The sequence below is a fragment of the Gossypium arboreum genome, chromosome 13 (assembly GCF_025698485.1).
Source record: "Gossypium arboreum isolate Shixiya-1 chromosome 13, ASM2569848v2, whole genome shotgun sequence".
NCBI lineage: Eukaryota > Viridiplantae > Streptophyta > Magnoliopsida > Malvales > Malvaceae > Gossypium > Gossypium arboreum.
Window position 1 is genome coordinate 125,495,923 of NC_069082.1, and position 122,111 is coordinate 125,618,033.

The 122,111-nt window shown below is 30.3% G+C and overlaps 11 protein-coding genes, 2 long non-coding RNA genes and 1 pseudogene across 15 annotated transcripts; 8 read left to right on the forward strand and 6 right to left on the reverse strand.

The window, feature by feature from the left end:
- The first annotated feature begins 625 nt into the window (after window positions 1-625).
- Window positions 626-2,524, forward strand: LOC108464533 (blue copper protein-like). Its single transcript, XM_017764881.2, has 3 exons — window positions 626-984; window positions 1,087-1,512; window positions 1,877-2,524. The coding sequence occupies exons 1-3, from the start codon at window positions 804-806 to the stop codon at window positions 2,365-2,367; spliced, it is 1,098 nt and encodes a 365-aa protein (XP_017620370.1). The 5' UTR covers window positions 626-803; the 3' UTR covers window positions 2,368-2,524.
- An 8,360-nt stretch (window positions 2,525-10,884) lies between these two features.
- Window positions 10,885-17,430, forward strand: LOC128286475 (uncharacterized). The gene is made up of 2 exons (XR_008277053.1): window positions 10,885-11,000; window positions 17,309-17,430. It is a non-coding gene; the product is annotated as an uncharacterized LOC128286475 (long non-coding RNA).
- Window positions 17,431-17,659: 229 nt separating this feature from the next.
- On the reverse strand, window positions 17,660-20,343 carry LOC108461543 (uncharacterized). The gene is made up of 6 exons (XM_017761411.2): window positions 20,059-20,343; window positions 19,829-19,943; window positions 19,644-19,758; window positions 18,634-19,513; window positions 17,958-18,445; window positions 17,660-17,880 (listed from the first exon to the last, which is right to left on the reverse strand). The coding sequence occupies exons 1-4, from the start codon at window positions 20,157-20,159 to the stop codon at window positions 19,233-19,235; spliced, it is 612 nt and encodes a 203-aa protein (XP_017616900.1). The 5' UTR covers window positions 20,160-20,343; the 3' UTR covers window positions 17,660-17,880; window positions 17,958-18,445; window positions 18,634-19,232.
- A 3,130-nt stretch (window positions 20,344-23,473) lies between these two features.
- On the forward strand, window positions 23,474-26,669 carry LOC108461615 (uncharacterized). 2 transcript variants are annotated; one of them, XM_017761511.2, is made up of 6 exons: window positions 23,477-24,237; window positions 24,881-25,034; window positions 25,248-25,462; window positions 25,551-25,724; window positions 26,241-26,326; window positions 26,416-26,669. In XM_017761511.2, coding segments are annotated over exons 1-6 (816 nt in total). In that variant the 5' UTR covers window positions 23,477-24,051; the 3' UTR covers window positions 26,417-26,669. The 2 variants fall into 2 exon arrangements, with proteins under 2 accessions (XP_017616999.1, XP_017617000.1); XM_017761510.2 differs by having other exon boundaries at window positions 23,474-24,237; window positions 26,241-26,669.
- Window positions 26,670-35,116: 8,447 nt separating this feature from the next.
- LOC108461886 (uncharacterized) lies at window positions 35,117-39,515 on the forward strand. Its single transcript, XR_001867887.2, has 2 exons — window positions 35,117-35,638; window positions 35,722-39,515. It is a non-coding gene; the product is annotated as an uncharacterized LOC108461886 (long non-coding RNA).
- A 16,243-nt stretch (window positions 39,516-55,758) lies between these two features.
- On the forward strand, window positions 55,759-62,335 carry LOC108461660 (uncharacterized). The gene is made up of 10 exons (XM_053024620.1): window positions 55,759-56,078; window positions 56,164-56,231; window positions 56,323-56,384; window positions 56,508-56,657; window positions 56,957-57,133; window positions 57,681-57,893; window positions 58,569-60,113; window positions 60,662-60,756; window positions 60,856-60,925; window positions 61,529-62,335. The coding sequence occupies exons 1-10, from the start codon at window positions 55,870-55,872 to the stop codon at window positions 62,222-62,224; spliced, it is 3,285 nt and encodes a 1,094-aa protein (XP_052880580.1). The 5' UTR covers window positions 55,759-55,869; the 3' UTR covers window positions 62,225-62,335.
- A 360-nt stretch (window positions 62,336-62,695) lies between these two features.
- On the forward strand, window positions 62,696-69,362 carry LOC108464125 (uncharacterized). Of its 2 annotated transcripts, XM_053024434.1 has the most exons (7): window positions 62,702-63,248; window positions 64,228-64,341; window positions 65,459-65,641; window positions 65,734-65,820; window positions 65,909-65,980; window positions 67,027-68,893; window positions 69,034-69,362. In XM_053024434.1, the coding sequence occupies exons 1-7, from the start codon at window positions 63,060-63,062 to the stop codon at window positions 69,102-69,104; spliced, it is 2,583 nt and encodes an 860-aa protein (XP_052880394.1). In that variant the 5' UTR covers window positions 62,702-63,059; the 3' UTR covers window positions 69,105-69,362. The 2 variants fall into 2 exon arrangements, with proteins under 2 accessions (XP_017619718.1, XP_052880394.1); XM_017764229.2 differs by having other exon boundaries at window positions 62,696-63,248; window positions 67,027-69,362.
- A 2,181-nt stretch (window positions 69,363-71,543) lies between these two features.
- On the forward strand, window positions 71,544-73,682 carry LOC108462443 (transcriptional corepressor LEUNIG-like; annotated as a pseudogene).
- A 446-nt stretch (window positions 73,683-74,128) lies between these two features.
- Window positions 74,129-76,966, reverse strand: LOC108462442 (probable glycosyltransferase At5g20260). Its single transcript, XM_017762388.2, has 4 exons — window positions 76,728-76,966; window positions 76,497-76,639; window positions 76,025-76,379; window positions 74,129-74,791 (listed from the first exon to the last, which is right to left on the reverse strand). Exons 1-4 carry the CDS (start codon window positions 76,923-76,925, stop codon window positions 74,129-74,131), a joined length of 1,359 nt encoding a protein of 452 aa, XP_017617877.1. The 5' UTR covers window positions 76,926-76,966.
- Window positions 76,967-80,281: 3,315 nt separating this feature from the next.
- On the forward strand, window positions 80,282-83,378 carry LOC108464124 (receptor-like protein kinase FERONIA). The gene has a single exon (XM_017764228.2). The coding sequence runs from the start codon at window positions 80,458-80,460 to the stop codon at window positions 83,221-83,223; it is 2,766 nt and encodes a 921-aa protein (XP_017619717.1). The 5' UTR covers window positions 80,282-80,457; the 3' UTR covers window positions 83,224-83,378.
- A 2,606-nt stretch (window positions 83,379-85,984) lies between these two features.
- Window positions 85,985-88,726, reverse strand: LOC108463071 (heptahelical transmembrane protein 1-like). The gene is made up of 4 exons (XM_053024449.1): window positions 88,311-88,726; window positions 87,849-87,941; window positions 86,882-86,930; window positions 85,985-86,789 (listed from the first exon to the last, which is right to left on the reverse strand). Exons 1-4 carry the CDS (start codon window positions 88,553-88,555, stop codon window positions 86,142-86,144), a joined length of 1,035 nt encoding a protein of 344 aa, XP_052880409.1. The 5' UTR covers window positions 88,556-88,726; the 3' UTR covers window positions 85,985-86,141.
- A 4,557-nt stretch (window positions 88,727-93,283) lies between these two features.
- On the reverse strand, window positions 93,284-95,216 carry LOC108461937 (heptahelical transmembrane protein 1-like). The gene is made up of 4 exons (XM_017761928.2): window positions 94,729-95,216; window positions 94,512-94,604; window positions 94,249-94,297; window positions 93,284-94,152 (listed from the first exon to the last, which is right to left on the reverse strand). The coding sequence occupies exons 1-4, from the start codon at window positions 94,962-94,964 to the stop codon at window positions 93,490-93,492; spliced, it is 1,041 nt and encodes a 346-aa protein (XP_017617417.1). The 5' UTR covers window positions 94,965-95,216; the 3' UTR covers window positions 93,284-93,489.
- A 10,908-nt stretch (window positions 95,217-106,124) lies between these two features.
- On the reverse strand, window positions 106,125-113,401 carry LOC108464000 (probable sucrose-phosphate synthase 1). Its single transcript, XM_017764046.2, has 13 exons — window positions 112,909-113,401; window positions 112,731-112,820; window positions 111,335-111,576; window positions 111,019-111,082; window positions 110,223-110,921; window positions 109,875-109,991; window positions 109,617-109,748; window positions 109,326-109,502; window positions 108,813-108,866; window positions 108,669-108,731; window positions 107,618-108,556; window positions 107,352-107,479; window positions 106,125-106,783 (listed from the first exon to the last, which is right to left on the reverse strand). The coding sequence occupies exons 1-13, from the start codon at window positions 113,089-113,091 to the stop codon at window positions 106,510-106,512; spliced, it is 3,162 nt and encodes a 1,053-aa protein (XP_017619535.1). The 5' UTR covers window positions 113,092-113,401; the 3' UTR covers window positions 106,125-106,509.
- Window positions 113,402-117,571: 4,170 nt separating this feature from the next.
- Window positions 117,572-121,010, reverse strand: LOC108464114 (bifunctional purple acid phosphatase 26-like). The gene is made up of 10 exons (XM_017764211.2): window positions 120,895-121,010; window positions 120,078-120,303; window positions 119,620-119,820; window positions 119,436-119,547; window positions 119,139-119,365; window positions 118,928-119,066; window positions 118,607-118,827; window positions 118,264-118,385; window positions 117,993-118,154; window positions 117,572-117,913 (listed from the first exon to the last, which is right to left on the reverse strand). Exons 2-10 carry the CDS (start codon window positions 120,249-120,251, stop codon window positions 117,844-117,846), a joined length of 1,428 nt encoding a protein of 475 aa, XP_017619700.1. The 5' UTR covers window positions 120,252-120,303; window positions 120,895-121,010; the 3' UTR covers window positions 117,572-117,843.
- Window positions 121,011-122,111: the final 1,101 nt, after the last annotated feature.

Genomic DNA, 122,111 nt, shown 5'->3' on the forward strand with positions numbered 1-122,111 from the left:
GATTAGATTGGGAATTGATTAGTGCATTTAGTTCAGAAATAAAAATTAAATCGATTATTAATCAAATGGATTGAAATAAATAAAATTTAACTATTAAATAGATTTTATATATTTATTAATAATCGAATCGATTAAATAAAAAATTAATAATCCGATTAGCTTAATCACGAACCCAATTATTAAAATATTACTTAAAAATAAGGGCAGGACAGGCAGATTTACACTTAAAAGTTGAGTTGGGATCCTGCACAATCTTGTTTTGAAACTTTTGTCAAAAAAACTCCTCTATTTCATAATTTTTATGCTTCTTTTTACTAAATATTCTAATTTTTATAAAATTTATTCTATTTAATCTTTTAAAATATAATATAATATTTTGTGAGATGGTTAATTTTTTAATTATAAGGTAAAAATAGAATTAAACATTACAAAATACAAATTTCACCCATAATTTTTAGAGGACTGAATTTAAATACGAAACACTCAAAATTTCAAAATCCCATCTTTTACCAATAATATTAATTCATTGACTTTTAAAAAAAAGATTAAAGTTGAATTCAAATGTTAAAATTTTGAAATAAAATAAAATTTGCAACGAAAATCAGAATAAAATATATAAATCGGATTGTATGTAACGCGGTCTCATTGCTATTAGTCTACTCGCTCTACTTACAGAGTATTTGCCTACAAATATTAGAGCAAAAATAAAAATAAAACAGGGTCTGAAAAAAACAGAGTAAGTGAAAAACAGGGGCGACCAGAAAAATACTAAGAACACAAGACAAAAGAAAATAGCAAATAACATGGGAAGAAGATTGAACACAATGTTTCTTGTAACTGTCGCTATTGCAGCTTTGGTACAAAGCTCGTTAGCACAAAGGGAGTACGTTGTTGGGGATGCTTTAGGTTGGGTTATTCCACCAGGTCCCTCTGTTTACACCACTTGGGCCGCCAACAAGACTTTCACAGCCGGCGACACTCTCGGTAAAGTCACTTTTTTCCTCTGTTTTTTTTTAAAAAATAATTTTGAGCGATCAAAAGGCTGAAATAAATGATGGGTTTTTTGTGTGTGTGATTTTTGGGCAGTTTTTAATTTCCTTAATGGATCGCACGATGTGGCGAAGGTGACGAAGGCTAATTTCGATTCTTGTAATGGTGGGAACGCGCTTCTTTTACTTACGAATAGTCCTGCCAATGTTACACTCAATGAGACCGGGAGTCATTATTTTATCTGTGGGTTTTCCGGCCATTGTGGTGCTGGGCAAAAACTGGCGGTAAATGTTAGTGCTGCGGGTTCGTCTCCGGCTCCTCAGCCGTCAGCCGCTCCCCCTCGGGGTTCTTCTCCGGCTCCTTTGCCGTCTTCACCTTCTCCGGCGCCTGTCTCAGGGCCAACTCGTTCTCCGACTACTTACATTGTTGGAGATAACTTGGGTTGGACTGTTCCTACAAGTGGTGCTTCAATGTACCAAACATGGGCTAATGGCAAAAGCTTCATGACTGGGGACATTTTAGGTAAGGATTTTAGAGTTACTATTGGGTTTCGGATTTGATTTTTTGTGTATAGATAGAATAGAACTTGTTGTCTTTTAAGTCCTACTTGACTCGATGTTGAATTTAGAAAAGTTTCTCAATTAGATTAGATCAATCAATTGGTATATTGGTTTGTTGAAAAGAGTTTTATCCCACAAATTAGTATGAATCAATTAAACCGAATTAGTTAAACTGGACCAATTGGTAGTCTCATCGGTCACCACTGTTCCGGTTATAGAATCATTGAATTTAGTTGAAATCTGGCGACACTTTTGAACTTGAACAAAACAACTGAAATTGCATGTCCTTTTTGAGAAATTAAACCATTTTAATCTCAATTATGCAGTTTTCAATTATGTCACTGGAACACACAACGTAGCCGAGGTCACAAGAGCAGCTTATCAACCATGTAATACAAGCAACCTACTTTCAAACTTCACCACCGGTCCGACAAGAATCACTCTTCGAACCGCCGGCGAGCATTTCTATATCTGCGCCGTCCCCGGTCACTGCGCCGCCGGTCAAAAACTGGCCATCAACGTCACTGGTAGCTCAACAGCAACCCCACCGTCATCTTCCTCCCCTTCACCTTCACCTTCACCTTCACCTTCACCATCACCATCACCATCGACGGCAACACCACCATCCTCTTCCTCACCATCACCTTCAACGGCGACACCCCCTTCCTCCACAGCCACTCCCACTAACCCTTCGACGCCATCTCCCGCTGGAGATAATAACAACACCCCATCGACGCCAGGCAACTCAGCAACTTCTTTGAGTGTTGCAGGTCTCACAGCTACTTTGCCGTGTCTCATTGTAGCTTTCTTAATGTGATTAAAAAACTAGGATTAGTGTCAAACTGAGGGCATTCATTGTTCTTTGCCATATAAATTTTAGGTTTGAGATTTTTTATTTGCAATAAAAAATTTGTACGTGTCACAATTACATAAATTTTTAAGATTTTGAAACTATAATCTTACCATTTAAATAATTTCTTTACTGACTCTTACGGTCTATTTTTTTATAAATTTTATTATCACAAATACGATATATTCACAAACATAAATATATGTCAAAGCAATCATAACATAAAATCAAATCATCATAATACATAACAAAAAAAAAAACTCCGATAAACAAAATTAAAATCCACACATCACAATTATGATATCTCGTCGGGTTTTAAATAAGAAGAAAATAGCCGAAAGGTCCTTTTACTAGCATTTATGGTGTAAGATTAGTTACATTTTAGGTTACCTAAAACCTTTAGAAATTATATGGTCTAAGATTAGTTAAATTCTTTTATATGCTATTTAATATATTTAGGGTTTTTTATATTTTATTTGTCATAATTAATGTATTTGTATATAAATTTTAAGATATTCATATATCACTATAAATAACAAGATCGAAAATTTTGGCCCCAAAAAGAGAAAATAACAAAAAAAAAGGGATTAAAAGAGAAAATAATTTTTCGATAACGTAATAAAATTTATGCCGTGATTAAAGGGGTCAACCCCAAGATTACGTGAGCTTAATTGCTTGATTTGCACGCTATTAAAATTTTAAATTAATTTCCTTCCAACTTTGATTTTAATTACCTTTTCTCTATATTTCACTCACAATATTTAATACTAATAATTAATTATTAATAAAATTACAACCCTAAAATCTAAATTGGAGACCTAAACCTAAAACCCTCATATCTAAAATACTAAATCTGAGAGTTATTAATATTTTTTATAATAATTATGATTAATGTTTAGTTATGTTTAAACAAATTAAAATATTAATATTTATTTATTAGTCCTCCATATTATTTGTTTAATTTAATGATGACTTGTCGTGTTATTATTTATTAAAGGTGCATAATATTTATGCATCGTCATTACGTTCTTAAAATTAACATGTAAAATGATCACTTAATTATTTGATATTTATTAAAAAGATAAAAGATACCAAAATAATAAGAAAATTATTAAATACAATCGGAAATTAAAATATTGTGAAAATAGGAAAGTTTCTTAATAGTTTTAGTATTTAATAACATGATCTAACACAAATTGCAAAATTTAAAACAAATTAAAATATATCTTTTTATAAATTTAATATATTTTATTTTATGATATTTTTAATTTTTATATATTTTTACAAATATGATTATATTTATAACTCATTGTATTTTTTAAATTTTTATAATATTATTCTTCATTTAAAATTAATTTTTTCATTAAAAATACTTATAAAAGATTAAGCAATTGAATGAAAATGTAATTACTAGGCAGCGTTTTTGGTTTGAGTGTAATTACATCGAAATTTCCTATGTCATGTATGATGGTACAAATTGTAATTACACAATTATATAATTTATATTTTCAAAAACATTAATTGCTAAAAAATTATTAGTATGATAAAAATAATTTCTAAGCCAGTAATAAAAATTAAAATAAAATCATCATATATGTTATGTTAGTCTAAAAAAGTAGTTGATAACACGATTATTAATAATAATAGTAAGAAAAATAAACATAATATACAATTTTATCTAATTGTTCTAATGCATATTTGTTAGGTTATTCTCTATTTAATATTTAATTTATGTTCTTTATCATCATTTGTTGATCCTTAACCGAATTCATTAGCATCTGAATTTGAATATACTTCATTAAGATTATCAAGATCTCTTTCTTCCATGTACTCTACGAAGTATGAATCATTTCAATTCCACCTATGATTGAAGTTATGAAATATACAACATGCTAATACAATCGAATTTTGTTTTTTTTATGCTATATTAAGGTGTTGTTAATACGATAAATATTTTTTTATAACAACAAATATCTTCTCAACCACATTTCGAAACCTTTAATGTCTCAAATTAAAAAAATTTTGAGTTGTCTATAGTATTTGTGTCCGACATCATTCTCTCAAATGATATCATACCTCACGATATGTTGCAATAAAACTTTTTCTATTTGCATAATTGATAATTACTTGATAATTTTTGAGTTTACAGTACTTGATAATTTTTGAGTTTACATCCGAATAGTCTATAGTTTTAATTATATAAACTTAATTTTGAGAAAAAACTTATGACAGGTTTTATTTCCTTTTATAATATGTAAATTAAGTAAAAATAGAATAAAATTTATAATATGTAATAATTTATATATAAAGTGTCCAAAGTTTTCATAACACTTAATATAAATAATATAATTTTTGCCACAATTAAAAAAGTTAATTTTTATAAATAAGTTAAGATAATAAAAAAGTACAACATTTTAATAAATATATTATTTTTATGATATATTACATTTGAGTCATTATATCTTTTAAAATTAAATATATTATAACACTTTTACAATACGTAAATAATTTTTATAATAAATTTTACGATAATTTTAGAAAGTTTTAGGATTTAAATAATATAATTTTTGTCATAAGTTTATAAAATTATTTTTGTAATATAAATTTTAAAATTTATAATATAAATTTTTTTGTCTTAAGAATTGAAAAGTATAATTGAAGTGCTCCAATTAAGCCTAGATCAATTAGACCCACTGATACAAGTAACTCATCCCAATTTAAAGGCTACAATAGAGATGAGTTTAGTTTCCCTCAAGGCCCAATTACGAGATCCAAATTCAAACAGATAAAGTCAAAACTCAACTTAGTGGTTCAAGACTTTATCACGAAAAAAATTCGAGAAGAAGAGTTGAAGTTTCAAGACAATAAATTCTGGAGTAATGATGAATTAGAAGAGACTAATTATGTTCATGGGCCTAAACTCTCAATCTATGATGACAAGCTCATGTGGAAAATGCTAACAAGCTTAAGCATTTCACTTCAAGAACCCCAATTGATCTTACAAGCTTAGACGTTTCATATTGGGTTTAAGTTTTAGGCTTAATTTTTATTATATATGAGCACAATATTTTATTTATTAGCTCTTATTATTTTATTATTATTTTATTCCAAATTTTTGATAATTATTAAGTATTTTAAGTTATTTAGGAATTTTATGTTAACAAGAAAGTTTAGTTTAAAACTACTTCTTGTTTAGATTAAATTAGAGTTCTAGTATACTTAGGAGTTTTATTTAGATTTATTTCTCTAGCCTATATATAGGCCTTTGCATTGTACACAATGGAGACACTTCATTATTATCCTATTTCTCTTTTGAGTTAATAAATTCTCTCTGAGTTTTTCTTTTCAAGAATTTCTCTTGAGTTTCTTTCAGAAGAGTTTTAACAACCTTTTTAGATTGTGGGGATCATCTTCAAACTTTTTCTTGCCAAGGTTTTTATCTTGGAGGAAAATTAGAGTCGCTTGAAGGGGGTTGTGGATTTTTCGTGTTTCTAAGGTTTCTTAGAACTTCTACACGCCACGTTTTATCTTTCCATTTATCTTCTTTATTCACTTCCTTAATATTTGATTTATTATTTTATTTTAGTTATTTGTTTTAATTGTTTTATCTAACTTGGATTTAATTTCGTTTCAGGTTGTATCAAAAATCCAAGTTTCTTTCCTAACGTCTAGAGCCCTAAGTCAAATCCGCGACTTTGACAAACTTTACGATCCGTTTTCGTGTTCATCCTTCTCACCCTTTATCATTTACCCACTAATTATAATAGTTATCCAAACATGCCACCATCATATAATTACAAGTAATTAGCCCGAAATACTTTGCCACCCTTGTATAATTACAAACAATTATCCCCAAATGCAATTACTAGATGGATTTCCAAACACTCATTAAATGTACATACTCTCATGTATTTTTCATTTAAAATTACTAAAATCAAATAAAAAAAAATTAGTTTTTAGGAACGACACCGTCTCAGCTTCCATAAGTGAAAAGATTTACCTATGATAATCTCACTGTCAAAAAGATTTTAAAGTTCAACTCAATTACACTCATAAATCTTAATCAACATAGGAGAGTAGAATACCATTTCATCTCCAACGATCTCCGCTTTTTTCGCATTTATCTGTTTGTCGAGTTCCCAAATTCAAATGACTCTCGGTCATGGTGGACTTTCTTCATTGCCAGTCACTGTTGCATTGCTTTCGTCAAAAAATGCCCATACCATATCAAACTTGAACCAGTGGAACTTGAACTAATGGAAGCTTTGTCAATGGTTTTATTCAACCAAAAATTTGCATGTCAACAATTTTAGTTGTGTTCACAACAACGTAGCATCACGAAGATGTTGGGCATAACCTTAAACACCATTGTAGCAACCCAATTTTGCCCAGCCCACCATAAACAAAAAAAAAACGAAAAATAAATAAAAGTTCATTTACAAAATATGCTAGCCTAAATTACAAACCCAAATATAAACAAAACCCTAAAGGCACAAATAACCCAAAGCCCACAACCTAAACTCATTCATAAAACTAAAAAAGAACCTAGACCCTTTGAGCCGCTGCTCCTTGCCACCTCAGTGGGCATTTTGCCCAAAGACATCCTTGCCCCGAGGTATGCCGTTCTGCCATTGTTTCACTAAAATGGCTAAGGAGCGACTCCCATCACTGCTGTTGACCCCCCAAATACCTGCAAAGAAAAGAAATAGAGAGTAGAAATGACAAAGAAAAAAGAAAAATAAAGGATTTTGTAATATATGGCTATAAAAGCCATAACAATCGCATATAAACTTTATATAAAAAATACGAAGAACAAAAAAAAAATTAAAAAGAAAAATTCTTTTATTTGTTTTTTTATTTCGAAAAAATAATAAATAAAAAGATAAAAAATTATTTTTTTACCTGAGTCGTTTCACCTCCCTCCGTCGTCAGAGGTCTTTCTGACATTGAAAACCCTAGAACCTTTTTGGGTTTGGCCTGAGCTTCAACGGAATAAGGTGTGAAAGGCGCATCGGCTAGGTAAAAGGGCCGAAAGTTTCATTTTTTTTTGGCGAATGGAGGGCTTTGCCATCAGATCTGGCTGAAAAAGCTCGTTTTTATGTAACTCCAGCCACTGGAGGTGACGGTCGCCGATGACTGGTAGCAACGGCGGGCTTTCGAAGGCTCCGTGGCGTGTTTCAGAGAAAAGTGGGAAAGAAGAATTTTAAAAAAAAATCACAGTTGAAATGATTTTTTTTTCTAAAAATTTTAACTTGTATAGGGCTTCGGTATGACGTCGTTTTAACCTGGCTTCTGAAGCCCATGTGATTTTGGATTTTGGATTTTTTTTCTTTTTGGTCTCTCTTGGAACGGTGCATAGGTCTGAGAATAATTTCCCATTTGATCCCTGCTCCTTTTCGTGCGTTTGATTTTGGTCCCTTATTCTGCTTTATTAGTTTATTTATTACAATTTATCCTCTTGATTTCATTTAAATTTCGATTCAATCCTTTATTTATTTAATTTCACCATTTATGAGCTACTTTTTTTTATTATTTTATTACTTCTTTACCTTTTTTATATATTTAAAATTTTATATTGTTTTGTATTTCCTTTTATTTGTGCATTTTTAAACCCATATTGTTATTATTCTTAGTATTATTATTTTTTATCGTTCACGTTAATATTATGTTGATAACTATGACATGATTACCACTATTATTATTGTAAATAGGTTTATTTTTATTATAATTCACAAGCATAACTTCTTTATTTTCTTATTCCGTTTATTTATTTATTTATCATCTTAATATTATTATTTCATTCTCTCTACACTCTACCATTTTACCTTATTTTGCTAATCACTATGCTATCACGTTAAATTCTAGTTATCCAATTTTACACCATGCCTAAATAAATTAAATATATATAATTTAAAAATTTACATTCGTTTTATCTAAAGAATAGAAAATAGTTAAACTGAGGCAATGTTCATTATTTTTGGAATTCGAGGAGTTGTACTTCTTACTTACGGAGTATGGCATCTTCCTAAAACTGAAGTAATTGAATATCCTATTTAAAATAACAAAAAAAAAAGATTTAGGTAACGATCAAATGACGATTATTCTGGTTTTCGAGAATTAGAGGCATCGTGTCCTAACTCACGGGGCATGATCCTTCTTCTCGATTAACTTTGAGTAAGACATTTTCTATTAAATTTAATTGCGTAAAGTCTTAATACAAAAAGGGATCGTGTTTTAAATTTTTAATTCTAGACACTAAGACATTGAGTAATCAACTAGATACCAATTTTGGGCGGCACGATGGTGCTAATCATTCCTTGTGCGTAACCGATTTCTGAACCTATTTCTTGGATTTTGTAGACCAAAAATTATTATTTTAGTAAATTAAACCTTTTATTAAAATAATTTAATTACGAGGTGATCCGATCACACCTTATAAAAATGATTTGTGGTTACTCCATTTTTGTTTTTTAAAATAAAAGTCAATTTTTAAAAAAAAATATTTTGACCGCTTGACGACTCTACTGGGGACAAAATAAGAGAGTTAAGCTGCGAGTTGATTACTTTTTGTCGAAAGTTAATAATTTGGTTTAAGTTAACGATCCCTAAATTGCATTTCATCTTTCATGTTTTGTCTTTGATATCTCGAGTTACATAGCGATCTAGTAGATTTGTTTTATTGGTTTAAGAGTTTCTCTTTGTATGTTTTCACATATATTGCATTGCATAATTGTTCCATTTTACTCTCTTTCAGTGGGAGTGAGAAGATATTCCTTCGTGAGGTATTCACCTTCATATAAGATAGTGGATCACTTTCAGGTACATCCGTACCTATTTTTTCGTGAGATATTCACCTCCGTATAGTCATAGGGAAATTTATTCCCTTGAACCGAACTTGGTCCATATGAGTCTATAATGAGTGAAAATTAATGAATCTGTTGGTTCAAGTACCTTTACTTTAGAACTGAACCACATATAATTAGCTCTAAGAACCTACCTTAGGTAGAACCATACCAAACCTCTAGTGGTCACCCGAATAGATGTTTTATTTATTATTTATTGCTTTATATTCTAGCTTTATATGAAATGTACTGACTTGTTTCGGCTGTGACTCCATTGCATTTTCATCATAGAAAAATTTATTGATTTGCGCTCAGTTGTTAAATAGAAAGCTTGTCATGGAAAAAGAATTTCTTGATAAAGTGGAAGATAATGTGGCCGTACAAATATGGTCCAAGATGACACAACAAGAGGAGGGCGATAGCCTGACGGAGGGATCTATGTCATAACTAGGGGACTTCACTCGTATTAGTGTAACTCAAAATAATCTCCAAGAATTAAAAGAAACATGGGATCAATGGGATGACGAAACTAAGCAATTATTCTACCATGACTATTGTGATTTTCTTTATTTACTCGATGTCAAAGTGGATAAGCGCTTATTTTGAACTCTTGCCCAGTATTAGAATCCTACCTATAACTGCTTTACTTTTGAGAAGATAGACTTGGTGCCTATCGTAGAAGAGTACACAACTTTACCCCGTTGCCCGAGGATCTAAGCTGACAAAGCTTATTTTAGAGCCGTTAACGTCCCGACTTTCTTAAAGAGGCTAATATGCATAACTAAGATGAGCGAGCAATAGGTCGCGGCCCGAATTAAATAAAAGGAAGATAGTAAATGCATCCTTTAGAAAAGTTTTATGGGATTTGATCTTGGCACATCCAGATACGAAGAAAAGTGTCAACGTTTTCGCCTTAAGTATTTACGAGTTGGTCATATTTCCCAAAGCATTAGAACACATATGTAATGACCCGAATTTTACCGTTACTGAAAAAGTGTATTTTTGGGTCTCCGTTTCTGAAAAATGGATTAGTAAATATTTATTAAAAATATTTACGAAATTAATCAAGTGGTCAATTAGAGTTTAATTAAGTGAACTAGCTTAAATTAAGGATAATTGGATAAAATGATTAAATTGAATGAAGTGTGAAAGTTTAATTATAGAATAAAGAAAATTGAAAGGACTAAATAAGTAAATAAGCCAAAAAGAATGCTAAGTATATGGCAAAAATAAAATACAAGTGTAATAAATATAATACACACATTTGTAATACATGTATGTATTTGTTTATTATTTAAGTAAATATTAGTGCATTTATTATTATTAAATTAATATTATATGATAAATAAATAAAAGTAAGACAAATGTGTGGTAATGATTGGGTACAAGTGTATTAATAAAAAAACACATACACTTGTAATGCTTGTATTTAAGTATTAAAAGATATTTATTAATTATAAAATATATTTATTAATTAAATAATTATATTATAAGATTTTATATGATAAATATATTAGATAATGACAAATGTATGGTTATAAATGAATACAAATGTACTAATAATATACACATGAATAAATAAATAATACTTATTATTTAAATAATAAATACATGTGTATATATATAAAAGGAAATAAAGAAAAAAAGAATAGAAATAGAAACAGAATAGGCAAAACGAAAAGCAGGGAAAGAAAGAAAGAAAGGAGAAAAGAAAGAAGAAAGGGAAAATTAAAGGTTTGAAGCTTGAGATTTAAATAGGTATGTCAATTTAGCCCTTTTTACTTAATTTTGATGTTTTAGAAACTTTAGAACAAGGTTTTGATGAAATTAAGTTGATTTATTGTAAGATAGTTGATTATAAGACATTGTTCTTATTGAACAAAAAGATGAATTAAGGGCTAAATTGATAGAAATTCAAGTTAGAAATGAAATAAGGATTGAATTGTAAAGTGATTCATAAGTTTTATGCTTTAAGGACTAAATTGAAAGAATTTTGAAATTATGGTTTTATGATAAAATAGATAATTATGTGTAAGTTTGGTTAAAAATTGAGTAGAAACAAAGTATGAATTAATATAGAAAAGTAAGTGAATTTAGTTAGGATTAAATTGAAATTAAAAGTAGAAAATCAACATTTTGCACTAAGACTATTTTGGACAGCAGCAGTAGTTTAAGTTTAAAAAATCACAAAAAATTGTAGAAATTGAATTAGAGGATGAATAAAATATGGAATTAAATCTTATTGAGTCTAGTTTCTTATGAAAGAAACTATATAAGCAATTGAATTGTAAATTATGAGACATAATAACTTTTGTGAGACAAGGTCAGAATGATTTCGAGTTCCCCTATTCTGACTTTGGAAAATCATAAAAAATTGGATAAAAATAATTAAGGGCTTAAATTTATATGTTTAGAATCCTGAATGAGTCTATTTTCAAGAGAAACAAACGAAGACATCATTCGAATCCTGTACAAGAAGATAATTAATTTTTAGTGAAGAAGTGAACTGTCAGACAGCAGAAAAGGGGAGATTTTAATGAATAAACTGTATTAATTGGCCCAATCAAAAATTATGAAATTTTTATGGTAAGAAGGTATAAGAGTCTAGTTTCAGAAAAATTATAGGATCTTAATTTGGAGTTCTGTAGCTCAAGATAAAAATAATTTAGTGACTATGACACAGATGGACAGCTTGAATATTCACATAAGTAGATAGTGAAAATTATGGATAATGTTACCTACAAGTGTGTTGTTTATACCAAGGATGTGGAATGGAGAGGAGGAGGAGGAAAAATATGTATGAATATTCAGCTAGCACGGCTAATTTGTATGTTTTTGGCTCAAGGACTAAATTGAATAAAAGTAAAACTTTATGGGTAATTTTATAAAAATGTCGAAAATGACTAAATTGAAAGGAATGAATTGTTTTATTATCTGAATTAATATATGCAATGAAATTATCAATTTAAGATTGGGTGAAATTTGGGAAAATGATAAATTACCAATATGCCCCTAAATCTTGGTATTTCTGCAATTTAGTCAGGTAGGTTCGTATATCCTGAATGAGCATTGTAAATATGAAAATTTAAGTATTGTATCATATTTTATATGATATTTTGAATTGAATATATGAAAAGGATGTTACATGAAACATGAAAATGAATATTAAATAATAAAAATTAATTGAAATTATTCTGAAAATCTCGGTAATGCCTCGTATCCTATCCCGGTCTCAGGTACGGGTATGGGGTATTACAACATAGATGATGTAATTTCAGATCTATTTAACTAATTTAACAAAATGGTCACGCCCGTCCCAACAGTTTTGGCTGAAACTTTTAAATTTTTAAGTACGTGCCGAAGAGCAAGTGAATGAAGATTTATCAAGTGTGCACAGCTTTTGTTAGCCTAGTTCCATAGCCACTTTTGGAAGGTAGAAAATGTTTCTTATCGAGTGTCCTCCGAAAACTACTCTCCATTGAAAGAATTTGTGGCTATTCCAAGACAAGACATTTCTGAAGAAAAGTGGATGACAATTCTTTAAAGTCTTCAAGACAAAAACGTTAAATGGAGGGCCCATTAGATTATCCTTGATGAAATTTTGTACCGATGTAGAAATTTCGACTAGGTCCCTCTACTCTGGATATGGGGAGCTTTAGATATATCCCACTACTTGTATTGAAACAGTATAAGTCGGGACAGTTTATACCAGTAACACAAGGGTTGGCTCAATGTGAGTTTGCGTACAAATGTGATAATTACAAAAAGAAGGTCTATGAAATATCGAACGCTTGGAACCAAACTCACAAAACGAAAAGATTTGCAGCATATCCCATTACGACCCCCAAATATGATTGGTGGTGAGGTAAACAAATCAATGAAAAGTCCTTTCATAAAGTCAAGAAAACGTAACATTTTCATTTTGGCTTTTTTAACAAATCCCTTTTTAGAGCATCTTATTAGGTTCGAGTCTCTTGAAATTTCTTTTCCCACTGATAAGCTCTAACCTTTTCTTCTTGGATTTCTTGATGCCATTGTTTTGATGTTTTACCCAATCAGGCAATCCTCATTAACAGACGCAGAATCTTCCTCAGCCTTGTTCTTTCATTTTCTTAATTTCTCAGCTTTTAATTTTTGGATGGTGACATCTAACCTTAGCTGGATCTTTTTTTCTTCCAACCTTTCTATCTTTTTCCCTGGCTCCAAAATATTTTTTTTTAAGTCTTACTTCACAATCTCTAACTCAGATGGGATCACTTGCAACTGTTCTTTTATTGGCCGAGTGTTTTCTTAACTTGATGAAGGGACATTGTCATTGATTCATTTACCCTACCACCAATCATATTCAGGGGTTGTCATGGGATCTGCGGTAAATCTTTTCACAAACTTTTTTTTGTAATTATCACCTTTGTACGTAAACTCACATTGAGCCAACCCTTCCTTGCCGGTATAAACTACTTCGACCTATATTGCCTTAATATAAGTAGAGGGGCATATCCAACAACTCCCCATATCCCGAGTAGAGGAACCCAGTCAAAGTCTCTATATCGATACAAAATTTCATCAGGGATCATCCAATGGGCCATCCATTTAACTTCTTCATCTTGGAGACTCTAAAGAATTACCATCTACTTTTCTTTAGAAATGTTGTCTCGTCTTGGAATAGCCACTAATTCTTTTAATGGAAAGTAGTTTATAGAAAACACTCAATAAGAGACCTTTTTTACCTTCCAAAAGTGGTTATGGAACTAGGCTAACAAGAGTTGTGCAGATCGATAAATCTTCATTCACCTGCTCTTCAACATGCACTTAAAGATCTGAAAGTTTTAGATTGTTGAACGGGTTTAACCCTTTTGTTAAACCGGTCAAATAGATATGAAACTGCATTATCTATTTGTCCTAGTGTTTTGAGGAAGATGACCAACCCATAAATACTTAAAGCAAAGATGTCAACTCTTTTCTTTGTATCCGGATGTGCCAAGATCAAATCCTGCAAACTTTTCCAAGGGATGCATTTACTATCTCCCTTTTTTTTAATCCGGGTTGCGACCCATTACTCGTTCATCCCAGTTATACTTATTAGCCTCTTTAAGAAAGTCAACACGTTGGCAACTCTAGAATAAACTTTGTCGACTTAGATTCTCGGGTAACGTAGTAGAGTTGTGTACTTTTCTACGGTTGGCACCAAGTCTATCTTCTCAAAAGTGAAGCGGCTATAGGCAGGATTCCAATACTGGGTAAGATCTCGGAATAAGCACTTATCAATTTGACATCGAGTAAATAAGGCAAATCACCATTTTCACGGTAGAATAACTACTTGGTTTCATCATCCAATTGGTCTCATATTTTTTTCAACTCTTAAAGATTATTCTGAGTTACATTGATGTAAGCGAAATCTCATAGTTCTAACATATATTCCTTCGTTAGGCTGTCACCCTTCTCTTGTTGTGTCTTCTCAGACCATATTTGTACGATTACATTGTTTTTTTATTTTATCAAGAAATTATTTTTCCATGACAATCTCTTTATTTAACAACTGAACGTAAATCAATAACCTTTTTTATGATGAAAATGTAATGCAATCACAACCAAAACACAACGAAATAAGTTAGTACATTTCATACAACGCTAGAATACAAAGTAAGAAATAATAAATAAAACATCAATTTGGGTAACCACTAGGGGTTTGGTATGCTTATACCTAAGGTAGGTTCTTAGAGCTTATTATATATGGTTCGTTTCTAACGTAAGGGTACCTAAACCGGCAGATTCCTCAATCGTCCCTCATTATAGGCTCATACGGACCGAGTTTGGTTCAAGGGAATACATTTCCCTATGGCTATACGAATGTGAAGACCTCATGGTGACATAAGTATGGATGTGTCCCCAAAGCGATCCACTATCATATATGAAGGTGAATACCTCACGAAGGAATATCTTCTCACTCTTACTTAAAGAGGGTAAAATGGAACGAATGTGCAATGCAGTATATGTGAAAACATACAAAGAGAAACTCTCAAGCCAATAAAATAGATGTACTATATCGCTATGTAACTCGAGATATCAAAGACGAAACATGAAGGATGAAATGCAATTTAGGGATCATTAACTTAAACCAAATTATCAACTTTCAACAAAAAGTAATCAACTTGCAGCTTAACTCTTTTATTTTGTCCCCAGTTGAGTCGCCAAGCTATAAAAACTTTTTTTTTTGGAAATCGACTTTTATTTTAAAAAACGAAAAATGGAGTCACCACAAATCATTTTTATGAGGTGTGATCGGATTACCTCGTAATTAAATCATTTTAATAAAAGGTTTAATTTACTAAAATTATAATTTTTGGTCTACAAAATTCAAGAAATAGATTCAGAAGTCGGTTACGCATGAGGAATGATTAGCACCATCGTGTCGCCCAAAATTGGTATCTAGTTGATTATTCAATATCTTAGTGTCTAGAATTGAAAATTTGAAGAGAATTTAAAACAGAATCCCTTTTTGTATTAAGGCATTACTCAACTAAATTAAATTTAATAGAAAATGCCTTATTCTGAGTTAATCAAGAATAAGAATAATCGCCATTTGATCATTACCTAAATCTTGTTTTTTTTCTTATTTTAAATAGGATATTTTATTTATTCAGTTTTAGAAAGATGCCATACTCTGTAAGTTAGGAGCACAACTCCCCGAATTCCAAAAATAATGAACATTGCCTCGGTTTTAAGTATTTTCTATTTGTTAGATAACGAAGGTAAATTTTTAAATTATATATATTTAATTTATTTAGGCATGGTGTAAAAACGGATAAATAGATTTTAACATGATAGCATAGTGATTAGCAAAATAAGGTAAAATGGTAGAATGTAAAGAGAATGAAATAATAATATCAAAATGATAAATAAATAAATAAATGAATAAGAAAATAAAGAAGTTATGCTCGTGAATTATAATAAGCAACTATAACGATAATAAAATACACCTATTTATAATAATAATAGCAAGAATCATGTCATGGTTATCATCATAATATTAACATGAACGATAAAAATAATAATAACAATACGAGAAAAAATGCACAAATAAAAGGAAATATAAACAATATAAATTTTTAAATATATAAAAAAAAGTAAAGAAGTAATAAACAAATAATAATAAAAAACAAAAACAGAACGCACGAAAAAGAGTAGGGATCAAGGGAAATTATTCCCAGACCCTTTAAACGCACCGTTCCAAGAGGGACCAAAACAAAAAAAAATCCAAAATCACATGGTATAAACTTTAAGAAGGAAAAAAAAGCAAGATTGGATTGAAAAGTAATTAAAAATGGGAAGGACTAAGTAAATAAATAAATCCCCCATATAAAAACACGAGGATCTTGTGCGGTTCGAGTCAAGTAATCGGGTCCCGCTTCAAAACGACATCGTTTTGGGGTTTCTGAAGTCAAGCCAAAATGACGTTGTACCAAGGCCCTATATAAGTTAAAATTTTCAAAAAAAAAAACATTTCTACTGTGTTTTTTTAAAAAAATTCTTTCCCATTTTTTCTCTGAAACACGCCCTAAGGTCTGGCCATAGAGCCGTTGGAAGCACGCCATGGCCATCGGTCGTCTCCGGTGGCTGGAGTTACACAAAAATAAGCCTTTTCAGCCCCTTTTCAACCAAATCTGAAGGCAAAGCCCTCTGTTCGCAAAAAAAAAGAGGAAACTTTCAGCCCTTTTACCTAGCCGACGTGCCTTTTACACCTTATTTCATTAAAGCCCAAGCCAAACCCTAAAAAGGTTTTAGGGTTTTCGATGTCGAAGAAGACCTTCAACAATGGAGGGAGGTGAAACGACTCAAGTAAAAAAATGATTTGTTATCTTTTCATTTATTATTTTTTCGAAATAAAAAACAAAAATAAAAAAATCATCTTTGTTTTTCTTTTTAGTTTTTTTTTTTGTTCTTCGTATTTTCTGTGTAAAGTTTACATGCCATTGTTATGGCTTTTATAGCCATATATTACAAAATCCTTTATTTTTCTTTTTTCTCTGTCATTTATGCTTTTTGCTGTTTCTCTCTTTTCTTTGCAGGTATTTGGAAGGTCAACAGCGACGATGGGAGTTGATCCTTAGCCATTTCGATGAAACAATGGCAAAGTGACATACCTCGGGGTGCGGGTGTCTTCGGGCGAAGTACCTGCTGACGTGGCAAGGAGCGGCAGTTCAAAGGGTCTAGGGTTTTTTTTAGTTTTCTGAAAGAGTTTAGGTTGTGGGCTTTGAGTTATTTGGGCATTTAGGGTTTTATTTATATTTGGGCTAGCATATCTTGTAAATGGACTTTTATTTATTTTTGATTTTTAATTTTTTTATTTATTTATGGTGGGCAGGGCAAAACTGAGTTGAAACCCTAAACACTAAACCTTAAATACCATCATGTTAAGGTTATTTAACTAAAAAAAATACAATGCTTAATCTAAGTGCCATACAATTATAACAGTCAATGTTTGTTCGAAACTAAGAGGCGGTGGTGACAGTGTAATAAGGTGAAGTGAAAACTGGGATTCACACTAAGGAACGAGATGGCTTACCAACAAGAAGTTTAATGCTTGGTGGAGTCACCCCACCACAGATATCATGGGAAGAATTGGATTCAGACTCAGACTCTGCCCAGGTTTGAGATGAATCACCAAAAAATTTTAAGTTTACAAGTTAAAAAATGGAAAAAGGAGTTGTGACGTACCTTAGCTGAGAAAGTAATGTCAACTACCACCAATTACAGCCTCAGATTCCAAGAGTTCGATGAACATGGATGAATGGTGCTTAGTTAACATTTCTCTTGTCCTGAAAATCAGGACCCAAAATTAAGTAAATCCTCGAAACAAGTATCCATCTTCAGGGCTTAAGGGACTCTTCGTCATCCTTGGGATAATAACTGAGCCATTCTTCTTGCAAGCCACTCCATCATAGATTGATTCTTCTTGCGTGTGTCAGTACCACCTGAAAACTTATAAGTGCTAACAAGGTCGTTCCCGAGAAACCATGTTATGCCAAGTCATCTAATCTCGGACGTGTATGAAACCACAAAGCTACACAGGAGACCATTAGCTCCCATCTGTTTCATATATCCTGCACCTGTATCCGGTCTCCTTGCTACAAATTACATCCGTTTCTTACAACACACAGATGCCTCTTGCCATCCCGATCTACAAGTGATTTAGCAAAACTTATCTGCATCACAGAATTGACAAAATGTAATGGAACCTAATGCCAAGAAATAAAAAGTGACCTCCTTTGGCTAAAAAAACAAACATTCATGTTAACTATTATTTATTAAAACATTTAAGTAATGAGATGTGTCATGAAAATTAAATCAAGTTGACGGGCGAACTACAACACGAACCTATTTGTCTACATACCTGCTCATTTCTTCAATTATTAGACGAAGGCCCTGGTTGGTAGAAAAAAAATTTATCTTCCGAATCACTTCGAAATATTGCCTTCCTCTTTCCCACTGTTGCCCCTAAATTGTTGCTTTCACTTTCTATAAACAACTTTCAAGAAATTGGTTCAAAATGGCCATTAACAGTCCCCTCGAGGGAAAAACAGGACTCTTTACTCTTTTGTTAGAAAACCTCATTAACTTTGCCCCTATCACAAGGGCTACTTTGACCAACATCTCCGGTTTCAAATATTGAATCCTTTTCTACTTGTACACAAGGGTCAGAAAATAGACCCAACCGTAAGGACAAATCACACTCTTCCAGAAATGATTTCTCATTAGTGCGCTTGATATCTTGCAGTTTGTCTCCCTTACCACTAATATCCGAAGAGGAAAAGAGATTCTGTGAGGAACCATTTACCCCTAGCTCAGCGAGTGATGTACCAATAGGGCTCCCAACAAATATGGTATCAGACATTATATTTTCACGAACTGGAGAACCCGTCAGGGGCTAAGTGTTTTGATGGTGAATTCCATGATAAAGGGGATAACTTGACCAATCGGAGGTCTTAGTTTCTATCCTCGTCGACCGGTCACAGTCATATGGACAATTTCAGAGAGAAAATGACTCCAACTATGGTTAGTTTGTGAAACTGAAATGTTGGAATTCACATCAGTGGCTATTCTTACAGATTGAACTGGCGGAAACCGAGGACAACATTCCTCACTACCTTCATCGAAAATCCTAGGAGCCAAAGAAACATGTTCGGGAGCTCTCGGCGTAAGGTAAGTCCTAGGATTACAATGTTGTTGGCTCCTCGAATATCTCACTAGATAGCACCCCAGATTAAGTACAGCTAAAACAACATATATACACACATTACAATCTCTCCGTCCAAATTGTTCTTGAAACTACTCTCGAATTGAAATTTTCATAAAGCTTTTAAGCTAGAGTGTATAAATGAGAAGAAAAAAAAAACAATGTACCTTCAACACAAGATGGCAAAAGCTCTCCTGTTTTAGTACTCTTATCTCTACGGATAATCGTGTCGATGGCATCATTAACTCGGTCCCATAACGTTTCAGGGTTCATATATTCATTCTAAAAAGCGATAATTTTATTTTTTTTTAAATCCAGAAAAGTAAATTCAAAATTAAGAGCAGAAAATAACCTCAGAATTGGCTTTGGAATACATAATCTCCTCAGCTTTAACGATGACAATAAGTATTTTATCTCGCCATTCCTTGTTCTTTTTAGTAGCTGAGCTATGGGTTTGAATAGCAAGCCTAAAATCAAACACATGGTGTGCAAAGGAATTAAAAACCCAAAATAGATAAACAAGAAAAGGTGCAGAAAATGTAAGGAAATTGATGAAAATGAAAGAAGAAAAAGACCAGAAACCTTAAAATCTGCTGAACCATGGAACCTCTTATGAGTTGATGTGTTTCGCTATGCCAAGCTCTTCTTACACACTCGTAAGGTCTAGGACCTGGCTTTTGCATCTTTTTCTGTACTTCTTTAATGGAGAAACACGAAGAAAAAAAAGTAGAGTTGTATGAAGAGATAGAGAACAAGGGGAGGGGTAGATGTACGAGGTTTTAACAGTGAGAGAGTGCTGTGTTACATGAGGAGGTTGATTTATGATGTGATTTGTACTTTTTCCCTTCTTTTTCACTTCTCACTTTGCAATCCAACCAGTTGGGTTTGTTGAATCGGTTCGGTTGGACTCGAATTGATATATCGGTCTAAACATAAGAATTGAATTGATATTTTAAGTTAATTATTCGAAACCGGTAAAAAGTTAAAAATTGAAAAAAAAACTGGTCTTGTTTTATAATTTTATAATTATTTATTTAATTATTGTTAAATTTGAAACTAAATGTCAGTTTTTATTTAAGTCATTAACCTATTAAGATCGTTGTTATATAGCCGTCCCTATTCGCACCGGCTACACAGACTGGAAGCTCTCATTTCCTTTCTCATCTATAGTTCAAATTTTTTTTCAAAAATAATTTTTAACGTCGTGAATCTATTAACCAAAATCCAAACAACTTTCTTTTTTATTTTATCTTCGACACTGATTCTCAAACTAACTTGGATCTAATGTATGTTTTTCTACTCATCGATGGGTACTGATCTACCATACTAATCATCGAATCGTCACTTGGAGTTCGCTACAACAACTTAAAATAAAGACATTAGAATAGTTTAGTGACTTAAGTGAAAACTTTCAAATAGGTCAATAACCATCTTGTAACTTTTTGAAGAGTGACCAAAACACAAACTTACTAATAGTTTAGTGACATTTTGTGGAATTTACCCTTAAATCTATTAGGTCACATTTTGATTAATCACATACCATTCATAAGTTGTAAATTGAGTCCTTATTCTCCAATTTTTATCATTTTTAATTCTTTCACTTTTCGAATTTTGAAATTTTAATTTTGGCTCATAAATCAAAACAATAATCGTTAAATTCGTTAACTAAAATAAAATGATTTTCTTTAAGTATTACATGGAAGTAGAAAGCTAATATGATATACAATCTGGTAATATATTTGTTGCATAAGATTTCAGAAATAACATAATTTAACAAACTATTATCAGAAATTTCAAATTTTGAAAAGTAGAAAGACTAAAATGATCAAATCAAGGTATATGAACTTAATTCGCAACCTACTCATAGTACTTTGATTAATAGCATAATTTGACCAATAATTTATTTATTATCAACATTTGTGGGTCGAGTAGTAAGAAACTCAATACCCCTTAAGCAAAGTTTCGAATTCAAGTCTTACTAATGAAGAATTTTGCCCTTATTTAAGAGTCAAGTGATGAAAAGTTAGATGCCCTTTAAATTTTAACATCATCTAAATAAAATTATAAAAATAGTTAAAACATTATGTTAAGTTTATAAAAGTTTGAAAAATAATTAAAATATATAAAATTAAAAGAGAGATATAATACCATTTTATGTTTTTATATTACATATACAAATAATATATTTATTGAATATAAAATAAATTAATATATTAATTTTTAAATGCGTATAACGAATCAAAATTAATGTTTCATGTATACATTTGAATTATAATCAAAATTTCATGTATATAATTACACCAAATCAAAGTTTATGTATAGTTCTAATATTTATCCATTTACATTAATATAAAACACACAAAAAATAAATTATTGGATTTTATGGTGCAAAAGACGAAATTAAAGTTTTTGTAGAATTTTTATTAAAATAATATAAAAATAATATAAAAACAGGAAATGAAGCAATTTACCCATTTAAAGTTTGGTGTCACGACACTGTTAGGTAGCACCTTAAAACCTTTTTTTTCAACTGTCAATCAAAACGAAAAATTTACATATCAAGTCCCTTAATATTTTAGGTCATCACATTTTATTCTACTGCTGCCAATTTGTCAGGCAGCATTGTCAGAACACTATAACAAATACCTATTTTCATAATTAATCTGTTTTTCATAATTAATTATTATTTTTATATTATTTGAATAAAAAACCATTAAAAAATCTACATAAATATTTTAATTACTTTCTATTGTATAATCATAAAAAATTGTCATGTGAAGGGAAGTTGTCTAAAGATGAAAATTTTGAGTTATTATATATATAAAAAAGAGTTGGGGGGTTGGACGTGAAAAGGAAAAGTGTTGGGTTTTTTTAAGTAATATAAAAAGTAAAGTATTGAAATAATTGGCACATCAATTTTCCAAAGTCCTTTAAATAAATAAAATTGACTTTCTATCCTCCTCCTTTCATACTCAATCTTCTCTTCCGTTGCTTTAATAAGATATTTGGTTAGTTACAATTAAAATTGAAATCGAGTTAGGTTTAATGGGCTAAAATTTTTGTAGTGTTTGTTTTTTATTTTACACTAAGAAGACTTTAATTCGAAACTTTATTTTAAAAAATTAAACTTTTTATTACTCAGAACAACAAACTTAGATAATATCATATAAACACTTATTTTATCTTTTAATTTCATTATCATAATAATCATATTTGCAACGAGACACTGGAAGACAAAGACTACCTATTTAGAACCTATTCATTCTCCATGGCAATCTGGTTAGCCATTCCATGGGTCATACGGGTGGACATGCAAGCTTTAATAGACATCCATGCATGGATAACCACCTGGATACAAGAGTACCCCAACGCAGTGCCAGAACACAAACTAGCAATTCATGACTGGATCCTCACAATTTGGCAGATATGGAAACACATGAATGCAATCTCTTTTCTGGTTCCAATCCGGAAACTAGCATCGAAATTTCAGTATCACTATTACTCAGAAGCCACAACACCCTCTGATCTAATGCTCGACCCTTCTCTACCCTAATAAATACACTGTTCACAATCATAATATCCCTAATGTACAACTGTGACACATCAACGTACGATGCAGTGATCACAATTGAAGAATACATAAATCTCCAAAAGAAATTGCTTTTAGCCCACTCGATCTTACAAAAACTACATCGGTTATGAATACATCACACTTGCATTCTACACCACACCCAGAAATGGCAGCCAATCTTTGATGGCCAAGTTTAGATCCATTGGAAACTTTAGCCCATCCTCACAGACATCAAGGCGATACACGCAACCACACATCTCACTCATGAGCAGAGACACCATCCACTCACTCATACAGTGCACAGAGTAGCACGACGTGTGACAACATAGCAATTTTTCAAGGATTGGGCACCATAAGATTAAATCGATTGATAAAATTGATTGAATAAAAATTTAAATCGAAACAAAATAAGTGAAACAATTTTTTTTATATATTTTTTAATAATTTATTCATCGGATGGAACAAAGGAAGAATGAATATGATCTAACCGATTCACGGGAATCTAAAATTTGGTACATCCATCGAAGTCCTCGAATAGCGAAGTGGATGTAAAACACGTGTCAAATTTCAATTCGTAACAACGGACGTGCGTAAAATTCTAAGTGGTGGATTCTCCAATGTCCAATCATCGGCGTTAACCCTCCACCCCCCTTTTCTTTTTCTAATTTAATTTTATTTTCTCGCCATTTTTGCCTGCTCTAGCCAAGAAAATCAAATTGTTCAATTTCCTGAAATGCTTCAAGAACACCACCACCACCACCATCAACTCCTTTCTATCCAATTTCGATCAATAGGGAGAAACAAAAAGAAATCTTAATCTTCTAAAATTATTTTCATTCCTTTTCTTTTTAAGATTCGAGATCGATCGATTGAATCGGAGTTCTTTTTAGTTTTTTTTTTTTAGATTTGAATTTGTATATAAATTTAAAAGGTAGGAGGGGATTGGAGAGGGGAGAACAAAAATTAAAAAGAAGGGCCAAAAGAGCAGGCAATTTGGCTGAAACATGTCTGCAATAGTTTCAGGGAAGAGATCTTTCTTTGAGGAATTGAGTTCGACACCTCCTGCTTCTAAGAGAATCCGTTGCTCTTCTCGGTTTACTTCTTCTTTCTCTCCTTCTTCTTCGCCGCCGTCGCCTCCGTCGTTTTTGATCGATCAATTGATTTCTATTTTTCCTCACATGGATAAGCAGGTACTTTTGCCTTCCTTTAAAATGCATATATCATGAAATGGAAAATTATTATAATTTTTATTTATTAGAGATTTCCTTTTTGTTTTGTTTTTTCGTTAGTTTATTGTGATAAAACTTTGAAAGCAATAACATATTGTACTTTTTTATGGTGAAAGAGTTTGGAGCTAGAATCGGAATCTAGTAAAATTTGCGATTTTTCTTGTGAATTTTCTTAATTAATTGATCCAATTCCAGGTTCTAAAATTAAATTTCATGTTATATTTATTTTAGGTAAATGATTTCAAAAAATATCATAATCTTGTATGAATGAAAAATTTAATCCTATAATGGAAAATGAAACTGAGTTATTTTATGTTTGAACAGATGAATTTGAAGATTTGGATTTCATTTATATATAAATTGTGCAAAAATATGCATAAATTATGTATAAGTCAGTTGAAATTCAATGATTATATATTTGAAAATTTTAAATATATCGATTTCAAATTCACTACTAAATAAGCATTTGAGAAATAACTATATTTATATTGTTGTGTGATACTACTTACACTACTTTCTATATCCACATCCAAGTTCCCAAATACTACTTTAAGAAACTGTATTGAAAACAGATGATTTGATGAAATAATCTATCAATTTTTAGGTCCTTGAGAGAGCACTTGAAGAATGTGGAGATGATCTGGATTCAGCCATTAGAAGCTTGAATGAGCTTTGTTTAGGATCTGCCGATAGAAATGCAGCTGCTGCTGATAAAACTGGTGTCGAGTTAGAAGGAAATGTTCAAATTCAAACCCAATGTATGAATGGAAAACCCTTTTGATTCAATCTTTAGACCCCTTTTTTGTGACTATGAAGCAAAGGAGGTTTAGCAAATTTTAAATTTTTTGCCAATATATCTTATTATACGATCATAAACATGTTTAATGTTCGGAACAAACTCATTTAACTAACTACGGAACTAATGGAGCATTGATAGTTGCTTGGCGAGAATAACATTGTTCTGTTTGTAGGTATAACAGCTAATGGAGATGTTCCAACAAAGGAACAAACATCTCCAGAAGCCTTCTCAATGGATGGTTCAGATTGGGTGGAGCTTTTTGTTAGAGAAATGTTGAATGCTTCCAACATCGATGATGCCAGAGCTCGTGCTTCTAGAGCACTGGAGGTTTTCGAGAAGTCCATCCATGCTCGTGCTGGAGCAGAGGTGGCCCAAAACGTTCACCAGGTTGGTGCTTATCATGGCTGTTACAGTTGCTATTGGTTATGTAATATACGGATTAAATTGCACAAATTGCTACTTTTGTTGTTTGTAGGAAAATATGATGCTGAAAGAACAACTGGAAACACTAATTCAGGAAAATACTATTCTCAAGCGAGCTGTTGCTGTTCAACATGAGCGCCAGAAAGAATATGAAAATCAAAGTCAAGAATTACAGCATCTGAAGCAAGTAATATCTCAATATCAGGAGCAGTTGAGAACCCTTGAGGTTTGGCTTCATACACCGGAAGCATATATGCATACTATGTTACTCAATTATCAGTTGGAGTGTTGGATACGGATATGTGTTAGATACAAGCATGCTTAATTTTGAGTCTTCGGAAGGTCATATCCTTAGGGTTAATGTATTATTTGGGGTTTGAATTTGCAGGTGTTCCCACAATAGGGTTTGAACTTTTTTTTTTGGTCTAAATTAGTCCTTGATTTTCCCTTAAAAAATAATTCAGACTCCAATGTGATAACAATTGTCAAATTCAGGACTAACTCGGGAAAAAAAAGTTCAAACCCTAATTTGGGAACAATTACCTAGCTCAAAGATTAACCTGAACAAAAAACATAAACGATCAAAGTGGGAACAATTACTAAGTTTAGGCCAAAAAATGGATTAACCCCATATTCTTATAATCAATCTTCACATATGCATCATATACACAAGTATTAGACACAAATACTTTAGATCTTTCGGTAATCTGATGAAAATTGTTTGATCATCCTCTCCTAACAGATAAACAACTATGCATTGACAATGCACTTGAAGCAAGCACAGCAAAGTAGTAACATCCCAGGGCGTTTCAACCCTGATGTTTTCTAGTAAGTGTTTTTGCTGATAACTTTGTGTGAAATCTGTGCTTCAATCTTTAGCTATTTTAATTTTAAAGTTTGTATTGTTCTCTTTGCAGAATGGTATAGGTTGCAGTTTAAACATATGCCTTCGATTTTTTTATAAACAAAAAAAAAAAAAATACATGAATGGTAGTTTATTTTCCCAATTATATACTTGAAGTGGATATTTGATAGTGAAAAACATTTGTAGGCTTTATATCCATGGAGTTCAACCTTTATATGTGTTTTTTTTTTGTCACAACCTTTTATTTGTGTTACACATACATTCAATGAATTAAAAATTAGATCAGATTCCATTTGGTTCTAAAAACTGAATCAATGATTGTAGGTTTTGATCATACTTATTCTTTTTAACACAGTACCTGTAATTATTCATAGTTTCTTCCCAACCCATAAATAGGAGATAATGCACTTTAATGCACTCGAGCCCTCGTCTTCCTGCATTGGCGACAATGCTCATGTCATTTGAGTTAAGAATTAATCCGACCTAATGATACGGGGACTTATAAAATAATTTTAATAAAAATTTGAATTTTTTATTTTTTATTTTTAGTTTTATACTCTCTTTTTACCACATTGATTGGTTTTCTATCTGTTCATTAGCTTTCACATCTTTTATATGTATCAAATATTGATTTTCAATTTTTTATATCTGTTCAACTGATGGGTTTAATCCAATTTTTTATATATACAATGCAAATGTAAACCGGTAGGCATTTGCCCAAAAATAGAAAATTGCATTTCAATCCCTTTAAAATTATTAAATTATAATTTTATATATGATAAATTTGTACTTTGATCTCCAAAATAGAAGAAAAAATGTTTAGCTCTTTTTAAAAATGATGAAATCATAAATTAATATATAATAAAATTATATTTTTGGCATTTTAAAATTTATAATTTAATTTCGATCCCAATGATTTTTTTTAAATTCGAACATGTGTATCTATATATGGTATAGAAGATATAACTTAAAGTTTGCATTTTGGGTTCATGATCATGCTATCAAGTTTAGGGTGATAATCGAGTTAAACTGAAGTGAACTTATCATGAAAATCGTGCTTGAAACTAATTAAGCTCAAGCTACATCAAATTTATTTTAAAGTATTTTTAGTTCAAGATAATAATTGTCCAAATAGAATTTTTATCTATTGAAAAATAAATTCCATCCTCAAACTCAGTTTTTTGTGATTAACCTCAAATTTAAATTTGTATTTTTTTTCAATATGGATTGTTGAAGGTATTGTGCTTCTAAACAAAAAAATTAATATTTTGTATTTTCGAATTCCGATTCAAAACAATTGATATAGACTTAAGCTCAAATAAACATAAATCATTCATCGAGCAAATTTAGGTCATCAGATAAACAACTTACATACACAATGGGCACACAATGCGCAGACCATGGAGGCGTTTTAAGGAGTTTCCCTCGCAAGATCACCTATGCTCTCTCTCAAAAGCATCCTCTTCTTTTACTGTGCTAAAAACTTTTATTAGCTTTCTCTTTATCAAAGCTCAGAAAAACAAATGAGAGATCTAATAATTCTATGTATGTGGGAGAGCCAAACACCAAAATCATTAGATTAGGCATCTACCCAATCAACCCCGAGGCAAAGAATAAAAAGCATGTAAATTTGCACGATAATAGCAAATAGGCGAAAGGCTCTTTTAGACGGGTATTTATTTTTAGTGTGGTGTATTTTGTTTTCTTTTTATCTTATATTACAGTATCGTTACAGTATCTAATCTCACTGTCACAGTTATTTTTACGCTAACCGCAAGTAAACGCACCGTAACTGGTTTTGATAAGTGGTGTTGGCTAGTGGTAAACACTTGGTCGGGGTCGCAACGAAGGGGGAAGAGGAAAAGGGTTTTTCTTTGCTGGAATGTGAAGAGGAGAAAGATTGGAAAATGTCTTGCCGAAAAAAAAGGGTAAGACATTTTCCTAAAAAAAGCCCTCATTTTCTCATGGTTTAGAGAATGATTTACATTGGGATTTCATTTTCTACCAAACAAACATAAGAAAACAATGAAAATATTTTCCATAAAACCTTTTACAGATAAACAAACGGACCCTAAGTATTAAAAGGTGCTTCGAAGTTTTAAACTCCAATGCCCTTCTTTCTACCAATCTACTTGCAAGTAATTTAGTTCGTGTTGTCAAAGAAGAATTTGTAATATTTAAGTTCCTAATCAATTAAATCAATTTGATTTGATTTTTTTAATAAAATATAAATTTAAAAATCATAATAAAAACAATGGGAAGTTGAATGATTGTATAATTTTCTATTTCCACTTGCTTTCACTGTAAAAGGGACATGTGTTGTCATTTAATTGGGTAATATGTCACATCAACATTTCGTTAGTGTATAAAGGAAGATTTTGATGGGAGTGACTAGTTTGAACAATTATTTTATTTAAAGTGAAAATAATCAAAATATCATATTTTAGAGTAATTTTAGATGTAATTTACCATTAATATAAACATTTTAAAAATATAGCAAAATATAAACATTTTGAAAAACAAAAGGTATTGTCAATTGAGGTTTAGTTTGATTGGTATGAGTATTGTTGCTAATGCAAGAGGACGTGAGTTTGAGTGTACTGAAGTATATTATTTTTTATTTATCAATTAGGGCTATGGGTAATTCTAGATATTATCTCAAAAAGAGCAGATTTGATCAGAATTAAAAATATTTTTTTTATGATTAGATACATTTTTCAAAGTTCATAAATGTTTCTTTTAACAAAATTACTTAATCTGAATTATTAACATTTGTTAACCATTCCACATCCTTCTGGTACTGAAGATGAAGAAGAATTCATTAATATTGGTCGATATATGTTCCCGTTAATATAGAAGCGGGGTTAAGATATATTATTAGTTACTATATTTATCAAGAATTTAAGATGTATTTTATGTATTTTTTTTTATCAAATGAACTTTAATTCAAAAAGAGGATTGCAAACAACAAAGGAGAGGCATAATCACTACAAGGCAATTTGAAATGATAGAGTACAAACCATACAAAAACAAAACTAGACTCAAATGGTTTGGAAGTTGAAACCCGAATTTGGGAAGTGAGCAAACTTTACTTGAACTAGGCCGTCATTGCCAATAAAGAGAAGCAAGTACGGAAACCCTCACCTGTCAACGTTCAACTATCAAGGTGAAGGAGCCACCATGATACATAGTGCCCCTTTGTGCTCTCACCTCAATTGTAATAATCACACCTCACCTAAGTTCAGACGGTAAAATTATCTCTAAATACCTTTAAAAGTGCTGATTATAATTTTTGTCAAAATTTATCAATTTAACATGTTTATTTTTATCAATAGTATAAATTATCATATGATGACAGTTTAATTAACATGTCAAGTTAACAAAATGTTAACGAAAAATACTAAGAATGCTTATTATTGGGTTAAGATTTTAAATGAGAAAATTAAGATAATTCTTTTTAACTTTTTAGTATAAATATTAAGAGTAGATTTGGATAGGCGATTAGGTTTGATACGATACATTTAGTTTACTTTTTATCTTACACTATAGAATCGTTATAGTATATAATTATCTTACACTATAAAATCGTTATAATATATAATCTCACCACTATTATTATTTTTACACTAATTATAAATAAATAATTTAAACTCACTCTAATATTTTTTTATCCAAACCCACTCTAAATTTAAAACGGTGGCTTAAGTATAGAGAATAACAACAGTGGATTCGCAACATTTAATGGCCCGAAAATGCAGTCAAGAAACAGTTTTGATAATAGTGACTTGACTTGATATGGCCATGGTACATTTTCTGACTTACCCCACCACTGAATTGTATTTCCTTCTTTAATGAGAACGCCACCCCACAAAAATTTTAATAATTACTTTATTCAACCTCCTAACTTTGTAAAAAAAAACATATTTTTAAAAAAATTAAAATTAAATTATAACTTTTACAATAATAAAAATACTATTTTATCATTTTAATAATCTATATCTTTATTATTTTAAAGGATTAAATTAAATTTTTATTAATTTTAAGAGATGTCAAAATGTAATTTTACTTTTACTCATTTAAAATGAAAAACTTCTATTTTAAGAAGGGTCGGGTCCTTGCCAGCCCTTAGCTACGCCTCTACTCCTATTATAGATAATAGGGATTAATTTCAAAAGTATACATGAATTTTGTTCTAATATGCAATTTTATATAAAAACTTTAATTTTGTGCACTTTTATATATGAAATTTTGATATTTCATAGATAAATAATTATATTTACCCAATATAAACATAAATTGATGTATTTTTTCTTTAAATGTTTATGATTGAATCAAAATTAAAGTTTCATGTATACATTTGAATCACAATCAAAGTTCTTGTAAAATTTTGAGATTTATATCTAGATAAAATAATGGAGTCACTAACAACTATTGGCTGTATTTTTATTTTTTTTGTACAATGATGATTCGAACTTTAGTTATTCTTGGGGGAAGGTGAACATCTGACCAATAAGCTACAATTGTTGGGTCTAACGGTAAGGTATATTATATTTCTAAGAGAAGGAATTGAGTTCGAACATTAAAGACAACATTATTGGGAGAAGTAGCTACGAACCTTGAAAGGATTAATTTTTATGAATCGTAAAACAAACATGAAAATCTCAAAATTATCTGATTTTCGAATACATTATAAATTGGGAGAGGGGATTACATCTATAAGATTTGAACTTTGAACCATTCGATGCGAAACAAGGAAATTAACCACTAAACCTTAAACCCCGGTAATATTATGATTTAATTGTAAGATTGGAGTCTTAAACCTCAATAGTTTAATTTATGTGAGTTCTTTCTAGATTTGATTTCATTTTAAATCTCATACCTATTATTGTGGGCTTTGTCTAGATATATTTCAATTTTTTCGGAACGTTTATGCACTATAATAATTTAATTATAATTTTAGTTATTTGAACATGCAAATCTTCCATTGTTAATATTCTAAAATGGTTCGTAGGTTTTAAAGTATTAACATTGTATTAATTAAGTCATTCAATCAAGCTAATCACTAACTTAAACATTACAAATTAATTTTGATCGACATTAAACATATTTAAAATACGTAAATTAATTTATAACCCCACGTATATGTATTTACCGCAAACCCCAAAATGTAAAATCCAAACTATAGCTCCAATTAATACATATATCTTTACAATTTCATTACTGTATTTACAATTAACCCTAAAGTAAAATAATGGGACGAATTTTGGTTCAAACAAATTGGTAAGATTGTAGTACGGCTAAACTGAGATCCACGTGCATGTTCTGGACACCACGTACCGACTTGGTTATATAAGAATAAATATATGATATAATGATTTATTTAGTCCTTAAATTTTATAAAAAATTATTTTAATTATTTATTTTATTTTTTATTTTTTAATTTTAAATTTATATTACTTGTCAAATCATTCAAGATATATGAAAAGGTTAACGTTTATTAATTTGTTAACATTGTGTAAACATAGACGTTTTAATCACATTTTAATTATATTTCTTTAATTACTTTTTAATGCAAAATAAATTTCAAAATTTAAAATCATATCGAATTAAATTATAATAAATAATCTAAAAACCGGATTATAGAGATTGAAATGGATTGAAGTTCATAAAATTTATTTATTCAAGCAGTACATTTTTCAGTGAATTCACGTGGTCGGTCGATTCCTTCCCTTCTAGGCCATCTGCTGCTGCTACAAATATGGTAATACCCAACATTGGTGCAACATTTTAAGTTTATTCTTTTAAGTTTTTATTTATTATTTTTAAAAAAATAAAAATACAATTGTATTTGTATTTGACTGTGGTAAATATGCATTTTTTTTCTTTTGAATTTGGATTAAAATTGATATTCGAATTTAGTCTTCATCACATATTTTAATTTGTTTTTATAAATCCGTTAAAATCGGGATGGTATAAATCAATAATCTTTAGACACGTGGCATACATACCATGTCATTTGCATACTTTTTTTTGTCAATTCAGTCATTAGTTTAATAAACTTAACCCGCAAAATATTACACATTTGTAGAATATATAAATATTAGCATTGTGATTAATCACTTTTGAAATTGAAAAAGATTAAATTGTTTCAACTTTTTAATCAAAACTTGAGAAAGACTTGAAAATATATTATATTTTGCATAATTAATCAAATTTTAATGTGTAGTTTTACAATTTATCCTAAAAAATTATAAATATAAAAATAATTTAAATATGATTATAAGACGAGAAATTACAGAAATACGAAAATGACACTAATATAATACTTTGTCAGGTCTAATTAAAAAGCAGGCCCAGGAATCGGTGGTTTCAGGACGGGCCAGTACAATGGTGGCCCATATACGTTGACACTGAATAAAATTAAATTCATATCAAAATAAAATAAATAAATAAACCCCATTCTATTTAAAAAAAACCCAAAATACCTTTTTTTTTTTGTAGTTTAGGGTTTATTTATTTATTTTAATTTTATAAAATATAAAATTTTCAAAAGTGTAGAAATTATTTCTCCATTAAATCAATCTTAAATAAGAAAAAAATCTTAAAAAGGAAAAAAGGAAAATATATTTGAATCGATGAAGAGTACATTGATCCTTGAGTTTGGTGGGTTAAATGAAATTTACCATGCTTGGAAATTATGTACATCAATGATGATGTACAAATGATAATAATAAAAGACATTTATTGGTGCCATAATCTGTCTCTTTAGTTTTTATTGTATGCCAAACATTGACACATTACTTACATCACACTGAATTTATATGGTTGGGGTGGGTAAATTTTCTTTCGTTTTCGTTTTCAAATTTAGGGTCTTGGTTTTATATATGTATTAAATAATCTTATTATAAATTCTGTTTTGACACAATGCTTATAAAGATAATGCGCTTCAGCACACTCAAACTCACAACCTTCTTATATTAGTAACAATGCTCACGCTACTTGAACTAAGACTCAATTGACTTTTATATATGTATATTTGAGTATTGGTTTCTCATTATATTCTTTGGTTTCTAATATATACTTGTAATTCTAAAGTTAATTGCACTAGACTTTTTTTAAATTATTGATGTTGTATCAATCAGATTATTCAATTTTTTTATATTTTTATTTTGACTATCAAATGAAAACCTAAAATATTTGTTCAAGTTTTGAATCTTTTACAAAAATTTATCTCACTCTCTCTTTTCGGTTTTACTTTATTTTTAGTTTTACTTTAAAATTTTTATTTTAAATTATGTCATATAAGATTTGACATGTCATTTATGGTTAAATTAACAGTTTTAGTAATTAAAAGACTTGATCAATATAATATTGATAGTTTAAAATGAAAATAAAAATTTCAAAATAAAAATAATTTGAAATAAAATTTATACTTTATCAAAATATATTTTAATTATCAATTCAATTATGCATTAGGATTACTCACATAATATTTACCTCTTAAAAATTCTATAAATAAATTTACTTGTATTATTTTTATTTGCTGATATAATTTTTGAGTTTGATATTACAAGATAATCACACACATTAATTTATTTAATAAAATTATAAAAAATAAAATGTAAAATTATATAATTATAAGAATATTTATATTTTTACTATATTGAAAGTAAAAAATAAATTTCAATTTAAAACTACTCATACATTTAACCAACAATAACTGATTCTTTTTAATAGTGTTTTTTTCAACTTTCATAATTTAATTTTTATTTTATTTTTATTCCACTTATCTAAGCTAAAGCTTTCATTTGGTTCATTTTTAAAACATTATTATATATTTAATATTTAAATATAAAATAAATTAAATTGGAATAAAAGTTTTTCAAACCTGATACAGGCCGAATCAAATGGGCCAAGTGTAGGGCCATTAATAGGTATGCGTGTGTATGTATAAACTCATCTTTGTTTTTGCTCTTATTTGTAATAACCAATTTTATTTATCTATTTATTTTTCTAGAACTATCTGGAAAAAATAAAAAAAAAAATAAAGAAGAAATATTTTACATATTCATGATTGATGATCACCTTTATATTATATATAGGTTTGGGTTTAAAAACAAAACATCAAAGATTGGGGACCATAAACAACCCATACCTATAATTTCCAATAATTATAATCAAAATCACAACTCACATGGTTGCATGTGATTCGAATGGGATTTTTTTTTTAAGAATTAATTGCATCAAATGTTCTCAAGTTATGATTGAGTTCTAAATTGACCCCTAATTTCAAAATATTTTATTCAAGCTTTGAAAGTATCACTTGGGTGACAATCAAGTTTTCTTATCAACCTAATTGTTATTTTAGCCGTTAAATGCCAATCCGGATATGATATAAAAGCATATTTACCACATACAATAGAGATTTTAAGGGGGTTGGCAGGCCCAAAAATGAAAAAATATATGTTTAATCAAAGTTGCGTAATTACATATACTTCACATCATATCTAAGTTAGCATTTAATGCCCAACCTAACAACATAATAATCTAATTGATATGATAATAATACTTTAAACTGACTTGAGATCAATCTAAAATCTAGAAAAAAATTAGTTTGAGGATGTATATGCAATTAACCCATAAATTTTATCCCTTTAATTATGAGGGCCGGGTATCTTTTAAATTCTCTTTCATGTTTAAATTTGTCCTAAAATTTTATTCATTGTTGAGCTTGAGTTTAATTTTGCTTTCCTTCACCTATCTGGCTGTATTATATATATATACCCCACTGCGCACTCACTCACCAGTAAAGCAACCAATTTTCATATATATATATATATATATTGAAGTAAATTGTAATTGGTGAGTGAAAATAAACCCTACCAACCCCATTTTTTCCCTCTATAAAGCTGGTATACATATTATATAATGGTAGAGTGGTCCTTGAAAGTTTTTGGAACACCCTTCTTCTTCTTCTTCTTCTTCTTCTATCACTATCTGTGTTTTTTTAGAGCTTTTGTGAGACCAAATTTAGTGATTTTTTTCCCCTTCTTTTTTCTTCTTTTAAAGTTCTGATCATGCTTTTCCACAGCTTTCTTGAACTTTCTTTGTTTTCCATCATAAAAGAATTAGCTAATAGCTAGATATACGTATATATATATGTGTATGTATATACCATGGAAGCTCAAGAAAGCTGTGGGAGAACATGATAACAATTCAGGACTTGCTTTTTTTTCTGGTTTAAGTTAGATATATACACATTGAAGACGAACAAGGTAAGCTTTTTTAAGCTCTCAAAATTATTACCAGTTCTCTTCTTTTTTTTGCTTATATAAATTATGATTCATAATTCTTGCAGCTTTTCTCAGAATAAAGGTTTCTGATGCTGAATTGCAAGGTGGGTTTTCCATCTTTTTCATGAATATTATATATATATGTTTTCCTTGATGATTTTATACATCTCTTGCCATGCATGAACATGGAGACAATAACTAGACTTTAATTTATCTCATATTGAACTAAATCATCTTCTTATTTAAATTTTTTTTAACAATAATCTTTGTTATTTCCAGCATTTTAATTGATTCAAAGATTATGATTTTTTTTTCTTTTTTTGACAATCAACAAAGTTGATAGTTCTTATTGTTTGTCCTTTGCTCTTTCACTCTAATTACCATGTGGGAAAAAAATAGTCAACCTTTGGCTTCACTCTCTTTCGATCGATATAAATATCGTGTTTATATTTTATATAATTTTCGCATTTTTAATAATTTATCTTCTTTTTTTATCTTCTCCTACAATGAGTTTCGCATGGAAGCAATTAATGTCCAGTGTTGTAATAATTGAGTTTTTCTTGTTCTTTTGGATTATTTAACCTACATATATCTTATATAGGATTAATCCCTCTAAGACCCCTACTTCCTTTTTTTTTTTTTTAATAACGATAAGCCAGGCATTAATTGTTCATCGCATTAATTCATATCGAATTTCTTAATAAAAATTCTCATATAATATATTGACTTTATTTTAATAACACCATTATTATCACAAAATTTAAAAATTACGAGTTTAAACGTGTTTAAACACATAATAACATTTAATGTTATCACTATGATATTATAATTTATACAACTTTTCGTACATCCTTCAAATGGTGGTGGATTTTTTACTTTAAAAATTTTTAAATACCCTATTTAAAGATTAGTAAAAGATTAAGATTCCAATTTTAAATTTATTGAATATTCATCCAAAAAAACAACATTGGTGGACAAAAGAATAGGTAAGGGACATGCATAAAGTTTATCTACCTCTTCTTCCCAACTACTTTTTCTTCCCTTTGTTTTCATTTGTGTCTTTTTCTTTTTCATATCATGTTTAGATTTCATCCAATTATATTCTAAGAAGTAGATCAATGGGTATCAATTATTATAAATAATGAAGTATTGAATAATTAGCCCAAAATAAAATTCGAGGAGAACTTAAAAGGATTAAATCAATTTATTATTGTTAATTAGTAGTAGTACAATTTTTCTTCTTTACACTATTATATATATCCTTTTAGGCCAAGGAAATTTAGTAAATAAAGCAGTGATCTACAATTAAAGAGAAGGGTGAGAAGAATCTAACAAGATATAGAAAAACCCAAAAAGAAAAGAAAAGGGGGGGGGGGGCTATAATTAAGGTGTAATCAAGATTGAATAAGGGACCATTTTGAAAAAAAATGATCATAATTGAGTATGATAAGGAATCTTTACCTAATTCAAAGAAAGCTTTGAAACATACATAATTTTGAAATGTTTAGCCACTCTTGTTAATCTATAAATTTGGATTTTTTTCGAGTTAGAATCATATTCGAGTATGAAAAAAATTATGTTTAAATTTTATTTTATATTTAAATAGAGAAGTAAGTGTAATTGGGAAGACAAAGGGTGATGGTGAGCACAGCAGGAAATAATTAACAAGAAAATAAAAACAATGGTATATGACTTTTATTTTATATATAATATATATAATTTTGCTAATATTAGATATTATCTAGCTTTCATGAATTGCTGCAGTGCAGCTTTTATTTTTCTTTTAATTTTTTTATTATTATTCAGAATGAATTCAATTATTGAGAAAGCATGGGGAAAAGGTGACAATAATTCATACACTTTTATGCATCTGCAATTTACCATTTCAAGCTGCTATATACTCACATTGTAGCTTTTTAGAATTAAATAAAGATCATATGTTTGTTTATTTTTATTTTTTATTTTTTATTTATTTTTTAAAGTTGAGAGATCTCATGTGATCAGGGAGATTTTTAGTGATTTCTCATCATGATGATTCTTATTGTACATTCCTTGGTTGAATGGTACAATTGCAACTTTAATCTCTTTCAGATGTTAATATTTCAAATATTTAATCCCTTTTAGACTCTTTATTGAATGGAAAATTTTCATTTTTAGCTCCCCTTAGGAGTCGAAAATTCAATTTAAACCATTTTAATACATACATTCTAGCTTTTAGCATACATAGGCACATACATATATATAGTACTCCCAAACACTTGAAAGTGTTATAAAGTATCTCAAATCCAAGAAACAAAGAGTGTGGACGAAATTTCCCATCCATGTGAATACAAGTTGAATTTTCTTTTTGGGTTTTTTTTATAGAGGGGCAATGAAAATAGACTAGTGGTGGCACATCAACACCCTCAAAAGAAAATCATACCCTTTTTCAAGTTAATTATTATTGTCATTAAAAGAAAGCAATAGTGGAAAATTTTCTTTTAATTTTTTTTTTTCTTTTTATCCCTTTCAAACTATTCTATGTAAGCAAAAAATGCAAGTACTAAATCCACAAGTGAGATTTTGTGGGGGAAGGATGAAGGGAGGGCAGCGGTTCATGTTTTTGTACACATTTGAATCGATATATACATACATATATTCGTTGTAGTTTCACGTTGGTGATTCACTAACAATTAGATCATGAATATGGCTTTTTGTTTGTTGTTGTATTCTTGCTATTGAATCCGGTGTTGGTGGTCCGAATAAAATGTTGAAAAGTTAAGAGTTAAATGTGAAGATTTTGTTTTGAAAAAGTTTAACTTGAATATTTGATAATTCAAAGGGATTAAAATTGATATTTCTCCATTCAACAAAAGGGATTCAATGAAGGATTCAATTGAATTTTTTGAACCATTTATAATAATTTGATTCAGTTCGAATCCGAGTTTTTCATATTAATTCTGAGTTTTGAGGTTTTGAACTCATTTTGACAAAATGAGTTTTATTTTAAGACGTTTGACAAGTAAATAAAAAATAATCAATAACTCTTATATAGATTTTTTAAATATTATATATAATTTTCGAGGCATTGTAACTAGGATAATTATGCTGGAGTAAAAACTTCATAAACGGGTTTAAGATAATGCCAAGTGTTTTTAATTATTTAATTATTATTTTATTATACTCTAAAAACAACTTAATCAATCCTGACCCACTTAAGTTTTTTACTCCATTAGCAGTGTATAGATAATTATCATTTTAACTATTTTAAATATAAAATATTTATTTGTACATAATAAAAATTAAATTAGTTATAAATTAAATAAAAATAGACTTCCGTTAGACTAAAATAACCATGATTTTTTAATTTGTACTTTATAAACCAATCAAACACTTCATTTTGGATCAATTTTCAATTTCTCAATTTACTCAACCCTAAATTTCTACATCTTACTTACCCCTAACTACATATCTACTCGAAAATTTTTTACTTAAATATCACATTTAAAATCGTAATTTTTTTACTTAAATATCACATTTAAAATCGTAATCTTTCTTTTAAAAAGGCATCGAAATTTTTACCATTCTCGGTTGAACGAACACCAGTAACTAAACAATTAATATTCGATACAACTGGCGCCTGTGAACAAACTGAAAGGGAAATGGCAAGGGCAAAGCAATAATGGCGCCCCCATGTGTCGTGGGGAAAAAAAAATTCAGTCACGTCGCTTTTAAGGCATAACTCTTTGTTCCAACCATTGGAGCATTAGGACAGCAAGTGAAACTGAAACAAAGCAGGGGCCTGCCCTTTTATCCGATGTGGGAAGTGCGCCCAACTTTGTGCTGACTACCAAGATGAAAAAGTAATATGTAAATAATAGTTTCGTGTTTGAATTTTGTTGATAAAATATAAGTAGTAAGGAGAGTTTAGTTTTTGTTTAAGTTTTTCTTTTACTCGATTTCATAGTAATTATGATTCAATGTGACGATCATGTAATAAAAGATCTTTAACCGAAAAAGTATGGTTAACCATCATCATGAGTCATGACAATATCTAAGCTATCAATTACATATTTCGAGATTATGAGAGTTTTATAAATATTTTTCACATAATTAAAATGAAATTAAGAACTCGAGCTTAATTCAATTGATTCATGTCACATTTCAGTAAGATGAGAATTAAATCCTCATATCCACGTCCCTTTCCCATTATATATAAAAATTAATATTAAGTTGTTTTATTTAATTGATTTTTCTAATTGAGTTAATATTGAGTTGATTTATAACACTGATTCAATCAAATCTATATATAGTACAGATAAAAGATATTCAGGACATAAACCTAATTTTGCCTACATACAAACAGCAAAACATGCAAGGAAGAAAAGCGGCAATGTGTGTTATAGAAATTAAGTGTATCAGTTCTTTGCATATCTGTGTGATTAGGTAGTGAGACACATGCACATGCAAAGGGAAAAATCACATATAAGATTTATTTTAGTTCAAATTAGCATTCTCAACTTGTGTAAGTTCCTTTAAAGAGAAAGTGATGGAAAATGAAATTTGAGATTAATATTATAATTATTACCATATTACAGGCAAATAATACAGACAATAAGACAAATGGTTGCAGTGTCTTTTAAGACCAAGATTATTCAACCAGACATTCACAAAACACAAGGCAATCACAGCTTTTTAGAAATAGCTAATAATAACAATCAATAATTATTATAATTATAATCATCATATCTTAAATCATTTCCTATTCCCTTTTAACCTTATTAATGCAATATTCTCAAGTTCTAGCTAGGTTCTCCAATGATATATATGCTTGTAGTTATTTATTTATTTATTATTATTATTATTATTACATTATTATTATTATCAAGAATAAATAGGTAGATCTTAAAAGAATTATATGAAAATCTTGAATGAAAATTTTCCATTTATTTTATTAAGGGATAAGATAAATTTATTTGTAAATTTTTTAACATGGTTACTTTTATACTTAAATATGTGTTAATATTTGATATATATACCTATAATTTCAAAAGCAAAATTTAAGTGTTGTTACATGTCTATTTCTTTATTACACCTAAATAGAACATGTGTCATTCTTTTAATTTATCATAATAACCTTTTAGTCATCCAATGTTATAAAAAAAGTTTTTACTTAATTTTTCACGTCTTTTAAGTTTTGAATTTGTATTTTTATCAAATCACTTCAAAATAAAAGAAAAGTTAATATTTGTTAATTTTTCCGACATAGCATATACGTGGATGACATGCTAGCATTTAATCAAATTATATAATTTTTGAATTTTAAAATTTTATATGATGATGTGTCATCCATATGGTAATCCATATATATGTCACATCAACAAAATTAAAAATATTAAAATTTTCATCTATTTTGGGGTAATTTGATAAATAAAAAACACAAGTCTAAGGACTAAAAAAGTGAATTTAAATTGATGGCTAAAATAATTTTTTGTAAAATTAAAAGTCAAATAAGTCATTATGCCTTAATTTTACTAACAATATATATATGCACTTAAAAGATTTAATTTTGAGATTAAATTGTAGTTAAATATCACCGCTCATATATATATATATATATTAAATTTGAGATTCTTAATGTAATTTTAAACCCAATAATTATCTAATCAACTTAGTAGAATCTTGAAGATGATAGTATTAAAAGACAAACATGAACCTAAACATGGACAGTCAAATAAACATAGAAAACACCAAAAAAAAAAAGAAACTTATTAGAATAAGATTCTTTCGAAGTTGCAATCTCTAAAATTTGATCAATAACATTGATGCACTCAATCGACATGTATATAAATACTGTTATTAATATAATTATAGACAGATACATACATGTGAGCCAGGAATAGTTGGGGGGCAATTAAGACATGGATGGATCACATAATTAAAGTAGTTAGATCGGATGATCTGTACAACAACGTCAACAAACGAACAAAACACTTAGCCTTTTTAACTGGATCATTAACATTTTCTCGTGAATATATATCAGAATACAGCTAATTTAATACATATATATATAATTCAGATCATTGTACTTTCTTCTCATTGTTTAATGGCTGTCAAAATTAGTACAAAACATTATCCCTTCATTTAGAGTTTTTTTTTTTATAAAAAAAAAACACTAATTTGTCTATGGTAGCAGCTAGATCCACTTAAAAGGAAGGCACCAACATTCAGATCTGGTTTTTTATTTTTTATTTTTGCAAATATACCCTCACGACAAGACAGCATGTTTTAAAGATACTCTAGAACCCCTTTTTCTTACAGCTGAGTTGTCCTTTGTCATATATATATATGAAGAAGAAAAAAACCCTAATGTAAGCAAAATCAAAGTGGGGTTTTATAGTAATCAGTATTGGATGAAATGGTAAGGCACGAGTAGATTGATGACATTGAATTCGAGAACTTAAATTCGAAATTTTAAAAGATGATGAATAACAGTTACAAACCCTAAAAATATTAATGGATTTAAGGTAAACTTTGATGAATTGGGTGGGGATTTTTCAAATCAGAAAAGCTAGGCCAAAGGCTAATGCAAGTGGTCCTTAAGGTAACATTCAATATAACAAGAACTTTAATGGCTCATTATTTGAGTCCTAGCAAACTCTATAATATGGTTAAAATAATTTTTTTTTCCAAGCATTCAAAACAGAATAATTTAAATGGCATTTATATATGATTGTAAAACTTATAAATGAATGGTACTCAATGTAAGATCAGATTGGTCCAAAACCAAAATTAAGACAGAACACAATTAAGATCCAAAACCAAACACAGCGAAGACAAGAATCTAGAGACCAAGTTCGAGTCTTAGAATTAACATGCTCTAAATTGTAACGTAAGCTTTAATTGTATATAAAAGAACACAGAGAAAAACATATTCAGATCATGTAAAGAAGAAATTAACATTGAATTTTTCAAATCACTGACTTTTTTACTTTGACTTTGACCCTGTTTGTATCTTCCCACAGCTTTATTGAACCGCAACAACGTACTCGTATGTATGCAGCACCATCAACGACAACGAATGAATGAATGATCTGATTACATGAAATTGCAGTTCAAGAAAGCTGTGGAAGAATACGAAGAGAGCCATGTTTTTTGTTCTTTCTTTTCTTTTTCCTCTTATCGCTACCAACTTTTTTCTGCAAAAAAAGAAAAGAAAGGGAAAACCCTAAAGCTTCATAGGCAGCCATGGCTGCAAAATCCAAAAGGAAAAAAGAGAGAGCAAGAAATGGGAAAAAGGGTGAGTTTTCATTTCATAGGGTCGTGTAGGGAATGAAGGAAAGAAGGGTTTATTTATAGGGGAAACGAGTCAGTTTCGCTTTGGCCACCAATCCCGAGAAAGAATATTGGGAGAGAACGGGAGAGAAGGGGGGTGCTCTTAATATTTTACTCAACCCTAGTTTTTTTTGGATAATTATTTATAGGGTTAAATCTATTATTAGGGCATAAATTTGCCAATTATCTTCGGGATTTGAATAATTTTTTTGTCTTTTTTAAATTTGGCAATTTTTCTCATATTAAAATTTGATTTTTTTGTCTAAGTTAGTCCCTAATATTTCTTTGAAAATCCTAAAATTTATGTCATAATATGGGAATAATTATCAACTTCAGATCCCAATATGAGAATGGTTTCTAAGTTTAAGGATTAACTTGGACAAAAAAATTCAGACATCAATGTGAGAACATGGAGTTTTTTTAATTTTTGAAATTTTAATCTTCACTAAATGGTAGTCATTAATTTTTTTTAAATTAAATTTTTTCTATTTTCAAAATTTTATAGCGGCAAATTTATTATCAAACGTGTAATAACATGTCAACTTACTATTTTTACATAATACTCACAAAGAATGTCATGTCATTTATTTAACAACTATTGTTCGAGTCAAAATTGAATTTTCAAAATTTGAAAAGTATAGGGTGAAAAATGATCAACTTAGAGTACAAAGGCTAAACCCGCACTTTACACATAGTACATAATTAAAAGTAGAATTTGATTAACTACTATCGTTTTGTTCATGGCTGGAATTTCAAAAATTGCAGTGCACATAGCCAAAAATTGATTATAGAAACTAAATCCATAGCTTAAGGACTAAAATCAAATTTTGACCTTTTTTAAATTCTAAATTTTGTGACTAGGTTTTTTTTCACGTATAGTTTAAGATTTTTTTAATTTTATCAATTGGGTTGATATGTGTTTTTTATAGTATAGAATTTTAAAAAGTATAATGATTTATTTGGTATGTCAATAAAGTTAACAAACGGTAGTTTTTTATTCATTTTAGGGTGATTGAAAAAAATTTAATTAGTAAAAAGCGAAAAATTAAATAAAATACTAAAATGACATTTTATATAAAGTTGAAAAGTTAAAAAATCATTATACCTTTTAAAAATAAAATATAAAGAAACTAAACACATCATAATTTCTTACCAAATAAAAACACATTTTATCATCAATATACCAAATAGTAATATTTTTAAAATTTTAATAATAAAAAAACATTAATGAATATAGTGCCGACTACTCTTAAAATGAAATTTTTTATTTAAACCCTTAATAATTTATAAAATTTTAATTTAATAATAGTAAAATTATATTTTAACCTCTTAAAATGATAAAATTTTAATTTAATATTTTAAAATTATAAAAATATAAACTATTAAAATAATTAAATTATATTTTTATTATCGTACAAATATACAATTTTAACCCTAACTCTTAAAAAAAATTAACTCCGCCACTGAAAATAATTTGTAAACCTTTGTAAAATTATAAAGCTGAAAACGATTTGTTTGATTACGCTTTACCATAACGTGGAGAATTATCTTAACATTATTCTTTTTATATTTTTTGTTAAATTAATGAGCGGCTGGGATGCATATTGCCGGATCTAACGGTGGATGTTACCCTAGTGGGGACAAACACGTGGGCCCACTTTAGATCTGTCCACACATTTGGGACTAATTAATCGCCCACGCGCTTTGACGGCTGCTAAGGTTTCTATTTCGAATTCCGAATCCGGTGACAAAGTCATCGGGATTTATTACAAAGGGTAAAGTGTAAAAATGGTCACCAAACTATTAACTTTGTTCTATTTCAATCATTCAACTATTTTTCTTTTTAATTTAGTCACTAAACTTTTTGAAATTATATATTTTAGTTAATTCTCCCTTTAGTTGTTGTTAGTTGCGTGATGGTAAGCTGACGTGGACTTTTTTATTGGTCTAATTAATAATAAATTTAACTCTCAATGTCTATAAAGCTTATCATTTTAGTTAAAATTCTAAAAAAATTAATAAATTTAGCCCTAAAATTTACAAAATTACAAATAAATTTAACATATATTGTTTTAAAATTTGACATTTACTATTTAATTCTTTCAAATTCATGTCATTTAGGACTTATCGTTGTTGGCGAAATACGAAGCTTAAAGTCATTGAGTATCCAAGTTTAAGTCCCATTATACATAGTTGTCATGTGTGAATTTTTATCCTTAATTATCCGTCCATTTGTGTTCTATATTAGTTTTGATTCAACTTTAGTTGCTTGGACATGTACTTGTGGTTATATCGTGTTTGTACTTAGTAAACTCTCAAAAATATAATACAAGGACTAAATAGATGAGTTCAATAATACAAGAGACCTATCAAGTAATTTCACCGTTTTTATGATTAATTCCAAAAAAAAGGGAGCGTGAGATACACATAATAATGAAACATGCATAGTTGGGGGATTGAAAGAAAGATAAAGCAAGAATCAAATGTGAAATTAAAAATGAAATTAAGGGCGAAATGAGAAATAATTGAGGTTGATGAACAAAGAGGGAAAAAAAGAAGGATCACATGGAGGCATGTGAGACCGACCCCACCGACCACCGTAGCAATTTTTGCAAAACGTTGGTGGTGGTGGTGGTGGTGGTAAATGACAATAGAGCCCGTTTTTCCTGGGGGGAGAGCTCACTTTGTCGGGTCCCCGACATTTTCTATTTGTAACCATTTGCCAACTTCCTGGAACATTCAATCTTTAGACAATTGTGGTTTTCGAGGCTTATGTTTAATGGCAAGATTCAACTTTCGAAACTTTGGAATTTCAGCTTTTTCAAGTTTCTTCTTTTGTAATGTATGGGTGAAGTTTAGAGATTTTATAGTGGGATCGAAATTGAGTTCTGAACTTTTTGGGGGGTTAAAATAGAAATTTTACCATTTTATTAAGGTTAAAATATTTAGAAGTATTTATGCTATCTATTGCTTTGTAAATTTCAAAATTCAGGTCAAATTATTAATATTGTTAAAATTATTTTGTTAAATTCAGGTTTATTTATGTGGCTACCATGTGATTTTTTTTTTAAACTTCTACACGTCATATCGATAAATTTAACAAAAAATAACATTGTTAACAACTAAACTTGAATTTTGAAATCTAAAAAGTAAAAATGTTAAATTCTTAGAAATAAAAGTACAAAGGCTAGATTTCAAATTTGTGAAGCATAGAGGGACTTATGATATATTTTAACCCTTTATTAATTATAACATTGTAAAATTAAAGGTCTAAAAGGCAATATCATTAAATATAAATGATCCAAAGCCATTCCCAACCCTCTTAGGGTGTATTGGGGCAAAAAAATTAGAGAATTTTAAGAGAGGATTTTAATAACTCAATATTTTTTTCCAAATTCCACCTAACTAGGAGTCCTTTTAAAATTCCTCGTAATTTTATTTGATTCAATACACATAGTTTCACTATAAGATAAAAAGTTTAAACTTCAAAAATCATTTTTATTTAATTATAAATATATTTTCTTTATTATAATTATTTATAAACTTTTACAAATATAATGATATCCATATTATTCATATTGAATATTTTATATTGTTTATATTTAATATAATTATTTTTAATTTGTAAAATTTCAATAACCTAACCTAAATTAATTATGTATCCAAACAAAGCAATTACAAATCTTATAATTTTGAATTGATGAATACTAGTGTTTTAAAAATCTTAAAATTTTTAAAATTATTCATTCAAACACACTCTTAATGTCACTGGGCTTGATAAAGGGCTTGGCCAATGCAAAATTTTAGGCCTATTTTCTGAGTCCAGGTTTGACGAATCCAAAAATGGGCCTAAAATCTATTCAAGCCTAAACCAGATTAAAATTGCTAAACCTGAGCTCGACTTGGCCCGTCTGTATTAAAATTTCTATATTATTTTTATATAAAAACAAATTTAAAAATATAATACATTAAATAAAATAAAAATATTAAAATAAATGTTACTCAACAAATTGAAAACACATTAAAAATAAATTTTTATTCTTAAATAACACTAAGATAGTTGCAACTTAGCAAGTAAATACATCTAAGTAATAGCAAAATTAACAATAAAACAAGAGTTATAAAATATCTAAACAATAACAATAAAATAGCAAAACAACTGCAAAAAGCAACAAACAACAGTTTAGGTTGATTAGGGTGGGCCCAGGCCAAAAAAAAAAGCCTACCCGAGGCCAGACTCGTTTAGAAAACGGGTCTTTTTTTTGTCCAAATCTATTTTCTGGGCCTATATTTTGCCCAAATCCTCCTACTTTTCGAGCGAGCCTTTATATCTAAATGGATGGCCCGTCCCATGATCATTTCCAAGTGCCACCCTTGTGTAGATTTTTGGTCTAAATTTATTATAGTTTAAATATTGTCATGTGTGGATTTTGTTCAAATTACTTTTAATATAAGTTTAGATATATTTAATTATTAATCTAATCATACTTTGTTATAATTATTCAAATTTATTAATTGTAATTGTAATCTCTTTAAAAAATGATAAATAATTGATGGATTTAATTGGAAAATCAAAAACAATTTAAATAATATCGACAAAGATTTAATCCCTTTGCAAGGGTGGTTAGTATGAGATAAATTACTTTTTGAGTTAATTATTTAATTCACTATATTTGTAATGATAGATTTTATTAAAATTGTTATAATTTTTAAATAATTTTAGTAAATTAAATAAATATATTTCATAAAAATATAATTTTATACAATATAAATGAATTTGTACAAACACTAATCAAACATATTCGTGTTGTCATGTTTAGGGATTTGAGTGTAAATATCAATGCTTGCAAATATTTTTAAAGTTTAGTAACAAGAAAATGGCAACCATGGTTGAAATGGATTTTGATTCGAAACTTGAAAACTTGAATTTGACACAATCATAAAAGTTAATAAACTAAATCCAAAAAATGAACCGAACAATAAATTATTTAAATTTAAACTCGGGATGATCTAAATTCAAAATAATCAAAACCCTAAATGACTTATATACTCGTACTCAAAATGAGTTAAACAGAGATAACCCAACTCATAAACCTGATAAACTTGAATGATCCAAACCTAAATTAATTGAATAACTTTTAAATCCAAATTTATCCAACCTATGTTAGTTCGTTCTAAATCAATTTGACTCGTCCAATTGACAGACCTAATTTTAATCTATGTAGACTTCTAGTAAGAGAAACTAGTTATCCCCTCTACACTTCGAGTAAACAGATAATCATTTGTACAAATTAAATTAAATTAAAAACAATTTTTTTAAAGAAAATATCAAACTTTTTAATAAATCAAATGACAGATGGTTGTGCTAGGTATACATTATTCCAAGTCAAAATATAGTTATGGTCTCTCTACACTTTAAATTAACATAAATTGGTTAATGTACATAATATCACTAGTTAGTCGAGATAGTAAACACCCTTAATTATTCCAATTAAAATATTGTGATTCAGTTTTTTTCTTAAAATTTCCTATTCCAATTTATCATGCCCAAAAAAAAATTTAGTGTTAGAAAGTAATTTTTAAAAGAAATTCATGTCATCATTTTGTCGAAATAGTTAACAATGTTAACTGTTTGGACTAAATAATGCAATTTCATCGCTATGTTATAAAGATTAAATACCAAATGTGATCATAGTAAGGATCAAAACTGCAATTTCACCATTATGTTATATTGATTAAAAAAGGGAGAGATAAGACAACATTTCCTTGAACTTGTCAAAATTTCCCAACTTGGTTCCTAAATTTTTTTTGTCCATGTTAGTCCCTGAATCTGGCAAGTTTTCCTATTTTTGATCCATATAATGACATGACACTTTGAGATTATACCACATCAATATCTAATATTTTATGTAAAAATATAACTTTTTAAGTTATAACGTACGCAATATCATAGTATCACATTATTACATGGACAAAAACAAAGAAAATTTATCAAATTTTGGATAAAAAAAGTTGCAAGAATTAAATTGAAAAAGAATTGCTAAATGTGATGACTAAAGGGCCCCTTTAAATAGACAATACGTTTAATTACGGTTAGTATAAAAACAACAATAATAATAAAATTAAATATTATAACGATACTGTAACATAAAAAAAAACTCAACGTATGGCATTAAAAATTTAAAGTAACCCTAAATGTTAGATTTATAGAAAGAGAAGGGAGGTGATATAGATTAACATTTCTCAACTCACATTACACATCGGTGAGTTGACGTGGGTACATGTTTGAATTAGCTGGCAAACTCCAAGTAAACAAATTTAGGCCCCATCTTTTTTTCAATTAAACATTTCAATTTTTTATTTGTGATTTGATATTTGACCAATATAATCACTTGCTTTTTAAATTGCTTGTTTGGCACCCTTATAAATTAATGTTGTGGAAGAGATGATATGCAGCTTTCGGTGACTAAGTGGGATTGGCTACTATAAAAGAATGAAAAAGATGGCCCTTAAAAGTTGTGGCAAAAATAATATATATGAAAGTAATTAACTATAAATTTTATTACAAATTTTGATCATATATGTTTTTATACAATATTTATAATTATTCGTAGTTATTCTATATATACTCATAATTAAGAGGATAATGTGCTTCAACACACTCGAACTCATAACTACATTGACAATAATATTTATACCAATCGATAATTTCATTATAAAATAGTATATAAGATAGTAATTAACTGTAAATTATTATTATTTTAATAATTTCATTATAAGTTTTGATTATATTTACTATTTTTTATATAATATTTGGAACTGTTTATAGCTCATCATCTTCAATCCATAAATAAGAGAATAATGTAGTTTCCTACATTAACAACAATATTTATACCAATCGAATTAAATCTCAATCGAGAAAACTGAAATTTTTATATTTTTCTTGCAAACCATCACAGAAATCCTTATCCATAAAAGATGATAATTGAGTCCAAAACACTTTTTTACTAAATGTTGTATACATAAAATCAAGGAATTGACACCACCCAAAATCTCTCCACAGTAATGTCGGCAATACGATTTCATGCATTTTGAAAATATTGGGTTATGCAAAGTTTGGTTAAAATGGAATTATTCAATTAGTTGGATTGATTATTGAAGTTAGATCAATCAAGGTTTGTTAAATGATTTTTAAAATGTCGAAGTAATTAATAATAAATGTTAGGAATAAAAATTAAATTTATATATGAATTATGCTTCAATTTGTGATTTGGTATATGAATTTTGATTTGGTGTAACTATACACATGAAATTTAAAGGAATAATATATGATTTGGCCCCTCAAATTCTCTATTTGTACATAGTTGGTCCCTAAACTTTTTCTTTGGACCTAATTGGTCCCTGAATTTGTATTCCATGATGATACACTGTTAGTTTGTGCTAATGAAACACTGCTAGCCAATCTGATGATGCAATGTGACAGCCTCTTAGAACGCCACATGAAAAATGTAAATATAATTTTCAATTTATTTAATTTGTGTTTGCCATGTGACAACCTCTCAAGATATCATGTGGTACCAAAAGATTGGCTAACAGTGCCATGTCAACACAAACTAATGGCGTTAGGGCAAAGGTACCAATTTGGTTGACGGAATACAAATTCAAGGACGAAGGACCAACTAGGTACAAATGGACAAATCCAAGGGCCAAATTAGATATTATCCCAAACTTAAATTATGGTTCATATGTATGTATACATGAAACTTTAATTTTGATTCAATTGTACACATTAAAAAAAATGGATACATAAATTATTTTCATATCGGATTAATATAATCGTAGTGTATGCAATATATCAACATAAAATTGTGCTAATTTGATAATGTTATTAATAAATTGTGAAAATTGAATTAAATCAGTGTTTCGTATATAAAATCACACAAAATTAAAGTTCATATATGATATTACACATTAGATCAAAGTTCATGTACAATTTAGATATTTACCTCTAAATATTAAATGGTTAAAATATGCTCCAATCCTTGTACTATTTGTACATTTGGAATTTAGTCCATTGACTTTTATTTCCAGGAATTTAGCCATTCTACTTTTTAGATTCCAAAATTTTCAGATTGTTAACATCGTTAAAATCCTTCTGTTAAATTTATTGGTGTAATATTTTGAAATTAAAAAATACTTGCGTAGTAACTATGTAATGAAAAAGAATGGTATTTTAATGAATTTTAATTTAACAAAACAATTTAAATTGTGTCAACAATTAAACTTTCATTTTAATTCTAAAAAGTAGAAGGATTAGTTTCATTAAAATAAAAGTAAATAGACAAAATTTCAAATGCATACAAAATACGAAAACTTAGACTATATTTTAACTACATTAAATATATAAGCCCAATAGACCTCTAAATTTTGAATCCAGATTGAATATAATGGTGGACCAAAAAAAAAAACATATAAAATATCTAATAATAATTTGATTAACAATTAAATATTAAAATATTTATTCCGTTTAGTTAATACCCAAAATCGAATTAATCATTTGGAACCATACAAAAGATAATATAAAGTGGTAGCTTTATTTCAAAGCTATTGGAATTTGATTTTATATAGCCTCATCATTTGGCATGTATTAGTACATCAAATATTTGTCACTATTTTGCATGATTGATGTGAAAGTGATAAATTAAGGTTCATACATTTTTAAGGACTTTGTTTTTCATTTTCTTCCAGTTGTAGAAAATGGTTAAATTATTGGTGAGCCCCATATTAGTCCCACTTTTTTGGGGTTTAGCAATATGAAACTTGGTTAATTTTTGAAATATTTTCAATTTAGGGTCTGTTTGATTAACCATTAAAGGAAATTATAGTATTTGAAAATTAATATTTTCAGTAATTTAAAATTTTAAATGCATTTGATAGTTAAAAATAAAAATTATTTGCAAGATTTTCATTAAAAATATTAAAAATAATAAGGAGATAAGAGCTACTTATCACTTGCTAAACAACACCTTAGTTAATTTTTCTAAGGGATAAATATCTAAATCATATATGAACTTTGATTTAATGTGTAACTTAATACATGAACTTGACTTGGTGCAATTATATATATGAAACTTTAATTACAATGCAAATGTATACATAAAACTTTAATTTTAACTCAATTGCACATATTTAAAGAAATAAAGACATTATTTTGTTATTTTATATTGGATAAGTATAACTGTTCAAGTATGCAATATCTGAGATGTGATGACGGGTTAGCTATTTGTGAAAATCGAATTAAATCAATGTTTCATGTATAAAATTACATAAAATCAAATTTCATGTATAACATTACATATTGGCTCAAAATTCATGTATAGTTTTAAGCTTTATCCCTTTTAATAATAATTTTAAAAGATAATATTTATTAAGTTCAAATTTCAAATATATAAATATTAGTTTTTTTAAAGCACTAGCTTACTATTTACATAAATTATTTAGAATATAAAATATTTGAAATATTTTAAACATATTACATGCATAAATTTTGCAAGAAAAATATTAAAATTTAAATACTATTAAAAACAATTTTATATTTAAAAGATGTTTTTATAAGAATTTGTTTTTAAAAATATGTTGTTATACCTTATTGTTGCATGTTATTATATTGTTTTTTTATGTTATAGATTTTAATTTTAATTTTAATTATATTTAATACATGAGGTTGAAATTTGTTTATTATTTAAAATATTATTATTTTTATAAAAATTATATTTAAAAAAATCACTTTAAATATAATTAAAATTTATTTTAAAATTTAAAGAATTAACATATAACTTGAAATTCTGCTCTCCCACCTTCTTTTATATTATATATAATTTGAAATTCATTCTCCTATTTTATATGATCATAATTTAACCTTTGATGTTCTTTTTTTAATGAAAAATTTGATCACCTTTATAAGTTATACCATGGCAAAGATAGGCGGGCCAACGTCCAACGAAGAGGAGGAAGAAGAAAAGGCAAAGTTGGTTCACACGTGTAAGAGGATGGGGACAATTGCATGAAAAAAGTATGTACTGAGTTGTCAGTATAACACTGACGCTATGTAATTGTTCTTAACACATAAATCAAGAAAACATGCCCGACACGATTGAAGTTCCTTTGTCCATTTGATTTAACCCACAACTTTGTCTTTCCCCCTTTTCCGAATTTCTTGTCCTTTTCTCTATCCTCATTCTTTTTTTAATATATATTTTTTACATTTAACTTTTTATCTTTTAGAAATAATAAGATCATAAGTTACAAAATACAAATATAATGTAAAAATAATTTAAATATGTTATAATACCAAAAATCATTAAGTATTTAGTTGACATAAATATCAAGTTCGATGTTTTAAAAATTTTATTTTTACACACATAATTTCGAGTTAAATATAAAAAATTTTGAAACACATAATTTGGATTTAATGATTTTTGAGAATTGCTCTTGAATCAATAAAGTCTATTTTAAAGTTATGGAAACTTAATTGATATTGAAATCATGGTTGGAGACACTTTGGATCCAAGGGTCTTCCGATACTTGATTTTGAATAGTAAACTTTATCTCAATTGTATTGACGCATTTGGCTTGAGACAGGGCTTGATCCAAATGTCTCTTAAGACTTAATATCAAATGGATGATTTTACTTAGCCTTCCAAACTTGATCTTAAAAAGGATTTAGCCTCTTTCTTTCTTTTTTTTTCAATTTAATAAGATTGGAGAGTAATTTTTCTTCAAAACTGATTTGAGCAAATTTATTCAAGTCTGATCTAACATTATTTTGTATTTTTTCATGTTCTCCAATTTTTTCAAAGATTATCAATGAATTGAAAAGAGCTTATAGTTTTCAAAATCTTCTCTTCATGTTTCGATCCTTAAACTTGTGATGTTGTGAGCTTTTGAAATTGTGTTAAATGATTTGGAAGTGATCTCGTTTTATAGTAATAGATAATCAAGTGAACGGGAGATGGTACAATGTAACCTTTTTATTTTAGTGATCTACAAGGACTAAACTATTTTGTTTAGAGATAAAATAATCATTAATGAATATGGTTTCTATATAACGGAGTTCTAAAATAATTTAATTTATTGTATTTCCATCTAATTTAATTTTATTCAATTATAAATAAACATAATGTTACATCATAAATTCTGATTGGTCCAATTTTTTTCCTTCTACAAATGCCCCTTCAAGACTTAATTGTGTAAACGACTTTTGTTGAGTGTAAATTTTTTTTATCAAATCTTGAATTTTGATTTGCTTCTAATGCCGAAATTCATCTTTGAAACTGTTTTGACCAAATTTAGAAGCTTCAAATGTTGCCATTAAGAATTTTCTTTCTTCATTTGGACTAAACTTGGCGATGAAATCATGTTACCTACGTACTCTTATATTTTGAAGGATTAAGTCATAAAGTAGTTCAAAATCCCTATTGCTGTGTAGTTTAATCTCTTGTTTAGAAGTATTATTTCTTCGATGAACCGTTTAAGTTCATGCTTAGAAGCATAGCATTTTTTTTTTTGGTGAGAAGAAGCATAGCAATTTAAGCTCATACTTAGAAGCATCATGTTTCAAATAAATAGTTTAAGCTTGTGCTTATAAGGATCAACATTTTTTGATGAACAATTTAAGCTCTTATTTAGGAATACCATCATTTTTTTTGTGAAAAATTTATACTCATGTTTAGGAGCAACGTGATAGTTTAAATTTGTGCATGAAAGAATTACTTTTCATTGGCCTCATTGACATATGAATGTCAATAGACTAATTTAATGTAAGTTAGAGTCTTTGTATAACATCAACACTATTCATATTTTCCCAAGCTCGGCCCACATCGAAATATGGACCTTAAAATTTACTTATATCTACGAACAAGTTCGGTCGAATCCTATTTAGCTTTGTCTATTTCATGTTTTTTAAATGATATTTTTATATTTGGTAATTTTATACATATATAATGTTATTTTATTAAAAATTTTAAAATAAATAACTTAACATGATTTTTAATATTTATATTGCAAAATTATATATTTTACTTTTCTTAAGATATAAATAAGTAATATATATAAAAAATTCAATATAAATTAAAAAAATGGTTCAAGTAGTGTTTTATTTTAAATATTCAAGTCTAAACTTGACACAGCTTCTAAACATATATAATATTTTTTTCAAAATATCCCGTAAGCCTATGCACTTGGGCAAATAATTCGGATCTTAAACATATTTGATTCTAACATACCAATTATAAATAAATAAATTAGAAAAGTCTGATGAATTTGCTGTCTACAACTTATAATTCAAATGGTTTAATTCTAGATTTCATCTCTATACTTTAAGAAAATCAAGAAATCAGTCTATTCATTTTAATTTGTTAGAATTTGATCCTCATATTTTTATAAAAATCGTGAAGTTAATTTAATTAGGTAACATTATTAAACCTTGCTATAAAATTAATGACTTGAAATAAACAAATCAACAGTTTATTTACTAAGAAGTGGAAAAATAAGTAATTCAACAATTTATATACATCAAATTAGCAAAAATCAATAGTTTAGTCCATGCATTTACTAACAATTGGACTGATTTATCAGTTTTGTAAAATATAAGGATCTAATTATGACAAGTTAAATATTGAGACTAAATTTTTAATATTGGTATAGTAAAAGGATAAAATTCAAAATTAGACCAATTGAAATTCGCATCCCAAGAAGTCCATTGCCTGTCGCGCCAACACAGTACCACCATTTGGCGCGAAAATTGAAGTGAGTGTAAAAATCCCCAAATAGTAACCTTTTAGGGTTTATTTTTACTTTTCTCACCTCCTTCGATTTCACAATCGACAATCGTTTTGACAATGTCGAGTATCATCAGCAGTCAGATTGAAGAAATCAAAATTTTTATATCATCTAATTCAAAAACAGACCAATCGTTAGGTTATTCAACTCTTTTACACTTCCAAGAACAGTCCAGTGACAGTCCTCCTTCAATCCAAGCCCTAATTCAAAGTTCTCGATGTCTTATTAATTCAATCGTCTCCGATATCCATAATGAAGATGAAGAAATGTAAAACTTAATCCCAGTCCTCCCCCCTCCCCAAATTGAACTTAAAAAAAGAATAATTTTATACTATTTTTTATATTGATTGCAGAGCTGCTCAAGCTTTGAAGTGCTTGGGATTTATGATCTATCACCCTTCTCTCGTTGCTACAATTCCTGGTAATTATTTTTATTTTTAAATATTTTTGAAGTTTTAGTTTATTGTTGATTTATTTGGTTCCTTTTGTTTTTGATGTTGTTACTGTTATAGCTGAAGATGGTAAACGAGTTTTAGAGTCATTGGCTAAACTCATCACGTTTACAAAAATGAAGGTAAATGATTTATCATTAGAACAATGGTATTGTATTTGGTAGGGTTCCAAATTTTTTGTTTTATTAAACTCTTTTGTCACTTTTTTTTAAGTAACTTTTTAGTTGTTTATCTCTTAATTTCAGTCAGTTTGCAACTTAGGCGTGTGGTGTATATCGATGCAACAATTCGATGCGACACTTTTAGCTGCCTGCTTTGATACATTGTTGCAGGCGGTTGTTCATGCCCTTGACAATCCTATTGGTTCATTGTCAACAACGTTCGAGGCCATGCAGGTATTGTTATTTCTTTGGTGGTTTGATGATTCATCAAGGCAGGTTTTTCGTATTACATTGATTTATTAGCAGAGTTAGTCAAGAGACTCATGTACTTATTTATTATTTTGGTAACATCCTGGATTTGCAGGTAAATTGTCCTTCATAGAATGTATCAGAATGATCGATGATATCTGTTGTGGGAAACAGCATGGCATTCATGATACTTTAGTTCAAACTTGAAAGCATGATGGCTAATTTTTGGTCTACTTTAAGTGAGTTTGTCATATGTACTAACTCATCAATGTTACCTGCATTAGGCTGTGGCAAAGTTAGCGGCCCAAATGAGTGAAATGATGCGGGAATCATCACACTTATGGGTTCCTCCTATATATAGAAGACTTCTCAGCATTGATAAGAGAGAGCGGGATATGTCTGAGAGGTGTCTTTTGAAAATTAGGTCTACAATACTTCCTCCTTCAATAAGTCTTTCCAAGGTACATCTAACTGGTATTGTGTTCTACTGCTCTTGTCATTTTTACTGTACATTTTTTTTCTAATGTTGCCCTATTTATTCAAAGAGTGCATATGACAAGCTTTACATAGTGACATGAAAGTTTTTACCCATATCTTGGTATTTTTCCCCCTTATGCTTTATTGACAGAGGTTAATATTTTTGTGCTTTTGCACTTTAGACCAATTTTTTTCATTGTATTCTTTACTATGGTCCATTAACTATTTTTTGAAGTGAATATGTGGAGTGTGCTTTTATGATAAAAACTGCCTTTTAGTTTGCACTTGAACTGCATTTTACAAGAGTAAACACAAATTTTAATTCATTCCATATTTACAAAAACATTTATGTTATGCTTCAAATTCGTTTAATTTAAAAAAACTGACAACATGTTTAGGTCAAATATCATCAGTTCACTTTCCTGCAGTTTCAAGATATAATATCATAAAACTTATTTCAAGGTGTTTTGCAACATTGCATGATTATTATTCTATTATGTTAGATCACTGTGCTTCATCTTTCTCAAGCAGGCTATTATTGAAGACATGAGGGAAAAATTGCTGACAGGGATGAAGGACTGGTTAGACAAGGGTATGAAGGTTCAAACTGTCCAGGCGTGGGGGTGGTTCATCTGCTTCCTAGGATCTGGTGCCTTGAAGAATAGACATCTGGTGAACGATATGTTGAAAGTTCTTGAGCAAACATTTTCAGATCACAACCCACAAGTCCAGATTGCGTCTCTGGTATTACTGATAAAAGTTTACTTTAAAATGTTTTCTTTGAAATGCTAATAATATTTTATCAGTAAACTGGGGAGTACAGAAGCAGGACAAGAAACACTATTCAGCTACGTGACTTATGACATATTTAAACTATCCTGTCTATTTGACAATCTTTTTCAGAAAGCCATATAACTCAAATAAGAACGTGTTCCTTCTCTTGATTTGTTGGTTCACAGTTCACTTGTGATTGCATGTGATATAGACAGATTCCCCCCCCCCCTTTTGACTCTTTGTTCTTAAGAATACTGGTTTTAAGAATGAGTGATTGCCCTTCTTTTATTCTTTGTGGATGCTTAATATGAGAAATCTTGGACTGAATTCTTCTAGAGATCAGGAAGGTCTAACTCTAGGGTTGAACAACTAAACAATACATGTGCAGATAATTGTTCAGCCCAATTCCTATATGCTGGCTCTTTTGTGACTGGGCCAATTTCAAGTTTTGAGATGTTCAAAGTTTGAAGGGGATTGAATTGTATAATATTAATGGGCGATGTGTCCTTAAGCATGATTTGGGGTATTTCAGGATCAAGCAACTGTGTTTATTGCCTTTTTACTGATGGCTTTAAAATAAATTCTTTTTGGAAGTATTTGTGGCATGTTGAACATCATTGCAAGGATTGTGTCTTAATTTTGCAGGTTGCTTGGCAAGGTCTTATTGATGCCCTGGTTCATCCTCAAATACTGTCTTGCAAGAAGAACAGAATTCAACAATTGCAAACGTCACCAGGAAAAAGTAGTGAACTGGTGTTAAATGGATTTTCAAAAAGCTTAAAGCTCGCTATGGCACCTCTAATAGGGATCATTTCAAGTAAATGTGACGTTTCTGTTCTCTTGTCCTGCCTAAACACATGGTGTTATCTTCTACATAAACTTGATATCTTCGTCAACTCTCCGTCAGTAATTAACGTGGTACTGGATCCTATGTTTCAAGCAATTTTTAAGATAGGACCAGATAGTAAAAGTATTCGGTTATGGAATTTCTGCCTTGATTTGCTTGAAGATTGTATATCAACAAAGTGTTCAGATTTGAACTCTGATCCAAAGAACCAGGTAAACCTTCATCTTTCTGCTAGAACCTTCATTCCTGGGTCTGGCAGGTATTCATGGAATCAATATCCTATTAAATGGTTGCCTTGGGATCTTAGTCAGTTGGATTTCTACTTAAAGATGATTAGTATTATTATTACTCATGTGGCAACAGCAACAGCTGCCCCTGAAAGTAAAAAATCAGTGTGTGATGCAGCTGTCAGGATATTTAGATTTGTTTTAAAGGGTGTGCAAATGGAGTTTAGAAATCCATCAAATAATTATGATAACATTATGTTCTGTTTGAACACGATATTAAGTTTCATGAAGAAATTAGGCGAAGATGCTAGTTCAGATGGTGGTGGTGACTTATTTAATACTTTCCTTTATTTAATAGAGGCCACCATGGAGGAGTTAGAACCGTCTATTATGGAATCCCCTCTTTACAAGGTGGCTTTAGACATCAGTTATGTTGGCAGTCTGGATTCAGTTAAACATTCAAAAATACCGCATCGATGTTCTTTTATGGATATGTTTTCACCTATGGTCTATCTAACTGTACTCTACCTTGGTTTGGTGGTTCAATTAACTCTAAATACACCTGAGATGGAATTGATTTTACAGAGGTTTCAAAGATTTTATAAGTTTGTACTGTCTTCTGATGATCCCCTGGAAAGTTTTCTTGCTTCTGTTGGTTTTTTGTATGCGCACATGGGTTTTAAGTACATGGAGATATGGATGGTGATGGTGACTTGTCTGAATGGCTGTATTGATGGTATGAAGGATCTCTCTCTATTCAAAACAGATTCTGACAATTCGTTTTATAGGGCCATATGCCATCTCTTATCATATCCATTCATTTTGTTCTCTTGTGCTAAGAAAGATATAACCCTGTTGAGAGCTAGCAATTCCCCGAAAGAATCTTTTGTTTTATCAGAGAGAAAACTTGAACAGGCTATTGAGGTTTGGAAGTCCTTATATGGTTCTGTTTGTGTTGCATGCTTGAAGTCTTCTGCTACAAACACTTTCAGTCATGATCTGTGTGCAATGTTAAATTCATGTTTCGGTGGAAACGGTAGCATGTTTCAGTATAATAGTGAGCTTGGTTACAAGGATCTGGAGCTTGCTTGCCTTTCTTTCTCTGGAAAGGTTTTGGTATGTATTTTGGAACAGAAACTGGCTTCAGATACAATCGGCAGAGAATGTGTTGGCGTCTGCAATGAATCCAGTGGCATTAATAATATTTTCGTATTTGCTTCCAGGTAAATTAGAACATTTAAAACTGTTGATGTTCCTAAAGCCTTCATTAACCTGCACTAACTTCACAATCTAACTTCTTTTGTAGTTGAATTTCTCAGCAATTTTGCTGGATCTTCAGATAGCTCTTTTGGGAGATTTTGTCTCATGTTTTCCATCCCGATTTTCCTTTTCAAATTAAAGAGTGCATCATTTTTATGGATGAAAAGTTCGAATCTGGAATGGCTACACTAGAATAATCCAACCGGACTATGATCTACACTTGAATTTAGCCAAGTAGTTTATCCAATTTTTTGTGACAAAATCAGAATTGTGCTTGTTGCTTATTCTATTATCAACGATGCACATTTTTCCCCCTAAACTATTACTGACTAGGGTGCTTTCCCTCGTTGCTTAATATGTTGCAGACGATGCACATTTTTTCCCCCTAAACTATTACTGACTAGGGTGCTTTCCCTCGTTGCTTAATATGTTGCAGAGTCATGAAATTCATGTATGTAAACATGGGAAGGGAACCAGCCTCTGGTCTTGTGAGTTCAAGGTAGATCATTCCTCTTGCTTATTTATTCTTCTTATCGAGATTTTTCTTTTATAAATCATTTACATGTTTATATTTCTCTTATGGGAGTGGGTTTTTCAGGGTATTCTCTACGTTGACATGCTTCATTAGTTGCCTTCACTCGAAGCAAGATATTCTTTCATTTTTTGAGGTTTGTATTTTTGCTTTATGTTTATCATTTGACCACTAGCTTGCTGAGGAAAACTTCTTTTATGCTCTCAATATATTGATAAATTATAAAGACCCAACATAATGCACAACCACATTACTTAAATCGATGTAAGCCTTTTAATTCTGAAGTTGAGCAGGTATTATTTTCATTTTCTTTTAACAAATTCTGATGGAACACATGAATGAGGGAAGTACGTACGCTTCAATTATACTGCTTTGCCTTTTCATTTTTCTTTGAGTATTGGTGTTTGACACTCATGCTTGACACATATTTGGACATGGAGATAAGAATATGATCCTCCAAGGGTCCTCGAAATACATGGAAAGCTTAGAACAATGAACATGCTCTTGTTAGACATATACTCATATTTGACACTCGCCCAAATCTGAGCAACATAATGATTCAGAATGAAAAATGATGGTTTGAAGTCCTAGTTTAACGTCGAATCTCTTTTTATTGGAAGGAAATTTTGCTTTTCCTGGCTCTATTCGCCTCCTCAGCATGACTTCTATTTCTTGAACTGTTTTATCTCATGGAATTGGCATTTAGTTGTTTTAATATTGGCTGATACTTATACTGCAGATAATATCCGGTCCGCTGCTTCAATGGTTATCACATCAAGAGATAAAGGATGAAAATGCCAAAGATAAACTCGGAATCCTATGGGCTGAGAGCCTCAATTGTTTACAGAGGAGTCAGCCACTGCCAACTTTCGATTCTTCTTTCCTCAGACTTCAAGCATCCCTCCTCGAGAAAACACTGGATCATCCGAATACCTCCGTTTCTGATCCGACCATAATCTTTTGGAACTCCACATATGGCAAGCAAATCAGCTTGGAATACCCCCAAAATCTACTTCATGTTCTACACAGGTTGTCAAGAAATGGAAGAATAAGCCTCTACAATAGAAGCAAATCATTTGTGGCAAGATGCTCTACGCTAGAACATGACACCGTCACCACCCCATGGTGTTGCAAGATCACCCCAACACAGAAGAGCTCTAAACGAGTCAAGTTAACAGAGGAGGGTATGATTCCCGGATCTAACCAAAACAATAAGCCACCATCAAATTCAAAACGAAAGAGAGTGGAACTAACAGAGCATCAAAAGGAAGTAAGACGAGCGCAGCAAGGAAGGGAGAGGGACTGCAATGGACACGGTCCTGGGGTCCGAACTTATACGAATCTCGACTTTTCGCAGGGAAACCAAGAGTCGCAAGACAGTCAGGGCATTCAAGATTCGGAAGCCATGTTGGAGATGTTGAGAAGAGTTGGATGACTGTTTTCTATTAAGTGATGTTGTATGATAGTTTCACATATTAATTCCCTCCTTGGTATATGTAAATATTAATATAAAATAATATATTTTAATAATTATTATTTTTGAATAGTGATATGAGTTTTTTGGGCAGGTTAAGCTTGGACCTAGGTTTAATTTTTCTAGAATCGAGTTTCAGCCCGACTCATAGAGATTTCTAGTCGAATAGATTGAAGGTTTAATTTTTTGATTGATAGTTAAATTATCAATTCAATATTAATTAAATAAAATAGATAAAACTATTAAAAATTGATAACCGGTTAAACTATCAATTTAAATTATATATTTAAGTTATCAATTTTCGATTCAATTTGTCTAATCAAACATCCCAGCTATGTAGGATCCAATGTGATGATTGACCCTTGAATATTATATTGTACCAAAAGAAATTATTATAATATAAAATCATAAAACGCAACTTCATCATCTTTTATACTCCACCGGACCAGCGTATCACTGCCCACTTCGTCAGTTTAATCATTTTTAGAATCAAAAAAGAAAGGGAAAAAAACCCTCCTTCCCCAATTCGGTCGCCTAGGTTTAATTTTTTGTTCTTTTCGTTTCCATTTTTTTTCTCATTTCTGCATATAACGTTCGTCGATTGTACCCTTTCGCAATTTCTCCGATATTTTTGACGATTTTTTACGAAAAAGATTCTCCCAAATGAGATTTTATTGAAAGTATACGACATTTTCTTGTCACAAGAAACTAGTTTTTTTTTTTTTAAATACTCGAAGTCAGATTTCTCTTGTTAATTTTCAATTTTATTAGTCAGTCCGATTGGTCTGATCTGGTCATGGATTCGCGAGATTCATCATCGTCGTTGGTTCCGAATCGAGATGGCACTGCAGGCGATGATGACGGAGTCCTCTCCGTCACTGCTGCACTCGCTAAAGATGCTGCTCTTTACTTCCAGTCTAGAAAGTTCGCCGAGTGTGTTGATGTCTTGACTGAGCTTAAGACGAAGAAAGAAGGTGATCCCAAGGTGAGTTAATTTAAAATTTGTTTCGTTAGGGGATGCAATTGCCTCCATTCATTCCTTAGCTCTTTTCTGTTTCATTTATTTATTTATTTTAAGTTGGAATTTGAAGTTTGTTTTCTAGTGTTTTGTTCTGTATTTTCTGGCTCACTACTACTTGATTATCAGCTGTTGTGATCGTGTAATCCATAAAACAATTAACTTAATAATCCAATGTTGACTCCATAACTATTAATTATTATTATCTTGCAATTTCACTATTCAAGTTAATAGTTCTATTTTTAATACGTTGTAATCAGTTAACTTGCTTGTGGTGTTTCTAAACTGCACTATCTGGTGTATAGTATATAGGATAATTATCTTATAGTTAATCACCGTGTAGCAAATGTATAGAAGTCACTTGTGGAGTTTTTAGCTGCATCGTTGGTGTCTCTTGTAATCGTTTTGGTAGCATACAAATATAATTGCTATAGTGCAAATTGGTACTTTTAACATTCAGTAGTAGAGTGCAGCATTTAATTTATCATAATGCATTTTTTAGCTTTATCAAATAGTGCATAAATTGTGTCGCTATTAATAAGTTTAGCTGCTGCAGGGTTTTTAGATTGAACCTCTGGTAACATCAGTCTTCTTTTTGATGAAAACTTTATTTTGGTTGAAACTTTAGGCCTTATTGACACCTAATTAGAGGTTATATGAATTATCTATGCCTGGTGAAATTAGAACTGATTTTAATCTCACGAGGTTGATTGTGATTGTACTTTCTTAATCAAATGCTGGTTATAAAAGGTTGTAGTTATGTTCTGAATTTTGTATATGGTTGATATTCTTATGGACCTGTTTGTAGGGGTTCTAATTCTTTCATAAAATACAAAATGTGCTAGTTACCAAAGCTTCACTGCAGTGGCTTTGACGTCTATTATGATTTTATCCATTCTGTTGGTGCAGTCTTAAGATATTTTTGGACCAATTGATGATTCAACAGGTGCTTCATAATATTGCAATAGCAGAGTTTCTTTGGGATGGTTGCTCTGATCCAAAGAAGATGCATGGTTGCTCTGATCCAAAGAAGATGCTTGAAGTCCTTAACAATATCAAGGTACAATGTTCTCTCCCTTCCTCCTCCACTGGTTTTAAATGGCTGTGCACACCCACCAAAATTCTCAATATTAATCTTATACCTTCTGAAAAGAAAGATAGTCCTGATCTGTTCATCAATTTTAATAACTTTGAGGTGTTGTTTCTCCCAGTGTTGTCTAAGTATGTGCCTAGGCACATCTGTGCCTTAGTGGTAGACAACAAAAGCACCTGAATCCCCTTTTGAGCAAGAGGCATTTGATCAGGTGCACTCCTGGTGTGCCTAGGTGTGCTTTTTTGCAGGGCAATAGGCCTAAAAAGGCCCACCTGATTGAAGTTCACTTTAATTTCTATAATTTTCAACTTTTTTCATTAGATGTATTTTACTTGCAACATAATGACCATTCAACAATAGACAATGGCCATAAGGAAATTATGCATACAGACAACACAAATTGCATGTTTTGTAGATAAACTTGACCACACTTTAGAGTTTAGTATATACAATACATACACAAATATAAAAAGCGCACAGCTCCATATTGCACTTGTGTGGGTGCTATTTTTGCACCTTGCACCTTAGGCACTATAAGGATTATAGCATCTTACACCCTTGACAATACTGGATTTCCCCTGATTGGATGGTGGGTGGAGGGATGAACTACAACACATATTATGGGAAAACTTTAAAAAGATAGGGAAAAACAAAAATATTATCTTATAGTACTAGAATGAAATGTTTTTGCTGAAACAAATCTGCTCTGCTTAAATCATAACTCATTTGTGTCTGTTTGTTTTTTGCAATCAACTGATGTCATTTATGGTAGTAATTTGGCGATTTGAACAATGATTAACCTTAGTATGATGTACCATGGTAAATATAGTGGGGAAATTTTTTTATGTATCTGACCCCATTTAATTTGGTCCAGAGACTTTTTGAGCCTCACTTTTGTTTTGTGTATTTGTATCTCACATCTAGTATCAGGTTCCTGTCATTAATTTGTTTTCTTTCTTCCAGTTACTCTAACTAGGAAAAAATAACTTTGAGGAGCTTGATTGCTGTCTGAACTCTGGAGATAAAAGTTTTGTTGTATTGATTTACACAGTATGATATGTTTTATTTGTATGTGTTGATTCAGAAGAGGAGTGAGGAGCTTGCTCATGCATCTGAGGAACAGGTGGAGTCTGGTAGCGATGTTGGAAATAAAGTTACTTCAGGTTCAAAAGAAAGCAGTTCAACTACACATCAAGTTTCTGCTTCACATAGTGCCAGTACTATTTATACTGCTGAATTTGATACCTCTGTCATTTCTCTAAACATAGTATGCCTCTTTCTGTACTTTCCATAGTTCAAAAGCAATAATCTTTTCATTGATGTCTTGGAGTAACATATTTGTTCTGAATTGATCTATAGGCAGTTATTTGGTTCCACCTTCATGAATATGCAAAGGCATTATCAGTTCTTGAACCTCTATATAAAAATATTGAGCCAATAGATGAGGTATCTTATCTTTATATTTCTTTTTCATTAAATTTTCTTTTAATTATTGTTGGATTGTATTAATGTTCCCTTTTTTATTTATTTACAGACAACAGCTCTTCATATCTGCCTCTTGTTGCTGGATGTTTTGCTAGCTAGCTGCGATGCTTCAAAATCTGCAGTAAGTTCTAAATATTTGTGCTGTAATTACATAGAATTGTTTCCAAACTGAAAAACTCCTTGCTAATTTTCCTTGCAATTACTGTAGAGATCACTGTAAGAATAAAATTATAAAAGCTAGCTTCTGTCTTGTGTTTGCACAATTCTTTTAAGCAAGCACTGTTGCTAGAGGATATCAAAGTGCTTGCCGGTTAAGAACATATATATAAGGGGAACTAATTTATTTAAAGGTTCTTTTGTTCCATTGGACACATCCATCAAAAAGGTAACCATCTTCGTTTTGTTCAGGCGTGATTGGATGATTTGAAATGTTTTATTGGATTGAAAAAAACCATAAAAATATGTTCTCCTCGTGATATTTTTATAATTTGGTTGAAATTGTGCCTTTGCTACTATAATTGTTATTAAATATACCATATGAAGATTCTATGTCTAAACTTTGCTGCAATTCAGGTACAAATTCTTCTATAATTGTAGCATTATAAGGAACATGTTCATTTAAACACTTGTTCTTACCACGCTTTTCTCCTTTGTTTCCATCCATTTTGCAGCACTTAAAACCTTTTCAGCATTTTCTGGCTGAATATCCAGAAATTGTCTGCAAATGCCTCTTTAGTTATTAGTGTTTCAAAGTGCTTGGTGCTGAGGCAAGCATAAAATATGTCACAATTCATTGGACAAAAGAAACAGCTGGTGACCTTTGTCTTAAATGATATGTGAATGCTCTTATTTTATGACTTATTTTTTTTCTACTTTTAACCTCACATTCCAAACAATCATATTTATATCTTAACTTGGCAAAAAACTGTTTATGCTTACTTTGTCTTTTTTTCCCAGCCCTGCTTAAAATGTCCGTGAAAGTAATGGATAATTCTTTTTGTTTTGAATGTTGGTCCCAGCCTCTATCACGGAACTTTCAGTGTATCATATTTATGCTGGCCACTGTTGTCCTACATGTTTTTAGTTGCAGGTTTCACCATATTTTGTTTTATTTACAATTATTGTTTGTATCTTTTAATATGCTAAAACAACTTTAATTATGCTCAGGATGTGTTAAATTATTTGGAAAAAGCATTTGGTGTTGGCAATGTGAGCCAAGGGGACAATGGTAACATTTTATTACAACAATCCACGAATCTAGTTGGAAAATTATCCTCAGTTCCGAGCAGCTCATTGGTCTCAGATGTTTCTACTCCGGACTTAGCTGCTAGTGTGAATGCTTCCGAGAATCCACTATCCAGAACTCTATCAGAGGACCCACTGGATGAAATGTTTTCAACACTGGATATTGCTGGACAGAACTTATCACGGTCTGCTGATCTTACATCTCCAAAAGAACTTCCTAGGACCACAGTTGATATATCTACCTTTGGTGTTGATTTGAAGCTTAAGCTGCAACTTTACAAGGTCCGATTTCTGCTTCTAACTCGAAATATAAAGCTAGCAAAGCGTGAAGTCAAGCATGTTACGAATATTGCTCGAGGGAGAGAGTCATCTACAGCTCTCCTCTTGAAAGCCCAGCTTGAGTATGCTCGTGGAAACCACAGAAAAGCCATCAAGTTGTTGATGGCATCAACTAACATGACAGATGCAGCAATTTCGAACATGTTTAACAATAATCTTGGCTGCATTTACTATAAACTCGGGAAGTATCATACGTCCGCAGTGTTCTTTTCCAAGGCCCTCAGTAATTGTTCATCTCTTCAGAAGAAGAAACCTCTAAAGCTATTTACATTCTCACAGGATAAATCTCTCCACATAACATATAATTGCGGATTGCAATATTTGGCCTGTGGGAAACCAATAATTGCCGCACGCTGTTTCCAGAAGGCAAGTTTGATTTTCTACAAAAGACCTCTCTTGTGGCTTCGGCTTGCTGAATGCTGTCTAATGGCTGTAGAGAAAGGACTTGTAGAAGGAAGTCGGCCTCCATCAAACAGATCAGAAATTAGGGTTGATGTTATTGGAAAGGGTAGGTGGAGGAAACTTCTGATTGATGACGGAATATCCCGAAGCAGACTTGTAGATTCTGTTGGAAAGGATGATTGGACTTTAGGTGGTGATCAGGAGCCTAAGCTTTCCTTACCCCTTGCTCGGCAGTGTCTCTATAATGCATTGCACTTGTTGAATTGTTCTGATTCGAGTCATTTAAAGTCTCTTCTACCTTCCAATTCATCCTTGGAGGAAAATGAATCTAGTGATGGGGCGTCTTCCAAGAACCCAAACCATAAGAGCTTAGTTGGCATAGATTCCAAACCTTCAACTCTGTCAATAGGTCTGGTTAACTCGAATGGGGATTTGAAAGAGCCAAAGACAGGAACTAATCAGGAGATGATTCATAATTCCGTTGCCTATTTTGCAGATATTTGCAGAAAAGAAAATCAGATGATGCAGCAAGCTCTTCTAGCTAACCTGGCATACATAGAGTTAGAACTGGAGAATCCATTGAAGGCTCTTTCAGCGGCACGATCTCTCTTAGAACTACCTGGTTGTTCGAGAATCTACATCTTTCTAGGTCATGTCTATGCAGCAGAGGCCCTCTGCTTGCTTAACAAGCCTAAGGAAGCCGCGGAGCATTTGTCCATTTATTTGTCCGGCCCAAATAAGGTTGAATCACCATTCAGTCAAGAAGACTGTGAGCAGTGGCTAGTAGAAAAACCCATCGATTGTGAAGAACCAAACAGAGGAGGAGGAGCAGTAACAGCTGCCAAGAACCCTTCCCCTGAGGGCACGCAGGAATTCATGTTTCTTAAGCCAGAAGAAGCATGTGGAACACTTTACGCAAATCTTGCCGCCTTGTACGCAACACAAGGCGAACTAGATCGTGCCCACCAATTCACAACACAAGCATTATCCCTACTACCCAACAGTACTGAAGCCACCATGACCGCAATTTACATCGATCTTGTGCTCGGTAAGTCACAAGAAGCTCTATCCAAGTTAAAACATTGTAGTCATGTTAGGTTCCTTTCAAGCAATCTACAGTCAAATAAATCCTCCTAATGTTTGTTTGTTTGTTTTTTTTTTTTTTGTGTGGGTGGGTTCTAATTCAAGAAAAAAAAGAACCCAAAGTGGCCTTCATCATTCAGTTGCTAGTTAGCAGGGTAGATCAACAATCCTTTTAGAGGATTTGTATCATATGATATAGTTCAATTCACATAATAAGTGTTTTTTTTCTTAACTTTTTAAATTCATTTTTCCAAATATCTAGGGTTAATATTTCATTGGTGAGGCTGACTGTTTTGGTAAAAGTGCTGAAGCCCACCTTTGAAATTGAGATTGTAGTTCTAATTCAGGGTTTTACTGTGTTTAGGGTTTACTCTTGACATTGACATTGAAAAGTGGAATAGATTTTTCGTTCATTTTGGATTTTGACTCCCAAATCATATCTTATCATTGGGTTGTTTTTTAACCTTGCTTTTGAACTTTCATTTTTGTTCATTTACTCGCATACTCTTAAGTGCTGAGGCGAACTCGAAAATGTTTATGTATAAAAAAAATCAAAACATCTTATAATCTCTGTATCATGATTAAAATTTCATACTATTTGTAATTTTTGTTGTGAACCAAGCTATTACGGGCAGTATCTAAAAATGGTATAATAGCAAATTTAACCTTTAAACTTTATATATTGTGTTAAATTTAATTTTGATGTTAAAAAATTTAACCCTAAGCATTTATATATTGTTTGCTTTGGTTCTTTTGCCAATTTTATTTTTCTCTGTGATCTTTTCACTTTTATCAGCTAAATTAGATTGAAAATATACAAAATAAAAATGAAAATAGAAACATAAAAAATTCTAAGATAGTAACTTTTATTTTCTCAATCTTTTAAAATTAACTCAAAGACACAAAACTGTAAAAGAAATTAGTTGAAGGAAAAAGTTTGGGTACTAATTTGAGACAAAAAAGTTATGAGTACCAATTTGAGAGAAGTGGATAAGTTTAAGAATTAATTTTATATTTAATTATTTTTTTATTTATTTAAAAACTTAGAAGAAATATTTATTAGAAAGAGTTTATGTCTCAAAGTCTTAAAATAAATTTCATTTTATTAAAATAAATTCAAAATCCAAAATACATAAAAAAATTCGAAAATAAAACGAATTATCATGAAAAATCCAAAAAACCACAAAGTAAGGCTGAAACATTTTTCTTTTAGTTACCCATTTTGAAAAGATCAACAGTGTTAGAAAAGAAAAATTGAAAGTGGAAATTTTTTTTTTCACTATTAAATAAAAATGGTATGGCAGTCACTTTGGTTAGCATTGGAACGAATTATCAGTTATTTTTTTTAATTTGTTAAATCTAAATAAAAATAGATTAAATTGATCACTTTACTATTAAATAGTAAATATAAAATTCACAACAAAGGCGAAGCAAAAGTTTTTTAGTCAGAATTAAATTATATATTTTATAATAATAAAATGTAATTTCATCCTTTTAATAATCTATTTTTTATAATTTTAAATGATTAATTCAAATTTTTATCATTTTAGGACTAAAGTGAAATTTTATAAATACTAATTTAAAATTTTGAAAATTATAAATGGGTTAAAAGGAAATTTTGCATTGTAGGAAGGATCGAGGCCCTTGCCAATCCCTTGACTCTGAACTCCTGATTAATGGTGCATTTTATTGTTAGTCACTTTAAAATTAAGGTAAATAATTTACCAGTCACTTTAAATAGAGATCGTTTATATTTTAATCACCCTAATTTTTTTACATACAAATGCCCAGTTAATCTTTCGTTACCATTTAATGATAGAGTAATTAATTTGATCAATTTCTTTTTTAGGTGATCAAATTAAAAAAAAAAAACTTTGGACTTTGGGGTGACCAAAATAAGTTTATTTGTTTATGAATTGATTGCTTTTTTATTATATAATATATCATATATTAAAAGTATAATGATAAATTTAACCCTCAACATTTATTTCTTTTGTCAATTTGGCTCTTATTTTTTTAAGGCTAAATTTAGCCATTAACCTTTCAAAAAATAGTCCAATCATTTTCTAACAGAAATATTAATTAAAACATTAATTTTTAATGATGTTGGCGGAGTATCTGCGTGGTAATATAAGTATGTTTCATGCTACAGGATACTATTTGTCTTATATATCACGTTAACAATAATTTAACAATTATAAAAATATTTAAAAATAAAATGACTCAAAATTCAAAAAATTCATAAAAATTTAACATTTTATTCACTATTTCAATTAAAAATAACAATTTGATAATTTTGAATAGATGATCAAATTTAACTTTTTTTTTTAATTTGAGCTCAAATTTAACTAGAAAACCTTAAATGAAAAATTAACCCTAAACTATAGAAGTTTTTCCATTTAAGTACCTAAACTGTTTTTCCTTATCAAAAGTATTACCTAAACTTTGATTCCATAGTCACTTTGATTCAACCGCTTGCTCCACTGAAAAAAAAAAGTTATATTTAGTTATTTTTATTTTATTCACTGTGTTTTCTTTCTTTCATCCACTCTTCTTCTTCCTCACAACCCTACAAGTTTTCAACAACAACAACAACAAAAAACCATTTATGTCTCATGTCACAGTGGGAAGATAAAGATCTTGAATTGCAGGCTAAAATGGATGGATTTGTGGAGGATGGACCTCTTGACGATAACGTTGAGTCTTTTTCATCCCATGAAGAGACTGATCCTATAGATGCTGTTGGCCGATGTATGGATGTAACTAAGGTGTATAAATATTACTTGTATGGTTGTTATGATTTGATATAGTTAAAGTCTACTGTTGTATTGTAGCTTATCTTTTTCAAACATTGTAGTTTCACTCTATTGGCTTTTTGACTTCAGGTTTCACATTTATGGAAGTAAATTCTGTTCGAGCAAGCAGAAACAAAGTTATTTGCTGTGATTTCTCGTCAGACGGAAAGTTCCTAGCTACTGGTGGCCATGATAAAAAGGTGAGTTATAAGAGGGGAGCCGGAAATTTTCATTCTTTTGAAATTTTAGATAAGAGTGCAATCATGTGCACTTTTTTTTTTTTTTTTTTTGCATTGCAGGCTGTATTATGATATACGGACACTTTGAAGCCGAAGTCTACGCTTGAAGAAGATTCAGGTTTGATTACTGATGTTCGTTAATTTCAGTCCCAGCATGTCACGCCTTGCAACATCTTCATTTGACAAAACCGTCAGAGTCTGGGATGCTGACAGTGTTAGTGGACATTTCCTTTCAATTTTAGTCCTGGTTATTTTCATGATATTGTCATTTAATCTGCATTGACATATGCTGTTGTCAATTTGTCATCAAAATACAATTAGACATTATGCTGAATCCTTATGCATGTACTGTACTGTGTTAGCATTTTCATATCGATGATGTATAGTATGTTCCAAAACAGTGATCGAAAGGGTACTGGTTTGGTTTCTGCTTTTTTCTTTGTAATGCTTGCTGCTAAAGTCTTTCTATACTGTTTGATGGATCTGTCTTTCAATTTACTGCAGTCTGGTTATTCGATTCGTACATATATGGGACATTCTGGTAATGTTATGTCACTTGACTTCCATCCAACTAAGGATGATCTTATCTGCTCTTGTGATGATGATGGTGAAATACGATACTGGAGTATCAACAACAGGAGCTGTACAAGAGCTTTCAAGGTATGATCTTGCTTCGGATTTCATTGCAATGCAAATCTATATCGAACTCAGGCATCTCTCTTTGAGGTTGATGCACAGCTATTGATATTGTTTCCATTGTGTGAATCAGGGTGGTATGGCCCCTGATACACCCCATTTGAGAATTCAACCTTGCCTCGGAAAATATCTTGCAGCAATTGCTGAGAATGTTGTATCTATAGTGGACACCGAGACTCAAACTTACCGGCACTCATTACAGGTCAATTAGTCTACGTGGATTATTAATTATATAAAAGAAATCCTAAGGAACTAGCTGACTCAAACGTGCATTCCAATGGTTACTACAAAAATATTTTTATTTTTTGGACTAGCCAATTATAGCCATGGTTATTCGGACTCTAGTGTTCGGTTTGGTTTTAACTCAGGTTTTATTATATTACAACTAGATCGGCGTAGTTTGAAAACTTCTTATTAAGATAACCAAATAAGGCTAGCCGAGCCGTTGTTTGTTGTCTGGTGACTTGAGTAGTCGAGTGAAAAGATCCAACAATAGTGATCTCATTTATAAGTATTTTAAGCAATTTACCCTTTGTAACACGACCGACTTATGTTTTGTCTTCCGATTTGTAAAAGCAGGGACATACTTAACCGATCCATTTTGTATGCTGGGACCCTTCAGGTGAGCTTCTAGCATCCGTTAGTGAGGACTCTGTCCGAGTTTGGTCCTTTGCGTCAGGCAGTGAAGGGGAATGTGTTCACGGATTGAGCCGTAATGGCAAAAAGTTCCTCTCTTGTGTTTTTCATCCTTCGTTTCAATCATGGCTCGTTATTGGCTGTTACCACGCAAGTAATTTTTTTCTTTTAGTCTTGTATTTTGTGTTATATATACTAACTTGTCATTTGTCAATGACATGCTCCCTTTCCATGTCGGATTCAGTCTTTGGAGCTATGGAATATGTCGGAGAATAAGACCATGACATTATCGGCTCATGAAGGATTCATCGCTGCATTGGCTGTATCACCGGCGACAAGGTTGGTTTCTTCCGCAAGTCATGACAACTTCGTTAAACTGTGGAAGTGATTCGATCGCTTAGCTTGTGGCTGTTATGGTTGCTCGATATGTCCGTTTTATGTGGTTTGTCTCTGCTCCCTGTGTAACCCTAGTAAAAATTAACCTTGCTGTCGTTGCATGCATGTTTATGTAACCCTTGTATCTTTAACTCGGACATTCTTGCTGTTCACTCACCTTGTGTTTTTGATGTTTTGCTGGTACTTCTTTTTGTTTTGTTTTTTTTTTGAAGTGGGAGATGACTGTTCATGGATTCGATAAGGTGCGTATTCATTGAAATTGAAGATTTGAAGCCATGGATGGTAACATCTTTGATAGTTTTTGCGGAATTTTTGTTAATGAAATCAATGCATGCATGCATGTTCGAATTTGAGAGCTAATTAGTAGCTGTAAACTACACTGATTTGTCTCAATGAAATGGAAGAATATATAAATATATATATACACATAAGACCAAATTATAACAATATAGTGTTTAGCCTTCTAAGCCATATTGAATGAAGCACCATATGAAGAATATCAAAAGGTCTAGCCGGTCTATTCAACTCAAAATGCCGTCTCAATTTCACCACCCTCTTCTGCATTTTCCGGTACTCCTTTTCCGGTATCCCTTTCAGTATCCTCTTAATCTCCGTCATCTTCTCTGGCGCTATCTTAACTGAGAATTCTCTCCAATCAAGCACATCACTAAACGGCAGCACGTAACTATCCGAAATGATCACCGGCACGCATCCGGCGTAAAATGACTCCACCACTCTAGGACTCGCCACTTCGAACCCACTCGGGCACAAGCAATACTTGCTCTTCCCCATCAATTCATTGTAATCTTGGCCGTCAGGAAGGTACTTGTGGACTTGGACTTCCTCATCTTTGTCCTTCCAATGGTGAAGCAAGATTTTACGGATGTTTCCGTGGCCACCGCCGGCGAAGAAGGCCAGGATGGTTCGGTTTTCGGGCGGTTGGATGAACCGCCGTTCACCACTGAACCCTTGAGGAGGCACCTTTATTTCCGGCAATGCAACGTCTCTGTTGGGATGGAATCCTTCGGAGCTATTGGCATTGCATAGGACCTTTATTAAATTCTTGTAAAGTTGAGGGTCCTTCATAGATATATCCGGTGCCTACAATGTTGCCACTCAAACAAAGTTATATGTATGATAGCTCGGAATTCAAGTGTCCAAACTTTAAACTTGATTATTATACACGAATTCAGATTTAATTTAATTAATATAATATACTTGATATCAAATATATACCCATATCTAATATAGATTTAAATGTAAGCTATAATTTAAGCCTAAAAAAATCAAAACCATTAATTACCCTCATTTTTAAATGAAATATTCATATATTCAACCCACATTCAAATATGAATGCGAAATTATAAATTCTTAAACACATAAAAGAATAATATTAATGTGTATATACAATAATAATTTGAAGTTACAATAAAGGAAACAATTCTTATGTGGCACACCTAAAATTTACTATTTGGTATACTAATTATTTGCCATGTGTTTTATTAATTAAAATTTAAAATTAATATTATTTCAATCTAATTTTCTTATAAAAATATATCAACATTGAATACTAATTTATATAACAAAGATTATATATATAAATAAACTTTGTTATAACTGATTAATCATATATTACGAAAAAATATAAATATGTGAACCATTAGTCCAATTTTAATTTATTCTTAATATTAAGTCTTTATATATAATTTTAATATCCAATATATATAAGAAAATAGAAATATGTACTTCAAGTCTCTAAAATTTAAATTTTACTTTTTTAATTATTAAAATTAAATTTTATATATAAAATATATAAAATATTTTCTTTATTTAATAGATAAATGAGACAAATATTAAATATGTTATTGAAATCGTACGGATTAATTTATTAATTTAGTTATCAATTGTGTATTTTTTTCTATACATCTTTTCATTATGTAATTTTTGTTTAATAACTTAAATTTATATATATATATATATATATATATATATATATATCTAATATTTAAATTATATTTTAAATCAATTTTAAAAGTAAAGTAAAAATCATAAAATATCAAATCATTCGCATTTATTTTAAATATTAAAAAATTAGTCTTTAGGATATATATAAATTGATTAAGTCGATTAATGAGTCTTAGTTCAATTGGTATGAGTATTATTAGGATGTAAGTTTGAGTGTGCTGAAACATAATATTCTCCTATTATAAGTTGAGAAAGGGATATGGGTAACTTTAAATATTATATTAAAAAGTGTAGATATGATCAGAATCTATAACGAGATTATTCAATATCTATATATATATATATATATAAAATGATTAACATACGTACCCAATCATGGCAAGAGAGCATGAAATGATCAGCACCATTGGTCCTATTCCAAAATGGGTATTTGTGGGACACGACTTTGATGTAATCGGTGAAGATCCTCACCAAACGATCACGATCATATGTAGTGATTGGCATATAAATGTATTTCACAATGTGCCCTACGCTGACCGGCAAGAACAACACATGGGCCTCATTCGGATCTTGAGCCTTAAATGGGCTTTTTCGACTCTCTATTTCGGCTATGAATTGGCCCTCTATTGCATATATGTTTTTCATTGGCCCATTGTGGACTAAAGGCCTTTCTCCTTCTTTATAGGTCCATATCTTGAATCTCTTCACCATTTCTATGTGACTTCTAAATACATATGTGAACCCAAAAAGGATGAGGACCAAAATGATAAAATGAGTAGACATTAGGGACTACATTTATCTTTATGCCAAAATAAAACGTTTGAAGTTTTTTTTTCTTAACTGATGGAAACCGTACGGATTCCGATAAACGGAGCCTCTGGGGACGAAGGTTTCCTCTCTGTCCGACGTATAACTCTTTGTTCGTATCGCTTCTCTTATTGCCGCTCGTGCTTTGGCCAAACCTGCTTCAACATTACTCACCCTCTACTCTCCCATCAAAAAACCAAATGAATTAGTGTCAAATAATCCACATACATACATACATACGCACATACATACATATGAAGCTTACTTTGACATGGCTGACAACATCACGATCACTTGTTGCAGAAAGCAAGGAAGGTTGTTTGGTGGGAAACGAAGAGAGAAAATTGGTGGATGATAAGTTTTTAGGGTTCATTGAGGAAAATAAACATAAACATAACACAATAACCAAAACAAGGAATGTTGGAACAAGAACAAGTGTTGATGATCTTCTAAACCCTTCCATGGCTGCTTCACTTGTTTCACTTCTTTTATTTGATGCTTAATATACCCATCTTTTTCAGTTTAAATGTAATTTTAATATATTAATTAATGAGGAAAAAAAAGGGTTTTATTTTTATTTTCTTTTTTTGGTATGTAAGAAGTTTTCCACTAAGCTTTCCCCAACTCTTTAATGGCTTCATTTTGTTTTTGGTAAGAAAAGATTTATTAATTTAAGATTCCAAAGGTTTTTTTTTACACGATTGATACATTTCGATAAGATAAGATTTTTTTTAAATCTTTACATTTATGATTTATGATGAATGTATATCAAAGTATGATTTGCTTAGTAACCAAAAATAAATAAAAGTAATTAGTAATATTAAATTAAAATTAAAAATAATAAACATCTAATAATATTAAGTTTTAATTGATTGATATTTATATATATTTTAAAATATTAAAAATTATTATTATATAATTGAATGTTAATTAGAATAATAATTAAATTTAATATTTTATTTGACCATAATGACCGAATTGATTATCGTCATCATTAACCTCCTGTTTTTCTTTTCTATTTTTGGATTATTATATGATGATTTTTGAACTTTTCATATACATATATAGAAATAGAAAAAGATAGACTAGAACGGACATCTCTTATGTCATGTCGATGACAATATAAAAATGGAATTGGATCTGGATGGAATATAATGAAATAGAACCACTTTGGACATTGTTGCAAATATAGGAAGATGTGAGTTCGAATGTGCTGAAGCAAATTATCTTTCTATTTATTGGTTTGGGTGAAGTTATGAGTAATTTTAGGCATTGTGTCAAAAAGATAAGATACGATTAGAACTGGAAAATAATTATACTAATGATTTATGACAAATACAAAATCATTTACACTAAATTAATAATCACATTTTTTTTTGGTGAGAAAAATAACAGGAATAGAAATGTAACTCAAAAGATTCTAAGAGACGTTAAAAGCTTTATCATGCTGGATAGATGTAACCACCACATCCGGAGGAACTTTAAATATCTGTAGGGAAGTCTGCCAAGAGAGACTGATCTTTGCCAAATGGTTAATTGCACTCTTTAGGAATATGCTTAAGTTCCCACTGATCTACAGAATGTAAAACTCGTTTGACTCTTCTAAACAAAGTGATGTAGAATCCACATTTTCTTCCATATTCAGGGCCCTAACCACTTTAAAATTATTTGTCTGGATCCTGACTTTCTTATACCCTTTATCTAACAGAATGAGAATGCCATCAAGAATGCCCCAAATTTGTGCTTCCAAAGGTGAACATCGGCCCAGATAATGAGTGAATCCCAGGATCCAATTTCCATCTCGATCACGAACCACTCCACCTTTGTGGCATTTCCGAAGGCTCTAGCCACTACTCCATCAGTAAATAAATGCACCCACTCTTCCGAAAAGTAGTGGTGGATCTTCGAAGAGACTGGTCTATTCTTGGTCCCAATCAGGAAAGGCTCAAAATGCTGAGCTCCGTTGAGAGAGGACTTAAGAACATCCTGAGCCCAATAATCACATTTTTAAGTTGAACAAAATTAATAATAAACACATTTAATATGAGATAAATCTCAAAATTGTACATTAAAGATTTATGTATATATTTGAATTACAATCAAAGTTATACATGTGTATAATTACACCAAATCAAAATTTATGTATCGAATTGTTACTACTTACCAGAAAAAAAAAAGGAACAGTTACTAACAAGTGTTTCTTCATCTAGTTGACATCCAAAAGGTAAATTTCTTTCTTGATAAAGCTTTCAATCATACATCCTTCTCCAACCTTATATATTGATGACTAATATCTCTAGGAATAGTAGTCGAGCGGGACAGAAGCGAATATTATTAAATCCATCATTGCTTCATAGTTGCCATAGTTTGCTCCATCATATATTCTACTCCACTATGAATGAATAATTTTGAAAAACACTACCGCTTCCATGGATGTTGAATGCATGCATTCCTACTCCACCCTGCCCCATCCCACTCCGCTCCATTTCAATTTAAAATTTTGCTACTTATCTTAAATATTTCCAATCTTTTTAAATTCAAGTAAATATTTAAATATAATTCTTCAAAAAGTAATTAAATATAAAATAAATGGAATTTTTTTTTATATTATGTTATTACATTTTTACCTTTTTAATAGTTTATATATAAGGATAAAATGATAATTTTATATAGTGCAGCGGGTTGGAGTGAGACAAGAAATTACCATATTCACTCCATACCCATTATCGAAAAAGAAAAATTCACCCACTCCGTACCTATTTTCAAAAGAAAAAATCTATTCCATTCAAAATAGATTAATGTGGAATCCATCCAGCTGTTTAGATTTTGTCATCCCTAAATAGCTCAACTTGTTGTTCATCCCAAATGCTCATATGCCTGATTCTTATGCTTTTTTTAAATGGGATCCAAATTGTTTCCATGCCCGACAATTGAAATCAAATATAAACTATAGTAATTTAAAATTATCATTAAAGAAAATATTTTAACGTAAAGCGTTAAGAAACTGTCATTTGGTACACTAATTATTTAACTTTAAATATAATTAAATATTAAATATAATTATTATAAATAAATATTAATAATTCTCGAATGGAGGATGTTGAGTTTAAGGGTTTAATGTTTAGGATATAGAGTCTTGGATATAAGATTTAGAGCCTTGAGTTTAAGGTTTTAATATTTATTTATAATTAATTATTAGTTAATTATATTTAAATAAAATTATTAGTATTTATTTTAAGTTTACTATTTTTTGTTTCATTTAATGATGAAATGTTATTATGCACTGTTAGTGCATGAGATTTATCACTGATAGTGCATCAAATATCCTCCTAAACATTAATGCATACCCAAATTGATATAATCTTGGTAAAAATATCATGGAGGCTTTTGTATTAAAAGTCGATTATATTTTACTCCTTTTATTTAAAAATATTGATAAATTAGTCCTTATATATTATATCGAAGAACAAATTAATCATTTTGTTAAAAATATCAATTTATATTATTAAAATTAGTGACAAAATAACCGACATGATATGTAACGTGTGAGCTGGATATACAAATATCAGTTTTAATAATAGAAACGAAAAGATGTTTTAACAAAAGATTCCAAATTGATGACTGGTGAGAATAGTCAGATTTGTATTAATTTGAATATTCAACGAATTAAATTCCAGTTCTATTTTTTGGTTTTTTAAAACAAACAAAAATATAAATATCTCACAGCATCTTAGCAATATAGCACCAAAAAGGTGGTGCCAAAAAGTCAATTCTTTTTTGACCAAGTTTTCCATGACCCATATGCAGTAGAGTAGATTAATGATGATGACAGATGATACAAGCAGTAGAGTAGAAACTTGACTAAACAGATGCAGATAAATTAGGAAAAATGGGAATTTGAAAATTCAAATGTAACAATGATACTCTTCCCTGTACTGCATGTCCACTTGAGTATTCATTTTCAAGCTTTGTTCATCTCTTAGCCTTTTCTCCATATGCATTTCTCTCTGGTTCTCTGTCTTTCCCTTGCAATGGAGATTCCAAGCAGAACAACTTTTTCCGTTCAAAACCTCTTATTTCACTCCTTTCTCCATCTCTTCTTCTTCATTCAATACCTTGCGGTTCCTGTTACAGCAGAGTTCAATGTTACCTCTTACAACCCCATAGAGAACTTCGCAATTAACTGTGGTTCTTCCATGGGTGGCAAATCTTGGGATGACCGTCCTTGGGTCGGAGATGGCAATGGAAAATTCAGTCTCATAGAGCAGCAAAACAATAACAACAAACCTTCAGTTAGTAAAGCTGCATCTCAACTGTCCTCATCAGTTGATACGTTCCCCTACTCCACAGCTCGTCTTTCTTACTCACAGTTCACCTATTCAATTCCGCTCACTGATGGCCAAAAGTTCATTCGCTTGCACTTCTATCCAACTTCATATCCAGACTTTGGCGACCCTTCTAAGAAAGCTTTCTTCTCTGTTAAAGCTGGCGATTTTACCCTTCTCAGCAATTTCAGCGCTTCACTTCATGCTCATGATGAAGTTACATTTTTCAAAGAATTTTGTGTGAACCTTGATGAAGGTCAAAGTTTAAACTTAACTTTCACTCCAAGTCCTTATATCACTGACTCTTATGCTTTCATCAACGGAATTGAAGTTGTTTCCATGCCGAACAATCTATATTATACACCAGCGAGTGATGAACGGGTACCACATTTTGTAGGCCAGGCCCAAGGACAGACTTTCCACCTAGAAAACAACACTGCCCTTGAGAACATGTATCGAATCAACGTTGCTGGTGGGCAGTCAATCTCGCCAAAAAATGACACTGGGATGTTCCGGAGCTGGTTCAATGATGATTACCGATATTTGACAATACGCAATCCAAGTGCTCTTCCTGTTAATACCACTATTGATCTCAAAATCAGCAGTCCTATGCAATCCTTCGCTGCTCCAAAGGAGGTTTATATAACTGCCAGGACCATGGGGACGAACAAGACCAAGAATGAGAACTACCAGCTGACATGGGAGTTTCCTGTTGATTCTGGGTTCAATTACTTCGTAAGATTACATTTTTGTGAGTTCCAGATTGAGATAACCAAAGAAGGTGAGAGAGTGTTTGAGATCCTCTTGGCTAATGCAAGTGCGGAAAATCAAGCAGATGTTATATTCTGGAGTGGTGGAAATGGGATTCCAGTGTATCGGGATTACGTCGTCGCAATAGGAAATATAGGAAAGGAAAAGCAGCAAAATCTCTCCATTGCTATGCATCCTTCGCCAGAGTGGAAAACTAAATATTCTGATGCAATCTTGAATGGGCTAGAAATCTTCAAATTGAGCAACGGTTTTAATCTTTCCGGACCAAATCCTGATCCAGACACGACAAGTCCTGATCCAGACACGACAAATCAACAAGGATACTCATCACCAACCTCAAACAACAAAGTAGTATCCGGCATTGTGGGAGGCGTAATATCGGGCTTTGTTGTTCTTTCTCTTCTTTGTTTCTTCGTTTATCGTCGAAAGAGGAAAGTCAAAGATACTGATTCCAGTAAAGGAGTTCCAGTAATGGAGTTAACCAAGTGTGGTAGCTCATCTCTGCCTTCCGAACTTTGTCGCTACTTTTCACTGGCTGAGATCAAACGAGCAACCAACAACTTTGACAATGTTTTCATTATTGGTGTTGGTGGTTTCGGCAACGTTTACAAAGGATTCATCGATGGTGGGGCTACCCAAGTTGCTATCAAACGGTTGAACCCTGAGTCTCAGCAAGGTGCTCACGAATTCAGGACCGAGATCGAGATGCTCTCCCAGCTACGCCACCTCCATTTGGTCTCATTGATAGGCTATTGCAACGATGGCGGAGAGATGATTCTTATATATGATTACTTGGCCAATGGAACACTTCGTGATCATCTTTACAACTCCAAAAACCCTCCTCTTCCATGGAAACAACGGATAGAGATTTGTCTTGGTGCTGCGCAAGGGTTGCAGTATCTTCACTCAGGTGCAAAACACACCATCATTCATCGAGACGTAAAGACAACAAATATCTTGTTGGATGAGAAATGGGTGGCTAAGGTTTCAGACTTTGGGTTGTCTAGAATCGGTCCCACGAACATGTCCCAAACCCATGTTAGCACGGTAGTGAAAGGCAGCTTCGGATACTTGGATCCAGAATATTCCCGTCGTGGAAAATTGACCGAGAAATCCGATGTATATTCATACGGAGTGGTCCTTTGTGAAATATTATGCGCTAGGCCAGCAATTCATCGCTCGGCCGAGAAGGCTCTGGTAAACTTAGCAGCACAGGCACAAGAATGCCATCGAAATGGAACACTTTATAATATGATTGATCCATTTTTGAAAGGTAAGATTGCGGTGGAGTGTTTGAAAAAATTCACTGAAGTGGTAATGAGTTGCTTGCATGATGACGGAATGGAAAGGCCATCGATGGATGCTGTGGTGTGGGGCTTACAGTTCGCACTGCAATTGCAAGAAACTGCAGAGGAGGAGGGGCTTAAGCCTAATGCCATTGCTGGAATTGAGGAAGATATCGATGAGGAGAGCCCCATCATAGCCTATGCAATGGAAGATGAGAGTGGGGAAGTGTTCAGTAGCATCGGCGACCATGTCATGAATTCCAGGAGCACTACTTCGTTCAGTTTAACAAGTGATGAACAAAGTTTTATTAGAAAGGGTTCTGATAAATACTTGTCAAAGGCAGTGTTTTCCGAGATTAGAGATCCACAAGGACGATGATGGAAACTCGAAGCTCGTTGATTAGGGAATCTTGATAGTAATGGCCGGTAGTTCATTTTAGAATGATCCAACAGTATTATTAGATAATTCAAAAACAAATTGTTACTTAATATTAGATATATTTCAAGGTAGTTTCAGGTGCCTCTTAAGTTGAATGTTTACGACCAAGTTGTGACGGAACCACAAACACCACAACAGACAAGCAGACGGTGACTAACCGTACCATGCCTCCTCTCATAACAATCTTCAATGAAGCTCGCAATCGACATATTATAGTCTGTAACATTCAGATAATTCCGCACCACCCAAGCCTTAAAACAATGGGGTAAAGCATGATCTATTAGTTTCAATCTCACCACCCCGCGCTGCTAATACAACCTTACGTGGGATGAAATTTCGCAGCACTCTACAACAAAAATCCTTCACCTTTGGATGTAGCTCATTATTCCAAACCAAAAGCCAACACCCCACTATTGTTAAATTAGCAATATTTGTAAACATCTCGACAACAACTCGATACCCTGGTTTAACCGTGTAGGTACCATTCTTTTCATAACGCCATATCCATTTGTCAGGCGGCTTACTCACGCCGATAAGGATGCGTAAAATATTCCGAACATCAGTTGGCGCCAACAAATCCCCAATCAGATCAACATCCTAATCCTCCCCTTAGTCATTTAAAAGAGAATTAGCGGTGAGGTTTTTCGAATGTGTTCAGTTAAAATCATTATCATCGGGTCCAAGAGTAAAATATTTTCGAATGTCTCCAGTTAAAAACTTTTCAGAGATTGAGTTAACTAGCATCGACATTATTATCAATACAAGAGGGACTTGAGTTCGACTGTGCTCACATCATCCTATATTGATAATGTATTATCTTTCTATTTAAAGATTGGAAGAGACTATAGATAATTCTATGTATTGTATAAAAAGAAATAGATATAATAAAACCTATAATAGAATTAATGATATTTGAAATACACACCAACTACATTTGAGGACCTACAAATTTGGGCTAATATTACTGAAAATTATTTTTAAAAATATAATAATAATAACAAAATGAAAATAAAAAACCATTTTATTCAACCCATGATCTTTCATTCAACTCTAAAATTCCCAAATTTCTCAAAGCCCTATCAGAAAATCCCACAAATTTTACATTCTCAAACATTATTAATTCTAAAATCACTTCATTCTGTCCCCATTGCTGACGGTGATCTTTACTTCTTTATTTGCAATAGCAGCCAATATTTTTAGAATTGTACAAGTAATTGAGTCGATCAAATCATCGATTTGTTAGTTTGTACGGTTATTAGTTGGACCGACTCAATTAAGAAATTATTAAAATTAAAAATATTAAAATCTAGTTCAACTTATTCATATAGATTAGTGATTCAACCAATTCAATACTATTCTATTGATCGATACCAAATCGATTCATGATTTACCTAATCGATTCACGATCTAATTAACCGATCTGATTTGGCCAGATTCTAACTTCATTGATCTTAGCTAACTAAGAAATCAGGCTTTTTCTTGAATCCATCAAGATTTTTTTTTTTCCGAAAGCAAACTCCATCAAGATTAGCTAGGTAATTATGGGGGACAATTTTGGAGCAAAAATATACAAGCAAATGCAAAGTTTGGATTTAACAAAGATGAACAAAGAAAAAGATAAAAACACTGGTGCTTGGTTTAAATAATTTCACATTTTCAGGATAATTTAAGATTTCAAAACAACTTTTTATTATTATTTGGATTTCAAAATTATTTAAAGTTGATAATTTTACATTCCCAATAATACCAAGATTCTGTAATATAGGAGATAATTTCAATACCCAATCTTCTTTATGTAATCCTATATTCCCATGATAATGTGATATTTTTTATATTTTTACCCTATTTTAAATGAATTTTATTCATTTTACTTCGATAATTTTAATTCATTATTTTAAATGAAATAATAATAACTAATGAATTAAAATTATCCAAGACTTTAGTATATATTTTCAAATAATATTTCAAAATATTTATTATTATAATTCTATTTAGTTTCTGAAAATTTTTTATTTTTTATTTTCGAAACAAAAGGAATTACCGGAGAGATTTTTAAAAATATTGATGTTGTCCTGTGGTTCTAGCCGAACTCCGGGGTGCGCTTGAGGGACTCCAGCTAGTATGGGATCTAGGTTTAAAAAAGGTGATACTTAAAATAGATAGTATTGAAGCTATTGAAGTGATCCAAGCAAATGAAGTTGAACAAATTTATTCAACCGTGGGGCATGCCATCAAGGACCTTTTCAAACGTACTTAGATGGTTTCATATGAGACGTGTTTAGAGAAGGGAATAAGGTTGCGGATGGCTTGGCAAAAATGGCGTTTTCAAGTCCTTTGGAGAGACATATTTACATGCAACCACATGTGTTTAGAGAGGAGAATAAGGTTGATAAAGTGTTTTAGTTATTGCACGACGACTAAGATGAAGGGCATTGTCTTATCTAATTTATCTTCGATTTAATACTTCTTTTGTAACGAAAAAAAATGTAAAACTGTCACTATACAAAATATTAACTCATAAATTAAAGGGTGATTATTTGATATATTGTGATAGGAGCTTTTTAGACACTACATTTTATATAATTAATTTTCTTATACTACACCTTAAAATATACTTGTCAAACACTCAGCCAGCTTGTGAATTCTTACAAACTACGTCGATAGTATATCAAATATTTTTCATAATTGCAAGTGGATAAAATAAAATGTTAAAAAATGAAATATATAAAAGAAGTTAAAACTTATAAAATTAAAAAATAAATTATTAATGTATGAAATACTAAGCCATATTAATTTTAACAATTCATTAATGATAGGCTTCAAAAACTTTCTTTAAATTGTGATCATGCATGAAGCAATTAACAGCTTTCGTGATTTCGCCAGTCCAGGAATACAAGAGAAGCACCATAATGAGCCAATGCACCCATGACCACCATGACGTGAAATATTTGATGACTATGGCAGGCTAAGTCGAACCATCCGGGTTTGAACCGCTCCGGGACTCTGCTAACGTAGAACACGACCCCGGTTATGTAGAATAAAGATGTGGCGAATTCGTAGGCGAGGGCGATGTTGCGGCGCGGATTAGACCAGTTGGCAATCGCGGCGTGAGTTCCGGGGACGATGCCGAAGAGCCCCATAGAAGCGAAGAGTAACGCTCGAAAGGGTCGGAATTTGTTGGTCGACATGGCTGGTGATAGCAGTGTCACAATGGTGAACAAGCCTAGAACCGTGATCCCACCAAGGTAGATGAACTGCCATTGCGGATCACATGGAAAACTGTAATAGACCGGTGGGAAAAACGTCGCAATGATCATGATGGCGATCCCGGTGTAGTCCATTCGCATCAACATGATGTTTAGACGGTGCGAGTGGCAAGAAAAGAGATGGCAAAGGCTGCTCGATAGAAGACAGAACATGGAGCCGGCTAACAATACGTAGAACGGCCACCGTGTTACGGGCGTCACCGTGAGGGTAATGTCTGATTCCGAGGCAGTTATTGGCTTCTGCAATTCTCCGAAATCAGGGCCATGGCATAATCAAAATTGAGCTTCTTACAGTGATCAATGTAATTAATCTATGAATAAATGCCACTCACCAGAACAAGGTCTTGAGAAACATTGACGTTGCCACTAACAGGAGATGACCTGCATTAATATTGTATAACATAAATTCTTGATTTAAGTCCATACATACATACATACATAAACAATATGACTTTTCTATCTTTGCATAATTTTGAATTCCCTTTTTTTCTGACTTTTCTATCTTCAAGTATATAGAATTTATTTATTTTTCTTAAACAAGTTAATACAGAAAAAAAGCGAATTCAAAATTATGCAAAGATATAAATAACTATCACTTCTGCTTACCAAAATATTAACAAATTAAGCCCCCCCAAAAAAACCAGTGATTAATTACTATCAGTATTTGTAGCAGTAGACATCCTTAAACTATAGTCAAATTTTAAATTAATTTATTTTTAATTATATTTATTTATAATTAAAAAGAAACGAAATAAAAGAGTGTCATAATTAAATGGTGACACATGTCACCAATAGACCTGTAGTAGAAAAATTGATTGAATAATATAATAGTTTAGAAATTTAATGAAATAATATTTGATATAATACCAGTAATTGAGTAAAACTTTTAGACTCCATGAGAAGTATCAGAGTATTGGCAAATGTTCTTCAAATGTATAGTATAATATTAAAATATATATTAAAAAAATAATAATTTTCTTCCTTTTATTATATAATCCTTCCTCAACCTATAAATAAGAAAATAATATGTTTCAGCCCACTCAAACTTATGTTTTCTTGTATTGACAATAATGTCATGCCAGTCGAGTTAAAACTCAATTCACAACACATAACGATTTTCTAAAATTATTTGTGAAATAAAAAATACACTGCTAATATTTTAAATACCAACCCAAATTTAATTAGAACGTCTAGAGACCAATTTAAAATTTCTCCCATAATTACAGCAATTAACTCGTAAGTATTACTGAAAAAAAGGTAAAATTCGTTAAAATTAAGGACTAGGACCTGTAAACGAACCTGGTTATGAAGGCAATGAGATCCAATACCTGTGGGACTTCAATCAAATTCGCCATCGTTAATCCCAAAAATAGTAAAAACCCAAATAAATGCCTACACAATTCATCATAAGAAAAATCAAAACTAAATTTCAAAACAATCATAAACCAAGAGAAGATAGACCCATTCAAAAAATTTGCTAAGTATTGTTGGTTATAAATTCCTCAATTGATTAATATTGTTTTTTTTTTTGGTAAGAATTTCGTTTTTTAACTTTGTGAGAGTTTGAGTGCCTGAGTGCAACCAGACCATGCTGATGCGCATGGTCATTCACCATAAAAATTATAATTTTACATTAAAATCTCAACATTTATATTTGGTCAGGCAAAACTTTGCAAATTTTTAAATAGAAAATCCCTAAAAAAAACAAAAGATCATTGAAAATGATTAACAAAACAGGGCTTTTGTTTTTCTTCAACATACGTCCAAACATTAAGTGTTTCGTTATGCCAACGAAAGATGCTAAAGAGAGCTTCTTTGAGAGGCCAGTTAGCCCTATAATAATTCACAATAAACTCATTGTCCTTCATATACTCCGGCAACTCCTTGTACGACACCAAACCATATGACGATGATGGCAGCAGCCGCGACGGCCACCGTACTCTTTTCTTCAATTTTCCCGCCTCGACAGGTTTAGCAACGAGCTTAGAATCGAGGGTCGAATCCATAATTAACAATGAATGTAATGACCCTAGGAGAAAGTTGAGACATTTATATTGCAAGAGAATAGGGATTTGAATGCGGGAATAATGGATGAAATTGAAAGCAATAAGAGACTTTCGTTTTGGTATTCCTTTGTTGACTGAAAGGAGTTATTGAGGTTCGTAGTTCGGAGGATGGCAGATGGCTTAATTACACCAACGGGAATATTTATGGATGGGAGAGAAAAACTAAAGGTCTAATTACGGTTTTAGTCACTTTATTATACTAATTTTTACAATTTAATCCATTTACTATCTTAATCTATACTATGTTTGATCGAGTCAGCCTCACCCATCAACTAAGTTCCAACTTAGTTGTAAAATTACCAAACGTCCATTCCTTTTGCAAAGCAACGAATATTATTTTGAGGGCATTTATATCCATTTATATTTTGATAAATCTAGCAAAATATATACACAGGATGAGAATTATAAGATTTGAATATAAAAATTATGATTTTCACTATTTTAACTTTATTCGTGGTGTGTCGCAATCTAGTTTAATATAATGTAATCAATTTAGACCTACTAATAACAATATAAAAATATAGGGATGAAATTGTAGAGTACAAAATTATTAATTTGTTTACTGTTAGAACACCAATAACAACATTTGATATTCAAATATTATATATATATATTTAAAATTTCAAACTAAAAACCATAATATATTAATAATATTATGAATTAGTGAGCTTTAGATTTTATCTTGAGTTATAAATATAATTCTATTATTAAAGATTATTTTATTTAATAAAATATAATTAATATATTTTTATATAAAATTAAATATTAATATTTTATTGAAATAATATGTTAACTAAAATTTATTATTTATTTATTTTAGGAAAAGAATTAGTTTTACAAAATGAAAATAAGAGGTTATTATAGAGAAATAATTAGTGAAGAGTGCACTTCATACTTTATGATTGTTTTCGTTGTTAAGATAAAATAAAACATAAAAATCGATTTTACATTTAGTTATTATAGAAAAACTGATTGTATCGTTAGTGAAAATTTTAATTTAAGCAATAATTCAAATGTTATCGCGTATATTTCTTAATACTTAATTCTTAGTTTTTTTAGTTTTAATCAAGAACCTTAAATGAAAAATTATTTATTTGATTCTTAATATAATAATAAAATTTCATTTTGACTCTTAAAAATTAAAACTAAAATTTATTCTCTAAAATTAAAAATTATATAATTTAATTTAAAAAATAAAATTTTACATTGATATAATAATAAAATTACATTTTAACTCTCAAAATTTAAATTTTAAATCGTGACATGAAAAATGTGTGGAGTGCATTTAATATTTGCACGTAAAAGCAAAACCAAAGCGTGCGAGAAAAGGATTGTTGTTAGGTAATCATAAATATTGCACTAAACAAGTTAGAATAAATGGGAATTTTCAACGTTTTAAGTGAGAATTTTCAACTTTTAAACAAGCACAAATAAATATATAAATAATTGAAAATTTGACCCTTACATTATGATTTTTTCAGTTTAGATACTTAAACTATCTTTTATTAGAAATGGTTTCTAGACTTTAATTTTAATTCTGTTATTATTTTTATTCAACTGTTTGGTTCGAATAAAATTTTTTTTATTCAATCAAATCATCTTATTCCTCTTCTTCCTCCTCTTTCTCTCTTCCGTTAAACACACATACACTCTCTCTCCTCAGTATCTTCTATACTTTCCCTCTCAGGATCCTCAAGAGCAATCGATAAAATGAAGCTTATAGAAGTTTTAACTTTGAGTAGAGGATATATACAAGTGTTTTGATCTTCTATTGTATAAAAAATTGGTTGGATCCGAAATTAATATTTTGTAAAGGTAAGGTGTTTTCAAGAAATTATCTTAAAAATAGTTATTTCTCTTTCATGTGCAAAACGATCAAGAAATACTATTCTCAAGATAAATGTCTTTACCCAAGTGAAATAATTTGTACTGCACTACAAATTGTTTTAAACCGGAATAAAATTTAGAGACATAGAAGAAAGAATATAATTTTAATGGTATCTTTTGCTCATAACTCAATTCCACGTATGTCAATTCTTATTTTTGGTGTCTATATATCGAGTACTAAGAGGAACCTACATGTTTCTTTGAAAGGACACAACTTTCCTTCAGAAAGATTTATGAATAGTTATGTTTGTTTATATAGAAACACCTCTCTTCAATTACTTTCTTTCTTTCTCTTCCATTATATAAATGTATATATGATTGTTGTAATATTATAAATAATATATATTATATATTATATACAACATATTTTATCTCGAAAATCAAGATTGTTTGAATCGGATCGGATGGAGAATCATTAGGATACTGATTTGGAGAGGGGCATTGAATCGGTTGGCTAGAGAACCAATACAAACCTTGAGAAAAAGCATCGGTGAAAAATCTTTCAAAATAATAAATTATATATTATCATTAGAAATTAATATTTATTAAAATAAATAATTCAACAAATAATACTAAAAATTATTTATTTTAAATTATAATTAAAATTATTTTTTGACATGAATATATATGTAGAAATATAGGGTATTTGTGCAAAACAAAATTGTGGCAAAAATAGTACTTGGAACTTTAACCATAGTTTTAACCACAAAACTTAAAAGTGCGCAAAAGATAAAGATAAACATTGAGATTGCTTATGCAGTTCAACTTCAATCTACATTGCAAGGCCTTGCCTAGAGCAATGATTGACTAATTTTCTCATAGTACAACCAATTATTTAAGTCATAACACTGGCCTAACACTCACCAATTTAGCGACCTCATCGTTGTATAAAGATCAGATCACTCTCCCACTAAGCTTCCCCTTCAAAAGCTTAGCTTTGTGCTCCATCAAACTCTCAATCTTTTGGTTACTCTCAGTCCTTTTTAACTTAGGTGAAACTTAAGTTTATATAGTACTTAAGTTTTGTTTATATATGAGTTATAATTTGATCACTTTTCTGTAAAGTAAAGTTAAAAATCAGCATAAGATAATACTTCTATAAGGGTCTTGATGTAATTTAATGTCTTCGACCATAGCAAGTGATTTGTTTCGCAAGTAGGCCGATTTGATCTGCAAAAAACCTCTCTTCAAATCTTCAATTTCAACTCAATTGGGCCTCATGTTTTGGGATTCATTCATCCAAATATCTTCAAAAATAAATAATCCAACACTTTTGTTCTAAATTTTATTAACTCCCCAAATAGGTAAGTAGGATAATGACACAATGTCTAAAGTTGTGGCCACTGTTTCAGTCACGGAAATAATCACTAAATAAACTTTGCTTTCAAATGTGCTAATAATATATATTTTAATAAATTTTTATTATTTATAAAGTTTATAAAATAAAATAAATTAAAATTTTATTTGTGCATATATACATTTTAGTCTTTTCTCGTTAGAATCCATCGCGATCGTTGCCATTGACAGACTCGTTATTTCCATCCTTGCTTTACCTTCTCACAAGAACACAGCAGCTCCAAAGTAATTATTGAAAAAAACTCTCCTTCAACATCCAAGCCAGGGAGATTAATTAATTACATCGATAGTTGTATAATAAAGTAATTGGTAAAGCCCATTTGTGATGGATCTATGTTTCATGCATGTTTGTACTCTAAACTCACTTTCGTTCATCAATTAAACTCATCCTTTGCATTTAAACACAAATTAGTGCTTTGCCGAGATTTGTCTCAATCGATAAAGATGGAGATTCATTAGTAGATCTTGAAATTTCACTATATGCAGCGGTCATATATAAATTTAGTTCAATTTATTAATTTTAGTTTAAACTATATCAATTTTTTTTATTTAAACACTGTCGCACTATTTTTTTATTTAAACTATAAATAAATAAATAAAACATTTTCTTTGAGTATGTATTTATGTCCCTTTCAAGCAGTGATTTGTGTAAAAGGAAGCATTAATTTAAGTAGTAACTTTTTTACATATGGATGGTTTATTGGTAGTAGAATCTCTTACCCTAAATAAACAAAAGAATAAATTACAGTTAAGACATGGAATATAAAAATGAGATAAGATATGGAAGTGGGTAGAAGTAGTTTTCATAAATATTTTTAAAGATATAATTATAATTTCGTAATTACTTGTAATAAAAATAATTAAAATTAATTAGTTCAACAAAATTATAATTGCTATCGACACTTTTTTATGATTAAAAAACTCATACATTATGGAACTTTTAAGAATGCAATTAATGAATGATCTCAATCTGTAAACACTACCCTCCACGATTTTTCATATATAAAGTTAATAAATGCTCTTATCTATGTCTTATACCGTTGGTGTAATTGGAGCCATTAAGCATAAAGGGTCTAGAGATCAATAGCAAAACCTTCACCAAATTTCAATGTTGAGTTATTGATTTATTTGTATTATGAGTTTCAATTGAAAAAACTATTCAAATTAGAATGTACATGCGTCTCGATGAGTGGTATATTTAAAAATTTTGAACATGAAAATTATTTAACAAGATCAAAGAAAATCATTTTCATATGCTCAAAATGTCAACGAAATAAATGAGTGACAACCAATTTAATTGCGAAATGAATTGTGTGTATTAATAAATTAGTTGACTCGAACCAATGTTTTATTAGATTATATGTACACCATGAAATCAAAACACTTCAATAATTTAATATCTTGTTTGAATATATCCCTATAAAATTTATAATTCAATTATAATACTCAGAGAAAATAAATATGATTATCACAAATAAATTACAAGTTTACAATGAAACAACAAATAGAAAAATAATACAAATCCAAATACCTCCAATTTTACAAATAATCGATGAAACCAAAAGCTACAAATAAATGAATATTACTCACAGTTACAATGTTAAAGAATTATATGATGATGCATGAAGGGATTAACAGCTATGGTGGTCGCGCCAGTCCAGGAATACAAGTGAAGCACCATAATGAGCCAATGCACCCATCACTACCAAGACGTGAAATATTTGATGACTATGGCCGGTTAAGTCGAACCATCCGGGCTTGAACCGTTCCGGGACTCGGCTAACGTAGAATAGGGCCCCTGTCAAGTAGAATATAGCCATCGCAGACTCGTAGGCGAGGGTGATGTTACGGCGCGGGTTAGACCAGTTGACAATCATGGCGTGGACACCGGGGATGATGCCGAAGAGTCCCATGGAAGAAAAGAGCATGGCTCGGAACGCGCGGAATTTGTTGGTCGATAAGGCCGGTGATAGAAGTGTCACGATGGTGAACAAGCCTAGGACCGTGATCCCACCGAGGTAGATGAAGTGCCATTGTGGATCACACTGGAAAATGTAATATATCGGTGGGAAAAACGATGTGATGATCATGGTAGTGATCCCGGCATAATCGAGCCGCAACAACGAGAGGTTCAGATGGTGCGAGTGGCACGAAAAGAGGTGGCAAATGCTACTTGATAGGAGGCAGAACATGGAACCGGCTAAGAATACGTAGAACGGCCACCGCGTTACCGGCGAAACGTCGGGTTCCGAAGCCATTATTTGTTTTAAATCGACGAGATTCGTCGTTGTTCCCTGCAATTCTTCCAAATCAACTCCATGGCATAACCAAAACTAAACTTATACCAACAGTGATCAATGTAATTATCTATGAATAAATGCCATACTCACCAGTAAGGGATCTTGAGAAACATTGCTGTCGCCACTAATAGGAAAAGAACTGCATCAACTAAGTAACATAAATACATATATAGATACATATATACATATATGCATACATTCATTCATATAAACCAGCTCTTGTTTTAGTTCATAATAAGTAATCTCAGATTAATCACTAACAAATTAAGAAAAAAGTAGTGATTAATTATTAGCAATTACTGAAAAGGATTATAAAATTAGTTAAATTTAAGTACTAAAACCTGTAAACGAACCTGGTTAAGAAGGCAATGAGATCCGATACTTGTGGGACTTCAATCAAATTCGCCATTGTTAATCCCAAAAATAGAACAAACCCAAGTAAATGCCTACACAGTTCATCACAAAAAACCGAAACCAAATTAGAAAAAAACAAAAACCCAGAAATAAAAAACAAAAACCATTAAAAATAATAAATGAAAATGGGTTTTTGGTTTATCTTCTTCAACATACGTCCAAACATTAAGTGTTTCATTATGCCAACGAAAGATGCTATAGAGAGCTTCCTTGAGAGGCCAATTAGCTCTATAATAATTCAGAATGAACTCGTTGTCCTTCATGTACTCCGGCAACTCCTTGAACGACACCAAACCATACGACGGCGACGGCGGCGGCGACTGTACTCTTTTCTTGCATTTCTCCGCCTCAACAGGTTCAGAAACAAGCTTGGAATCGAGGATCGGATCCATATTTCTCGGTTTTTTTTTTCTTTTTTCTTCAAAACAACAGCTTGATGATGATGATGATCTAGAAGAAAAAAACTAATGACGAAAAACACTTAGAGAAAGAGAGATATTTATATTGCAACAGAGAGATTGAATGATGGAATGATGGATGAAAAAGAAAGCAACAAGAGATTTCGTTTTGGAGTTTCGTTGATTGATTGAAAAAGGGTTTATTTTAGGTGTAGTTCGGAGGAAGGCAGATAGCTTAACTACACCAACTGCAAACATTTATGGAAGGGAGAGAAAATAATAATGGTTGAAGTTTATTTATGTTTTAGTCCCTTTATTATTCTAAAATTTACAAATTTATACTAAAATTACAATTTAATTCCATTTCGGTTATAAATGTGCAACTTGATAGCAATATTGCTATTGATGATATAGACATACTAATATTATTATAAAAATAAACGGGATAAAATTATGTCAAATTAAAACAAATGGATTAATTAGATCACATAAAAACTTACACACTGTGAGTGAATTATTTAAGATTAATATTTGATACATTATTAATAAAATTATTCATTTAAAAAAATAAACACCATTTTTAAGATTTTTTTATTATATTAATCTTTGAACTCTACTTATAAAATCATTTGTCAAATAATTTTCTATTTATTTATTATGACCAAGGGCAACATTAGGGGCATAGGGGCCTCGCGGCAACAAATGGGAAATTATTCTTTTAAACCTTTTAAAAATTGCAAAATTTTAAATTATTTAAAGGTAAATTTTCATTTTAGCCCCCTCTAAGATTTAAAATTCGCCATTTTTTATTTTTATTTTTTGTTTCTCAAAGCTTCGGCCATATTGTGGGTGAAAGAAGTGTGAGGTGTATTTTATTTGCATGTAAAAGCAAAAGCAAAGTGTGTGGATATTAAAAAAAAAATAAAAATCCAATGTGAGGGAAAACAGTTGTTGGTAGGTAATCATAAATATTGCATTAATGGTGACGTTTTTGCATTTGGGAATAATAAATGGGGAATTTGGGATATACCACCCTTTTAATTTAATGAGAAATTTTCATCTTTTGAACATTAAATAAATAATTTTTTTCCTTTGATTGTGGGCCCTTTTAAGCATTAATTTGTGTAGTAACTTTTAGGATTCATTGATACTAGAATTTCTTGTACTGAATAAAGGATTAAAATGTAAATTTAGTGAATATCAAAATATGATATTGTATTTTGAGAATATGATTAAATTTTGTTATTAATTTTGATTTTTATTAAAATTTACTATTTAATATTAATTTTAATTATTCGATAACAAAATTAAAAAGTCTTGGTAGATCGGATTTAATCAAGAGAGGTGAATTGATGCTTCAATTTTTTTTAAGGTTGAAAGGATAGAAAACAACCGATTTATAAAGGTTCAACATCAATTGTCAAGGACTTTCTCTATTCATAAACTTTGAATTATTACCTTTTAAGGACAATATATAATTTTTACCACTCCTTATTTTTTAAGACTAAGATAGAAATCTCTCTGACAATCTTTTACGATGGTTAACTATTCTAGCTTTCAAGGATTAACTAGTAACCTCTAACTTTTAAGGTTCAATTAGAAACATGCCCTTTTTACATAGGTGAATTTAAGTAAGAAATACCTCTGTATAGGATACGTATCTCTTGCTTCTTAGAGTGATTTTGAAGTATATTTATATTACGGAATTTATTTATAACCAATTAGACTCGTTAAGGATGAAATCATTGAAAATACAAAAATTTTATTTTATAGCAACGTAGAAAAACTACTCGTTAAGCAAGGGGAATTAAGCCCTTACCCCTCTAAATAAGCATGTGATTATTGACTTGAAGGAGGATCGATACTACCCTAGAGGTATCGATTTTATGCACACAAACCGGTTGAAAAATGCTTAAAAAACACTTACATAAAATTTGAAATTATAGAAGTATATTGAGTAACATAATATGCTTTAATGTCCTTAAATTGTATAAATTATATGTAGAACGAACTATCAAAATATACAACACTCCATGTTAAAATTTTTGAGGACCTTAGTGTACTAGTTTCAAATGTCATTATGTGGGTTTTTCTAGTTAATTCTTTTTTGGATTTAAATGATTTTTTATAGATTTTAATAAAAATATTAAAAAGAAAAATAATTTTATAATAATATTTGTTATTTTAAAAAAATTAAACTAAATTACTGTTCGATTAACCCATAACATCAGTCCAATCAATAATTTAATAATAATATAGATTAATGTAAAAATTATCAAATAATTTTAAAAAAAACAATACTTATTACATGGAACCATGACTGCTATTTAGTAAATAAAACTCAAATTGTTTTCAAAAAGATGAATTAATCTCTTGCAATCTTTTTGTACCCAATTAAGCCCCTAAACTAATAAAATTAGTCAAATAGGCCCTTTGGCTAACTTTGATCGTTTTAGCGCTAATGTGATCATTAATGATGTTAATGTGGTTCTCCATGTCAACAACAGTTGCTGACATGGTAGCGCCATGTCAACTGCCACGTTAGCAAAAAGTAAAATAAAAACATTTTAAAAAAATTAAAGGAATATTTATTTTTTATCGAAATGAACTTGAACATATTGATGTGCAAGTTCATTAATTTCAAAGCTTAATTTCTTTTAAAATTTAATTTTAAAAAATTATATATTTGTAAAACGTCATTAATATTTATAAAATTATTAAATAAAGTTCAAAAATAAAAATAAAAATGATTTAAAAGTTAAGTCCAAAATGAATCTAGACATTTGGTTGTCCAGATTCAATGTATACCCAAATAACCATAAGTTCAGATCATTCAAGACGATTTTTCTAAATTATATCAATTTTAAATATATTAAAATTATTTTTTTAAAAAAATTGATATGTATATCAATGTTTTAATTCTATCGATACCTTTTAGGATGTATAAAAATAAAATAAATAAATAAAAATAATTTTAATATTATTAATCATATGTGTAAAATTTTTCTAACGTATGAATATATCCAATTATTTAAAAATATTAGGCTATAAAATAATTGATACACCTTTTAGAATACACATGTAATAAAATAATTGGTACTCCTTTTAAATTGATTATCCGTACTATTAATAAAATTAAAATATTCTTTTATTTATTTTATGAAATATTTTTATTTTTATACATCTTAAAAGGTACTAATAAAATTAAAACATCAATACACATATCAATTTTTTAAAGAAAATTAATTTTCAATATTTTTAAACTTTATATAATTTTAAAAATCATCTTAAATGATTTGGACATATGGTTGTCCAAATTGACATTCTAAACTTAACTTTTAAAAGGTTTTTATTTTTAATTTTTTAACTTTACTTAATATTTTTATAAATTTCAATAATGTTTTACAAATTTTTAAAATAAATTTTTAAAAGAAATTAAGCTTTGAAATGAATGAACAATGATTTTCTAAGTTCATTCCAATAAAAAATTAAACATTCCTTTTGATTTTTTATTTTATTTTTATCTTTTGAATTTTTTTTTGCTGACATAGCATTACCATGTTAGCACTATTAATGACCACATTAGTATTGTAATGGTCAATGTTAGTCAAATGAATTATTTAGTCTTTTTTTAAAATTCAGGGTCTCAATTGGATGCTAAAAGATCACAAGGACTTAATTAATTTTTTCAAAAACGTTCAAGGACCTTTTAAACCATTAATCCTAAATAAAAAGGTATGGCACCTTTCTTGGGGTTCAAATGACACCTCATGTCTTAATTGAAAGGAATACCTTTTAAGTAATACTCTTTTAGTAATTGTAGACGTAATTTTTAGAATTTTTATATAACAAACATATAATTATAGATATATTAGATTTTGATACTGATTATGTGGATAAATATATATAATTAATTTTAAAAAAATTAAAATAAAAATTAAATATGGCTTTAATTGAATTGGAAAAATATAAGGGAATGAAAATTTTGAAATCATAGATACTAATAATCTCTCCCTAACTCATAAATAAGAGGACAATGTGCTTCAACGCACTTGAACTCACATCCTCCTACATTGACAACAATGCTTATATCAATCAAGTCAAGACTCAATTAGTACATATATTTTTCTAAATGGTACGTGAAAAAGACGAAAATATTTAAACTAAAATTTATTATTAATAGTATATCACTTAAAAGAATGAAATTCATAGAGAAGTATTAGAAGACAATCATACGTTTTTGTGCTCTTTTATTTTGTTAACTTAAGTGGTTTAAAAACTGATTGAAAAGGAATAAAATAATTTCTTATATTTGTGTGTGAAAATAAGAATTTATAGCAATTCAGAATTTTGAATACCCATTTGCAAGAAATGTACATAGTATTGAGTCAATTTTATGCATCTTCTTAAGAAGAAAAAATATCCTTCCTAAATATGCAAACCTATACTTAAAACTAATTTCTTGCTTTGACTCATAAAAGAACTTGCCACTTTCCTTGCGGAACTTGTATATATACACGATAATGTAAGATTAAAGTAATTTTATCGTGATAATAGTGATGGAAAATGATAGCATGGCTTTTTTATATCTCTTTTTTATTAGTTCACGACGTATGTGATTTATGCAATTATCAATGTTCGTATTGTTCATAGTTATAGAGAAATTAATCAAACAGTTGATAAGACTGCTAAGTCGATTATGCGCATGATTACATGTTTGATACCTATTTAAAGAATTTATTCTTGCAGGGTGAAATCAAAAAATTATTTTAAGGGTAAAAATGTATAAAGAATTATGGGGTCAAAATACAATTTTACTACTATACTAATGTTTTTTTTTAAAAGTTAAAAAGGGCTATATAAAATAAAATTATTTTTTGGTGGGGCACATGGCCCCTTCTCTTCTCCTATGTTCATAGGTTGGTGTTAGCGCAGTTGCTTTACATCAATTGTATTGATAAATTCAACTATTAAATTCTATTGTTAGCTTTAGAATTCACACTCATGTAACTTCATCCCTCCCATACATTACGTAACTTTTTTTTTATTATTATGCTTAATCGTTTTAGAAAGGCTAAATGCTCAAATTAGGATTTAACCTTTTAAGAGTTGCTCATATAAGGATTAAACTTTTCAAAATGGTCAAATAAGAGCTTTTCAAATGTCGTATATCAAGTTTTAAGTTATGTTTTTTTTTCTTTTCTTTTCTAGTAATATCTAATTTATCAATCATATATTATATTCTAAACATGTCAGTATTCACCTAATTTTCACTAGAAACTAGGATAAAATGTGTGAAAAAACCCTCATTTAAGCACTTTTATAAAGGTCTAGTCTTTATAAGAACATTTTGAAAAATTTATTCTTTATGTGAGCAACCCCTAGAATTTTGGACCCTAATTGAGCATTTAGCCTTTTAGGAAGGAAAACAGATATTACCATTTTGATTTTTTACATATATTGGTTGAATAATTTCATTATAAGTTCTAATCATATCTGTTTTTTTCTGATACAATGCTTAGAACTACCCATAACCCCTCCTCAACCCATAAATAGAAAAATAATGCGCTTCAGTACATTCAAACCCACGTCCTCTACATTAACAACGATATTCATGCTAATCTAACTAAAACCCAATTAACAATATTCAAATGTATTATTTGAATCTACTATACTACGACCCATTATCTACTTTTTTATTTTAATTTTTAATTAACCCAATTGTAATTTTAACAAATTCATATTTAAATCATATTCGAATATAATTATTATAAAACAAATTCAATTTTCAAAACAATTCGGGATTTGGGTTTTATAAAAGTTGTAGATATTTCACCAATAGCCATCCATACATAATTTATGCATTCATGATAAGTTTTGTATATTTTATCATAACATAATCATTTTAAAAAATGTTTGATTGAATTAATATTATGAATTAATCAAATATAAACTTAATTGATGTTTAATTAAGTTAATATTATGAATTAATCAAACATAAACTCAATTAAAAAATAATCATGGTCAATGCCAAAGACAAAATTAAGAATTAATTTTGGTGAAATTATTGTTTTAATCCTTCTACTTTGCTTAAAATCGAGAATCAATCTTTATATTTTGATTTGACATGATTTGACACCTCTACTTTTATAATGCCATTAATCAATTCAAATAATCAACGCCTTTAAATATTCTTATTAAGATACTACCATTGATTTTGGATCAAAACCATAATTTAACCTTAAAATTTCTCATATTTTTTCCCAAGCAAATAATAAACATGTTAATCTAAAAATTAAGGAATTAAAAAGCAAGATTTATTTTTGAAATAAAAAGAAAGACTTAAAATTAAGAAATAGATATCAAAATATATAAGTTTAGGCAATAGATGGCTTGGTTTAACCCGCAAGAAAGAGGTATCCCAGTTTTAAAGTTTTAACTTCCAAGTTTTATTGAGTATGGAGTTTGCTTAATTTAATTTTACGTTAAATTTTGTCAATTTGTTGGTTGATTTATTTGTTTGATTAAAAGGGTAATTATTTTATTTTTATATTCAATTAATAACATATTTCAATGAGTTAATTGTATCAAACATTTTAAAATTATGACTTTCATTCTAACTTAGTCCTCAAACTTTAAAGCATTCTAATTACATCCTCAAACTATCAATGTTATATCAATAACGTCCTTCTATTACTAAAATGTTATAAAATATAATTTTTAAAGAAAATGAATATTGTAAAAATCTTGATTTTGAAATTTTCAAGATTTTAAAGAAACTATCATTCACTCTTTTTTTTTTACTTTATTTTTAGTTTTCAATTTTAAAAGTTATACCACAATATTTTACTCTTTTTAATTTTCACTTTAAATATGTCACGTTAGATTTTACGTGTCGTTTTATGGTTAAGTTAATGGTTCCAAAAATGAAAGGACTTGATTGATATAACATTGATAGTTTAGAAATGTAATTAGAACATTTTAAAGTTTAAGGATCGGTTTAAAATAGAAGTTATAGATTGAGAATGTCTAGTACAATTAACTCTATTTGAATTAATATTTAAGATTTCTTACTTTGCTCGTTATTTCAAATACAAATTTATACCATCGAAATAAAAGATGTTCGATGATCGAATCGAAAGGAAATATAATTCAGACCTTTATTAAGTAAAACTCTTAATTGGTATTATTTTTGTGTTTTTGTTTTTTCCCTCATATATTAAATATTTGTGTTGATTAATTAAATAATAAATTAACCATGGGGTTTCATGTGGTATAATAATAAATTTAGTCTATAATGTTTACTCTTTTATCACTTTGATCCTAATTATTCTTTTATTACTTTGGCATCCAATCTTTAAAATTTAGCCATTTTGCTTTTTTAAATAGAAAAGTAATTTGACGGTTAAAATTTTAAAACTATTGACATGATTGTTTGCATGAAAGTCCACACCAAGTATATAGTCACCGCACTCGTAAAGTCTAGACCATTTCTTTATCAACACATATCTCTTGTATGTAGGGGTGAAATCGAAAAAAAAATTCTAGGGAGCAAATTTAAATTAAAAATTTTGTAGGAATTAAAATGTAATTTTATAATTGTATTAAGTTATAACTTTATTACTTTTAATAAGGACTAAATCAAAAATTTATTATTTTTGAGAGACGGTGTATATTTTATCATATATTAACATAACATTTATAAGTCCTGAAAAATCAGCTAAACGTGTTAAGAGGCCTACAATGACTTAATTGCTTACTCTCAAACGCCTGTATTAGAAGACTCACTCAAATACTTTGAAACATATTCGACATTCAATTAAGAAACTAACAGCATTCTACCTAGTTCCTTATCCGCCCAATTCAAGGCTTCACTATCCATTTGGCCTATACCTATGTGCCTAAAATGTTTCCGCGCGCAACACAAGTATATCCTCCCAAATTGCTTGAAATTCCAACTCAGTGTCCACCTCTTTACCTTGAAGAATTGTTCTTAAAGAATTTAGCTTCGGTTGAGAAGTTTGCGGACGGAACATTCTTTTTATTTGCTGTCATTAGAATAAAATGAGCAATCAGCAATTTACTTGTGATTCCATGCATTTAATGGAAGTATTCCTTGATTACTTCTGTTATCTTAAACTTAGATGTTTGGAATCGAATGATTACATTAATTTTCGATGTACAGAAAATGATTTTAAATTAACCAAACACGACTAGAGCAAAATATAGGTTTTGGAAAATTAGTATTAGAAGCTCTAAAAGTCAAGTTTTTAACGGACAAATCTATTTAAATAGAGAAAGAAATTAAATTCATGTATTTATTAATAAACGAATTAAAATTTTAATTTCCATAAAATATAATGATTAAATTATAATAAATTAATATAAATAGATCAAATCCTTAATTTTCAAAAATTAGAACTAGAACGAAAAATAATTTACTATTTGACAATTAAATATTAATTAGTTCAGAACCCAATAATATTCATTTACATGTGTTGTAGATTAAAGTGTTTTATATATATATATATATCATATATATATTTAAAATATTATATATCTATATTATTATTTAAACTCTGATCGAGTCAAGATCACGAGTCAATTAGATATCAACTTAGTTAAAAATTACGAGAATATTCTTTCGTAATTAAAATAAATAATATTATTTTAGGGTATTCTAATCTTTTTATTTAGAAAAAACTAATAAAACTATGCATTTAGTAAAATTTGAACTCACGCCAATTACATTAATAAAACTTTTAATTTACCACCAAACTAAAATTTTATTTTGATAGTTTTATACATTTTAATTTACCTCCGTAAGTTGTATATCTTAATATTGTATTTGATTAAATTGGTGTCAAAAGTTAACTGATACTTACTCAAGATTGATGATGATAAAAATTTTAATTTAATTTTATCATTTTAATAATGTACATATTTCATATATTAAATTAGGTAATTTCAAAGCATACATTTCATCATTTATTGTATGTTATTTTAAACATACATTTGTACTTTAAATGGGGGATATTCAAATTTCAATTAAAACCGAATTACCCTACTGAACAGATCTAATTCGATTAATCCGATCTAATTCAGTTGGAGGTCGGTTAATAATATTTTGAAAGTTCAGTTATCAATTAATTCGGTTTAAAATTAGGTAATTAACCAAACTTAATAATTAATATTACAATTTATATGTTGTTTTAATTCGGATAATGCTATCAAATGAACATGATCAATTTATTTATTTTGATATGGTTTATACTTGTTTTAACTAAAAAATAAAAATATACAAATTTCGGTTAATTCGACTAACCGATCGAATTAACTGAAACATTTCGGTTCAGTTAATTTTTTTGAAAAAAAATCAGTTTGATTGACAGTTAAATGATTAAAAAATTCGATTCAATTAACTATTTAAACACTCTTATATTAAATTTGTAATTTTCACACACGTACCCATAAAATAAGATTTCTAATTTATATAAATGCTTTTCTTATTATAATATATTTTTAGATGTTGCATCATGTTTTATGTCATATTATATTTAAAATTTTAGCTCAACAATTTTTTTTTCTTTTAGAATTTTAGCTCAACAAATTTGAAAGTGTGACTTTGAGAATTTAATAATGCATGATTAAAAACTAAAAAGTAATGGCCCGACAGTAAACTATCCAAAATCGACCTATCAATTGGACCACCTCACCAAGTTGCAGTCTCCACTTGCCCAGTCAACATTGTGTCGACCATTTAAAGTAAAAAAAATAGGCCAAGAACACCAAAATATTTATAAATTTATTTTTCGATTCGATTCTACTCGAATTTTATATATATTAGTATAATTTTTTTAAGCTTTACGCTGGGATTTTTTTGGGTTAAATTATAAAGTAGAATTTTAAAATTACAATATGCTCCAAGTTGTTGTACTTTTTATATATTTGGAATTTAATAATCTATTTTATTTTCAAGAATTTAACATCTCTACTTTCTAAATTTAAAAATCGAGTCTGTAAAAACTCTTCTATTAAATTCACTGATTGACATTTTGAAATTAAAAAAACTCGCTTGGTATACATGTGACAAAAAATGATATTTATAATGGACCTAAATTTAATAAAGAACTTTAGCAATGGTAAAAATTATTAAAATTTACATAAGTATTTTAATTAGAATAAAATATTTAGGCTAACTAATAATATTGTAAAAGTTAATGCATCAAATTTTGTAAAAATTGAAGTATAGAGATTAAATCTCAAATTTGGGTGTAATATAAGGATCAAAACTAAAATTTGACCATTTTATAAAATCTTTTAAAAATAGAGGATAAGAATTGAAATTTAACAATTTTGTTATAAGGTAAGGGAGAGAGAGAGAGAGAGAGAGAGAGATGGATGTGTGTCATGTAAGGAAGGTCTTAGATTATAAAAGTTGATGTATTAAATTATATAAAATGTTAAAGTATAGAAATTAATTTTTAACGTAATATAGGGATTAAAATTATAATTTGACCATTGTTATATAACTTGCCTTGTCATATTGAGATAGATTTTTGTATTAGAAAAGAGATTTTAGGAACAATTTATGTCTGTATTTTAACCGAAATATTGGATGGATAATAACTATTTGAATTAACTAATGTCATTTTAAAAGTAGAGATCCAAATTATTATGTTAAATTAAAATTAAAATATAAAGATTAAGTCCTAAATTTGATTATAGTAAAGGGATGAAAACTGAAATTTACCATTTTATCTCTTCACTTTAATTTGATTATTTTAGTTCTCACCAAATAATAACAGCTAAATTCATTAAGTTTTATTGTTTTCAAAATCAGTGCGACAAACATATTATCATGTTTAATACAATATCTTTTGTTATTTTCACTTATCACTCACTAAAATTACAATTAATGAATTAGCTACTGTTATTTGCACCGAGACTAAAATTTCAAATATTGAAAAGTATAAGATCCTAGTATGGTCCAATTGAAAAATATAGACCAAATCTACATCTGTACACATAATACAAGATTAGTAATTGAATTTAACCAAACAGATTTAACTGTTAATGTTTGGGTTAGGGCTAAAATTTTAAATTTTAAAAAGTATAGGGATTAAAACTGACTAATTTGAAAAGTCCAGGGACTAAATAATATCCACATTGGTATTAGATTATTATGCTAAGAACAAAGCCAAATACAGGCTTGAAGGTAGTCCAATTCCACACATTTTTAATGATACAACAGCCATATATAAATTAAAGTTCAACAGCTGGTATTCAAACTTTATTTGCTGCAAAACCAAACAGAAAAAGGACAGTTTTGAAAGGAATGTACAAATATAAGGGATATATGTTTAGATTTTTTTTTTTTAATGTTTCAGGGTAATAAAGAAAAAGGAAAAGCTATCAGCCTTGTGAAGTCCATGGCTTAAAGGTCTGTTTTACTAGTCCCGAGCAGGCACTGGAGAAAGTACGGTAGGTGACCGGAGTTTGCTGAGAATCTTGAATGGAGGCCTGGCCTTAATGTTTCTTAGCTTTTGAGTAAATTCTCCAAGGATTCTCGAACGTCTGTGCTCGTGCAATCTTGAGATGTCTGAAGAATGTTGGGACTGTCGACGGGCATGACATCAGAGAGCGGATAATTTCTGTTGGCGAGCAGTTGATTGCTCGTGTTGCAGCAAATTCCTTTCAATATTATGCTTTTATGCACCCCACCAAGCAAACCTTCATAATCTGTGTCCCCGGAATCTCCAACAAAAACCACCATTTTCGACAGGTCGATGCCCCACCGAACGTATAAATACCTGAAATGTGTGTTTGGGGTGTCATTGGATTAATATATAGTTAAATACAATAAGTTTAAGAACAATTAAAAGAAAAAAATCCCAATGAGCAAACATGAAAACAACCATTTAAAGATAAAAAGCAACTGACAGCCTGAGGAAGATCGGAGAAGAGAAAGAAGTTCAAGCATTAACATCTCAAAGCTATTTTTGTTGGCTAAATAGAACCCGTAAAAATTCCCCATGAAGAAAAGGGACGGAGAAAGAAAAGGAGAAAATTGCATTGCTTTGTTGACTACACATTTAGACTATATTGATCGAAACAAACTCAGACTCGGGTGTGACTGAGAGTGTCAGGCACGGATAAATGGCCTTAACGGGTTGTTCAATTTTCTCTAAATATTTGGAGAGTCTTTGAGGGTCATATCCCCTACCCATATCTGAATATGTTTCGGACACGTGTGTCAAACATGGATATTCAAGCAACATGGTCCATTGGTAGAGTTTCAGACTCTTAGTTCCGGTAACCAGGGATCGAACCCCAGCAGCATTAATTAAGCTTATAATAAAAGAAACATAAAAACTCTACCTGAGGGCTTGAGAACGAGATGCCAAAACCGGAATAACATTTATCCTGGTTCCATTTCGACAATAAATAACATTACAACGGAGAGCTTGAATTCTCAGCAACTTTCGGAGCTCTTTAACAGGGGGAACCTGAGAAGAACATAAACATAAAATAGATGTTTCCCATGATATCATAAAGAAAATCATAAACATATGTGAACATATTATCACATGCTAGACAAGTTAGAAATGTAAAGTCGAATTCATCCTTAATGAAAGAAAACTAACCCTTCCTGCATTTTTCACTTCAAAAGTGTAGCAGTAATTGGTTGAAAGGTGTTCAGCAACAGTGACAATATGCTCCTCATTCCCTTCCATCTTATCAGTAACCGATCCAGCCCAACGGACCAAAGTCTTTCTCAATCCTTCCCCACCCCAACGATACTCGATGTGTGAGTGGTAATAGAAGTCAATTACAAAGGGACCATCTTCAGGGTTAATAGTTGAATAGAAGAGATCACTACCGCTATTGCAGATGAAAGCATCAAAATCATTAGCGTTCAAGCCTCCAGAGACTAGAAAAGACTGTATCTCAGATATTGTCATGTATGTTGACAATATAAAACCTATAGAGCCTTCAATCCTTTCCTTTTCGACAGCCTCAAAAACCTTTCTGATAGCATCAAGAAGGTCTTCATTGGAGTCAGAGTCCACAGCAATGACAAAAATATGTTTCCTCCTCCTTAATGCTGGAAACTTACCTGTGCTGGAACCATGGTCAATTCTGTCTCCGGATCCAGCTTTCCTTTGATCTTTTAAAACACCTTTTGACCATGATAAAACGGCATTCTCCAACTTACTCTTTCGGTCATTCCCTTCGGAATCTAAAGTATTATCATTTCCACTAGCTCCACTCCTATCTCCATCCATTGAAAACTTTAGGTTCAAAGAAATATCGTGTATATCTCTCAATGAATCACTCGGTGAATCTGTTTCTGAACTTTCACCTCCATCATCACTCCTTTGCCACTGTGGATGCCTTGGTTTGCAACTGGCAATTCGAGATAAGTAAGTTTTACAGTGCTCTGGCCATGAAAATAGGTGAATGTTCTTCAAACCATTTTGACGGCATCTTGCCCAGAGATGCTTGTCTGCAACAAGCTTCAGAAGAGCATCAGCAATAGACTGCTGGTCATGAGGATCAACAAGAAGACCATTGTCAAGCACCTGCAAAACATCTCATATTGATTATCACCGCTGTGATTCAAACGTCGGATTCTTGCAAATGCTTGTGATTCTCTGATGTCAAGTAAAAAACAAAATATTTGATGAGTCATACCCGATGTATGTCAACAGGACCTCCATTTTTGGTGGCAACAATAGGCAAACCATGAGCTGCAGCCTGCAATAAAAGAGCCAAAGTCATAAATGGTTCGGAACTAAAATGAAATAAACACTATTTATAACTTATTTTGCAGAACACCTCGATCAAAGTAAGCCCAAACGGTTCGATAAAAGCTGGATTGATGAAAACACCCTGCACAAGAAGATTGGATAAGAAAAAGAGGTAGGCAAATACTATTCAGAGAGAATTATGAGAGCTTATAACAACTTTAGAAGATATTGAGGCCAAAGAATCAACAAGAATACTAAGATACCCAAACCAAGTGTCTCAGTGATAGAATAACAAAACAATCCAAGTCACATCCCTTCTCAACAAAATACAGAAATTCCACAATCTAAATATCAATTCACTAAATAGTATATATAAATTGGCATGGATAACAACTGCTATGACATAGTCCTTTCACAAATAAGATAATACAAGTAGAATGCAGTTATTACAAAAATTTGGCACTGGGAACCAGATAAGAGTTTTGTAACAAAGAGACCAAATAGAAAAGGTAGTTCAAAGCATGCACAATGTAATGGAAGTAGCCCAGAATACCACCATCTACGAGTTGAAAATACACTAAAGGAAGAAATAAAATATTACCTTTGTCTTTGCTGCTAGTCGGTAGATATCAGGAACCTCAAACTGTTTATGGTGTTTAGGATATGCCACTTGTCCGTAAAGATCATATTTGTCAATAAGCTTAAGCACTGAGAGAAGAACAGAAGCATTTGTGCTTGACATTTCATCAATTCCATCTCGGTTTCCCATGATTAGCGTCTATAGAGCACCAAAGAAAGAAAAAAGTAGAATTAAATGAAAGCAGCAATAAAAGTGCTTCAGCTTTCCAAAAACTGTCAGTAAGAGGAAGGCTCATTAGTTATTCAAACATACAAGGTTTGCAAGCTCCCGTAGTGGACGACATTCACCGAAAGCTTTGACCAACGTAGTGATGTTCTTTTTGGGATCTGGCCTAGCAAGGGCAAGTATCATAGGCTTCCGAGGATTGCTGAAGAAGCGCATTATCTACAAAATACCAAGTTCAAAACTAGTATCAATTTGACGGTAGCAAGAGATATAGTAGTATATCTTTGGGTTTGGGCACATTAAATCAAAGCACTTCGTAATAAATGCATAAGGAATGATTAGAACCTCGGACCAGATAGGCGGATCAGGGGAAGATGGATGTTCTTCATTTCCTTCTACCTCACCATCCATATCACCATCTTGTGGGACAATATGATGGAATTCCATTCCAGGAGGAATTATCTGAACAAAGAGACAGATACATAATCAACATCCTCTGAAATAGCAAGAGAAAAATCATGTTTGCATGTTTATCAGAGTGAAGTAAGCATCAAACAATGTGCCTGGCCCAGCCAAGCTCAAAGAAATAACATACTACACATGCAATACTGTACATAAGCCAAGCTCAAAGCTGAACAGCACTCTTTGACATTTAAGAAACCACCTTGCAAAGTTTAATGTTTCGGAACTTACAACCATGCGAGGCATGAACCTTCCATAGCAGCTGACATTACGTCTGATCCTTGCACGCAGTTTACGTTCCAGGACTGGATCAAAACCATCATATAAACGCCATTGTTCATCTATTTCCTGTCTAGTACTGGTTATGACTATTTCAGAGGCATCAAGAGATAATTCTTCAGCCTCTATTCGACGCATAATTTTGTATGTTGTATTTATTTCATCCTTTGATAAGCGGCCCTGCTTTAAAAGTTGTTCCAACTTATCTCGTCCAAGTGAGTGGCCAGTAAAAAGCATTGGTACATTTAAAGCACCAGATAGAAGAGCAGCAGAGTCGCCTGCATCTGCGTAATGTCCATGGATGGCAACAGGCCAGACTGGTTTCCCGCTACCAATTTGCTCACCAAGAACATGAGACATCTGTATTATGTGGCTAAGTGCACCATCAACAAATTCAGGGATGTGAGGCCACAGAAGTTCTTTGGGAATATATTTATCCTTTGGACCAAATGGTATTCGTACAATATACGCACCGCTGCTCTCTCCGATCTCATCCATAAAATCTTCTGAATTTCTTGGTGTCAGCATCTCTGTGGGTTCACCATAGCTCCAATCTACATCCAGTGACGCAACTTGCCTAGTAAGCAAATCAACCCGATAAACTCCCGGCATTGAACCCAATGCCCTTGCAAGTTCCACAACATACTTAACCTATAGACAGCAAAAGTTTCATCACTTATCAGCATAAGCGATAGGATGAGTTTTCTATGACCGGAGTTAGATAGAAAAGTTTCGACAACCTAATTACCTGACCACCGGTATCAGAATCCCGACCAAGCTCCATATTTTCACCTCGAATTAGACCATGAAGGCTGCATGGAAACTAGTAGTTAAGAACATTGAATATCATCAAGACTGCATGAACTGTCAAAATTGGGTTCCCCCCACCCCACCCCCGCCTCCCTTCCTTTACTAGATTTCCTTTCAGAAGCTAACTGATTGCTTTTATGCTAAATGATACCGGAATTTATGTTAAAAAACTAAAGTTAACAAAATGCTTGAAATATTGGAACACAAAGTTACATCCACGTTAAAAAACTAAACCACTAGAGTTCAGTTCATGCCTTATTAGTACAATGTATAGCTTTTTCCCCTTCTGTTGACTAGCCCAAGTCTCCATTGCATCAACAGAATTGATTCTAGGCAATCTGCCTTTGTTGGTCTCTCCGTGAGCCGATACATCACTAACAATATCTCCTTTCTCCCCTTCAGATAAGTCTTCAGACATATCAGCAGTTGCTTCTCTGCGGCCTCTTTCACGTTCAAGACGGCGTTTAGCCTTTCTTTGGGCCAACTGAGACTCAAGCTACAAAAGAAAGAAATATCAAAAAGCTTAGCACTTAATCACAAAGACCAAAAGAATCTTTTACTACATTAAGATAGTGAAAAATCAAATTTTCAAGTTTACCAATTATTATTAATCATGTCAACCACAACCCTGTGAAGGGAAAAATTATACATTTAACTCTGAAGTCAAACGAAGTCTCGTTAAAAATTTCTTCATTAGTTAAGCAATGGACAGGAAACTCTCATTTTGTTAAAAAGTCAAAACAACTCCAACTCAGCAACTTAATTTTGAAGAAAGAAAAACAAATTAGACAGCATATCAACACTGCACATAAAGAACACTGAAAAGTTGTTTTATGGATAAAGCCAAAGTGCTTTTTGTTTTCTCCGAAACGTGTTGAGTTGAATGAAATTAGCATTTTGTTTTCTCCGAAACACGTTAAGTTGAATTAAATTAGCATTTTGTTTTCTCCGAAACACGTTAACATTTTGTTTTCTCCGAAACATGTTAAGTTTAATTAAATTAGCATTTTGTTAAATTAGCATTTTGTTTTCTCCGAAACATGTTAAGTTGAATTCAAAGAAAAATCCATTTATGTTTAGCGATTAAGCATTGAGGAAGGATCAAGCTTAGGTTGCCAAAACACCAGCTTAAGCCTGCTAATTCAACCACAGTAAAGCTAGATAAAAAAAGGCTCTGTTTGCTTGTGGCTGTACAAATCATATGAATTACTTAAAACATTACTGTTTTTTTGTGCAAACGCACTTTTTTTGCCTTTCGCTTGTGGAAGCAAAAGGCAAACAAACAAATGATGCAAACAAAATCCTCTTAACAAGGTTGTATTGACTGAGTATCAATTGTTAGAGAATTGAAAAATCCTATATAAACCCATTAAATAACATTCCATCAACGCATCAACCCCTTCAACAAATCAGCTAGACTCACCATTTTTATCTCACATTTTTCACTAACTTTATAAGTAGACCAATTCAACCCAAAATATCAAAAATCAATAAATATAAACAAAATCAACCCCCCGATCATATTATGCTTCACATTCCATTCCAGCCACAATCCATGATCACTCCACATTTGAACATCTTAAATCTCAATCCAAACATGGTGAATAAGAACAAAAGGCCATCCAAAAAGAAAGAAATAAACCAAAGAACCTGCTTCTTCTGCCGAGCCAAATTCCAAATCCTCCAACACATATTCTCCAATCTAGTGTTTCTCTCTTGAGGACTCCTCGTTGCTTGAGCCTATAGCAACCATTTTAAAAAAATCAGCTAAAACCCATAGTAAAAAAAAAAAAAAACAATCCACCAAACATAACAAATCAAAGAGCACCTTAACCCAAGAACGATGTAGATCAGTTTCATCGAATCCAGTAATGACCTCCTCCACGAAATAACGGGTGGGGCTGAACCTACCTCGTTCCCGGAGCAACAACGACGATTTAGCATCGTCTAAGTTAGGACCCACATCCAAAATCGCCTCCAAGTAACTATTTATCCAATCGTTACCCGCCATTTCCTTGAAGGGAAGAAGAACGGTGATAGATTGAATGAAAGAGAAGCTGAAACAAGGTGATGGGTATTTCTTTTTGTGTTTGTGTGTGTTACAGGAAATTGAAGATGATAATGGGTTTGTTAATGGAATTTGTTTCTTGCTTACACGATAAGAACACTGTTGCAAAAAAAGCTGAAATAGTAATGGCTATGCACAATCTCCAGAGTGAATCTAGGACTAGGAGCAAAGGAATATTACGTTTTTTCTTTCTTTTATTACGGTTTAAACGCAGTCTTTGTCATATAATGAAATTTTAATTTGATTCTATAAATATATATATATTGGTGTCAATTTTGTATATAGAGATTTTCATAAGCAAAAAATCCTAATAATTGTAATTTATTTTTATTAAATAATATTTTATTAAAACCCTCACAAAGCGAAGTTAGAAAATTTTATTATTTTAGAGAGTTAAAAGATAAAATTTTATATTTTAGAAGGATCAATTTTATAATCTCCAATTACACGCGAAAATTTAAAAATATAGTATTTAATGATTTTAAATTTCACTGGGTTAAAATATATTAAATAATAATATTATAGGTTAAAAAAAAAGGAAAAAGGATAATGTAGTTTTAGGGATAGATTTTATAGCATTTATGACAAATTTTTCCTTTTTAACTTTACCCAAAATTTTTAAAAGTAAATAAAAGAGACCACACTTTTTAGAAAGGAAGTGAAAAAATCATTACCAAATAGTTCAATTAAAAGGTTGAAAACTTCGAATACAAACATTCACTTTTTTTTTTAATTACGATAATAAGATAAAATTGAATAATTAACACAATTAGAATAATTTAAATCTAAGTCACATTTAAAGTGACGAATACTCTTGACCATCAAGCTATCACATGATGTTTAATTTATATTATAAACTTAAAATTAATTCAATTCATAATTATTATTTTTAAAATCGATAAAATTATATATTAGTCTCATCATATCATATATTATATATTACAAGGTTCTTTATAAAAAAATAGATAATCATATTTATTTACATTTTTAATGTGTAAGACTTTTCATTTGAAATTTTTATTTTCAATTTAGATAAAATACTCTTTTACTCTTTACCTTTTTAATTTTCTAAATTAATTTTTTTAGAATTTTATATTTTAAATATAAATTTTATTTTGACTTAATTAATAAATTTTAATTTTAAAATATTAAAATTGGTGAATATTAAATTATTAAGCTTTGATATAGTTTTTTTATAAAACACATATTAATAATAATTATTAAATTAAATTTATAGTTTTCAAATAAAATAAGAGATAATTATATTTATTGATTAAGAAGAGGAAAGATAAATATAAAATTATAAAAAATCAAATATTATTAATTTTAACATTAAAATAGATTAATTTTAAAATGTATATAAAAAATCTATAAAAATTATCAATAATATTTTAAATTATTAAAATGAATATTAATATTTAAATCATGATAGTTTTTTTATACTGTTTTAATTTCTAAATTATTTAAATATTTTTGAAACATTTTGTAATTACTTTACTTATTCAATTTTAATGATTTTAAACAAAAATTAATCTCTATTTAGTAAAATAATTTTAAATATAAAAATTAAATTTCAAATTTATAAATTAATGGAATAATTTTATAGCATATTCCAATATTTATTTTATACTTTTCTTTTAGTTTATATCATTAATCATATTAATTAATTTCTAATTTATTTACTAATAAAATTTTCTTTTCTTTTTTTGACAAAGGAGAAAATTTCTGCTGTCAAATCAAATAATAGAAGTTGTTTTGTTTCCTAGAAAAGTCCAGACCAACTGGCCTAATCATATGATATAATGCATGTGTATCCAATTAAAAAACATAAACTACTATGATTATTATTATTATTATTATTATTATATTTGTTTCAATATGGAACGTTGGCATATGTACGTGTCAGATTATTGCTGAAATCACTTAAACTTTAAGACGGTCCAGTTAATTTAATTATTTATAAAATAAAGTTTTTTTGTCAGTTATGTTATCATAATATGCTTTATTTTATTTTAATATTTGTTTCAATGAAACGTTAATTATATGGTTGACGATGACGATCATTTAATCTGTTCACAATCTGAGTTTCTTTATTTATCGGATCGAATTAAATTTATGTATAATTATTTAAATTTGGGTCGATCTAAAATATAAGTTATAAATTTTGTTTAAATTTATAGATTTAATTTCTTTTAAATAAATATTTTTATTATAAGTTATGATTATTATTTTCTTTGAAATAATATTTAGAATTACCTATAATTCTTTTTCAACTTATAAATAGAAGAATAATGCGTGTCAACGTACTCAAATCTACGTCTTCAATCGACTAATCTAATTTAGATTTAATCCAATTTAATATGTATTTTTATAATTGAAACCATCAAATTTAAATTTTAATGACTATTTAATCAATAAAATTGATTTCATGAGAATTTAATTATAGATTGAATCAACATTAATTTGAGTTGTATCTCTAATTAAACCTACATTGAAAACAATTAATTGAAATTATTTTAGTATTTGAGTTTGGTTTCAATGTTTAATTCGTACATGAATTTCACTTTAATATTCAATTTGATATCTAGATTAAAAGGTATTATGTGACCCAATGAATATTTGACATATGTGCTATAGTAAAAAAAAAAACCATAAGCACTTAATTAAGAGAAAAAAAGTTGGGGATCAAATTAAACATCACAACCAAACTCAGATGCTTAATTGAGAAAGAAAAATACAGTATCAAATTGAACATTAAAACTAAACTTAGGTAATAAATATTAAATATAATATTTTTTCTTGATTTTATTTAAAAATATATTATTTTCAATATTAAAACTTCAATTTATTTTCATAAAAGAAACAATCATTTTAATAGTATTGAAAAAAATCATATTGAAGCTTGATTAGATTAATCAATAGTCCCAAATCCTTACAATTTCATCCCTATCTTATCTAACAAAAAAAATTGATGGCCAAAAATAATCAAACCAATAAAAATGAGTGAAGGCATTATTTCATACTATGATAATTCAGATAATTAAGAGTTATCTGAATATTGTCAAATAACTTCAACCATAATTTGATATGTGCCGCCAAATTAAGTATTATTTGAATATGGTGAATTAGATTAGATAATGATGGAGAAATTATCTTATGAATCTTTCCTATTATATTATTTACGGTCTTTTTTAATTATTAAATAACATTTTAATCAATTTTCTATATTATTGATACATAATTTTGTTATTTTTTACCTTAAACCCCAATTGAAACCCCATTTCTTGAGCTAGAGCTTAGGGTTTGAGGTTTGAAGTTTGAATTCAGGGTAAAAAAAAATTGATTCAGGGTTTGAGCTTCAAGATTTAAGATTACAGGTTTAGGGTAAAAGAATTATCAAAATTATGTATCAATGATATGGAAAAAAATTATTGAAATATCATTAAATAATTGGAAAAGGGTTATGGATGATGTGGTGGGAAGAGTCCATAAAATAATTTCTCGATGACATTGAGTAGAATATGAATATTTGTAAAAGATAAACAATTACGGGCTGAATATAAGATTACTTTGTTTGGTTTATTTAACTGGAATGTAATATATATGTATTTAGTTAACGAAATTTAAGATTATCTAAAAGAAAATTTTACTAAATTCTCCTTGACATAGAATTTTGTTTTATAAGTTTAATTATTTTAGTATTAAATTTTTCATAAAATCATAATAACTTTCATTTTGATTACGGTCATGTGAATTCAATTGAACAACTATTGAACCTAATTACGATAATTTATTTATATGGTTTATAATTGTTTATTTTAGAGAATTTAGTCTATTTTAATATGAAAAGAGAAGTGAAACCAAAATTTATAATATAAACCTCTAAGCTTTATGTTCTATTTAATACGATTTGGGAATTTCAATAAATTACTAAGATTGATTCTTTTTGAAACAGACAAAATTGTTCATATTTATAGTAATATCGATTTTGTCGGTAATTTAAGATTTTATTTTTAAAAAATAAAACCATCGATGTAATTTATTGGATTATTTAACGAACCCAACATCAAAATTCAAAATACATCGATGCAACTTGTTGGATTACCCAATTACCTAATATAAATGAAAGGAGCTTCAACACTCATATGTCTCGAGTTCCTTTAATAAATTATCCACTCCTTCTATTTTTAACATAAAAATCTTAAATCTTAAATTATTTCTTTAAAATATTTAGTTTTATTTGCGGAAGTGTTAAAAATATAATTATTTTAACAAACAAAAATATACTAAAATAATTAAAATTATCTAAATAAATATTAATTTATATAATTGGGTACTATATAAAATACCCTGAACCCTAAGTAACACTTACTCCAATAACAAAACTAAAAAATAGATGAATTATAATGGCCATCCTCCCTGATTACTGAACAATGATAATTTTATTAATCACTTCGAGATATTGCATTTCCAAGCAATGAAACTTCATCTCTTGCAAACAAGGTGTAGGATATATATATATATATATGTATATTATATATATATATGACGACAAAAAGATGACTGCAAGAGAAGCCAAACAAGGTGTAGGATATATATATATTCTTGTTCTTATCATTGTTGGTATTTTCATCTCTTGCAATGAAACTTCATCAAGGACTACCAGAGATGATATATCTTCATATTATCTTTTCATTAAGAAGCAATCATCCTCATCCCATTCAAATAATGCCTCTTTAGTTTCCTTTCTCGCACGTTACTTGACCTGCAAGGAACCAAGTCTCGACTATATTATCCGGACTTTTTTAGAAAAATATTCGGGTCTAATACCTATGTTTACGCACCAGTACAGATTGTTCAATACAAATGAGTCAATTGCCACTTTTTTCCCATCATCATTTCGGTTCCAGTGATAGTGTGCATGTGTTCTGTTCATGATCTCCAGTGTCGAATGGCCGTAACTGGCTTCTCGGAATGCTGAATAATCCGGTTGGGGATCTCTAAACCTACACCATCGATATAACATTTGCTAAAAACAATAAGAAAATGCCGTTTCTTATAGATTGATTGTTATACTGGTATGTATCAAAGACGGATTTCGGACTTTGTACTTACTTTCCTGCTAAACCTTCTTGATTTCCACCATCTCCAACAGTGATGTAAACAGGAGCTGATTCGTCCGGTACAGGGAAACGTTCACCACTTGATACATTGTACCTTATATTTGAGATTCGATACTGAAAGTTCATAGGGAAAACATATAAGTGTTTATCCCAGAAAAGATATCAACAATCGTAACGACATAGACCCAAATCTAGTGAAAACATAGTATTCATAAGACCTGAGTTTACTATTAGTATTGGTGTAAGGGTTCTATAAAGGGTTGTAGATATTCGGATTCAAGCTTTGAGCTCTCAAATATGGCAGAGTGAAAAAGATTTAAGGGAAAGAAACATACGGATCTTTCGTAAGCATGGACATGACCAGAAAAGATTACATCAACTTTGTGATGGGTGAACCATTCTTCGAACACTGCTCGCATACTTTCACCTTCCATGAAATGTGCTTCGTTACTGTTGTAGATCGGAACATGCACAAGCAGAATGAGCCATGGGGTCTTCTTCCTGTCAACCCTGTTTAATTCTTCCTCGAGCCATTTGCATTGAGGTGTATATTTCACTATTACAACAACAAAAAACAACTATGTTGCTCAAACTCGGGTATTCAACTTCTTTTTCATATATGCATCAGACATTAATGTTGAACATGAGTAACATACCAAACGGAGAGTAGCTTGATAGCACGATTATATGAGCAGATGCACGCCTAATAGCATACCACATAGGACTACTGCTTTTAGAAGCCAAATAAGGCGTAGGATATCGATGTAGATACGATTTGAATGGAGTAACTTCATTCTGCATATGTTTTTTCTTGAAGTTAAAAACAATAAAAACAAAAATGATTCTACAATATGATTTTGTAATTACCATATAAGGCATGTCCTCTATTTCATGATTCCCAGCAGACCATATCCATGGCTGATAAGCAGTACTTTTCTCCACGAATCTACCCCATGAATCCCACCGTATACCAACATCATTGTACTTGTATCTATCGGCATAAGAAAGATCTCCTACAAACAACACACTCTGTGCTCCACTCTCCATGTAATGCTCAAGTGTGGATAGCGAGTTATACGTCTGTCCCAAATCACCTGCAAGGTATACATGTTATTCGAATTTGAATGCTAGTAAATGTTCAACATGGTACTCACAAACACTCACCGATGATTCCAAATTTGTAAGGAACATCTGGACCGATCATCGGAGGCGTTTGAAACCAAAACTCTCGTGCGGAATCACCATCCCCAATCTTGTAATAGTACTTGGTATCATACTGAGAAACAATAAACAAATGATTAAGCAACCAATATCTTCATATCATATAATAGTTAAGCCATTAGTGTACCTCAAGGCCGTCGACAAGAACATGATGAATATAGCCAGAATTGTATTTATAAAAGGTGTAGTTTGTCATTTTCCCTTCTGCACTGAATTCGTAGTTCTTATCAGATTTACCATATTGAACTTTGCTGGACCCTGGTTCATCAAATGTAACCCATGAGATTATTACAGCATTTCCGTCATAGTTCCCCTGTGTTATATGCACCTACAGTCGAAAAAACATGCATGTTAGGAATATCATAGTCCCCTATGTTGCTCGGAATCGTGTGTGAGTGTTCTGTTTTCAAAGTTTTTCATGATTTTCGTGTATTTTAGAGAGTTTTTGGAGGTCATATTCCCATATTACCGAGATATCGTTCTCTATTAACCAGAAAACTACTCAATACTGTATCAGACACTCAAACTCGAATCTCAGTGTAGGAAGCTTTGTACATTTACTGCTAAAAAGGGGGAAAATCTCACTTGTTGAGGTGCATTGTATCCTTTGGGAACTGCAAATACTTCATGATCAAGAGGGATATCAACCGATGGCCACTCCTCTCGAACGAATCTACTCGTGATACCAGCATTCACATTGTTGACAAAGTTCAAGATAACAAATGGTACCAATATTAATTGAAACAGCAAAGACTTCATCTTAATGACCCTTAGATGATTCTTGATCAATCAATCAAGAACCATGCAGTTTCTGCATTTAGGATAAAAGAAACACCAAATTGTCACAAATTCATGAAACAATTTACAAAAAAAGAGTAAAACATTATTACATGAAAAAACATGACAATTTCCAATATGTATATATATGTTCCACTCAAGTTTACCATTAAGCTAAAGCTTTACATGAAACACAAAATGGAACCAGGAACCATAAGTGTATCTGCTAACTACATAGTCCCCTAATCCTTAACAACTGTCTTCCTAACTATGTATTGTCCAAAATCCATTGTCTCGATTCTACCATCGCTCAAACAGCTACAAATTACTCAAAAAGATTAGTTTTTACGGACCATTTGCAAAGAATTATCACAGTAATATATACTTGAAAAACAACCCATTAATGAATGTTGGAAACTATATGGATACCATGAATCTGAATAAAATTTAATGCACAAAAAAAAAAAAAAAACCCAAGATTCAGCTCATCTATTTAAACTGAAAAAGAACTTATTTGAAGTTTTAACCAAATCCCAGAATGGAAAACATCATCACCAATGAAAATGGTAATTTTTTTTTTTTTTGAAACAAAACAAAAAATAAGGGAGAATGAAAAAGGAAGTACCTTTTGGAAAATAACTAACTTTGAGAGGCAATGAATGGGATTGCATTGTCCTTCATCTTAAATAATGGGTTATGGATATGGGGGAAGGTGTAAGTTAGTGGGGACAGTAATGGGTCGAGATAGCGTACGTTAGTGGAGGGGAGTATATCTGTCGTATTGGTCGTTGTTTGCGTTGTCTTAACAAAACATTGTTCTGGTTGGCTAAGATTGTATATGTGGCGAAACTTTATTGGTTGATTTGACGGTTGTTGATCTTGATTAAGACATGTCTGTTAACTGATTGTTTTATTGTCGTATTTTTGGGTTAGAATATATATTTTTGGAATTACTTTTTATAGCATTGTTAGTGTTGGATTAATAATTTATTTTTTAATAATTTTATTAATTGAATTTTAGTTTAGTTAATACCATTGCTGAATAACAATCAATCATCGGATCATGAGTTTGAGTATGATTAATGCATTTTTCTTCTAATCTAAACTTAAAATCATGCGATTTTGTAAATTCAATGATAAGTATTGTTTTTATGTATCAACAATGCTTAAATAAAATTATTGGATATTAATAGAACCAAAGAACAAAATTCAGCCTTTAGAAAAACATCTTTAAATCTTCACTGGGTTTCGAATCTATACTCTTCGTGTTTATCATCAATGTCTAAAAGTCTCCTCCTTATTCCATGGATCTTAACTTTAAAACTCAATTATAAACCCTATAGAAAATAACATAGGAAGCCCCAAATTAATTCCGAAACAAAGCTTAAACAGTTTTTTAAAAAATTTGAATAGAATATATTTTTATAAACCCTCTCTTCTTGCTTGGTTGTGGATGTTAAAATATGAAAATCATTATCTCTTGCTACTGTTGAATATCTTTATAATCGACTCGTCTTGCCTCACTCTCATTTGATAAATATTAGTTATTTTGAATTAATTTAATGTGCATTTTTCATATAGGCATTAACGAATAATTTATCAATACACTAAAAATATTAGAATAAAATTTTTCCAACAAATTAAAAATAATTTTAAAAAATATATGTATACTTAAAATAACACTAAAATATGTGTAACGTAACAAGCAAATACCTTTAAAATAGTGACAAAATAATAATAAAATAAGACTTATATAATATCCAAATAATAATAACAAAATAGTAGCAACATACAGTGAAATGACAGCAAAACAATGAAAAAAATAGCAAGAAAACAACAAAA

Excerpts from the sequence above, each read along its gene's own strand:
- LOC108461543 (XM_017761411.2), bottom strand. The coding sequence starts at position 20,159 with ATGCAAAAGCCAGGTCCTAGACCTTACGAGTGTGTAAGAAGAGCTTGG. Across the intron at positions 19,759-19,828 it reads ATTCCAAAGCCAATTCTGAG|AATGAATATATGAACCCTGA; the intron begins GTTATTTTCTGC and ends ATCGCTTTTTAG. Across the intron at positions 19,514-19,643 it reads TTTGCCATCTTGTGTTGAAG|CTGTACTTAATCTGGGGTGC; the intron begins GTACATTGTTTT and ends ATGTTGTTTTAG.
- LOC108464125 (XM_017764229.2), top strand. The coding sequence starts at position 63,060 with ATGGATTCGCGAGATTCATCATCGTCGTTGGTTCCGAATCGAGATGGC. Across the intron at positions 64,342-65,458 it reads AAGTCCTTAACAATATCAAG|AAGAGGAGTGAGGAGCTTGC; the intron begins GTACAATGTTCT and ends GTGTTGATTCAG. Across the intron at positions 65,981-67,026 it reads GCGATGCTTCAAAATCTGCA|GATGTGTTAAATTATTTGGA; the intron begins GTAAGTTCTAAA and ends AATTATGCTCAG.
- LOC108464533 (XM_017764881.2), top strand. The coding sequence starts at position 804 with ATGGGAAGAAGATTGAACACAATGTTTCTTGTAACTGTCGCTATTGCA. Across the intron at positions 985-1,086 it reads CACAGCCGGCGACACTCTCG|TTTTTAATTTCCTTAATGGA; the intron begins GTAAAGTCACTT and ends ATTTTTGGGCAG. Across the intron at positions 1,513-1,876 it reads CATGACTGGGGACATTTTAG|TTTTCAATTATGTCACTGGA; the intron begins GTAAGGATTTTA and ends TCAATTATGCAG.
- LOC108461615 (XM_017761510.2), top strand. The coding sequence starts at position 24,052 with ATGTCTGCAATAGTTTCAGGGAAGAGATCTTTCTTTGAGGAATTGAGT. Across the intron at positions 25,463-25,550 it reads TGGCCCAAAACGTTCACCAG|GAAAATATGATGCTGAAAGA; the intron begins GTTGGTGCTTAT and ends TGTTGTTTGTAG. Across the intron at positions 25,725-26,240 it reads AGCAGTTGAGAACCCTTGAG|ATAAACAACTATGCATTGAC; the intron begins GTTTGGCTTCAT and ends CTCTCCTAACAG.
- LOC108464000 (XM_017764046.2), bottom strand. The coding sequence starts at position 113,091 with ATGGCGGGTAACGATTGGATAAATAGTTACTTGGAGGCGATTTTGGAT. Across the intron at positions 109,992-110,222 it reads GGTTCATGCCTCGCATGGTT|ATAATTCCTCCTGGAATGGA; the intron begins GTAAGTTCCGAA and ends CTCTTTGTTCAG. Across the intron at positions 106,784-107,351 it reads TCTCGTTCTCAAGCCCTCAG|GTATTTATACGTTCGGTGGG; the intron begins GTAGAGTTTTTA and ends CACACATTTCAG.
- LOC108464114 (XM_017764211.2), bottom strand. The coding sequence starts at position 120,251 with ATGAAGTCTTTGCTGTTTCAATTAATATTGGTACCATTTGTTATCTTG. Across the intron at positions 119,548-119,619 it reads TTCTTGTCGACGGCCTTGAG|TATGATACCAAGTACTATTA; the intron begins GTACACTAATGG and ends ATTGTTTCTCAG. Across the intron at positions 118,155-118,263 it reads CAAGAAGGTTTAGCAGGAAA|GTTTAGAGATCCCCAACCGG; the intron begins GTAAGTACAAAG and ends TCGATGGTGTAG.
- LOC108462442 (XM_017762388.2), bottom strand. The coding sequence starts at position 76,925 with ATGGAAGGGTTTAGAAGATCATCAACACTTGTTCTTGTTCCAACATTC. Across the intron at positions 76,380-76,496 it reads AATCCGTACGGTTTCCATCA|AAGTCACATAGAAATGGTGA; the intron begins GTTAAGAAAAAA and ends ATATGTATTTAG. Across the intron at positions 74,792-76,024 it reads TGCTCTCTTGCCATGATTGG|GCACCGGATATATCTATGAA; the intron begins GTACGTATGTTA and ends GCAACATTGTAG.
- LOC108463071 (XM_053024449.1), bottom strand. The coding sequence starts at position 88,555 with ATGGATTCGACCCTCGATTCTAAGCTCGTTGCTAAACCTGTCGAGGCG. Across the intron at positions 87,942-88,310 it reads GAAACACTTAATGTTTGGAC|GCATTTATTTGGGTTTTTAC; the intron begins GTATGTTGAAGA and ends TGAATTGTGTAG. Across the intron at positions 86,931-87,848 it reads CTCATTGCCTTCATAACCAG|GTCATCTCCTGTTAGTGGCA; the intron begins GTTCGTTTACAG and ends ATATTAATGCAG.
- LOC108461937 (XM_017761928.2), bottom strand. The coding sequence starts at position 94,964 with ATGGATCCGATCCTCGATTCCAAGCTTGTTTCTGAACCTGTTGAGGCG. Across the intron at positions 94,605-94,728 it reads GAAACACTTAATGTTTGGAC|GCATTTACTTGGGTTTGTTC; the intron begins GTATGTTGAAGA and ends TGAACTGTGTAG. Across the intron at positions 94,298-94,511 it reads CTCATTGCCTTCTTAACCAG|TTCTTTTCCTATTAGTGGCG; the intron begins GTTCGTTTACAG and ends TAGTTGATGCAG.
- LOC108461660 (XM_053024620.1), top strand. The coding sequence starts at position 55,870 with ATGTCGAGTATCATCAGCAGTCAGATTGAAGAAATCAAAATTTTTATA. Across the intron at positions 56,658-56,956 it reads CAACGTTCGAGGCCATGCAG|GCTGTGGCAAAGTTAGCGGC; the intron begins GTATTGTTATTT and ends TACCTGCATTAG. Across the intron at positions 60,757-60,855 it reads TCTGGTCTTGTGAGTTCAAG|GGTATTCTCTACGTTGACAT; the intron begins GTAGATCATTCC and ends TGGGTTTTTCAG.
- LOC108464124 (XM_017764228.2), top strand. The coding sequence starts at position 80,458 with ATGCATTTCTCTCTGGTTCTCTGTCTTTCCCTTGCAATGGAGATTCCA.